At 48.1% G+C, this 134294-nt stretch overlaps 21 protein-coding genes and 1 long non-coding RNA gene across 37 annotated transcripts; 12 read left to right on the top strand and 10 right to left on the bottom strand.

The window, feature by feature from the left end:
- Window positions 1–25387: 25387 nt before the first annotated feature.
- On the top strand, window positions 25388–26309 carry LOC117890624 (trypsin 3A1). Its single transcript, XM_034795571.1, has one exon. It carries the CDS (start codon window positions 25410–25412, stop codon window positions 26262–26264), a length of 855 nt encoding a protein of 284 aa, XP_034651462.1. The 5' UTR covers window positions 25388–25409; the 3' UTR covers window positions 26265–26309.
- Window positions 26310–37860: 11551 nt separating this feature from the next.
- On the bottom strand, window positions 37861–39997 carry LOC117891477. The gene is made up of 4 exons (XM_034796957.1): window positions 39844–39997; window positions 39702–39788; window positions 39303–39644; window positions 37861–39248 (listed from the first exon to the last, which is right to left on the bottom strand). The coding sequence occupies exons 1-4, from the start codon at window positions 39929–39931 to the stop codon at window positions 37897–37899; spliced, it is 1869 nt and encodes a 622-aa protein (XP_034652848.1). The 5' UTR covers window positions 39932–39997; the 3' UTR covers window positions 37861–37896.
- A 1239-nt stretch (window positions 39998–41236) lies between these two features.
- On the bottom strand, window positions 41237–63420 carry LOC117892498. Of its 3 annotated transcripts, XM_034798774.1 has the most exons (4): window positions 59157–59163; window positions 53308–53310; window positions 41474–41823; window positions 41237–41407 (listed from the first exon to the last, which is right to left on the bottom strand). In XM_034798774.1, exons 3-4 carry the CDS (start codon window positions 41814–41816, stop codon window positions 41241–41243), a joined length of 510 nt encoding a protein of 169 aa, XP_034654665.1. In that variant the 5' UTR covers window positions 41817–41823; window positions 53308–53310; window positions 59157–59163; the 3' UTR covers window positions 41237–41240. The 3 variants fall into 3 exon arrangements, with proteins under 3 accessions (XP_034654665.1, XP_034654667.1, XP_034654666.1); XM_034798776.1 differs by lacking the exons at window positions 53308–53310; window positions 59157–59163 and adding an exon at window positions 63402–63420; XM_034798775.1 differs by lacking the exon at window positions 53308–53310.
- Window positions 41751–70322, bottom strand: LOC117892493 (tudor domain-containing protein 7). Of its 6 annotated transcripts, XM_034798760.1 has the most exons (9): window positions 70056–70319; window positions 69270–69510; window positions 65064–67754; window positions 64877–65004; window positions 64096–64354; window positions 63883–64034; window positions 63670–63818; window positions 63402–63614; window positions 41751–41823 (listed from the first exon to the last, which is right to left on the bottom strand). In XM_034798760.1, the coding sequence occupies exons 2-9, from the start codon at window positions 69486–69488 to the stop codon at window positions 41813–41815; spliced, it is 3822 nt and encodes a 1273-aa protein (XP_034654651.1). In that variant the 5' UTR covers window positions 69489–69510; window positions 70056–70319; the 3' UTR covers window positions 41751–41812. The 6 variants fall into 6 exon arrangements, with proteins under 6 accessions (XP_034654651.1, XP_034654650.1, XP_034654653.1 ...); XM_034798759.1 differs by lacking the exon at window positions 41751–41823 and having other exon boundaries at window positions 63214–63614; XM_034798762.1 differs by lacking the exons at window positions 41751–41823; window positions 69270–69510; window positions 70056–70319 and adding an exon at window positions 68648–68801 and having other exon boundaries at window positions 63214–63614.
- On the bottom strand, window positions 54431–56643 carry LOC117892495 (nucleolar MIF4G domain-containing protein 1 homolog). Of its 2 annotated transcripts, XM_034798770.1 has the most exons (4): window positions 56519–56643; window positions 56120–56189; window positions 55021–56042; window positions 54431–54990 (listed from the first exon to the last, which is right to left on the bottom strand). In XM_034798770.1, the coding sequence occupies exons 2-4, from the start codon at window positions 56151–56153 to the stop codon at window positions 54697–54699; spliced, it is 1350 nt and encodes a 449-aa protein (XP_034654661.1). In that variant the 5' UTR covers window positions 56154–56189; window positions 56519–56643; the 3' UTR covers window positions 54431–54696. The 2 variants fall into 2 exon arrangements, with proteins under 2 accessions (XP_034654661.1, XP_034654660.1); XM_034798769.1 differs by having other exon boundaries at window positions 54433–56042; window positions 56519–56641.
- Window positions 57029–58602, top strand: LOC117892496. The gene is made up of 3 exons (XM_034798772.1): window positions 57029–57405; window positions 57454–58158; window positions 58214–58602. The coding sequence occupies exons 1-3, from the start codon at window positions 57117–57119 to the stop codon at window positions 58303–58305; spliced, it is 1086 nt and encodes a 361-aa protein (XP_034654663.1). The 5' UTR covers window positions 57029–57116; the 3' UTR covers window positions 58306–58602.
- LOC117892494 (basic salivary proline-rich protein 1) lies at window positions 58675–62157 on the bottom strand. Of its 3 annotated transcripts, none has more exons than XM_034798766.1 (7): window positions 62042–62157; window positions 61011–61299; window positions 60118–60791; window positions 59963–60054; window positions 59522–59891; window positions 59008–59460; window positions 58675–58942 (listed from the first exon to the last, which is right to left on the bottom strand). In XM_034798766.1, exons 2-7 carry the CDS (start codon window positions 61084–61086, stop codon window positions 58805–58807), a joined length of 1803 nt encoding a protein of 600 aa, XP_034654657.1. In that variant the 5' UTR covers window positions 61087–61299; window positions 62042–62157; the 3' UTR covers window positions 58675–58804. The 3 variants fall into 3 exon arrangements, with proteins under 3 accessions (XP_034654657.1, XP_034654659.1, XP_034654658.1); XM_034798767.1 differs by having other exon boundaries at window positions 58805–58942; window positions 59008–59457; XM_034798768.1 differs by lacking the exon at window positions 61011–61299 and having other exon boundaries at window positions 62042–62153.
- LOC117892497 (mediator of RNA polymerase II transcription subunit 8) lies at window positions 62400–63392 on the top strand. The gene has a single exon (XM_034798773.1). It carries the CDS (start codon window positions 62456–62458, stop codon window positions 63212–63214), a length of 759 nt encoding a protein of 252 aa, XP_034654664.1. The 5' UTR covers window positions 62400–62455; the 3' UTR covers window positions 63215–63392.
- Window positions 70323–70497: 175 nt separating the features above from the next.
- Window positions 70498–72270, bottom strand: LOC117889881. Its single transcript, XM_034794390.1, has 2 exons — window positions 71552–72270; window positions 70498–71449 (listed from the first exon to the last, which is right to left on the bottom strand). The coding sequence occupies exons 1-2, from the start codon at window positions 72268–72270 to the stop codon at window positions 70540–70542; spliced, it is 1629 nt and encodes a 542-aa protein (XP_034650281.1). The 3' UTR covers window positions 70498–70539.
- Window positions 72271–75827: 3557 nt separating this feature from the next.
- LOC117890273 lies at window positions 75828–79450 on the top strand. The gene is made up of 5 exons (XM_034795032.1): window positions 75828–76440; window positions 77208–77456; window positions 77490–78473; window positions 78533–78903; window positions 78965–79450. The coding sequence occupies exons 1-5, from the start codon at window positions 76437–76439 to the stop codon at window positions 79136–79138; spliced, it is 1782 nt and encodes a 593-aa protein (XP_034650923.1). The 5' UTR covers window positions 75828–76436; the 3' UTR covers window positions 79139–79450.
- A 402-nt stretch (window positions 79451–79852) lies between these two features.
- On the top strand, window positions 79853–83229 carry LOC117890271 (dehydrogenase/reductase SDR family member on chromosome X). Of its 2 annotated transcripts, none has more exons than XM_034795030.1 (5): window positions 79853–79942; window positions 81465–81650; window positions 81717–81824; window positions 82251–82632; window positions 82699–83229. In XM_034795030.1, exons 2-5 carry the CDS (start codon window positions 81470–81472, stop codon window positions 83093–83095), a joined length of 1068 nt encoding a protein of 355 aa, XP_034650921.1. In that variant the 5' UTR covers window positions 79853–79942; window positions 81465–81469; the 3' UTR covers window positions 83096–83229. The 2 variants fall into 2 exon arrangements, with proteins under 2 accessions (XP_034650921.1, XP_034650922.1); XM_034795031.1 differs by lacking the exon at window positions 79853–79942 and adding an exon at window positions 80111–80327.
- A 10422-nt stretch (window positions 83230–93651) lies between these two features.
- Window positions 93652–94530, top strand: LOC117891985. The gene is made up of 3 exons (XR_004648668.1): window positions 93652–93722; window positions 93813–94064; window positions 94264–94530. It is a non-coding gene; the product is annotated as an uncharacterized LOC117891985 (long non-coding RNA).
- A 1499-nt stretch (window positions 94531–96029) lies between these two features.
- On the top strand, window positions 96030–99657 carry LOC117891983 (pro-resilin). 2 transcript variants are annotated; one of them, XM_034797860.1, is made up of 3 exons: window positions 96030–96197; window positions 98382–98705; window positions 98949–99657. In XM_034797860.1, exons 1-3 carry the CDS (start codon window positions 96192–96194, stop codon window positions 99051–99053), a joined length of 435 nt encoding a protein of 144 aa, XP_034653751.1. In that variant the 5' UTR covers window positions 96030–96191; the 3' UTR covers window positions 99054–99657. The 2 variants fall into 2 exon arrangements, with proteins under 2 accessions (XP_034653751.1, XP_034653750.1); XM_034797859.1 differs by having other exon boundaries at window positions 96048–96197; window positions 98382–99656.
- On the bottom strand, window positions 97470–98260 carry LOC117891984 (casein kinase II subunit beta'). The gene is made up of 2 exons (XM_034797862.1): window positions 97684–98260; window positions 97470–97624 (listed from the first exon to the last, which is right to left on the bottom strand). Exons 1-2 carry the CDS (start codon window positions 98232–98234, stop codon window positions 97549–97551), a joined length of 627 nt encoding a protein of 208 aa, XP_034653753.1. The 5' UTR covers window positions 98235–98260; the 3' UTR covers window positions 97470–97548.
- A 6-nt stretch (window positions 99658–99663) lies between the features above and the next one.
- On the bottom strand, window positions 99664–100426 carry LOC117889880. The gene is made up of 2 exons (XM_034794389.1): window positions 100292–100426; window positions 99664–100236 (listed from the first exon to the last, which is right to left on the bottom strand). The coding sequence occupies exons 1-2, from the start codon at window positions 100301–100303 to the stop codon at window positions 99664–99666; spliced, it is 585 nt and encodes a 194-aa protein (XP_034650280.1). The 5' UTR covers window positions 100304–100426.
- A 568-nt stretch (window positions 100427–100994) lies between these two features.
- On the top strand, window positions 100995–106551 carry LOC117891976 (VWFA and cache domain-containing protein CG16868). The gene is made up of 6 exons (XM_034797851.1): window positions 100995–101240; window positions 101299–101675; window positions 101740–102493; window positions 102547–103221; window positions 103284–103862; window positions 103921–106551. Exons 2-6 carry the CDS (start codon window positions 101373–101375, stop codon window positions 106005–106007), a joined length of 4398 nt encoding a protein of 1465 aa, XP_034653742.1. The 5' UTR covers window positions 100995–101240; window positions 101299–101372; the 3' UTR covers window positions 106008–106551.
- A 447-nt stretch (window positions 106552–106998) lies between these two features.
- On the top strand, window positions 106999–108856 carry LOC117891981 (phosphate carrier protein, mitochondrial). 3 transcript variants are annotated; one of them, XM_034797858.1, is made up of 4 exons: window positions 106999–107157; window positions 107515–107730; window positions 107794–108558; window positions 108620–108856. In XM_034797858.1, the coding sequence occupies exons 2-4, from the start codon at window positions 107520–107522 to the stop codon at window positions 108784–108786; spliced, it is 1143 nt and encodes a 380-aa protein (XP_034653749.1). In that variant the 5' UTR covers window positions 106999–107157; window positions 107515–107519; the 3' UTR covers window positions 108787–108856. The 3 variants fall into 3 exon arrangements, with proteins under 3 accessions (XP_034653749.1, XP_034653747.1, XP_034653748.1); XM_034797856.1 differs by having other exon boundaries at window positions 107001–107157; window positions 107504–107730; XM_034797857.1 differs by having other exon boundaries at window positions 107001–107159; window positions 107508–107730.
- LOC117891978 (N-acetylglucosamine-1-phosphotransferase subunits alpha/beta) lies at window positions 107321–126604 on the bottom strand. Of its 2 annotated transcripts, XR_004648667.1 has the most exons (4): window positions 126399–126604; window positions 124916–126330; window positions 124176–124862; window positions 107321–107331 (listed from the first exon to the last, which is right to left on the bottom strand). XR_004648667.1 is itself a non-coding variant. In XM_034797853.1 (3 exons), the coding sequence occupies exons 1-3, from the start codon at window positions 126493–126495 to the stop codon at window positions 124374–124376; spliced, it is 2001 nt and encodes a 666-aa protein (XP_034653744.1). In that variant the 5' UTR covers window positions 126496–126604; the 3' UTR covers window positions 124135–124373. The 2 variants fall into 2 exon arrangements, 1 of the variants encoding a protein (XP_034653744.1); XM_034797853.1 differs by lacking the exon at window positions 107321–107331 and having other exon boundaries at window positions 124135–124862.
- On the top strand, window positions 108961–111833 carry LOC117891977 (ATP-dependent RNA helicase DDX24). Its single transcript, XM_034797852.1, is given in 6 exon segments — window positions 108961–110501; window positions 110560–110679; window positions 110744–110845; window positions 110848–111195; window positions 111258–111441; window positions 111502–111833. Coding segments are annotated over 6 exon segments (2454 nt in total). The 5' UTR covers window positions 108961–109060; the 3' UTR covers window positions 111761–111833.
- LOC117891980 (sister chromatid cohesion protein DCC1) lies at window positions 111754–113287 on the bottom strand. The gene is made up of 3 exons (XM_034797855.1): window positions 113190–113287; window positions 111994–113133; window positions 111754–111933 (listed from the first exon to the last, which is right to left on the bottom strand). Exons 1-3 carry the CDS (start codon window positions 113225–113227, stop codon window positions 111834–111836), a joined length of 1278 nt encoding a protein of 425 aa, XP_034653746.1. The 5' UTR covers window positions 113228–113287; the 3' UTR covers window positions 111754–111833.
- LOC117891979 (homeobox protein unplugged) lies at window positions 116011–119642 on the top strand. The gene is made up of 3 exons (XM_034797854.1): window positions 116011–117085; window positions 118881–119134; window positions 119197–119642. The coding sequence occupies exons 1-3, from the start codon at window positions 116242–116244 to the stop codon at window positions 119578–119580; spliced, it is 1482 nt and encodes a 493-aa protein (XP_034653745.1). The 5' UTR covers window positions 116011–116241; the 3' UTR covers window positions 119581–119642.
- Window positions 126605–127302: 698 nt separating the features above from the next.
- On the top strand, window positions 127303–129421 carry LOC117891137 (V-type proton ATPase subunit S1). Its single transcript, XM_034796345.1, has 5 exons — window positions 127303–127434; window positions 127520–127622; window positions 127690–127792; window positions 127864–128125; window positions 128189–129421. The coding sequence occupies exons 2-5, from the start codon at window positions 127537–127539 to the stop codon at window positions 128887–128889; spliced, it is 1152 nt and encodes a 383-aa protein (XP_034652236.1). The 5' UTR covers window positions 127303–127434; window positions 127520–127536; the 3' UTR covers window positions 128890–129421.
- The last annotated feature ends 4873 nt before the right edge of the window (window positions 129422–134294 follow it).

Below are 134294 nucleotides of genomic sequence, written 5' to 3'. Positions count from 1 at the left end.
ATATAATAGCAAAAAGCTTTTCATGCGAGTCGAGTCGTGTCGAGAGTCGAGTGGTGGCGCAGTGTCAGTCCTCCCCCCCACACCACCACACCACCACCAATGACTGTGGCATTTTGTCGGTGAATTTCTGAAGCGTTTGATGAGGCATGCCACCACTCCGCCCCCTCATCCATCCCCATCCACACACATGAGCCAAAAAATTGGAAATTTATCTTTGATCTTTTTTCGAGTGCGTGTTCTCCGTGTCGCGTATCGCTTGATGGCAAATAAACAACGCCAGCAACGAGTTTCGTTCAGCTGCTAGAACTGTGGAGATATTTAATATATATTTAAGGACACATCCACGCGCTTTAGGGTAGTGTGAAAGAACTAACATTTGAACACGAATTAAGGCGCGAAAAAGTTGGAGAAATTTCAATCCGCAAGCCGTCTGCCAGCGCAGATCCTATCAAAATTTGTGGCCCTAAAAAGTTTACACACAAAAGACAGAAAATGTCCATCTATATTCTGTCACAAAACCCCACCGCGTTGGTGGTGGTGGCGGGGGGCAGCACTAGAGCTGCCTCCTGCCCTTTGCCCTTTGATGTAACAAATTTTTCGGACACTGAGCCCCTAATTACTTTATTGGTGGAGGCCTTTTCTCTCTCGCGGTGACTCTGAGAGTTGAACCTTTTAGCCCTTTTTCACTTGCCATGATTTCAATTATGAGGCAGAGACGGTGGCAGAGGCAGAGGTTGAGGAGGCAGACGTTGATTTGGGGCAGGGAGAGCGGCACACAGGCTTTGTCCTCCCCAGGTCCGAGTGGCCACTCTCTGCTCGGGCTATTACCAACTTAATTTCATTATAAATTGAAATCTTTTAGCTGCCTCGTGGAGAAAATTGAATTTACCAGCCCGAAACCCCAACCCCAATCGTTCGTGGCATGTGGGGCAAGCTCTCGGGCACAACCAAATAAGCGTGATGTGGCATTATTTTCTCGGTCCGCAAATAATAAACATATCCGGCATTAATCTCGGCAGACGCAGACCGGGGCGGGGTGGGGATTTGCTTGAATCACAATTGTGACTCGAAGGAAAAACAATATCTCTGGCTCATAAATCCATATTAATCCGCAACGGTGGGGAGTGTGTGGCACAGACACAAGCAAACACACACGTGTGTGTGTGGTGGCTCTTGTTGAAGGAGTTGCTTATATTGGGAGTGGGAGAGATCTCTGGCTCTGGGTTGTTCTTTGCCGATCCACAGAAATAATTTCTCATAAATGTAGCGCATTCTGTGGTCTCTTCCGCTTGTGGGATTAATATTTCGTTTTATTTTGGTTTTTGTTTTTGGAATCACTTTTGTTATTGCGCCTGTCATTCTGCCTGATTGGCCACTAAACACACAGAGACACAGGCAGACACACATTGAGTTATGGAGTGCCAGTTGTGGGGGAAATGTAGTGCCAGCTGCAGGGGGGAATGAAGTGCCAGTTGTTGGGGTGAATGATGGAGAACTTTGTATCCTGCAATTAGCCAGAGTTTGATTCAACTCTTTCTTGTGCATTCCAACAGCAGCTTTTTGTTGCCTAATTTAAGAGAAACATTTCCGACGCAAGCAAAGAGAGAACAGCCAGCCAGGCAGCAGCTTCTGCTCTGCTCTAGCTAACAGTGGCTGCTGCTCTGCTTAGTTAACAGTGGCTGAAAGCTTTCGTGCCTGTTAAGTTAACATTATGTAAAGCAGCAACTGCGGCGCCAGCAGCTGTGAACTCAATTGATTTGCAGTCCCCGCCCTCAAGGGGGTTTGCGTGCTGAGAAGTCTAACATTTTAATAATCCGTTGCATTACGGAAGAGTAATTTATAAAAACAATAAAGCAAGCACACATGCCACACACACACACACACACACACGTACAGCCATTGTGCTAGCCATATGCCAGCGAGCAAATAAATTTCGTTTATAATTGCAATTTAATGTAAAGGCAACAGCCCAAGCACAACTCGTCGGGGGACAGCACCCGAGGATGGACACAGGCTGCAGGATGAGTGGCTGAAGCTGCAGGATGAGGCTGTATCTGGTAGCTGTAGCTGTATTCCGCTTGGCTGTAGGAAGTACTCCAGTATTTGTAGTCAATATTTGATATTTGCACAGATGTTCAGCTGCCAAATTGAATATGGATTTTGCATAAAACCCACACACACTCACACACACACACACACACGCAACACGCTAGAGCGAGAGAGAGAGAGCAACATAATGATGAGTAGCAAAAAGCCAAAAGTAGATCAATATTCAGCTGGACTTTTGACCGGAAACCAAATTGAAAATAACAATCCAGTCAGGAAGCAGCAGGCAGCAGGCAGTCCGGGCAGTCCAGGCAGCCATGGCCCAAAGACAAGGCCACACAAGTCCGACTCCCCACACCCCACACTGCCCCGCTGCAAATACAAAATGCGGCGCCCCAAAAACATTGTTTTGTGTGTTGCAGAAATCAAGTCGAGGGCCGACACACAATGTACGGATGGGTCGGATAGGGTCACATGTGTGGCAGCTGGGGGAGGGGCAGCGGAGTGGTTTGGGGCGTGGCAGCATGAATCAATAGATGCATGAAACATTATTTTCCAATCAATTAATTTTCGGGTCACTAGATTTTGCTTTTGCAACACTTGCCGCTTGCAGTGAGCCTCTGCCACACTGCCGCACAGCCGCACAGCTTGACCAATGAACTCGCTGGGTAAATCATATGGAATGATTCGCATCCTCTCCTGACCTGCTCCTCCTCCTGCTCCCTCTCTCTGGCCATCGAGCATAAATGTTTAATCAAATGAAGCATGCACAAATTGGGGTTCAGCTTCTCGACCCTCCGGGCTGCCGGCTGCCTGTAGCCTGTAGCCTGGCGGTCGGTCAGTCAGGATATCCAATGGATTCATGGTTCCATGGCCGTGCCACTGATTTAATAAACATAAAATGTGTCAGCATTGTAAAATTACTTTGTCGCCAGCAGCAGCCAGAAGCGACAGCGACAGCGACAGCGCCAGAGCCTTAATGTATTTGCCTTGCGTTCGTTCGTTCGTTCGTTCTTTTTTTTTTATGACAAGTTTGTCATTCTACGAGATATATTGTACGAGTACACGCATATATATTTTTTGTTGTTTTTATTTTTGCCATGCAATTTTCCGTTACATTGAGCCCCGTCCGGGGCCGCTCGTCAGCGCCTTTCCAGCGCCATTGAAGCCCGTGAAGCGAGTCCCCAGACCCCCCCACCATATGCAAATTGAGTGCTTCGTTCGCTGCAGAGAGAGAGAGAGAGAGAGAGAGCCTGCCTGCCTGCGGCCAATAACCCTGCCGTTATAGCCGCCTCCGAGCGGTCAATTTTAATGGAATGTGCTGCAAATTTACGCCGCAAATAATTAAAATCAACATTGATGCAGCAGCGGCAGCGCTCGCAGCACGATAAACAAGCAAACAGAAAAAATAACCAGACTATTAGATTATATCATTTTTTGTTGTGCAAACAAAATAATAAAGAATTCAAGCGGCTTTTGTTCAACGGAAAATATTACAAATATTCGGTTTTCCAGCATCTTTTTGCAGCATCAGTGCAAAAGTGGGTCAGAGTTTCAGGGAATGTTTATTAAATATAAACTAACTCCACCCTGGGCAGTGCCTAATGTAATATTCATGCATTAGAAGTTGCTTGTGTATTTGGCAACAATCATTAAAATTTATTTAGCAAACCTTAATCAGCTTTGGCAACAAAATTCAACAAGGAACTTTGAAAAAAACACTCGGAACACACAGAAGCCAATAAAACGGAGACACACACAGACATAGAGGGAAAGAGAGGAAGAGGGAGAAGTGGAAAGTCTAAGCAATAGAACCGCAATTCCATGTATGAATGTAAAAAATACTACATAAAAGTACAACAAGCCAGTTACACGATAATAAAACATATTTTAGAGCTAGGAGAATGCACAGCGAGCCAAGGAGCGAGCCAAGGAGCGAGGGAGAGAGCGATAGAGAGAGAGTAAAGGGAAAATGCTTACAGCTAGAGGATGGATTCTGGGCGTGGAGTTTCAGGAGTGTGGAGAAAATAGCAAGCACTTTTCCATTGTAAAGGCAATCTAAACACACACACACACACAGACCGCATGGACACACATACACACACACACACAAACTAGCATTCGAGAGAAGAAAGCAAGTGCGGGGAATGCATAACTGATGGAACGAACAAGGAATGCCCTGGAAATGGCAAACTATCTGGAAATGATAAATGGAAAACGCTTCGGGACAAAGAAATTTATTTATAGAAATATTTTGTATTGGATTTTTGGATGGTTTAGATCTTTTGTGTAGGTTTCCTGCATTTATTGTCGATCTTCTGCACGACTAATGTAATACCCTGCAATCCTCTTCGTTTCTCTGCGTACCCAAGAGTGAGGGGAAGACAGCGAGGTAGAGAGAACTACTTATGGCAGTCAACAAGGAAAGTGCATGGAAAACTATTGCCAACAGAGGGGCCAAGAAAGAGCGAGAGAGCGCAACAGAGAGAGCGAGAGAGAGAGAGTAGTTTACGCATACAACCAACGCGACACACACACACACATATGTATGTTGGAGAGGGGTGGTGGGGGTTTTTTTTCTGTGTTCTTGTCGGAAATTCTTGGTGCGTATGATAATAAATACTTAATCCCCAACAAAAGAATATTAAAAACAACAATAAATGGAAATGCTAAAGAGCATAAAGAAATGCATAAAAACAAATGTGAAAACGGAGGAGAGGAACGAGGAGGAGCGGCGGGCAGACGAAGTGGGTGTAGCTGGGATAACAAAAGGCGCTTTTGAAATGTAAAATGAACTTGGGTTCTGGCTGTTGGCTGTTGGCTGCCGACTCTGGGCTTTGGCTCTCTGCTGTGCTGCTCCGCCTTGTTCATGGCTCCTCAAACATGCATGCATATAAAATTATATCTACATAAAGGCAAAACGCTTAAAACCAGGAGCTGTGCAGAAGAAGGGGTAACCCAACACAGAGGCAGCAGCCCTCGAGCATAGAACAAAGAGAAGATATTACAGAACAGGGGAGGGGAGGGAGGGAGCATTAGTAATGCCCAAAAATATCGCCAGCCATTACAAATAGTGAGAGATTGCGCCTTGTAATTATTACAATAATAATCATACGCACCGTTGAACAACGGAACAGCAGCAGCAGCCCAAAATCTATGGCTGGAGGGGTTTCGGGTGCTGGCTCTTATAATTACCATTTTGTGTGGTTTCCATTTAGAAAGAGACAACGGGAGAGAGAGCGAGAGGGAGAGAGAGAGCGCACACGCGATAGAGAGAAACATTTCAAACAAATATTAACATTTTGCCGCAACGATAAGCGAAAAGTTTTATGTGCGTCCTGCCAACTACTACTCCAGCTACAGCTACAGCTACGGCTCCTGCTGCTCCTCCTCCTCCCCCTCTAGCTACTGCGTGTGTGTGTGCATTATTATAGAAATGTTTCGAAAAAAGGAAAACTAAAAAACAAAAGTTGATGGCAATCTAAAGCACAGAAAACACGCTGAAAACGCTGAAAAGTTGCAAAGTGTAAAACTTTAATTACAGCTACTTTTGCGCTGGGTGCGGGCTGCGGGGTGCACAGAAAACTTTGCCTATTTACATATGTAGACATTGGATTATAACTTGTATTAGAAAGCACTCGAATGGAGAGTTGAACACAACACATTTCCCCTGTCCTGGCAGCAGATCAAAGACCGAGGACACCTCCAGCACAGACGGAGAGAGAAACACTCCTTCTGCCGGGCACATTTGTCTTTGCTGTTTGTTGCCTAATTCTACAATATATTCGAGTGTTTCGCTCTCTGACTTCTAAGACAAGTCACGGGGCGGACATTTAATTAATTTTCTGGAAAATTATGAGCTGCAGACGGGTCATACATATGTGTGTGTGTGTGCCGTTTGTTTGTGTGCTTATCCCATTAATTCTATTAGAATTTTCCCCCTTTATAAATCACTTATTGTTAGCTCGCTCTTTCCTCGCTGTCGCTTCCTTGAGCTTCCTTCAGCGCTCAGTTTTTTCCGTAATTAATTCAACAAAAAACTTACAGTCCAACTTTTTGGCATCTTATAAATTTTAAAATGTTTAACTGCTGCCGACTCTCCACGCTCCACGCTCCACGCTCCCTGCTCTCCTCTCTCCCCTCTCCCCTCTTTCTCTCTTAATGGCTTGTTGCTAATCGAATTTCATGGCATTTCATGGCATTTCCACGGGTTTTTCACTTCGTAGAGTTCTCCTTTGTCAGAGTGCTGGCTGCTCCGTTGCTGACAGTTTAGCTGCTTTGTGGAAGTAGTTTACATATTTTCCCACCCCCACCCCCACCCCCCTACAGCGAGAGTGGAAATCCATTTAGCGTAACTCAACACTTGAGCATATTTCTGCACTCTTTCTGGGCACTCTCCCTCACTCCCGCTCTCTCGTCTTTCATTTTATCATTCCTAATATAAACTTACAGCCAGTTGACAGCTTTTTTAATTTATTTCATTAAAAAATTGTCGCTCTGCGCGCAAACTTTTTCAATTCGCTGAAGCGACAGCCTCAGAATCAGATTCTGAATCTGAATCTGAATTTGAATCTGAATCGGAGACTCCAAAAGCGACTTCTTCTCCTCTCTTTCTGCAGTTGATTAGTTGTGCATTTTCACTCTTTCTACTTCTACTTCTGCTTCTCCTTCTCCTTCCTTTTTGCTCTCTTTGCTTGCAGATTAACACATTTAACCCCTGTAACCCCCAGGGGTCGGGTGCCGGGGCCCTTTTTTGTGTGTGAAGACTTCAAAAGCACAAGGCGAGAGATCATTGAAAACTGAGAGTGGAAGACAAACACTGGGAGCAGAGAGAGAGAGAGAGAGAGTCAAACAAACACACATTCAGAGACTCGCAGCAAATCTGCGGCACACTTGACTTTTCCCACAATTCCCGCAGGCAACCTCCGACTGCCCCGGCCCCATCAACTTTTTCTGCCAACTCAATTAAATCTTATCGCATGGGAAAAGTGGGGCTGGCAGCAGCAGCAGCAGCAGCAGCATCAACACAAATATCAAACAAACTAATGTCAGTTGTCATAATAAAGCGCAAATACTTTTGATGCCACTTGCTGGCCCCTGCCCCCTCCTGTGTAGGTGGCTGGGTGGCTGCGAGGGTCGCCCTGTACACACACACACACACACACACACACACACACACACACACACAAAGTGAAAAGCAAACAGCTGCGCAATTTAACGTCGAAAGTGGAGCCAAGGGCACAAAAAGTGGGCGGGTGGATGGGCAAACAAACAAAACAGACAGCCAGCCAGCCAGCCAGACAGCAGACCAAACACAAATGTACAGCAAATATATAGCTGGGAGGAGAATGCGCTAACTGAGAGCGAGAGAGGGTATTAGGCAGTCGAGCAGAGGTTTGGGAGTGGAAGAAACCACAGGAGATTGAAGTTCTGTGATGTTTCAGCTGTGATTTTCAGGTAAAAGAAGGTTTCCACTCTACTTTCTTCTATGTGTCAGGTGTGATCTACATTTATCTGATTTTATTGTTAAAGAAGGGAGCCAAAAAGAGTTCTCAAAGTTACACAGCAAACACTGATCCATGCTGCATCTAACTCAACAAAAAACGTTTAATATTTGCCAGGAAAATCCTACAAAATATCACAAAATTTGCTCTACCCTAAAGCCCATTGTTAGGGTATCCAGAACCCCATATTTTCTGCTTCTGTTAATGTGTGTGTGTGGCGCACACACGCGTGAGACATGACTGTTGCTTCTACTGCCTCGGAGCCTTCTGCTCCTACTGCCTGCCTGCCTCCTCCTGCTGCCTGCCTGCTTCATACATATTTATAATAACTTTAATTAAGATTTTACAAGTAGATTATTTCTTAATAACAAAAACAACATGCACAGACAGCAGCAGCAACAACAGCAGCAACAAGGAGCGCAAAACATGAGACATACATCAGGCAGGAGGAGCACAGCCAGAGAAACAGAGCCAAAGGCGGAGACAGAGCCGGAGCCCAAGAGCATCTGCCACAGATATTACGAGCATGTAATTGACTTTGTTGTTTTGGCCCTGAGCTGCTGCTGCCGTTGCTGCCGCTGCTGCTGCCGCTGCTCCTTCTGCTGCCGCTGCTCCTTCTGCTGCCGCTGCTCCTTCTGCTGCTCTTTTCGTTCTCTGCGAAATGGAAGCCACATATTCTAATTGATTAACTTCATTTGAGTGCGGCCTCTCTCCACCTCTCTCTAGCACTCATCAAAGGCCACAGAAATTTCATAAATAGTTAAACTGGCGAGTGAGATTTGCCAGCGTCTAATTGGAATGGCAGCATGGACTGCAGATTTCTATGCTAATAAATTCTCATTAAAGTTGAGAAAGTCGCTCCTCAATCTACGAGCCAGAGTCCCGAGTCTGGGGCCAAACAACAAAGAGGAATAATTGCATTATGGCCAGCAAATCACACATGTGCTCCGTGTGCTAGCTGCTTTTTTTGTGTAGTCGCTGCAGCTGCAGCGTTTAGCCACAGCTGACTGCCGGCTGGAGTGGCGTTGGAACCTTGGAAGTTCGAGAGGAGGCTGCAGCCTGCAGCCTGCCATGTCCTTCAGCCAGTTAGCAGTGGCACTTAAAAATTAATTAGAGAACTTATAAACAAGTGCGGCAGAGGCAGGCAGGCAGGCAGCATGTGCAAAAACTAACTCGAGCGGCAAATCAAACGGCACTTGACAACCAACCCCATGCAGGGATGCCTGGGATGCCTCTCCCTCTCAAGAGTCTTGTAACTGGAGCTGCACCTGCACCTGCACCTGTGTGCCTGTATGTTTTGCCTCTAATTGTGATACCTCTCGCACCTGGCAACGACACAGCCGACACCCCTCGCAGCACATTTCCATGAAAATTGTGTGTGTAATTATGCATTAAGCGAGTCGACGGCCTCCACTTTAGCCTCGCGTTGGCATACAATTTTAATTAGTTTGCGCCTCTCCCCCCCCAACCCCCTGCGGTTGCTGAGGAAGTGGCTAACCGCCTCAAGCCAAAAGCAAACATTTCAAAATATTGCGGCCAAACCACAGTCACTTGCTGACCCACGCAGAGATCGGTGGATCTTGCCTCTCAATTGGCGCCTCTGCCTCGCTCTTTGCCGCTTTGATGCATGTTGTTAGTAAAACAAAATGTTGAGCAATTAATTGACGATAACATGTAATTGCGGTAAGTTAAGTAGTTTTGTTTGTAATGCCACAGAGGGACCGCCAGGCAGGCAGGCAGGCACAGGCGGAAAGCTGACACTCCACATTGATGACGATGACAATGACTGGGAAGACTCTTGCTCGGACACGGGACAGGGACACGCTCTAGGTCTCAGACTCCGACACGGACTGAAGGACACGGCTACGGACACTGACAAGGACATGGAACAAGGGGACATGTGGGACACGTTACACGGGACACACACACACTGAGAGAGCTTCACGTCTAATGAAATTGTTGTCGAGTAGTTGCCATCGAGAGTGCTTCAGAGTGCTTTTTGGGTGGAGGCAGGGAACATCACTTCACATTTCTATTGGCCACGCCTTTAACTATGTATTTGTACATGTATTTCTACATGTATGTATATGTATGTAGTTGCTCCATGTCGATTGCATTGTCATGATGTTGTCATGCCAATTATTTAATTTGTTGCCAGGAAACACAACAAAAACGGAACGGAACGGAACGGAGCCCACACGCTTCGTTTTTGGCTGGGGGAAAATGTGATTAGTGGAGTTGTTGTTGTTGTTGCTGCACTTGGGGGCCAAAATGTTTTCCTTGCCACTCAACTCACCTCACAGTCGCAATCACAGCGAAAGTTTTTGTATTCAATCTAGCAGGGAGGCAGCCTCAGGGTCTGCTTTCTCCCAACATTTTGGCACAACAACAGCTACAGCTGCTTCCATCATTAATGATTCACAATAATTCTGTTACAGCAACAAACTGCATAGCTAATAAAGCTGCCAGAGTCCGTGTCCAAGTCCGGCGGGCCCACAGAAACAATAAATAACTAAAACCCTGTAAACATGTGCATAATCCACGAGCTACACCCCAAAATATATGCCCACAAAGAGAGCGGGAGCATTCTCTGGAGGATTTACTTTTAATCCTCGACATACAATCGACACATTAATTTATCACGACGAAAACGTAGCATCGACACAAAACAAACAAAAAGCCTTTCAATTAATTCCAGAGCACAGACCAGCAATGTGGAGGGGCAGCAAGTGGCATGGGGCGGTGGGTCTTGCCCCTCCATAAATACTTTATCGACGTCTGGCAAATATTTTTGGGCATTTTTGGCATTTGGCATATTGACTTATGAGCCCTGATTTGTAAGCAGATTCTAGATTCTAGCGCCTTGAGCTGTGCAATTAATTCATGTCCAGCAGAAGCTTCTCCCTTTGCAGCAGCCATTTGTCTTCACTGGGGAGAAAAGAGAGGGGCGACAGAGGAGAGGGAGAGAAGTGTGTGGAGACAGTAAGTCATCTGTGTGAGTGCATTTTTGGCAGTGCATCAGCGACACTTTCAGTGCGGTCTGCGAATGCTTTACAGCGTCCAAGAGCGGGCCAAGGAAATGTAATTACCAGGAGAGATGCAGCCACATTTGGCCAAGGCAATAGCCAAAAAAAAAGAGAGAGAACGGCAAGCAGGCAGTAAGAATTCCCAAAGTATATCCAAAGGTTCTCTGTGCATATGGAAATGCCCGATGGCATTGAGAGCAGCAGCAGCAGCAGCGAGCAGCGTTGCTCCCGCCAAGAATGTGGTAAGTAAATACTAAATTTAGTTGGCTTTGCCACACACACACAACCGCAGCGACATTTCCTCTTGGCAAGGCGTCGACATCTTCCTTTCTACTCTGTGTGTCTCTCTGTCTGTCTCTCAGTCTCTGCCTCAACTTCAATTGTATGCACTCCGCTCCGTGTGGCAGGAAGAGGAGTGCAGAGCGCAGAGCGCAGAGGATGATTCCTCTCTGCATAAGAAAATTATGCAAAATAGTAGCAAAGTTTCAATTTCCTACGCCAAAAAAAAAGTACCACAGAGCGGGAGAGGGAGGGAGAGAGCGCAGAAAGGGAATGAAAGGATGATGGAAAATGCCAAAAGGAGTGAAGAGTTGGGAGTGAAGGCTGCAGAGTGGGAGGGCAGGGCTGGCGCAGCAGCCGAAGCACTGCTGCAAAATGTTGAAGGAAATAAAGAAAATGCAAAGTACAAAATTTGTGGTCTCGTATAAATAAGCGTAACTTATGAAAAGTTATGAAAAACTTTTTCGCCTTTTACAAGCAATACGTAATTTGGGAATGTGTACTCCCCCGTCCCGGAGTTGCATGCACCGCCCCGGCCCCTCGGTGGCGATGACTTTGACGATGTCGTGTCGTGTGTCGTGTCGTGTGTGCGCTGCCGCTGCGGAGATGACGATCTGACGACAACTTTGACAAAACAGTTTCCATCCTTGGCGCGTGGTTGTTGCAACATGGCAGCAATGATATTGAAAATTAAACTTTTCGTGGCGCAAATACCCAATGTTGCTGGTTCAAAGGAGTCTGTGTGGGTTGGCTCGGCTCGGGGTGGTTGGTGCAGTAACTATGCCAAAATTGTTACTCCGAAAACTATAAATTGGGCATTTACTGCAAGCAAATAAACTGAAGAACTTTGGAAATCATTTGAGTTTGGGTTTTACGCTGAAAGAGAAGAGCTCCGAAACTGGTTACTTCGAAACGGGTTACTCCGAAAATGGGAATTCCTAAAATATCACCTCGGAAGAATTTTACTCCGAAAGTTAGGACTCCTAAAATTCACACTCCGAAAATGGTTACTCCGAAAATTGTATCAATATCAAAAATTGTGTTCTGAAAAAAAGTATACTCCAAATTACTCCGAAAAAATGTAAGTACAAGAAGCGATTTCTGCGTTCTCAAGTGCGAATACTCCGAATTTTATTTTTGAAAGCATTTTGACATCGAAAGTCACTCTGCAAGTCAGGCATTCTTTGGGTATTTTCTCTATTATCCTATTAAAGAACTTAAATATCAGAGTACATAAAATGCATGTACTTTGTACAATATATAGACATCCCTCCTCTTGCCACCACGTCCAAGGCAAACCGCACATTCTGCCCACGAAGGCAGCAACCAAGCAGCACGAAACTCAAATGTTTGAACGAGATTGTGTCAAAGTATCTCGGCCACTTATGCATATGCATAGGCATCCCAGCCCCAGCCCCAGCCCCAACCCGTCTCGGCAGCATTATAAAGGCAATAACCCAACGACAATGGCAGGACCGAAGCACATGCCCTGCCAGCCGCTCCGCTTCTCCATTTGAAAAGATAGTTTATAGTTTTAATTTTTCCCAATTTTCTTGGCAGACACAGGGACAGGGCCTTTGTGTGTGTGTGTGTGTGTGCATGTAAAAAATTTGCATGCCACATAAGACAATTGGCTGTCAAGCGTCTTTAGCAAGAAGACAAAGATGTCTGTGGGGGGGGGGCAGCGACAGCGGCCAGAAAGGGTTCTGTCGGGTTGCTATTTGATTAGGCCAAAAGCTTGTTAAGGAAATTTGACTGCCAACTTGGGTGAGTGGCTTCTGCTGGCAGTGCTGCCTGCCCGCCTGCCTGCTGCTACTTTTGGCCTGCCTTTGGCTGCTGCCATCATTTGCATATAGTTTTGCCATATTTTCGCTTCGGGCTTTGGCTCCTACGGTTTCTTCTTCATCATTTTATTTTTGCTATTTTATTTTTTCTGTGTCGGTAAAACATTTTTCTTTGCCGCTGAGCAAATTTAGTTAAAATTTAAGTTTAAGTTGAACATTTTGCCAGCCACACGGTTCGTTGGCTTCAATGACAGGAGGCACAAGGCAGAACAGAATGACTGAAGAGGCGGAAAGGCGGAAAGGCGGAACTGCAACGGGGGTGGTGGGCGGCGCCTGAAGGGCGTGCGGGTGGTGCGGCCCTGGGTGGCTGCATAAGAAAATTGAAAACTATTTCGAGTGCTAACGAAGGTAAATATTGTTTCATTATGCAACAGTTTCCACAGTAAAGTTCTTTTCTACTTTTTCGTTCCTTTTGGCCAGGCAGCAAATTGTTGCACAATCAAATGGCAGGCAGGCAGGCAGGCAGGCAGCCAGGCAGCAGCAGCATCAGTTGCACTTGCAGCAAGCGGCTGCAAGTGTTTATCCTTGGACATTGTGTCCGCCCAGGACTTGTGTGTGTGATATCTCTTTTGTTGTGTCCTTAATTGCCGTCCGCTGTGGTGCCATTTCAATGGAGAAATATTCTCCGCTTTGATTCTACGATTTTCGCATCATTTTTTCCTGTCCAGCCAGCCAGCCAGCCAGCCAGCTTTTGTTTTTGTTTTGGTTTGGAAATAAATGCAATTAAAAGTTTCAATTAAAATTAAACACAGAGCACCGCAGAGAGGCAGAGTAGCGCATTTAACAGAGTAAACATTATGCAATTATAAATAATTGAAGTGCGAAAGTCACGTACAGGACGGACAGTTGTGTTTTTCCCCCTATTGTTTAACGATATTAAATCCCTGGCGCAAATAGTGTTTGCCCAAACAGCCGTTAATGAGCTCAATTTAAATGCCAATTGGTCAGGCTTTCGGACCAGCCTCAAACTGCTCTAAAACTGCGCCAAAGTGCGGCACATTTCTTCTGTTTACTTTGCCGAATCGAACCCTAGAAGAGGGTTCTGTTTCTCCCTCCTGCCATGCTTCAGCACAGAAAAGAACCAAAACATTTTAAATGTCAATTTATAAGTGACAATTGGGCCACAGCCACAAACCTCCCGACACAGACCCATCTCCGGGTGCATGCCCCAAAGCATGTGCTAACAGTTTTTGTGGGGTAATATAATATGCACAGCATGGCTTATAATAATAAAAACGCCAGCAGGCCCTGCAGCAGCACAGGGACAGAGAGAGGGAGAGTGAGGGAAAGGGAGAGCTGAGGAAGAGCTGAGGAAGAGCTGCGGATGCTGTGTATAGGCGGGGGAGGAGTGCTGCCGGACAGCACTGACAGCTCGCGGCTGTCATACGCGTGATTGTCCCTTTTGAAATATGAGAAGCTCTTTTCAATAACATTTGCCGTCGATTTCCACAACCAACACCCCACAGCCACACAGCCACACAGCCACTGGCCACAGTGGGGCAAATAGCCGCAGAAATGGGAATTTTAGCTATCCTTTTGGGCTGTCTCCTGCCCCTCACACACAATAAAGAACCACAACTTGGGAGAGCAAGGATTCGGTATTCAGGATCCAGGATTCAGCAGGATTCGCAGCATTCAGAGTTATGTTCGCATTTATTATGCCGCAGCCGTCGCTTCTGTGGTTGCTGCCAGACGACCAACAGGACCAGGCCACATCCCGAACCCAATACCCAAACCCATAGCGCCCCCCTGGTCATCCCCCACCCCCCACCCCCCTCTCAAAAGTTCGAATGTTTCGTTTGTAAATTAACTTTACAGCTCGCGGCGGCACGCATTTTTTAACGCCGACTTTGGTTTTTGTTCTTTCCTCTTGCCCCTGCCCCTGCCCTTCCCTTCCTTCGCTTATTTTTATTCACGTTTCTCTTTTCTTTCTTTCCTTTTTTGGACGTATCAAATGCAACGCATGCGCTGCGCCCGGCTACGGTTGATCCATGCCCAGCATTCCCCATATCGTTGTCGTCGCATTCGGAGAACGAAAAATTTTTAAATTAAAAAAGTTTTTGCCAGTTGCCGGTTCGGCACGTACCAATACGCAACGACAAACGGCAGTAGGAGAGGAGTCTGTGTATAGATTTCACTCCCACTCCCAGTTTCCTCCTCCTCCTCCTCCTCCTTCTCCTAGATTCTCCCTCCCTCATTCTTCGATCACGCATATCGCATATCGATGGGGGAGTGTGAGACAAGGACAGGGACAGGGACAGGGGCAGGGGCTGGTGCAGGGGCTGCCGGGCGTAATAAATGCGACAGAACTTCAGCATGCATAGCATGTCCACTCTCGCAGCTCCCCCTCCTTCAGCTGCCCCTCTGCACCGACAGATTTCTGCTTGAAAATTTTGCTTGCTTTTCGCGTTACTTTATTTATGTCAATTTTTGAATTATTTTTCCGCGTTTCCATTTAGTCGGGCTGAAGTCAAACCTGTGTTTGTGTAGCAAAAAGGGGTTTTGCCTTTGATTAGGAAGAAGGACCAGCGCGACCATCGAAATTTTAGACAACTCATTAATATTTGTACAGGGTAGCAGGGGGAGTCAAACTGGACATGTTGTGTGGGCAGAAGGTAGAACACAGATGTAGGAGGAGCAGCAGCCACAGTGGGAGAAGAATCCTCTGAAAAGTCTGCCTAGAAAAGCCAACAAAATGCAGAATGAACTTCCAGCGGGTAGGGTATCTTCTAGTCCAAATATTTTATATATCTGCAAACACTTGTCCCATGTTGCTTTGCCAACAGAATGTGGCGCTCGAGAGCGACAGCTTTGAAATATATTTTGGAGCCTTTGAAGGTCACAAATGGAGCATTCCCATTGCCCAGAGATGCGCCACATTCACTCGGTCCGTCAGTTACTTTGCCAGGCAGTCAGTCAGCCAGTCAGTCAGTCAGTTACCCCATCCATCACTCATTCAGGCAGTCTGTTTATGGTGGCAGGAAACCGGGCACAGGGGACAGGGAGCAGAGTCAACGCCTAAAGTTTTATTACTTTTGCTGGCTGTCAACAATGTTTGCTGGCTGTGCGGGGAGCGAGTGCAGGGGGGGTGCCGTGCCTTTGGGCAAGGAAATAGATGTATGAAGCGCCAGTAAATATTATGTGCCAGGCAGTGTGAGAGAGGGAGCGGGGAGGGGGTAGCTGTAGCCCCTGCCTGCTGCTTATTTTTTAATATTTGAGCAAGGGCTACATGTCGTATGCGCAATGGCTACAGATGATACTCTCCTGCTACATGCTGCGTCGTGCCACGTCGCAGACAGCGGGCTGGAGGAGTCTCTCGCAAATATTTAATCTCTGTACGTCATTTGCCCGGCAATGATAATGTGCTCCGATGTTTGCATTTGGCTGCTGCTGCTGCTGCCTCTGCCTCTGCCCCTGCCCCTGCTGCTGCTCCTTGTTGTTTGTTGCTTGTTGGCTTGTTGCCTGGCTTGCCGTCTGTATTTCTCGTTGGTTGATGGCCAACTCAACAGCTAATATGCCACCACCACCACCACCACCACACACAGATGTTTGCCCATCGGCATTATTATTATTATTGTGTGTGCAAGCAGCTGCTGCTCCCTGCTCCTCCCTGCTCCTCCTTCAAACCCTTTTCCAATTCAACTTTCAGCTGAAACGCACTTCATTATACCGAAACCCCTTGGCACCCACTCGTGGTCGCAGTACTTGTCCAATTTTTAACAATTTGCCATGCAGCAAGCTGCAAATGAAGTTGCTACAAAGTTCCCCCTGCTCCTGCTGCCCCTCATCTGCATAACTGGAGTGAGGAGTGTATGCAAAAATCTAAAATATCCCCGAAAGCGTTCGCTACTTAAGAAAATTGTTTGCCAACTTTTCGAAATGAACAGAAAAATGTTGACTGCGGCTTGTACGTACATATGTATGTGTATGTGTGTCTCCATGCTAGTGTGTGTGTGTGTGAGTGTGTAATAATATTCAAATTGGCAAAATCCATTATGATCGCAAATATTATTTCAACAAGCAGAGGGCCCTGCGCCCCAGCACCACAGGCAAAACGCAGGCAGCACAGCGCAGCATTCACAGGCAAAATCCTAACAGCGAAAGAGAGAGAGAGCAGAAGAACAGCAGGGGGAGTAAGAGAGAGGAGAACAAAGAAGACAGAAAGATGGTTAACTACAGTGAAAGAAGGGCTTGATTTCGATGGCCAATAAAGGCAATTGTGAGCCGATGCTGGCAATGCAAGATCTAGAAAATCCTCTCTAGAATGAACCAAACGCAGAAAAGCCATTCCCAGCCAATCCCCACTGTACTTGCTGGGCAAAGTCAATTCCACAGTCGTCTGCCTAGCCCAAAATGTACAACCAACTGGCAGCAGCAGCAGCAGCAGCAGCAGCAGCAGCAGCAGCAGCAGCAGCAGCAGCAGCAGCAGCAGCAGCAGCAGCAGCAGCAGCAGCAGCAGCAGCAGCAGCAGCAGCAGCAGCAGCAGCAGCAGCAGCAGCAGCAGCAGCAGCAGCGGCAGCGGAAATGGGTTAAAAGTGTTGACAGTCGAACAAAGCGCAAATTATACGAGTCGCAGGACTTGGGGCGTGGCATTGACTTTGCCATGGAAATAGTTGCAAAAATCTCATCTATTTTTTGAGGCGTGGTGCGGGGGCTGCGGGTGTGGAGTGCTAGCTGGAAAGCTGTTGAAATATTTGCCCACGATATTGGCAATTGAGTTAACAGAAAAGATTGAACACAAATATCACAGAAGGAAATGCATTAATGGGTCAGCAGAGAGGAGCAATAGAGAGGAAGAGATTCCAGTGGCTATAAATATTTCAAAAAATACTCTCACTGTGCGTAAACTTGCCAAACGGACTGTGGGTGCGGGTGGAGCACCGAAAAATTATGTAAATTTAATCAAAATAAGTAGCAGCAGACGCGGATTGTCGGGGAGCTGAGGCTAAAAGCGGCTTAAACCAACACAGTCCAAGCCAAGAGCAGTGCCAATGGCAACAACAGTTAGGACTGGGGACAGGGGGACAGCATCGCAGCTATCCAGCATCCAGCATCCAGCATTCTGCTCCCACGTTGGATGCTAAGTAGCCGCCGTTCCAGCCACATGCTGTCAACGCGCTAAACCCAACAACAAAATCTTCAGCTTCCCAAATAACCAACAAGCGACAACAACGAGAGGCAGGAGCGAACGAGAGCGGACAGGACAACGAGGCATAACTAAGAGCGAACAAAACAAGAATAAACGCTCGAGTGGCAGCTAACAACTATTTAGATACCCTGTAAATGGCACGTAGCCAAGGCAACTTCAAGGTTTAAGCGGCAAAGGGAGATACATTTCGAGTGGCAAAAGTGAGCGAAATTTCGAGTGTTTGAGCAGCTAAAACCTGTACAGAAAAGTTACCTAAAGCAGAGCTCAATATATGAGAAGGAATAATCACAGCAACGTAATCCCAATACACCCCTTGAACCCAAGAGTGACTGCAAAATTCCACTTGGAGCGGGCACAAAATTATGTGTAATCGAGGGGCTGGGGGGGCTGCGGACTGGCTAAGAGGCTGAGGACTGAAGACTGAAGACTGAAGCGAAATAAGTCATAAAGCCACCGCCATGGCAAACAATAAAAAATGTTTAATGCCTCTTATTGTTTGGGGCAAGCCGCCTAATGTCCAAAGCAGGAGGCAATCCAGGGCCAGGGCCAGTGCCAGCGATGATGCTGCTGCCTGCCACAAACGTATTTACTTGGTATTTTGCCCATGCCAAAGGGAAACAGTCACCAGCAAAACCCAACCTTTGCCGCTGAACTCCAGACTGCACTCTTGGCCTCTCCTTTGCGAGGTAAGGAAATTTGCAATTAGAGCAAAATTCACAAATTTACGTCCACAGGAGAGAGAGGAGAGAGATTACAAATTATTACAAATTCCACATCCTGTTTGCGCTGTTTGCCCAATTGAATCCCGTTTTAATGGCTGGCGACATTTAAGATGTTCTCAAAATTGCCTTTTATAACGTTTATGGATAATGGTTTAGGGAGCAGCACTAGGAGAGACTTTGATGGACTGGAGTTACAGTGGGTTTAAATAGAATTTCATTTCAATAAAAAAACTACTCACCGAAGCGAATTTGTGGGAGAAAATGGAGCTGGAAAGAGAAAATAGAAAATGGTAAAAATTAATAATTGAGTTGTGGAAACTATTTTAATATTATTATTATATAAATTATCTTGAAATTAGTTAAAGAATTATCAAAAGTATATTTCAGTTAATGAAATTGGTTAACGAATTTTCAAAATAATAAATAAAATTATGGATTATTGCTATGAAATGTTTAAAATGAATTACCAAAATATTAAAATTAGCTGCCAAAACTTATTTAGCTACGATTTTAAATATTTTATTAATAAATCGCACAGAAATAATCAATTAAAATCATTCCCCGCAATGGCTTAATCGTGAAACGCAGTCAGCTATCGACTGTACCGAATACTCATTATGTTTATGCCTCGAATTTAAGTGATCATTTACAACCCACTTTCCCAACGTCCTCTCTTTCTCCTCTTTCCCCTCACACTCTTCCTCCTTGCTCACCCACTGCCGCCTTCCCACCGCTAAAATAAAGTTAATGTAAAACAAAAGCATTTTTATGGCTTCACCGCAAAAATGTTCTAATAAATGCAAACTACATTCACTGGCGGCACTCTACTTTCCTTCCTTTCTTCCTCTGTGCAAGGCCTTTTGTGGCACACACACCCACACACCCATAGATGGGCACACACACACACACATAGAGAAAAACCAAAAACCATTTTGCAGCACATTTTAACATCATTTTAGACATTTTTTGCACTTAATTAAGTGTAATTAAATTTGCGCTGCTTACTCGCACAATTTTCCAAAGTCCCCCACCCACACCCCACACCCCTCTTAGCAACAATTTCCCTTGGAGAGGGGGTTGGGGCAGTCGTGCCTACTACTAGCTTTGGGTGCCCTGCCCTGCTGCTCCACTTGAAGTTTTGCCAAAACGCCGCCACAGCCCGAAGTGCCATTTACATTTTTAGTTTTCCTTTTTCTGTGTGTTTTTTTTCTGTAACGAGAGTTGTTCGCTTTGCAGAAAGGGTGTCCAAAAGGGAGGGTACGAAGGGGAGAAACTGTTCTGAACGGAAAAGTGTTTGGCAGAGTATTGGTTGGGGGCAGGGGAGGAACATCTTTAACATTGATAAATGCGAGAAAATAGCTGGCAAAAATTGGGAAAACAACAAGGCAAATAACAGACTTAGGCTGGGGCCACTCCTTCGGCAGGATCCGGCTGTATGTAAAGTAGACAATCCTTCCTCTTCCCTGGATACTCCTGCCACACAGGGAATATCCTTCGCTGTCTCCGTGTCCTATGTTTGTTCTTTTCTGCAAAAATCCAATATTTCCCCTTTGCCATAATTAGTGCCAGCAATCGAGGGTCAACCGGTCGTCTCTTCTGTGTGCATTTTGGCACCACAAAAGCTGTAGGAACTCTCGGACTTTGTTTGCGCTGCCGAAACTGTGCAGCGTGTGGGGGGCAGTGGCTGGTGGCTGTTGGCTGCTGCTACCAGTAATGTTCTCCTCCCCATTGCTGCACGAACAATGGCAGAACGTCAATCGCTGTGGGGGGTGGCCTGCCTTGTGGACAACTCGTGCGTTGCGGCGTTATGTATACGCCCCGTTCGCTGCCTGTGCCCTGCCATTCCGATCCATCTACGTGTGTGTACGTGCCCCGTGTGTCTCTGTGTGTGTGTGTGTGTGTGTCGCCGGATGTCATATTGCAAAATTGAATTTTTGGGCTGCAACCGCCGCCACAGCTGTTTGCCTCGTCATCATTGCAATGATTTTGAATTGTTGACATCGAAGAAGGCAGCCCTCCCGTGTGTCCCGCATCCCGTATCCCGTATCCCCATAGAAAATATCAGGCTATCAAGCTTTATTTGATGTTTAGCAATTTCCTGATTTATCCCTCATGTCATTTCCGGTTTGCATTTGTATGCGCTTGGCGCGGCATGGGCCAAGGCGCGCGCGGGGGGAGAGTGAGTCCAGAAACGAGTTCCATGCCACACAAATATGATAAGCATTGAAATGAAATTTTATGCTTTCCACAGCAGATATCGAACCCCCTCCCCTCCCACTTACTAATGTATCTTTGTCTGTGATTTTTACGTGATTTTCAATGGCATTTCCTGTTGCTGCTGCCAGCTTCCAGCTACCAGCTTCCAACCAGCTTCCATTTGTTGTCTATTTTGCTGTGGCTTTTATCAATATTTATGCTGCAGAGTTTATCCTGCTCGGACAAATCATAGCTTTTGATTAGCTAAACGAAAATGATACTTTTGGGGGCAGAACGGGCAGGAGTAAATTTCTTCCTTTTATTTTTGGCTTCATTTCAACTGTTGAAAAAGTTCACAGTTCATTAGAAATGTTTCAAGTTAATTAAAATGCTTCAACATTACACAATCAATTGGATTTACAGACCGCAGTAAAACACACACACACACACACACACACACATGGGACACACACCCCACACAGACCCCTCCCTGGCTTCAGCCCTTAGCCACTGCCTTCTGCTTCCCTTTTTTGTTCGGGAAACATTCTTTTTATGCAAAACATGAACATTTAATAGAACGCTCTACGAATTTTTAATGAGGTTTTTCCAGCCGGAAAAGGCAGCGTGGCATGAGGCAGCAGGCAGCCCGGCACTGGTGGCATGAGGCATGTGTGGGCGTGGTTTTGCCTTCCTTTTTTTCGTGTGTATGGAAAGCATTTTACATGTTTTATGAGCTGCTCTCTCCATGCACTCGCTCCCTCTGCCGCAGGTGCAGGCAGCTTCCCAGCCCCGCCTTACGTCTCCGGATGTGCCCCACGTACGGGTAATCAAATCAGTTGGTGCCGCATCTGCGTGCGTCACATAAATTTGCCAACATTTAGCAGATAATGAGCCACAATTAGCAAATGGCCAAAAGAGCCACACAAAGGGGAGAAGGGGAGAAGGGGAGAAGGAGAGGAGAGTCGCTCTAAAGATAACTTTCTGGCAGATTTTATGACAGCCCCAGAGTCTTCTCCGCTTTCTTGGCACCTCTCATAACCCCTGCCCAACCCCCTGCAGCACTTCTCGCTGCTCGCTGCTCGCTGCTCTCCGTTGTCCAGTCAAATCTTTGGCATTCATTTCTCAAAGCCTCCGCCCTTGCCGCTTGCCACTCCTAAGTAAATTATCGTGTTTCCACCTCTCCAGCGGCACTCAGTCACTGGCTTTCATGGGTAAACACATCTTATAAATTATTCCGAAACGCAAAAAAGCTATTTGCAACACTTTACCAGTGGGGGCCGAAGGGCAGAAGGGCACAGGCCAGTGGGCCATAGAGAACTGTGCGGCAAAACATTTTTTAGCATTTTTCTTTAGCCGGCAACGATGTCGCAGCAATCACTCAAAACTGTGGCTCCGCAACATATGCGTGTGGCGGTGGAAAACTCCTCAACTTCTTCGCAGGTAAACCCGGCACAAAAAAAAAACGAGCATGACAAATGAAATGTTCAACTTGCGCTTAAAGGCAGCAGCAACGCCCGCCAGGCAGCCCAGGAAAAATAAATGTTGTAGTGTATTTTTTGAAGCGAAGTAAACTGAAGTTGACTCGAGGCAGGGACTCGACTGGGGAAGAGTGAAGGAGTGAAGGAGTCAAGGAGTGGCGGAGTAGCTGCTGAGTGTAGTGCCATGGCTGCCGTGTTTTTTGGCCTGACAAAGTGGCTCGTCTTACAGCCAGTCGTGGGGCGCGACTCTAACCCTCTGTCCGGCACCCACTTCGTGCTCTTGTGGGTCGCTGCCTTGGCTGCGGGGCAACTGGTTTCGGGTCTCCTTGGCTCCCTGGCTGCCGCTTTCGGGCGCTTCCCGGAGCTGTCGCAACGCTAAAGCTTCGCTCAAATATTTAACTTAAGTAAGCGTTTGTAATTAATTTCACGCTTAATGCTGACACTTTACCGCACTTTTCAACACTTTTTCTCACTCCATTTGGTGCACCCCATTCCCCTCTCCCGCTCCCTTTTATGGCATAATAAACACGCATTTTATAATAAAGTCAAAAAAATTGACTGCATAATTTATGGGTCAGAGAGAGAGAGAGCGAGTGTTTTGTGGCCCATTTTGTTTGTTTTTGTTTTTTGTTGTTGGTAATTGATGTTCTTTGCCCTGCAATTAAGCCCCAGCCCTTGCCCCAGACGCACCACTCGAAAGATTTATGCTTTTTGGGCACGAATTATGCGACGAGAGTTTGTTTGGGGCCGAGAGCTGTCTACCAATTAAACGCAATTAACAGCCACACAAATGTCGCGCACGCATGCCACAAATGGAGCCATACAGAAGGGTCTCTTGTGGGGCAAAAGATGCCAGCAAGGAGTCGGAAAAGGCCGTAAATAAAGGCGAGAGGCTGCGGTGTACTTTCTTCCACTGCAACACTTTGAAGTAAAAATAAACTCCTATCTATGTCCTGTTGCAAATGGGAGCTGCATAGAAACTGCAGCGACTCATTGTCAATGCTCCGTCGCTGGCTGTTGGCCCGCTTTCATTTGGAATTTCATTATCGACAGCTGTCGCCGCATGTCAATCCCTTGCAGTGTTCGATGCTCCACATAGTTTACATGCTACTGCTACTCCTCCACCGACTGCGACTATTGGCAACGCATATTGAGGATCATATCATACTTTTACCATAAATCGTTGTGGCAATGCCCCACTCTGCGCTGCCCCGCTGCTGCATATGCAATTTCGACTCGTTGCAGGGAACGCGATTATTCCACTTTCTGTTTTTGTGCATTTTTTCATTGCTGCTGCCGCTCCTTCTGTGCATAATTCATGAATGAGTATTGTATATTAACTCCTGTCATGTTTAATTAATTTTCTGTTTGGCCAATTAGCATAAAGAGAGAGAGAGAGAGATGGAGAGCGAGTGAGCTACTGCCACATGTGTCAGCAGCAGCAGCAGCAGCAAATTGCATTTTGTTCAAATGCAAAACCAAAATATCTGCATGTAAAATGCACTCGCACACTCCTCTGTGTGTGTGTTTGCTCTCTGAAGGGGCAGAAATGTAACAATTAGTCAGTCTCTGCCTCTGCTCCCTCGAGATGTAATTTCAAATCTGTAAAATGTATCTTGTGGCTGTAGTCTCTGGCAACAGGAGTCTGTCTGCCGCAATCCTGGCACTGCCCTGCCCTGCCCTTAATTATTTATGCAATTCATTTTTGGCTAAACTAATAAGTTCTTGCTGCTGTTGTTTTATCTCACAATGAAATAGTAGACACGCTATGCAAATTATGTACACACACACACACACACACTGTGGCATATTCACTGAAACCAAATGAGCTGTGAGGCCTGAGCCAGTCCTGAAAGTTGGCTCCTCCACAACCCACAAACTGTGACTGCCAGCAGAGATCTTTGTCTGCCACCTGCCTGCATTTAGATAATTAAACACTTTTCCGATAAGCTAAATGGAAAATGCTTTTCCCCTGCACATTTTGTAGACTTCTGCCCATGTAGCAGCGCATTTACATTCGTAATATATGTATTCATGTATATTCCCACTGCTCAAGGTAATCGGCTGAAAATACATTACTTTTGGGTCTATGTTAACATCTTCAAAATATTACAATAACTTCTGGGGAAAAACATGTAAATTCAATTAATTACTGAGTGAAATATTCAGAAATGCATGTGGAAATGAATACAGAAATAAATACAAATATAAATCCATAAATATCATACTTAATGAGGCTCCTCTGAGTGACTAATTCTTAGAGAAGTAAACATAAATAAGCATCATACTTGATGGGGCAAATGGGTGCCCGGTTCTTGTAGCAATAAACAGAAATGCATAAAGAAATAAATACAGAAATAAGCATCATCCTTGCTGCGACTTTCTTGGAGATTCTCAGAGAAATAAACAGAGATCTTGAGGGTACTACTGGGTGTCGAATTCTTACAGAAATAAGCACTTGTTGGGCCAAATTGGTTGCCCAATTCTCATGGAAATATCATGCTCAATGGAGCAAGCAATTGCAAAAATGGTTTCCGCAATTTACTTTGATTTTTGCTATGTGCTGATCCTCTGCTGATGGAAATATCATATGTGCTGGGGCCTTACTTATGTACATCATATTTAACGGCGATAACCATCAAGCTTTATGGCGCTTCTCTCTGCCTTGCAGGAAATTACAAAATTGTTTTTGCAATTCAAAATTCTAGTCTCTGCTCTCGGCTGATCCTCCGCTGCTCTTATTGCAAGCAAATAAAAATAAATACTCGAATATCAACGCGAATTTCTCTCATCTTCTCACCAACAGAAAGTGGCAAAAATGTCAGAAAAAACGGAACAACATCTCGCCTACCCTCAATGCACTTCTCTGCCACTGAAGCATTGAATCATCAGACTTTATTCAGCTATTTTTGCGCACATATTTGTGTACTTCCGCATGTAGACACACTCCAATTTCCATGAACCCATTCGGAGAGTCGAATTCCGCCTGTGGCCTGAAGGTTATTGGGTCAAAGTCAGATAAGAAGACCCTGGCACCTTCGTGGATAAGCAAATACTGCGACGACGACGACTCTTCCCCGCCCGATAAGACTCTATTGACTTTTGGCCCGATAAGTTTCGTATAAAACCAGAGCCATGAGGTAAGCCAACCAATCAGTCGGAGAAATGTTCTACTCGCTGCAATTGGCACTCAGTTTGGGGCTGCTTCTGGCAGCTTCTACTTCTGCCGCTCCTGCCAACGATGGCCGCATTGTGGGCGGCATGGAGGTGTCCAGCATTCTGGAGTTTCCCTACCAGGCCTCCGTGCAGCTGCATGGGCAACACATCTGCGGCGGCGCCGTCATCGGGGATCACTTTGTGCTGACGGCCGCCCACTGCTTCGAGGCGCTGGAGCCCTGGAGCGTCCTCGACTACAGCGTGCGGGTGGGCTCCAGCGAGCATGCGAGTGGCGGCCACTTGCTCAGCCTGCAGCAGATCATCCCGCACGGCGGCTACAATCCCCAGAGCCACGACAACGACCTGGCGCTGCTCATTCTCAATGCCAGGCTCAATTTCACCGAGGGGCTGCAGGCAGTGCCGCTGGCCAGCGCCCAGCAGCCACCCACAGCCCAAACGCGTCTTTTGGTCAGCGGCTGGGGATTCCAGAGCGAAGAGCAGCAGCAGGAGACCGAAGCTGGTTCCAGTGTCGCCTCCATTCTGCGCTTTGTGGACGTGGACCACGTGGACCTCGGACAGTGTCGTCTTGCCTATCGCCAGGTGCTGCCCATTACCCAGGGTATGCTGTGCGCCGCTCGTGCCGGCCACGACAGCTGCCAGGGCGACTCGGGTGGGCCGCTGGTCGGCTTCCAGCAGGATGGCAGCGCAACGCTCTACGGCATCGTGTCCTGGGGCCTGGGCTGTGCGAATCCGGACTATCCCGGTGTCTACACCAGTGTGGCGGCCTTTCGCCGCTGGATCGATGCTCAGGTGGGTGCGTGGGGCTGGAACAGCCTGCTGGGCGGCTGGAGTGGGGTGCAGTGAGGCGAGGGAGCTGATTTACTCGTCTTGGCTGCATAAGTCACCTGCTGCCTGCCTGGCCGACCGCATTTACCAGCATTTGTTTTTCCTTTGCTGTGATTTCATTTGAATAAATCAATTGCCACACACTTTGCCACACATTTGTTGCCACAAAAACCACAGCCAGCACACACACATACACACTGGAGAGGCCTGGAAGAGTTCGTTAGTCTGTCAGTCGCAGGAGTCATTTAGTCATTTTAGTCAGTTGGCTCTGCTGCGGTTTTCACACTCTTTTTTTTGGCAGCTGCTGCCACTGCCCTGTGCCCTGTGCCCTGTCTGTCCCTCTGTTCCTCTGCCTGTCGTTTATCTCTGGTGTTATTTCAATTTCTGTTTGGCTTATTTGTTGGCCAAGTGCCCAAAGGGAAGAGCGTTTTGCAGTAGGGTTCAATGAACCGCCCGCTTTGCCACCAAATTGAATTGGCTTACGACTCGCGGATTTTGTGCCCCTAATCTCGATACTTGGCTAATCGGCACACAGCAATCGAATAAATTGGCGCGGCTTAAAATTGCAAAACCCAAAAGGGCCTACGGGCGGAGAACTCCTCAATCCTCGTAGGGCCATAAATAAGCATAAATGTCTGTCGACAAATATAAACAGCAACAACGAAAAATGTAGCGAGGAGTGTGGGGCAGTGGCAGCCAGAGAGCCTACGGAAACAGCTGCAAACAGGCCAAAGATGTAGCCATGGAAGGCTCTGTTACACCTTCTAGAGCCTACATTTTAGCTTGAAGAACTATAGGAATTCAATGGGTTTAATTTATCATCTAAATATGATGGAAAATACCAATCGGCAGACGAATTTCTCCAATTTTACGCGGAGTATGCCCAAAACTTCGACTGTCTTTCCTTTTATTCTGATTATTTTCCTTCGCTTTTATTTCTCCCCTTTGCTGTCACAATTCTCTCAATTTTCTCTCTCTTTAAACATCCAAATTATTATCTCTTTCCACATAGAATTCTTCTCAATTTTCCTAAAGGTATAAATATATTTTTGGATGCAAATTTATCCATTTTCTAATCAAATTGATCCCTAGCAGAATGAGCGGAAAACTGCTCTCTGGCCTGCTCAATGGCGTGCTCTGTGGCATTGGGGCTGCTGGCTGCTGGAAGTTGGATCCCCTCGCGCAGCCCTTTGGCTACGCCTCCTGCATCTTGGCCTACACCCACGGCACCCTGGGGCTGATCGTTTCGCTGCGCCACGCCCAGAACTGCCTCAACCCGCACCTCTGCCTCACGCGCACCCTCATGGAGGTCGGACAATTGACGCTGATCAACGTTCAGTTCTGCCAGTCGTCGCTGGGCAGCAGCAGCCCCATAACGCTGCTCTACGGCCTGTCCATGGCTGGACTGTGCTGCCTCGGCGTCAGGATGCCCAAAGTGCTCGTGTGGCGCTCGGCCATTGGCTTCTGCAACATGTTGTGTCTGCTGTGCATCGCCAAACGCAGCGATGCCTGCGGCATTCACTTGAAGATGGCTCTGCTGTATGCGCTGGGCAGCGATGGGGTGCACCACCTGCGGGCCATGGCACGCGGCAATAGCGCCGAGCGCTTGTACGAGCTCTGCAACATTGGCATCACTCATCTGGCCATAGGGGCGTTCCTGGCTAAGATGTAGAGAGCCCCAGCTTTAGTTTGTTATATTTTTTAAAAGAAAAGCGAAAGAAAAACCAGAGAACACGTTGCAGATTGCAGAGCTTTCCCCTTGCCACTCCGCTGCACGTCGGTAGGTGCTGCCTGCCTGCCTGCCTGCCTGTGTGTGTGTGTTTCTAGTTCTGTAACTCATTTGCAACTAAACTGAGTTCATTAAAGTTAATTTGAACGTGCAACATTGGAATGCCATGCGGCCAGGTAGCAGCTGCAGGCTCCAGGCTCCAGGGCTCCTGGCTGGCTATGTGGCTTAGCGTCGATAAGTTTGACATTTGCGCAACGTAAAATGACAACTGGGAGGGGTACGGGAAGGGGAGCTGCTGCTAACGGAAAATGAAAAAGTTGCCAACACTCGGCTGACATTTGCATTTGGCTTTGATGCAACGAGCAAGATAAAGATAGAGAGAGGAGGGTGGAGGGTGGAGAGGGGAGGGTAGCTGCACGCGTAAGTAGGAAAAAAGAAAAGAAAAACCTTTCAAATTAGGAGACACAACTCCTGGAGTTGTCATCGCGCACGTCTCGTCGCGAGTGGCAAAAGAAATATGCAAATAATTAGCAACAAAAAAAGGAAGTTGCAAAACAAATGCAGAGAAGCAGCAACGATGCCACTCCACTGTGCCACAGTTTTTTACACTAATCAATTTGATGGTGAAGTGGCAAAGGCACTCCCCTGTAACACTCCTCTCCCCCCCCAGGATAAGCATCTCAAAAACAAAGACATAAAGCGAGCATTAGGAAGATTTGCATTGCCAAGAAGCAACTCAAGTACGAGTGGCACTCATATGTATGCATGTACCTCCCCTCCACGCCCCACCGTGTGGTATCTATTCCCCCTAGACAGCTTTTGCACACTTTGCCGCTTTTGTTATTCTGCATATTATGTTGCCACACAGACACTCGTCCCGCATGCCACTTATCCACATTGCCAGCGAAAGTTGTGAAAAGAATGCAATGTTTACCTGTAAAAAAGAGTACTCCACATGGGGTACTAACTGCCTGTTATGCCCCTGCCTGCTACAGGGTATTCCGCTTCAGATGCTAAACATTCCCGTGCGTAAGGTGGAGCGAAAGACAGAGGCGGACAGAGAGGAACAGTCGGTGAGGGAAATGCTTGGCAGGCACTAAAAGTATTATTTAAATGATAATTTGTTGCGTTGTTTGTGGCTTAATGTAATACATATATTCGCATACGAAAAGACAAAGGATAGAATATGTTTTGCTCCTGTTTCTTTCACTTGTTTCAGTCTTTCTCTGGCACTCTCCAACTCCTTCTCCTGCTCTAACTCTCTCACTCTTTCTAGCACTCGCATTCCGCTCATGAAAAATGTATGAGAAGTGTTTGTACTTCCGCCATTCCCTTCTTCCACGTGCACAGTTTGGGTGTTTCAATCGCTTGTTTTAAACCATTCTTTGGTGTTCTCACAACCAATGAACATTTCCCATTGCCCAAAAGCTTCATCTAATAAATATCTTGGCTCTGCTGCTGCTGCTGCTGCTGGCTGTTTCTCGTATCTGTTTGCAGCAAAAACTACTTCTCGTAAATAAACAATGCCCAAGGACATGGACATGGACATGTTAGCCCCACTCCCAGCCTGCCACCCCCTCGTACACATGAATTTGTCAATTTGCAAAACTATTTATTCGCAGCCTTTTAACCCGTAGAAGAGAACTCAATCGAGAGAGGGAGAGATTCCGATGGCATCGCTTTGGGGGCCGCTTTGCCGCTTTACCTGCACTTTGGAGATCATTTGAAATCAATTGGAAATTGCGACGCACAACTTGCAATGCAATTAAGTGACAAACAAAGTTCACAAAATTCAATTCGATATACTAAAGGGCTCAGAGAATCATTCAAGTGTGCAGCTGGAGCTGAAGCTGGAGCTGGAGCTGGAGTATCTTGTATCTGTATCTGCGGACAAGTCAAATGCCGAAAGGCACAACACAAAAAAAAAGTACAAGAGCCAAAAGCAAAGCAGAGCTCTGATGCTCTGAAATTCAATTCTGTTGCGCTCGATTGCGTTGCATTTCAATATAAATATTTATTTTATTTATATACCAAGAGTCAGAGACGGGGTGGGCCACTGGGGTGGGGCACACAACACAAATGGACAGGGCGACAAGTTGCAGCTGACAGTAAAAGATGTTGTGGAGCCCATTTGTTTTAGTCGTTGGCCAAGCAGCAGCACAAAGTCACTTCGAAGAGTCCTCTCTCCCTGCAGTCCATTCCATTCCATTCCATTCCATTCCGGGCAGTAGTTGAGTTCCGAGCTTCGAGTTGTGCAGTTTTCGCTTCTCGTCTCTGTCCCTGCCTCTGTTCTGGTATGTCCTTCTCCTACTGTCTCCCCCCTTTCGCCTTTTGCAATGCATTCGAATTCAATTTTCAAACTGATTTACCCAGAATGTGTGTGTGTGTTTGGGTGTGTGTTTGTATCTGTGTATCTGTCCGACTGCATTCGCCATAACTCTGGCTTTTGCCAGGGGTAACCAACTGTCACTGCTGCAGGGGGGGGAGCAGGAGACTCCTCCTCGTCGTCGAAAGAGCATTAGTTGTGCTGAAGCAATTGCGTTTGGCATTTGGGGAATGCAATTGGAAATAAACATGCTGGCCAATTTGTACGGCCTAAAGGAAAATTTGTTAGCATTTCTCAATCTCAATCGGAGCGGCGGGTGGGATCTGTAGGAGTAGCAGCATTTATCTGCTATTAACAGTTAGACAGGCAGAGTTCAAGCATCGTTTTGCACTGCTTCAACTTTGCACTGCTTTAATTTCGAACTGCTTAAAACGCATTCGAAAACAGATATTTACGGTAATTACTTAAGTGGAATCTGCATTCGATTTTGGGCATATCTACTGAGGAGTGCATTAAGCTGCTAAAAATTCTGCTACCTCTGGCCGTTCTTTTGGTCATGACCCCTGCTTGGATGCTCGCTTAAACTCTCACACACACACAGACACATTTTGTGACACTTATTTTTTTGTCGCGGAGTGTGTCACAGTTCCATTCATGCACTCAGAGCTCGCATTAAGTTCGTAATGCCGTGTGTAATTATTCCTCTTTGTTTAAATATTTCACAAAGATGCACTTAAAATGTCAGCGTGCAAAAAACAGTCGCGCCTTCACACACACAAACACACTCACTAACACACACGCACACACATAATATACAGCTTGTTGTAAGTACCTTTGCCTCGAATGTGTTTATACCCTTGCAACGGGTGGTTTGACTTTGCCGCAGAGAAGGCAAACTTTGGTTTCCAAATTTAGGAGCAACAAAATGGCATTTTCCTTTAAGATTCTCAGATATCTGACGTCTATTTCCATATACCTTTGTATGTAATTTACATATTTGTTTATTTATGATTTTTTTTACGTAATTCCAAGCTATAATTGCCATTAAAAGTGCATCTAATGCTGCGGCTTTTGGTTCCATTTCGCATTTTTCTTGTTTTATATTTTTTCTCCACTCTTTCATTATGATTTCACGTGTCTCTACGCTATCTCTCTCCCTCTCTTCTTCCCCATCTCGCATCATTTTGTGCATTTGCATTTTTATGAACATGTTGCCCTCTCTCTTCCTCTCGCTGTCTGGCACTGCCTTGGCTCCTTCCGCTGTCCAACCTTTTCCTAACTCCCATAATGCATGTCTTTTATATGCGCATACACTAAACAAGCATAATGTACGTGCACATGTGTGTGTGTGTGTGTGAGCGACAGAGAAAGCATTAAAGTATATTAAATTACTTAAGCCAAAGAGAGAGACAGCGAGCGAGACAGCGAGAGCGACAGCGAGAGAGACAGCGAGAGAGACAGCGAGAGAGGAAGAGACCGAAGCGACATATGCACAAGTTTTAAAGCATAATTTCTCAAGCATAAATCTTTGTGGCTTTTTCGCGAACAAACAAAAATTAGTTGCACTCTGACAGAGCAGAAGCAAGGCAAGAAGAGAGACAGCAAGAGAAGAGAGAGAGAGCGGGAGAGAGTGAGAGATTTTGACGTTGAAGAAAAAACACCAGGCGAAAGCAACGGTAAATTATGCCCCACAATATGTCAGCGTGTTGCCAGGAAAAAGACAGAAAGAGCCCAAGCCCAAGCCCGAGCTCGAGCCCGTGCTGCATGCAGCACCCTGCACCACGACCCCCGCTCCCTCCCTTCCCTTGGCTGCACCACCGTTTGTCACACAGCATGCGGTCGGTGGAGGGGGCGGCAGAGGCTGCTGCAGCACACCCATTCCACGCTTAATCAGAAATTATTTGAAAATGTAAAGTCGACATGTCGGTGGTGCACGCACAGCGCGAGTGCAACCGCAGAGAGAACAAGCTCCTGCCTGCCACCCGCACATACCCACCGACAGGACAACTGCAATTTGCACACGCCACGACCCCATGACCCACATCGCGTTTGGGGGCAAAACAACACAAAAAACAGCAAAAAGAAAAAAACCACAACGAATGATGAAGAAAAAACAGAGCAAGGAAATCTGTAACATGGAGCCAAACAAAGGGACGCAGCAGAAACAACAACAGCAACATGAAGAGGAGAAAAAGGAACCCCAGAGTAGGAGAAAAGAAAGGGCTGCAAGAAAGCTGGCCCAAAGACAGAGGAACTAACCGACGAGGACTTTTCATAGACTAATGCAAGACCAGGCACCACGCTGCGGTACGTAGTGCTCCTCGGGGCTGCCACACAGTCGTGGCTCATTTGTTTTTCCAGACACACACACAAAGAAAGGTCCAAGATGGAGCCACCAACGGCGGGGAGTCGAAGTGGCTTGTACCCTGACGGCTGGCGACTGATTTTCAGCTACATAATCTATCAATGCCATTCGGCAAGGGAAGCTTTCCTTCAAATTTACTTAATCCTCTTACCCCCATAATGTGCAATTATCTATTGCTAGCTGCACTGCATCTTGTGTCTTCGTTGCTTACTTTTTTAGGGTATCTCATTCGCATATTAGTCTGCCATTGTGGCAGTCAAGACAAAGCGTAGCAGCGTCGCAGAACCAACTTCATCTTGAACTGAGCCAAGTCGGGGGTGTGGGGGTTGCTCCTTTCAGCAGATCTGCCTTCTCCTTCCTTGCTTCTCCCCCTGAAATAATAAGTCATGTTAACCGAAAAGCGTGCGTCTGTCTTTTAGTTGCTGTTATTCTTCTCCGTCTTGTACGTTTACTCGTGGGCTCCCACCTACCTCCACCGACCTCCTGCCTCCCCCCAACTTCTACTTCTTGTGGCAGCATCAACACACAAAAACTTTCGCGCACAATCAGCTGCATTTCAACATGGCACTGCATCATTGTTGCCACTGTTGTTGCAGCTCCAGCTGCCATTGTTGCCTTTTGCTTATAATTTACTTTTACTTGTGGAGCGCGCGCGCTTTGGCTTTGTGCAAGGAGCACGGAAGGAGCGGCGTGTGTCGTGAGAAATATGTATTTGTGCCTTCCCAACCAGACTCCTAACTACGACTGCGACGACAATGGTGCGCCGGCATTAACCATAATAATTTTCATTCAAGGAATGAATCCTGGCATGAAGCTGAAAGCTTGCCACCGGGACACGTTCGTATGGCCAGGGTTTCCTTTTCCTCCTTCTCCTTCCTCTGTCATTGTTAATCAGCTGCTGGTAAACAAAAATTGCATTGAATGCAATGAAGGGTGGCCCCCGGCATGCCGCAAATGAATGGAGCAGGGCATGCATTATGCAATTGGAGTTTGCTCATCTGATGTGTGGCCACGCCCCAGCCCAGGAGGGCTTACCTCTGTGGCAGATGTGTAGTTACGATTGCAGGCAACAATTTTCTTTCATGCGAGTACAAAGCAACAATTTCCTAGAGCCAATAAATCAGTTAAATCGGGTTAAATGTAATCGAAGGATTAATTCGCGGGGGATTGTACGCGCGCTAAGGGCTATCAATATTTCGCTTCTATGATTGATAAAAGAAGTTATTTAATTTATTAAATGTCTGCAGTTTTATTTTATTTTGATAATTTTGTTCCGATGATGCTCTTTCCAACTTCGATCCTCTGTCTAAGCCACACTGAAGTAAGCGCGAATATCCCATCTATCGACGGGACTGCGGCGCACAAGCCAATTGCGTTTACGTTGGAGACGTTCCAGTGGCTGACTGCTTGTCTCCAACCACTTCTTGTCCACGCCCCGTCGCTCCGTTAGATCCACGCTCCCCTGACCAAAAAAACAAGGCGGAGCGCGTATTGTATACCGCCCGGGCTTGGTCCTCTTTGGAATGCTTCGCAACATCGGGAACACCACACGTTTTAGATCCATTTTTCAGAAAAGTTTTGTATAAATTTCGCTACAAATTTGGAATATTGTTTGTCGAGGGAACGAAAGGTTAAGTCTAAGGCTAAGGCTCGTTGCCAGAGGCACAAACGAACATGAAATACCGTTGAAGTTTCTTGCCAGACTTTTGTGATTATCCAAAAAATTGATTGAATTCATGTCCAAATCCCTTTCGAAACCCCATTCCCAGCTCAAACCCATCACATCATCATCAACATTCGAGTCGAGTAGCGGTAGCGGCGGTCGAGGCGAAACTCTTTCAAAAGAACTTTAACTGCTGATTCCGCTTGCTGGTAGGGAAGGGGTGGGGTAGCAGGAACTCAATTAGGCCGCGTGCACTCGCCCGGGATTCATTCGATTCACTCAATTCGATAATCGATTAGATTGCCCATTTTTATGAGCAGCTGGCAAAAATAAAATTGCTTACCAGCCACAAAAGTTGGCCAAGTCATAAATACATACACAGACACATACATACTTATACTAGAGAACGTGCTGGAGTGTGTATGTGTGTGGAATGGAAAGTTTTGCTCTGCCTTCATCCCCATCCCAAAATGCAGTGCAGTGCCCCCTGAAAGTCGGGCCACGAAGCTAAAATAATTGATAACAGATTATGTTTTACAATCTAAGCAAAGAGCAGGTCGTAGCCAGAGAATTTTAATGGACGCATGTAGCGGGGCACACGTACAGAGCACACCCGGATGCGGCTACGTCTACGGCTGCGGCTGAGGCTATGGCTACACGACTCCTGTTCCGGCAGTGAGTTACCCGCAAAACGTTTGCAAAACTTAATTATTTCGTTTTGACCTTTTTGTGCGCCACACACGAGCACTGGACCAAGAGAGACCAAGGGTGGGGTGGGGTGGTAGAATGAATAGAGAGAAGAGGCCAGAGTGCAGAGAGATGGACAGTTAAAAAAGTTATTTATTTTATGGTCAAAAGTTACTTTGGCCTGTTTTATGGCTGCGGAAGTCAGAAAGGAAACGAAATCCTAGCCCCACAGTCAACGAACAGTGCTGACAATCTAGCTATTTTTTAGCTAATAGAGTGAATGTTGGTACCCAAAAAACTGGTGCAAATAATATAATAAACAATACAATAAATAATGCAATTGATCAGAAATAAATCAATAAATTCAGCGCTCACCTTTTCCTGCTCCACTGTCTTTTTCTGTCTTCTTCATCTTTTCGTCACATGGAATTTCGTTGACCAAGAAACTGGTGCATATAATATAATAAACAATACAATAAATAATGCAATTGATCAGAAATAAATCAATAAATTCAGCGCTCACCTTTTCCTGCTCCACTGTCTTTTTCTGTCTTCTTCATCTTTTCGCCACATGGAATTTCGTTGACCTGCGCAAAGAAACGGACGAAACGAACGAAACGACGCAAACGTAACGGGATCGAAGAACGGATTCCAATAAGAGCGCACATTTCGGGCACATTAATTTAGGGCGAGGCATTGGGACTGAAGTTCATACACACACACATTAAGCGAGAGAGTCAGACCACCACGATTTCGGTTGCCTCACCCCTATTACGATACACTTGGATTGAGAGCGCTGACGCTCGCTCTTTTCTTTTTGCGCCTCTTCTTCATCATTGCGCTTTTTACATAATTGCGCGGGAAGGGGACACAATTTCGCGCCTTTTTTGGCATATTTTTACACACACTCACACACATTGCATGATCTTGTAAAAAATAAAAAATAATATACGTTTTACACTTCACTATCACATATTGCTGCATATTTCCATTGCCGATCTGCCATTTGCCTCGTTGCTGGCCTGCAAATGATTTCGCATTATTTGCCCATTAAATGCTCAACCATTGCATTTTATTTCACTGCAATTCACTTACACACACTTATTGGTAATTTTTCATACACTTTTTGCACTTCACTTTCACATATTGCCGCATACTTCCATCGCCGATCTGCCATTTTTCCTCGTTCTTCTCTGCTCCTCTTGCACTTCATTTCACAGCACTTCACTCACACACACTTATTGGACATTTTTCATACACTTTTTGCACTTCACTTTCACATGTCGCCGCATACCATCGCCGATCTGCCATTTTGCCTCGTTGCCTTCTCCGCTACTGATCCGCATTTTTTGCCAATTTAATGCTTATTCAGTGCATTAACACACACTTGTTGGTTATTACACGCACTACACATCACTTTACAGCTGCACGAAACTTTCTTCCGTTTAATTTCCCGAATTTTACCGATTTTACCGATTTTTCGCGGACCGAAACCGAAACCGACTGACCACGCTGACAAATTTTTTACAACTGGAGTGGGAGTGGGAACTGAGAAGCTGCGTGAGCGGTCAGATGCGTCGGTGTTGGTGGCTGAAGACGCGCTCTCCTACACATAAATCCCATGCACATGTATTGTTACTCGCACTTGGGCCTACCGCTCTCTGTGATTCTATGCAAGCCGACCAGACCAGATTAGTGGAGGGGGCTCTCATAGATTTTTAACTCCAGAGATCTAGAATGTTCGCTCTCTTTGGGTGAATAGAGAGGAGAATAAAAAGAATTTGCGCTGCTTGAGGTCTGGGTTGATTCAAAATCAATGAAATCGTCGCGGAAAAGATTTCTTTTCCGTGGTCTTGATCGGAAAACGCTTAGACAAAGTGTGGAAAGTGTAAAGGGAGCTAACTTTATGATTTATTTTGCAAAAACCATCAAAATGCGCAGTTTTTTCTTTGTCTTCTTGTTCTCTACTTTCTTTGTGACAGCGTGGAAACTGTGAGAGCGGGAGAGCAAAGAAACGGTGAAACAAGACTGAGCTCTCGCCTTCTTCTTTTTTGTATGAGTGAAGAGGAAAGGCAAATTAATGCGTAGTTGTTGGTCGCTCCCCCACTCTCAAATCGAATGCAAATTTGTCGTGACGTGCGCTTTGACCTGCAGCTCTCTGGGATTTTGTGCAAGCCAACCAGATCAGGAGGGGGACTCCAAATTTCTGGAACATTCCACATGTAAACTGGAGATATTTACTGTTCGCTCTCTTTGCATTCAGCCAAAAAGCAGTAAAGAGGAAGGAGATAAAGAAATTCTTGCGCTGTTTCAAATCCAAATTATAGAAATAGCCGCGGAGCACAGTACCACATGATTTCGATCGGAAATGCTTACAAAATTGGTAGACATTAAAGGCGTCTATTAAGCATTTATAAAAAAAACAATTGAAACGAGAGCACATCATGCTCCGTTAGTTTTCGTTTTAGCTGTGCATTTTTTTTCGATTCTCTGGCCCTCTCTTCTCCGTATTTCCAGCGTCTACAGTGTCTACAGAGTACAGAAAAGTAACTGTAAAGCAAAATGACGAAGAGGGAGAGAGCAGACAGAATCAGACTTTTGCAGAGTTTCTCCATAAAAATAATACAAACCGTAATTTTATGTTTTCTTTGCATTTCTAGCTTCTTTATTTGCGGCCGTCATCACTGGCAGTCCCGTGTGTGGCTTTTGGAATTTTCTGGAGCGTGCAGCATAAATCAAAAAAGGAAAAAGATTATAACTATGTACATATGTACATACGTATGAATGTACACGCATACATATGTAAGTATGCATGTAAACGTGAATCTTTGTTAAATTTTAATTGTGACCTCAATCGTCGTAGGGAGCAGAGCCAGCAGCTCACTCGGAGCCGGACCCAGCGCGAGCTGGCTCTTTGGAAGCGGACCCAGCACGGGCTGGCTCCTTGGAGGCGGACCCAGCACGAACCGAAAGAGCTGAGGACCTGTTTTTCTGCTCATTGAAGACGACAACCGTTCCGGGACGCTTGCTAGGATCCTCGGTGGGCTCTGTTGCCTGGGCGGTCTCGGTGGCTTCTGTGGCCGCCTCCCCCTCCTCGGCGTCCACGGCATTAACAATTGTATGGCGGGAGGCTGTGCTCAACATGCTCGTGGCTGTCGTCAGGGTCCCTGTGCTCCTCTTGGCCTCCAGCAGCTTCAGCACCGAGTCCTTGAAGAACTTCTGCTCGTCCAGCTTGCGGCGGAACAGGCCGGAGGGATTATCCGGATCGAAGACAATGTTGGGGCGTATATCTCCGTCGGTGACCAACACCTTGGCCCCTGGAATCGGCAGGAACTTGAACAGACGCTTGCGCAGCTTCGGCATGAAGGTGACCTTCTGGTGGTCTGGGACGTGGAACAGTTTGCCGGTGATCTCTGCAGAGGGCAGCAGCACGGGGCGATCGACGAGTCGCCGCTCCTCGGGCAGACTCTCCTTGATGGCCTCCAACTGGCGCGCGGTCAGCTGGAGCGGTCGGTCCGCATCCTTCCAGCGCTCCTGTCCGCTGTTGAAGGCGATCTTCTTGTTGTTCTTCAGCTGCTTCCGCACCGCCCGCTTGGCCACGCAGTTGTAGACGATCTTTGGCACGTACTGCGGCACCGGGAAGGTGCGCACCGAGATGGGAATGTGCAGCGGATTGTTCACCATATTTATGTACTTGGCATCGGCGAAGAGATTGAGCTGCTTCTCCGGCTTCTTGCCCTCCTTCTTGGCCAGCACATCCTTCTTCGGCGGCTGCGGCAGATCCTTCTTGGACATGACAAAGACGTGCTTGTGTCCCCCGCCCTCGACGTGCGCCCAGTCCGGCTCGCAGTAGCGTTCCCGATTGATGCGTTTGTACGGCAGGCGCCGGAACTTCAAACGCTTTTGCTCATCAATCAGCAGCTGCAGGCCCGGCTTGCTGATCTTGCCCGTTGGACAGGGACAGGCGCTCGCGTTGCGGATTGGGTAACGCCCCGGCCCCGGCTCGAAGCTGATGTGGCGCCTCAGCATCACGCTGGGCTTCGTGGGCACACAGGAATGGCGCAGAAACAGATGCGGATTGGGTGGCGCCGACTTCTTCACGCGTGCCATGTTCTTCTGCACTTCGTAGAGGCTCGTGTGGGTGTCAGCAGGCCCCGGTTCAGCAGGATTACGCCGGCAGCCCGTCTGACTGCTGACCATAAAACGGGTCGTGGCTGGACGATCGCGGGCATCTAAGGTACGGAATCTTTTGAGTAATATCTAGAGGTAAACCTGCTGCACCTTACTCGACAGAAAGACGCCCTTCTGCAGATTGTCCCGCTTGAAGAGCCGCTCAATCTCCGCTGGCAGGTCGTAGAACTTGAAGGGCGGCGGCTTGATGGAGACGCGACTGTGATTTGTGTGCGGCTTGGCGAAACGCGTGCCCTTGGAGCCCATCTTGCTGAGGTACGGCACCGGCGGCACGCCATAATGATTCGGTGGCAGCTGCCAGTCCTTCCATGTGGTCATGGTGCGATCGATGTGGAGGGAGCGCCGCTCCGGAAATGCATTCTTTGGCTGCTTGTCATAGCCCGTGATGCGGCGATAGTGATCGAATGTGGCCTTGCTGGCGCCCTCGCCGCGATTCTCTGTGGAAAGAAAAGAACGTTGGATTTATGTGGCAAGCTTCCCTTGGAACCGCTTACCCTTCTGGCAATCCTGATTGTAGTGCTTGCCAGCCAACTTAAACTGCGCCTTGACCTGCGGCAGTGTGTCCTCCCTGATGCGATTACCTGTGGGAGCGGCAAGGATTACACTGGGGCAAGCACTGCTCGTTCGATGACCTACGTGAGAGCATGAACAGTGGCACACTCATTCGTGTGGCCACAAAATTCTGCCTATCCTCATTGTTCAGTTTTGGGGGTTTCTTGTGCATGGCGCAAAAGTTGGATTTTAATTTTGAGATTGTAGAAAATATGTATAGATATGTCGGAGACGACTAAGAGCAGCTTAAATGTGTGTTCCTTATAGTTAAGGTCAAGCATTACAAGTGTCAGATGTGCTAGGATTACTAGGGCTTGCTACTAGAGCTCCCAGAATGCCACCCACCATATTGGCAGACTTTTTTCTTGGCATTGTAACATAAATTATGCGCAAAAGATGATATTTTCATGCTGTAAATTCCATTTGTGACTGAATGAAGTGCACATAAACAAAAGCATATTGTACACAAGTTGAATTGTTTTTGTTGCATTTGCAACCAATTCTTTATCAATAAACAATGAGAGAAAATACATAAAAACCATTCCAAAAGCCACTCCACTCCGTACGTTGGCCAAATAAATTGGTTACACAGCCACAAAGATGCATGTGTGTGTGATATATACATATATAGCTATATGTATTCTCAACATTCACACAAACAGAAGGACTGACAGACAGGCAGACAGCCACACAGTGGCCGCATAATTAGCGTAGCGAAGCGAACTGATTAACTTGCATTCAACGATTTTCAATTGAATTTCGCAGTTGGTTGATTTGTGCCGAAAAAAAAGGAGTGTGAGAGTGAGAGAGATCGAAACAAGGAGGTAGAAAGACTGTAAGTGAAGAGAATAGAAGATAAAGACACCCTAGACCGTGGGGAAATTACTCTATCTCTTTCCCATTCTAGCGCCAGTCTCTCTGAGCGGCGAGAGCGCGTGGTGAATAAGTAGCGATTCTCCCCACAGTGGCCCTGTACTGGCTTTTTGGATGTCAGCTTGAACGTTAGAGAGGAAGGAAGTGACTCACATAAGTTTCTGCTTGCCAACCAGCTACTAAAACCCATCATACCCTCTCTCCAACAGGGTAAAGCCACTACAAAAAGTTGTGGGAAAGCAGTGCGATGGCGACGGCGACGGCAATGGCAATCAGCCATGAAGGCGGTGCAGGGGGCTGGCCCCCAGGCTGGAGGTGATCCGGAGCAGAGGAACGAAATGAAATGAAACGAAACTGGAATGGGAATGGGCACTGTGACTGCGGCTGGGAGAAAATGTGAGTATGCAGCCGGGCAAATGATGAATGTGATATGTGCCATTAATTAATTTGATTAAATGCAGGCAATCAGCCAAGCGCGGAGAGTCGCCCGGAGGCGCTGCACTCACTGTGGGATCCTGGGAGCGCTGTAAAGTGGAAGTTTACCCCCGAAAACCAAAGGAGAGTAATGCAGCAGTAAAAGTACCGTTTAAAAGTGCAATTTTTATTTATTATTTATCAACATTTTCATAGGTTTTAATGACCTTTGGCTTGAGATCGCCTGCCTTGCCGCCCTTCTTGCCCTTGTTGGCCTTTGCCTCCTTTTTGGCCAGCTTAGCCGCCGCCTTGGCCTTCTTGGCGGCCTTCCTGTCCGCCTTGCGTTTCTTGGCGAGGTTTACTGTGAAGCAAACAAAGGAGAAAATTACCTCCCAAGCTACTAGAACTCTCCGAATGTCCCACTTACCCTTGACCACTTGCGCCGTGGCCAGATTGATGGGCAGCGGGGCACACTTGAAGCCCGCTGGCGGTGCCTTGCTGAGTCGTATGAACCGGAAGCCCGTGGCATAGAGCATGCCGAGGCAGGCCTGCGGCCGGATGCGCGTCTTGGGCCAGTTCGTAAAGTACAGATCCTTCCGCTGCACCTCCGGCATCTTGACACCCTCCGTGTCGCGCCAGTAGTGCATCACGCGGCTGGCGCTGCGATTCTCCAGCTTCCAGCTGTGCCACTTGGGATACTTCTGGTAGCTGCTCAGGCAGCTGTGCTTGTCCACAAAGAACCAAACGTCCGCATCGGGATAGTACTTCATTTTGGCGCTGGCTCCTTAGTAGATTTTGGTACTAAAAATGCTTTTTAAGACAAATTTGGAGAGAGCGAAAAAGATTTTCGGCTTCTGTTTTGTTGAAAAATGTTTCTAAACTGAATTTGGAAATTTGTGTGATCGATATGGAAGAGTTACAGCTGAGGCGCAGGCTAATGTGAAGCGAGATTTGCTTTAGAATTTTAGAAAATAATGTGAAAATAATCTTCAGAAATATCAGAAAGGCTTAAGTGGAGCTTTAGCTATTGGTAGAATCATTCCTTTCTAAGCTGGAGGATTCATAGCACTAAAACAGAATCAGAAAATATATTTTGTATTCATTCCATGGCTCTTCTTCGGTCTAATACCTTTGATAAAATTCCTTCCCAATGTTCCCACTATTTGCTGGTATTATTATTAGTAAAGTTCAACCTTTGGGATCAGCTTTATTTGCATAAATATCTATCTTTTGTATAGCTGCCAGAGGAACCATTTAAAAATGTCTTGGCAAAACTTTTAGTTAATCCCCCAAAAGCAGTTGCTTGTTTCTTGCGCTTTCTTAAGTATTCTTCTTTGGAAAAGTTCAACAACTTCTGGTTAAATGTCGGAATGCCTGATGGAATTGAATTTATCGAAGGCTGCAGGTTGCAGGTTGCAGGCTGCATGTGGCAGGCAGGCACTTACGGCGACAAATGCTGTAAAAACTAAGCAGCACTTGCCGCAAAAAGTTGAGCTCATTAGGAGAGGAGATGGAGCAGCAGAGTGGCAGCGGTAGTGTGTGGCAGCCTCGTGAGTGGCCGCTGCGAAGGGACAAAAGGTGATGTCGAAAAACTGTCAATTAGGTTTAATTATTTTATGCTGCAGGGGCACACACTGGCAGAGTCGTCTTATGCAACCTCAACAAGGTGGCAAGCTCTCTCCGACTCCCTCTTTCCCCCTCTTTCTGTGTGTGTCTCTGCTGCTAAGCAAAGTCAATTATCCAAGCAGCTTTGATGCAAGTAATTGGCATAATGAAATTTTCTCTTCAGCCCAGCAGCAGCAGCAACCGCAAAGAATAGAAGCCGCAACATCAGAGCATCCCCTCACGCTGTGGCAGTGGCAGTGGCTGTAACCATAACCGTATTAGCATATCAAGTGGAGGGCCAAAGCAAAGCTGCTCTTCTGCTCTTCTGTCTCCTCTTTTTTGCGCTCTCTTTTGTTGGCTGCGTATTGAGTAAATATTTAAGCAGTCCGGCAGCTGTCGCCGGGCATTAATGGCATACATCAGGGCCAAAAAACTTGAGCTGCCGCTGCAGGCACTGTCCCAAAGTGCAAATATGTTGCGGCCAAAGCCGCAAAAACGTTTAAATATTTTATAAGCCAAAGGCACTTGCCAAGCGACTCAGACAAGGACTCGGGAACGACTAACTGCTGTTGCTCTTGCTGCTGCTGTTGCAGTTACCAAATCGTCAACAAGCGGGACGACAAGGATACAGCCACACACACACACACACACACACACACACACACACACACACGAGCCACAGTCCAGTGGGAATGGGAGCCTTGGATTGCGATGCGAAGCGATGCCAAAGGTGCGGGCATATTGGTGGTGCAGGGAACTTTGCTGGCATCTTGGAGCTGCCATCTTGTGTTTGTCTTTGCCGCTTCTGATGCGTTTACTTTGACAACTCTGCCAAGAGTCATCAATGCTTTGAAGTGGGTCTCTGTGTGTCTCTGTTTGTGTGGTTTAGGAGCAACATTTAAGCCATGGAAAGGATATGCACACAGTCGACTATCACTCTGCTGTTGCTGCTGCTGCTGTCCTGCTCCTGCTCTGTTTTTCGGCCAGCAGCTCGTTTGGCATTCCCCTAATGCCATGCATTTTCGTTGGTTGCATTTCAGGCGGCGACGGCAGCGGTGCGCAACGTGGGCATGCTGCACATTGTCTTTGTCGGTTGTTGTGGCGCTTCCTGCCGGCTTTGGGGAGTGGTGTAGCTTGCGGCTTGTTGCATTGTTCCCGCTTCCACATGAACGACAGCTTTACACACTCTTTCCTTTTTTTTTATTGCCACTCTGCTGCTTATTATGGCGCTTTCTTTTGCCTTCGTGCCGCGAAATTTCCATGGGGATTGGCTGCTGCTCCCGGAGTTGATTTCACACTCATGTGGAGACGCGAAGGAGTTGCTCCAGCGAAGGTTGTCCACAGCCAAAATTAAAGCCCAAAATTATCGCACTTCAATTGGGTTTTTTTAGCCAATTTTTGCAACATTTTTTCTTCGTTTTGCATAATTGAGATTCAAGAAACGAAATGAAGGCTGCCTCTCCCCTGCCCCTCCCTCTTTGCAGCATAATTATGTCGCCATGGAGCACCATCATCTGGTTTATACACATTTTTATCATGGCGCATTAAAAGGCTTTTAAAATTTATTGATATTACCGACTCTATTAAATTATGCCACCGCCCCCAAACCACTCCCACTCCCACCCACGACTATGCGTTGTCTTCCCCCGTCCCCCACTGCTGCTGCTGACAGCAGCAGCAACAACATTTTACTTGTCGCCAGTGGCAGCAGCTCCACTGCCGTCCGATGACTGACAGCAAAAATTGGCAATGCCAAAAGCATCAACGACGAGCAGCAGCAGCAGCAGCAGCAGCAGCAGACCCGACGATGCGCCGCGGCGCTGTGTGAAAAGAGAAGCAGATGGAGCCATAACTGGAGGGCGACTGCGTGGGGTGGGTGCAAACTCAATTTGTGTGAAAAATACTTTTAGTTACTGTGCATATTTTAAATGTAATACACAAGCAGAGCAACGGCAGCAGCAGCAGCAGCAGCCACAATGGCAGCAGCGGCGGCAGAAGCAAGAAGAACAGCAACCGGCAAGCAGCGTGATGTGAATTTTATATACCAAACAAATATGAAGAGCAGGAAGGAGAGGAAAAGAGATGCAGAAGCGACGGTTTTGGTACCCTAGGAGATCAATCAGTCATCGATATTGATTACATTTCTGAGATTCAACTTAAACTGAATGCAAAACAGATAAAAAACCGATTTTCCCTGACAACCAAAGACATATAGTAAACCTGCTTATATCTGCATATATTCCCGATACATGGCTACCCCAGTGCATGCCAAAAAACTCCATCAAATGCTCATACCCTGCCTTTGCCTAGGGTATGCAAAAATAATGCTTTACAGTGTTCGATGGGAGCTGAAAATGGGATGAATTAATGCATAAAGAGTGGCAGCCATTGAAATCAGCTTATAATGCATACACAGAGAGAGAGAGAGAGAGAGAGAGAGAGAGAGAGAGATAGGGAGGGTGAGAGAGCGCGCTGCATACGTGGCATATGATTGATAAATTTTCACTTTGACAGCTCTCAAACACAGTGGCAGACACAAGTTCAACGAACAGCAGATGTAAAAACAGCTGCTGTGTGGCGTGAGGGGTCGGCAGGGGGGAGAGGTAGTAAAACATGAAACTTAAAAGAATTGATTTAAAGAGTATTAAAATGAATTATGTTAAGTGCTTATAAGCAGAAAACTATTCACAACAGATGAAATAAATATTAAAAACAAATACACAAAAATATTTACACAGTAAATAAATAAGCCAATAAATAAGAAATGTAAAATTATGTTACAAATATATGCACATAAAAAATGATTTAAAACCCCCTTAAAGTCGCCCAAAAAAGTCTTCTCTGCTCTGTGAATTAAATAACTAAAGACAGAAATCATCATAGACGTCATGCCCATGCCCCCCATTGCTGTCGCTTCAATTAGAATGCAACACGCACACACACCAGAAGACACAAAAAAACACGCACAGATAGACTGAGAGAGAGAGAGAGAGAGAGAGAAAGAGCCTCAGCGAGTGGGGAATAAAAAGGAATCACATTTTGGCCAACATCACACTTCATTAGCACAGGTTATCGTTCCGTCTCTGTGTCTATGGCTGTGCCTCTGTTTCTCTGTGTGATTCCGAGTGCATGTGTCTGTTTGTGTGTGTGTGCCACGCCCCTTTGGGTACCATTTGGTAAAATTTCGCATGCACATGGCGCAGACATTTGAAAAACGGCCAAAAAGCGACCATGACGATGGGGCTGTGGAGTCTATGGCCGTGCCGATGCCTGAGCTTGGGAAAAAACCCCCCGAAAAATGCAAACTCCCAAGCACGGAAAAACTGCAAAGTTCGAAAACAGACACAGACGGAAAACGCGACTAGATTTGGTCGCGGGGTGGCAGATTGTGGGGAGACGGGGCATAGCACAGGGGCCAGACACGTAACCCCTTTAGCTGGTGTCAAAGGCAACATACAAATTCGAAGCTCCAGCAGAGGCAGCGGCAGCGGCAACAACAGCAGCAGCAGGGAGCTCAGCTCAGCTGACGAAAAAAAAAAAAAAATGGAAACGATGGGGCAAGGGATTGGTCGCCATAAATTATGCAGCACGCGGTGGATGCTGCAATCTGATGCCCTTCTGGTAACCCATTCCCCAGGACACTCCGGCCATCGGTGGGCAAGCGTTGGACTTCAGTGCTTTCAATTTGTGGCACCCTCTGCCCTTTGCACCCTGCTGATGCTGCTGTTGCAACTTCATTTGCTATTGAAGTTGTGAAGCTTAGCCATGGCTTTGTTGCTGCCCCCCCTGGAATGTGGCAACAACGGGCAACGGGCTCAATCATCAATCCACCGCGGATCCGGAGTTGCCGGTTGCCGGTTGCCAGTCGCCAGTCGCGGCAGTAGACAAGGGCAATCAAGCGGGCAGCTTTTTGGGGTCGCCCCACCCCCTGCTGCGTATTTTTGGGGAATGTGTTGTGAATGTGTCACAGATACGCGAACTGTGGGCGGTCCAGCTAGCGAGCTACACATAAAGGAAATATTTCCTTTCAGGCACTAATTAAATGTCACTCTGGCTTAATGCGCCGTGACTTTCTCCTTGGCTGCTCGACTATGGGGACCCCCTCAAGGCCACTCGGCGGAAATATGATTAAAACTAATACCAATTATAGGGCGCGAGGGCGCGACGCTGCTGCGATGGCAAAGGAGTCGCGCGAGATCAAGTGGTTACCTCAACGCTGCGAGTGTCAGCGATGCCAGAGTGTCAAGGGAGCAGGGGTGCAGACCGTTAAGCACAAGGGGGGTGAGCAAAGAGCGCGCAATGATCCCCGTTTCCCATTAAATATATTATTTGTACCTGTTTCTACTTATTCTTTGCCATTTACTTACCCCCTCTTTGTATTCTCCTTCGACTACGCTACTGTCCTCCTTCGCAGCGTATTCTACTCTCTTCTGCTATCACCACTTCTCGGGGACAGCGTCTTCATTAGCCAGAACTTCCAGACACTCTGTCTCTCTTCTCTTCGCTTTCGCCTCTGGTCTTCGTCTTTCTCTTTTAGCGCACCCAGAATGAAGGAGAAGGAACGTGGTGCAAAGGAAACTAATAATTAACACTTTTTACTGCCAAGAGTCGATAATTGAATTACAGAGTGCAGTCAGAGTGGTGGCCCATCATCCCCCATCTTCCCACTTGGCAATTTCTTTGGCTGAACTTCTGCTTCGGTCTTCTGTTTCTCCTTCAGCATCATCAGCAATTCTTCACCACTCTCCACTCGTCTCTCTTTCACATGCACTGTTCTTCGTTCGTACAGCAGCTGCCAGAAAAATATTCGCAAATGCAATCGCTTATAAACCAGCAAACAAAACGAATTGGGTGAAGAGTAACAGTAATATGCAAACATACATACACACGTAGTAACATCAGCAGAGGCGACGACGAAGGCGAAGGCAAAAGGCAAAAATTCAAATGCAGAGTCGCCAGCAACGACAACAACAACAACAGTTACAGCCAAAGCCAAATGAATCTAAGAGAGACTTTTAGGGGGAGAGTACAATCAAGGTATATTAATATGTGGGTGTGCCTGGCGTGTATAACAATATGCAACTAGATAACAACCCTCACCCATGCATAAATATGCCTTGCAGTAGAATTGCAGCTTGCGAGAGAAGTGTGAGTGTGGGTTTATAAATGGGAGAGGGATAGCAGGTAGTGGAGTTTCTGTGCACTGGGTGGGAGCGCAATACCAGAGGGAGACAGCTAGAACGATAGAAGCAGCATGATGAGAGTGTGAGGGAGGGGTGCCAGCATTCGGCGGGGGGATTCTTGCATAAAAACGTTTAATTAAAATTCAAGAGCTTCTGTTTTCAGAGGCGCTGCAAGTTTTTGTTTTACTTTTTCGTGCCACGCCCAGCCACCTCCTATTTGAACGTCTTGAGTAATAGGTCCGCTCCTGGTTACGATGGTGCACAGAGGAGGTAGGGGGAGGGGGTATTCGCTGGTGTAAAGCATCAGCTCCCCAAACGAGGGTCAGGCTATGCAAATTGGCGTCTGTTTTGGATCGGCGTTAATTACTTTGAGCCAAAGTGCAGGCGACCGAGAGGACCGAGTGGAATCGAGAATTGAGAGATGAGAGCCAGGAACGAGCCCGAGATGACGTCCAGCAGGAAGCAGGAGCAGTGGCAGAGGAATGCAGATTAGTAAAGGGAAAACAATTGCATTAATGATTTCAACAAAATTATTAAACTCAACGAGGAACAACCCTCGACGTTGGCCGCAGGAGGAAACGACACTTGAAAAGTTTTGCTGTGCGAGTTAATAGTTTAATTAAAGAGAATCAAATGCAATAAGAAGCTGGTCGAGAAAGGTATTTGGAATTGGATTATTTTCATATAATTTCTTTTGATGAGTGCCAACAATGAATAAAGAGCAACTGTTGCCCGATAAGCCAAAGTCAATGATAAATGCAACATTTTGCCTGTCCTTAATAATTTTCAATAAATCCCAAACTAGAAGTGTCGGTTCCCCATGGAGCGGGGAGTCTTTTTTCTGCAGCTCTCTTTACGCTCCCATTTCGCCTTTTTTGTGTTCATCGCCAAAAGCAAACAGGGAAGAAGTAAATTTGAAAATCCAATTTGCATTTCCATCAATAATAACAGCCGCACAAAGGAATATTAGACGAAGGCGAGGGATGGGCTGCTCCGCGACTACTTCAGAGTGTCGATGCGCTTCGGGTGGGGTTGCTGTACAGGGTGCAGGGCGGAGGAACCGTCAAAAAATTTACCAATCATTAAAAATACTTCCACTTCCGTTTCCTGTGCGCACCATTTTCTAATACGCCACCATGACTTCCGTTACGTTTTGTACCCTCTGTTCTCCGTCCGCTCTGCTCCGTCGCCGCTCTTGGCCATTGTTTGAACAGCTAATGCTGGCCACGTTCCGCACTCGGCAGGGGCCAAGGCGAGGCCTGCCACAGTTAGTCATCTCGTGCTGCTTTATGTAATTTATATCCTTGCTGCATTATCCTTTATTTACTTTACTTTTTAGCATTATACTTTCTTGTGCGCTCTTGTTCTTTTTTTTTGTCCCCCAGTCCTCCAGTCGCACTGTCCCACTGTCCCACTGTTTTCTCTGCGCATATTTCTCTTCGGTTTGCTCCGCAAATTTATGTATAAAAATGAGCGAAATTGCAGAACACATTTTTTCCATTACTGAAAATAAATGTCTGAAGGATGTGCCCAGGCGTCCTCCAAGAAGGACGTCCTCGCTGGCCTGGGCTGTGTCTTAGATCAAAAAAAATCGCTCCTTACTGATGAGCTTCAATGAATTCAATCAGAATTCATTTGAATACAGTCCGTGCATACCAAAGAGGCGAGATTAAGTGGCCAAAGCAGGGGAAGGAGCTGGAGTAGGACTGGGAGTAGGAGTAGGACCACAAGCTGGAGCGCTAAGACCGAGTGAAAGTGTGGAGGAGTCAACTCCTTTTGACTGATATCCTTGTGGCCTGTGTGGGGCCTTGCCTTGCCTGCCTGCCTGCCTGCCTGCCCGGACTTTGCCTTTGACGAATAAGTAATCAGCGCTAAGTTGGCAATTGAAAGCGATGCCCTGCTCCTGCTCCCACTCCATGCTTGTGGTTTTCCCTCGACTTTTCTGGCTTTCCCTTGGTTTTCCTGGTATTCCTCGGTCAAGTAGTCCACTGTGGGCAGGGGGAATGTGCCAAAAATATGAATGTAAGAAATGAAGCAAGTTTTTACGGGCAGCAGGCAGCAGGCACCAGCAGCTCAAGTCGCATTGTCGCTGTGCCACAAAGCAAGGCAGAAAGGTCACCTTTTGCAGGGAAAGATACCTGCAGACAGCCAGAAGGACATACGCACATATGAAAGGAAAAGGAAATAAAGCCAAGGCCAAGAAAAACAAAAGAGAAACTCAAACAAAGCTCACAAAAGCAGATAAAAACGAAGGCAAAAAAGAAGTCAAACTTCCAACCAAGCAGACAAAGCCGCAAATACTCTTTAAAAGATCAACAAGTTGCAGGTGAAGCAAGCTAAATGTTAGTTGGGTTCGGTTTAGGGGTTGTTTTTGTATGGGATAAGGGTGGGTTTTGCATGAAGGGGAAGCTAAAACTACAGGGAAGCTGCTGGTGGAAATGGATCTCCTTTTGGGCTGCAAGTTCCAGCGATCTCTCGCTCAATCTGGGGGTACATAAATGTACCCCGAATTAGGGAATTTATATCACATTTAAGGAGCAGCAGCAAGACATTACATAACATGAGTTTGGCCAGAAATTATGTACAAAGATTAAGAAAGCAAACCGCCATCTGCCTGGGACCTGAGCCGTGTTGACAGTTAATGCTGCAGGCAGACAAAAACAGATGGGGAAGCACATTGAAGCGAGGGGAGTAGCGGGCAGCGGGGAGTAGCATAATGAAATTATGTATTTTCCGACCAAACAGACAACCATTCCGCAGCGCATGTGGAAGCGGCTTTATGGCTGTCAGAGAGAGAGATTTTCCCTATGTTGTTCGCTCTTCAAATTTGCTACAATAATAAAATAAAGATGGAATTTGAGCAAACAAATGTCGAGGGGCTGGGGGTAGATTAAAATTAAGTATCCAATAAAAGAAAAGACCAATAAAATAGGCAACGCAATGTGTAAACAAGTGAGCAAGTCAATCAAATTATGAAAACTTTGGAAAACAAATCTGAATGGAATGAGCTTGAGGGTACCTCGCATTCTGCAGCATATCCTTTAGCACATCCTTTAATTGTTGAACAAAGGAATGCCTTCTGTAGGATTATTTTGAGGTATCTGAGAAGTAGAACAATAGTAGAGGCAGGCCAAGACTTAATGGAGGAACAGTGAACTGGAGGAACTCCATGCCAACAGAATTCCCCACTTTAAGGCACCCCCACCCCTACCACATTCTGCACCCTGAGAGCATTTCAACAGCTGCCGAAACAAAACGAACATTTCAGCTTGAATCTCGAGCATCTACATCTCTGCTGGGCAACGGGGAATCATTTACTCGATATCCGATTGCATTGGCACTGGCGTGTCCTGCCATCATGTACTGCATGGCATACGGGTACGTGTGTCTCTGTGTGTGTGTGTTGTGTGTCGAGTGTTGTTTCCGTTTTGCTTCGTTTGATTTCGATTCTAATTGCTTGGGTCTGTGTCTGTGGCAAAATTACCTGAACAACAGCCAAACTTCACTCCAACCCCAGGCCCCAAAATGGACAAATAATTATTCGTGCAAACCAAAATCAACCCCAAAATTCCCTCAGGAAACAACGGTAACAAAAGGCAGAGAGAGGGTAGGTGGGGAAATGGGATGATAGTTCGATTGCTACCTGTTAGCCAGCTGCAAATGAAGCACCAAAATGCACCCACCCCACACACCCAATGGACTCTCTTTTGCTCTGCTTTCGTAGTGGGTATCAAAAATTAAGCAAATATCACGTCGCTCAGACAAAATCAAAGACAAGCTCGACTTTTGGGATACAATGTCTGCCACTGCCCCTGCCAGTGCCCCCCCTGCCACATGTTCTCTGACGGAGGTGCGTGTGAAAATCTTTCAACATGTGCGAGTCGAGTTGAGTTGAGTTTGCCCAAAAGTTGCTCCTTCACCAATTGTTGCTGGGGGAATTCTGTTTGATTTCGCTTCGATTTTAATTACAGAAAGTGCTCAACAGGAGTCGAAAGATTGCCCCGAAAGTGTTTTGCCAGATTGTTGCTAATTATTTGTTGCTACTTTATAGATTTTGGGGGGTTGCGAAAAACGGCTTTAATCTGTAATAATCTCTATTGAGATCCTTAGTGCTTCAAGCACTACACAAATAGAGCTGCAGCAAAGTTTTATTTTTGGGTGGAGTCATTGCTAAATCATTGAGTACAGTCAACACTTTTTAACTTTGTTTCAACTGGCTGGACTCCACACACAAACAGAAGGCGAGTCAAAGAAAGAGAGAGAGAGAGGCAAAAGGGTGTGTGTGTGTCTGTGTGCATGTGTAAGTAAATTGTAGAGCTGGCGCAAACGAGTAAAGAAATCGCTCATGCAAAACTGATTGACTGTAACGAAAGAAATTGCAAAAGAGAAACACGAAACTTGTTACAGTTTGCTGCTGATTTTTAGACCCATCCACGATGAAGGTTTGCCCTCAGTCACGCCCTCAACAGCCCCAGCACCCCCGGCAGCCCGTGCAGCCAGCAAGGCAGCCATTCAGCCAGCCGTCTGTTATCTGTCGGCGTTTATTTATGTACATACTCGCACTCGTACCCTCTCTCCACACACACACACATGTCTGGTGTACAGTGGAGGCTCTCAAAGTGTACCCATCTAAACCCCCAAAAGGTTGTACTTCAGCTATTACGGAATTAAGGAACACATTTCCTTAGTTAAAGTTGCAGCAAAGTTCAAAAAACATTCCATGATAAATTTTCCAATTACTTTTGCAGTTTTTTCTTACCTCTTTTTGTTTTCCCCTTGCCGATCCTCCACTGTAGCCGGTGTTGTGCCTGCAACATTTTCATTTGCTGTTGCTGATTTTTATTGAAACGAAAATATCGTTGGCCCGCGTCTACACGCCCTTACGCTGTGGCTCTCTCGCTCTCTCTCCACCTCTCCCTCTCGCTTTTATGTTGCTTTCGAACTTTTTGTTGGTTGCGCACTTAATTGAAAGGAATTGTTAATTCACAAGTCCCGTTCCACGTTCCACGCTCCACGTTACCCATCAGCCATCAACAGTCCCTCCCCCCACAGCATGCCAGCAGCTCCTTTCAGCTCTTTGTGCGTGATTGGCTGCCAAAGGCTGCCCAGGCTGGGGGATCCTCCTGTTCAATCAGTTATCAATCAATTTCTTTCACCGTTTGCTTTAAAATGTTGCTGTACTGTTTTGTATGGCAATTGCTGCGGATTGTGGATCGTGGATGTTCAGATGGAATCCACAGTCCACGGCACGATCTGGTGTCGGCCCTCTGTTGGCTCTCATTTCCTGCTTTTTTGTTGTTGCTTGATTCATGACACTTATTTCGTAATTTTCAGCATATAATGTCATTGCGTGTGTGGATTATAAAGGGATTATGTCCTCCCTCTCAGCCTCGAGGGCTTGCTCACGCTGTCGCTCTCTCTCCCTCTATCTCGTTCTCCGCCACTTAACCGTTATAATTGCTCACGTTCTCACGCGCTCTCATCGCCAGTGTTCATACACGTAGTCCCAGCCCCTGTGGCTTTTAAAACCAATTTGGTAAAAGAGTCCAAACAGCAGCAGCGAGTTACAGCAGCACCCGACCAGACCAGGTCAAAAAGCTGCTCCAAGATGTGTGTAATTAGACGTGACTTCTCCTCAAGTTTTACTTCAGACTCCCCAGCCTGTTCTCCCAGTGGTTGCTGTGGGCGGGACTTAAAGCCGGCGCTGCTTTTGTTGTTGTTGTTATTTCGAGCTTAATTGTGCGAGGGCATGCCCTCTGGCGGGGGTTGACGCTACTACAGATTGGGGTTAGAGGCTGTAAGATTAAAGAACGAACTCATTCAATAGATAACCTATAACCCCCCACAGTTGGGCTGCCTTCACCCCTCCCACCAACCTCAATTAGCCAGGTCGCAGCTTAGGCATCGACACATTAGCATTAAGCGATTTCTCTGCCTCCCCACTCTTTACTCCCTCGCGCCACCTGCCTAATCAGATTATCAGCTACCGTAGACGCCAAACGAAAAACAGCTAATTTGTGCAGCGGAAATCACAGGCAGGAACATGGCAGCAGGAGGTGAGGGGCGGCACAATCTTGTACGTGTCAGTGCCAGCCCCCAGCCTCCGGGTCCTCCTGCTCTGGCTTTTGTGGAAATTGAAAATATGTCAAATAATTACACATTTTTATGGGAATTTTTCAATTTATATGCCGTCAAATAAACGCTGCGTGCACATCACACGATTGACATGTGCAGATGGCTGAGACTTTTACATTTTTTGTTGCTCCTTCGGCTGCTCCTTACTTGCGAGTATTTATGCAAATTTATCCAAATTGACCTTGAAAAAAAAAGCTCAGTTCCTTTTGAAATTTAACTGACAAAAGCAGTAACCGGTTGCAGGCGACATCTATGGGCGAAGAAGTCAAACTGCTAGCAAGAGATGACGACACAGCAGCTGAACATTGCCAGCAGGCGACATCTATGTGGGAGACGTCAAGTTCATTGCGACAGATGGCGACAGTGCCGATAGAGGGCAGCTAGATTCTGTCTTGGGGCGGTTGATTCAAAAGAATTGATTGAATGCGTAAGTTCTTTTTATTTTTCTTTCTTTTTATTACCTTCCTAAACACTAATATTCCTTATGCTAAAGATGACCTCACAACATTTTTTGGCATTCAAAGTTTTGCTTACAAAAAACCGAAAAGAAACGGAAAAACTATTTAAACAATTTCCTAGCTAAACTAAGGCAAAAAAACCCAACTAAAAACCAAATACTAAACACAAAACCTACAAATTTAGATGAAAGCCCCAAGCTAAAATTGAATTCTAAACTATAATCCTATTAACCTATCCTAGTCCTACACAAACCTAACCCATAAATTCCCTATGCAACATGACACTGGTCGACAAGGACCACATCGTCGTCCACTATTTCCCCATAGCGATTGGCATGGTGATCGTGGCGTACTGGGCAGCTGATGACAAATTCTTCCTCATCCTCGCGGTTGGGTGAGGCATTCTTGAGTTCGTTCTTCTTGGCGGCTTCCAGTAGACGGCGCTGCTCCTCCTGCTTGTTGAACTTGCTCTCTTCGTTCTCCTCGTTGTCTTCGTTGTCCTCTTTGTCCTCTTTTTCCTCGCCGTGCTTGCCGTTTTCCTCTTTCTCCTCGCTATTCTGGACCTTTTCCTCTTTCTCCTCGCTCTTCTGGACCTTTTCCTCTTTCTCCTCGTTGTTCTGGACCTGGTTCTCATTCTTTTTGGCATCCATCACCAACCCCATTCCCAAGCCATTCTTCAGAAGACTATCGATTAATTTGGGCAACTGCCGCAGCGTCATGTCATCGGCGTGATCGATCAAATCAAAGATACGCGCCTGCTGCTGGAACATCTGTGCCATGTCGAACATTGGCGGCAGAGCCTGCAATGTCTTCAGCTTCTGATAGTACTCAGCGGGAGTCAAAATGTGGCCACCGTTTTGTTTCTTCACCTGGCGAATTCTGGCCACATTGTGGGCCACCATTTTCGGCTCATAGTCGAGTTCCTGCTGCGCGTTATCGTCGGTCATTTTGGGTGCCACCAGTTGGAACTCCTCCATCTCGGTTTTGCCATCCGGCAAGAGCCTCTTGCTGTAGAAACCACGAAGGTGGTGCGGCAACAAAGCGTGGCTGCGTTTCTTGCGTGCATTTTGTGGATCACTCTTCAGCGTTAGACGACCGCGAGGCGGCGATGGGGGAGCAGATTGGGCAGCAACCACAGACACAGAAGCGGGATGGCGACGGTTGCGACAGTAGCGGGCCATTAGTTCTTGAATTCTTGGCGAGCGATGACCAGAACGGGGCGGAGGAGCAGACGTGGCAGCGGGATTGCGGCTCGAGTGGGCCATAATTTCATCATTCAACAGGTCAAGGCGGCGTCTGGCGCTCTGCAGTTCGGACATAAGATTCGCGACCAGTTCTGGCGTGGATGTGGTTGCGTTTGTTGTGGCAACTGCTTTGGTTGTGGGAGCTGCTGTGAAGCCAGTGGAGTACGCGAGCACAGTTGAAGGCGTGGCTGTGGTGGCCACTGCTTTAGTTGTCATCATTTTGGGCGTTGCTGCAATTGTAATGCTGCGCGCTTGACTTAACATCTTGGTAGAAAAAGTAGAGTTGCTCGCATGGACAGCCAGAGTGGAGACTGGTGAGCGCTTCACGCGCAGCTTCTGGCCGATTCCTGGCTGCATCAGCATCACGGCACCTGAACCCAAACACACCACACACCAAAATATTAGTTATGCCTGCAGATAACATAGTAGAGAGTGGCCCCATACTTACACCAGAGGATCAGCAAAATATTCATCGTGGACATGATCAAAGATTCGGTTCGTTATCAATTAAGGCAGCTCTGGAAAAAAAATAAATTTAAAAATATTAAAAAAATAAAAATAGAGTAGCAAAAAAAATTTAAGAACTTTCTCGGAAAAAATTGGGCTAAATTTTCGACAATAACTAAATTAAGCTAAAAAAAAAATGTTTAATTTAAAACTTATTTAAAATTTAAATTAAATTAATTTGTTGTTCCTTAATTCACATTAAAACATTCACAAATATTTAAATTAAATTAAACTTTTGTGCCGCAATTTATAACGAAATGAATGTAACAATTTTCCACAAAACTTTTACAAATAAATTTTAAATTTTAAATTTTGTATTTATTTTTTTTTTTCAACTCACTTTTATTTTATTTTACTGGGATATGTGCTCGGCACAAGGTTCTAAATAAGAATGATTCAAACAGCTGCCTGACTCGTAGAGCTCTGCTGACAGTCAACTGTGAAACCAGGAAAAGGCTACTAGATTCCCAAAAATTACAAAAAATGTATGCCCCTAATATTTTGTCCGATTTAAAATGCTTTGGTAGCTTTATTCACAATTTAATCTACCAATCATAGCTATTTTCCCATCGCTAGCAAAGCGTCTGTTAGATGTGTCAAGATTTTATCTGTCACCTGACAGCTTCAACATTTATTCTGGTTTCCTGGTTTCTGGCTTCCTAGCTAACCATAATTTTCTGTACGCGATATCTCGATCAAGTGGGAATAATTCTTCTCGGTGAGTAAACTATTTAATATGTAAAAATAATAGATACATTCTTGCAGAGCTGGCTTGTGTAGAGGATTTTATGGTTAGGCAAAGCTAAAATATTAATGTAGAAGCACTCAGCTTAGGTCCTAGTAGTAGAAGTGTAGTACACATCTACTGGGTGGTTTTTTCGTGGATTAAAATTGATAAATATGTGTTTAAAGCGGCAGCTGGTGCAAGTTGCACAAAAATGTCCGATGAAATGGCGTTGCGGATAACGTCACGGCAGCTGACATTAGCCTGCTCTCCCTTTCTACTCGCTTTTGTTTGTAATTTTCAACATCTGGTTCGAAATTTAGACACAAATCGGCTTAAAAATATTGAAAATTCAGCTTCAAATAACCGAATTTTATCTGCGTCTTTCTACTTTCAACACACAGAGGAAGAGGCGCCGTCTGCAGTGGAGAACTACGAGCCAGGGTCGGTGCAAGTGATTCTGGACATACAACTGCCACCACCAATGCCGCTACCGCTCCCTGGTAAGAATACAATTTATTTCTAGATATTGTAACTAATTTGCTGCACAGATGTTGAGGCAGTTCCTGCCCTGAATGCCGATGGCCTTGCAGCCGAACAACGAGAGCTTCAACCAATTGCAGCCGAACAACCAGCAGTTGCTGCACTCCAGGCTGATGAACGTGTTGAGAATTTGCAGGCAGTTCTAGCCACTCCTGTCCGTCGCGATGGAGCACGTCCACCTGAAATGATTGCCAACCGTAGACGCCATGGCCCACGTGGCTGGTGTTTTTATAATTATGAACTTATACTGCGCGACTGGGGGTACAGTGTTGCCCAACAAATGCTAATCGAGGCTTACGCATTCAGTGAGAGATCAGAAGCGATTGAAGAGCGAATAGAAGTGTTACCCAGATATCGTGCACGACATGCGCGTGTTCAAAAACGTTCGGCGTTTCGCCGTTTTCAAGAAGAAGTTCGTACATTTGGAGAACAGCTCGCAGTTGCCGGACAAGTTGTTGTTGCAGGAGGCCAGCGCTTAGTTGCCGGAATATCAGCTGGTGTGGCTGGCGCATTACGTTTAGCTGCCAGACTCAATAGACGATACGGTGTCGCTGCCGGACAGCGCTCAATGGCCGGACTGCGCTCAATTGGCGTACAGTGCTCAATTGGCGGACAGCACACAGGTTCCGGACAGTGCGGACAGCGCACAGCTGTCGTGCATTTCGGCGCGTCTGAACCACAGGCCCAAGCTGCAGAAGGAACTGCTGCTGATGGTAAGTCTTACAACTAGTTTACAATGATGCATAGATGCTAACTTTAGTCTATCAGCTGTTCCAGCTGCATCGCCGCCTGCTGCCGCTGCTGAACCACCCGTGGCGGTGGTGCGTCCAATGCCGCGGAAACGAACTAGCAGAAACTAGCCAATCACAATCGAGAGAACATCCGCAAACATCCACAAACTTTACACTGAAAAATGTGGTTACGTTTTTAAATGTTTTTATTGAATGCGTTTTACATTTGCCTTTTCGGGATCTGCGCCGTTGCCGGCCGCACAGCCCCAACACAAACTTACAATTTTCATTTTGTTAATGTAAATCCTTACTTAACATTCGCCACGATCGTGTGTCGCGCGGTTTATGCATATTTGTTATTTAGTTATCAAATACATGAGAGCCGACACAAATGCATTTTCCGTACATTTTCAATGTACAAGAAGGGGGAGTAGGGCGGGAATTGTTAATTAATTAATGTGATTAATGCGTGAAATATTAAACAAAAAAAAGCAAACGAAAAATCAAAAATTCAATTCAAATGAAATGGATAAGAAAGTGATAAGCGAGGATGAATCAGTTAGGGGAAAAGGGATAATGGGGCACTACAGGATGGGGGAGACTGCGGTGTGGATCCAGGGATTGTTGCTCAGTTGAGACGCTGAGTGACTGGCAGCTTCTTGCGACGCCGTCGCAATTGCTGACTGCGATCCCAGTACTCATAGTAGCGCTCCTGCTTTAGCCACTCCTGATATTTATACCACCATTCCTCCCACTTGATGTAGTCCTGCGAAGGAGCAAGAAAAGACAGATCTATAAATGCCACTTTGTGGAGTACTTTATGGGACTTACCTTCAAATCAAGATCCCTGAGATAGCCACGACTCTTGTAGTATTCGTAACGGACGCGCACATCGTCCCACGACAGCATGCCCGACGGTGCTGTGGTCGCCAATTCCTCCGGAAAGTGTCCGGCCGGCGCCGGCGAGTACGAATAGCGACGCGGCGGCGATTCGAGACCCTCCTCGATCATCACTTTGAGTGCACCACCCGCGGAATCTTTGGTGATGCGCATATTCTCCATGTTACTCCGATCGATGCTCCACTGTGCCATTTTCCCGAAGCGCTCCGAGAGCGTTAGCCGCGTCGTTGCCGAGAACGTTGGCAGCGACGGCACCTCATCACTGTCCGAGTCACCCGAATCATCCGAGCCGGACGAGGAGTTTGCATTCGCTCCACTGCCACTGGGCGCCCCAGGCTTTTTACGCTGTTTCTCACCCTCGATCTTGATGCGTGGCCTCACCTGCTGTGAACAATGAAAGATTTAATGATTGTATCTATGGATTTTGTGGGACTCGGACACTCACCTCCTTCTCCTTTTTCTTCTTCTTGGCCTGTGGAGCTGTGGCGACTGTAGCCGTCGCTGCTGGCTCTGGTGGCTCTGGCGGACGATGCTTGAGACGCGGATCTTCCGGCGGCGGTGAGTGACGCGACGAGCGTGCAACTTTCATGTGCGCTTCCGACGTGGCGCCGCGTTCGTGTGCGAGATGACGCATTTTGGCGTCCCGATACTTGTCGATGGCGGAAACCATACCGCCGCCTGCGCCACCACGTACCGGCGGTGGACTGCTGGGACGACCATGGACGCGGCCATGTGCATCCGGCGGCGGTATTGCCGGACCTCCAGCACGATAATGGCCACGCGGCTTTTGCGGCGGAGAGCGCGGACCGCGGGAACTGTTTTGGGGTGGAACAAACAATGGGGAATCAGCATCAATGGACACAGAAGGCTTGGTGTAAATGCTTACCGAGATCTATGGCGATGACTGGGCGAGCAGAGGGAGCATGAATCGTCGGAGCTGCTGCTCATTGAGCTGTTGGAACGCGAACGCATCGAATGCTGCAGGAATGGACACAGATTAATGACTGGAATCGTGGACAATTGACTTATGGCATGACTTACCCTTGGCGGTGGCGACGGTGGACGCTTGGAACGCGGCAGAATGTGTCCCGCACCACGCTTGTCCAGTCCCGCCGACGATGGTGGAGGCAACGGTGGCGAGCGACGACGACCCAAGGGGGAACGCGACGCGTTTGGCTTACGGCGCAAGGACGACGAGCCGGAGCTCGGTTCGGGCGGGGAACGTGGCCGACCGTGGCCATTGCCTGGGCGACGCATCATGGCATCGCTGGGGGAGCGCGGCATGGGTGGGGAACGCGGACCGCCCCGACGATCCATGCCGTGCATGGGCGGCGGCGGTGATCGACGACGCGGTTGGGGCGACAACGGCGGCGACTTTCGCAGGCCGGAACGACTGCGCGAATGGGGCGAACGGGAGCGGCCAAAGCGCGGCGGTGGACCTGACGGACCGCCTCCTCCGGGCGGATAGCGGCCATAGGGCGGCGGTGGTGCTCCCTCGCCGGGACGTGGCACACCGTGCGGCTCGCGATCACTGTCCCCGGAGCTGCTCTCGCCCTGGATGTACATTTTCTTGTAGCCGGTGTGACGCCAGCGATTCGGATCCTTCTCCTCCGCTTCGATCAGCTTCTTGTCCCAGTAGTCGTTGGTGGTGTTGGCCCGAGCCTTCTTCATGACGTTGTCGATCTCGCGTCGCTTGCCTGCAGGCAGAGATGGATCTGGAATGGTGCAAGGGCAGGCGGTTAGGTTTTTATCAATTTTGTCGGCCAGCTGCACTCATCGATCGTCCGTCGTCGGCTTTGGCTTTCGTGAGAATCGCATCCCTGCTTTATGGCGCCGTTTTAGGGCCACATCATAACACGAGGGATAAGACATCTCCCCCCGGATTACCAATGGATGGTGATTGGTTTGATTTGTGTACTGGTTTTGGGAGGTACCTGTTATGCGGGCAGCTGTCGGCTGCCTGTCCATGTGCAGTTTGGGATTCAAATCGGCGCGCCTGCGCGACGCCATCGCGGGCTGAATCGCTTCGATATCGAATATCGCTCTAGCTCTCTATTTATTTTTCTTTTTTGCTATCAAACAATCGCGCACGTATGTATGGTAGATAGGTATAGAGTGTATATAGGGGTATATCGATTTATTCGACGGTTATGCGAACGCGGCAACACACTTTACCATTTTCATTTTGGCATGGATACTTATTCAGAAAACATACACAAAAAGCTGCAAATATATTACAATTTGTATTAAAAAAACATGAAAGAGAGGCATTAGAAATGGCGTACAACAACAACAATATCAACAATCAGGTAGAGAAGAGAGAGAAACAGCTGCAGAGAGCGAGAATGAGAGAGAGAGAGAGAGAGTACAACAACACGACCGATGTGATGCGAGCGCACGTACACGATCGCGACCGAAGGGTGCGAGGGTCAGCATTCAGAGAATTCCCGTATTCCCGCATTCCCGTACACTTTCCGAGCGAATATTCCAATGCAAGGGAGTGTCTGCGTTCGCGGGATAGGGGGCGACGTTACGCGATCAACTTCAGCCCATGCCGCGACGCGACAGACCAAGCGCATGGCCAGCGGGGGCGTGGAACGACGTATGCATGTGGGGCGAGTCAATATACAGTTCCGCGCAAGAGTAGGAGCAGGATCGAGACTGCAGGAGGATCGGTATTGGGAGCACCGACCGGCTTTTGATCGTGTCATCCACGCATACACACAAATTTTCACTTTTCAGCTTCTGGCCAGCTTGCACACAAACAGCACACACACATGTACACGCCCCGTCGCGTATGTATTTGCTTTGTCAGCAACAGCGAACGAGTGTGAGCGAGATAGATAGAGATTGTGAGACACCCGACGACGACGGTAAGAGTAATTGATCCCGTTGCGTATTACCGTTTGTAGGCATTAGCGATTGTGTAAAACGATAGTAACAGTCACTAGACTAAATTGCTTACATTTTTATACGTTTTGCGTGCACGCTTAAAGAGTTCTCGTGTGGTTTTAATTGCAAATTATTTTTCACGGCGTTTTTTCTTTCACAGCCAGTGTGACCGCGGATCTATCGATAACACATACCCTCTACCCATCAAAAATATACCGAAATACACCCTCAAATTTTCAATATATATCGTAAATATACCAAGCAATTATTATTTCTCAGTTTTTTTATATTAAAAGCCATTAATAATCAATTGTCCACAGCAAAACGAAGGCCATGTTTGTCAGAACGTATGCCGCAAGTGCGAAAGTACCCAGAATGCACTTCTCAGAATTGGTATTTAAGGCAACAGCTGCTTCAGTCGTCACATGGTCACACTGTCCGGTGCTATTAGTTTTCGGAAATTAAATTGTATTAAAATAAAACGAAAATGCAGCGCGAAGAAAAGCACTTTGAGATGACGCTGGACGCCGTCCTGCAGCGCCTGAACGACTTGAAGCTGGCGGTGTTGGCCATGATCCAGAAACTGGAGATGGAGTTCGAGACAATCAACTGGCCAACATTTCTGGACAATTTTGCCATCATTTCCAGCCACTTGACGGGACTAACGAAGATTCTGGCCAAAGAGCAGTGTCCACCGCTAAGGAACCGAACGGTGCTGCCGCTGCTGGTGTCCATGGATCGCGACGAGACGCTAATAGGCATCACCGAGGGACGCGTGCCGGTCTTCTCGCACGACATTGTGCCGGACTATCTGCGAACGCGTCCCGATCCCCTCACCGAGCAGAAGATGCAAGCGAACGAGCAGAAGGCAGCCAATCTGACCAACGATGCGGCCATGAAACAGGTGACCCAATACAACAAGGTTGTCTCCCACGTCCTGGACATGGTGAGCAAGGCCCGCGAGGAGTGGGAGATTGAGTCCTCCTCGCGCACCGGCATCCAACAGACCAGCAGCATGGCCGACACGCAGCTTCTCGTTGCAGCCGTGGGCATGGGCAAGGGCATGAAGATGACCAGCTATGGCCCCGGGCCGAATATGATGGTTCCACCCTCAATACGCGCCTCCTCGCCCATGGGCGGCCCCGCCATGAGCCCGGGCAACGTGCAGCAGCAGCTCGGCAAGGCACCCTCAGCGGTGAAGACCAACATCAAGGCCGCCAACCAAGTGCATCCCTTCTCGCGATAGAGCTAAAATCATAAATTTTTGTATATTGTTGCGTTTTTCCGAGAGGAGTACAGAGTTAGCGGTTCCCGTGTGTGTGTGTGTGGGGGAATGTATCGTCTTAATAAATTATACATAATACACCTAATCCTAAGGCTATAATTAAGCAAACATAAACGTGAACAAGTTCAAAATTAAAGTCGTTCTTCTGGCTGCGGCTGCGCGTGCTTCTCGTTGATGAGAATCTCGTGCAGCTTGATGTCCTGCGGCGTGGAGGTGTCAATCAGCTCCAGGCACAGTGCCAGCGTCTCATCCTTCAATCTGCTTAGACGCCGCACAAACCCGATAAACTTTTGACCCAGCGTGAGGCTCCTGAAGCGTACACAGTTCTCCTGAGTCCAGAGAACGTCTGCCAGTTGGATGCCTGCACAGGGATATCAGTGGATTAATTACGATAATGAATAGCGACGCGGACCCACCATATAGTTGTGCTGGTATGGCCATCCTGGGCAGCTCGGCCAAGGCCGGTGGCAGCTTCCTCAGTTGATCACAGGCCACCACACCATCATCGCCCACATCCACGAAGCGCACGTGGATAATCTCATCGTAAATCTTGCGAACAATCACGCTGCAAGAAGGATTTAGAGGCGAGTTAGCTATGGGTTTGGTCTGCCCTGTAGGTTCTGCCTCACCGATGGTAAACATTGTCGCTGTCTGGTGCCGCATATGCCTGGCCAATGGCCAAACGGGCAGCTGGCACGCTCTGTGCTGAAGCGCCCTTGCAATGCGCCTGCAAATCCTTCATCAAATGCTGCAACTGATTGTAGCACTTGTAGGGTTGCACCTGGAATTACGAAAGAGTGTTAATTATGACTGGTAAGCGATGGGCTTGGGGTACGACTCACCGCAAAGTGTCCTGGATTGATGGAGAGACCAATGCGCACCTCAAAGTACGCGCCCACAGCCGGTATGGCCTCGTAGTCTTTGATTGTGGTGGACGATGACAGTCGCAGAGGCGTCACTGGTGGTGTCTGATGCTCGCTGAAACTTTGACTGCCGCTGCTGTGGCTGGACACCACAGAGCCAAAGCTGTTGCGTCGCTGCAGCTGTCCATTGGGATTGAAGCGCAGTCCGCCATCGTCGTAGCTCTGCGGACGCGTGCTACTGTGTAATGGGCAGGACGACGTGGGGAAGTAGGGCGGTAGTAGGATTGGTTGTGGGATTATTGTGGATATTGTGGAAGGTATGAAAAGTCGCTCTCGAGGGACATTGATTTGATGATGGTACGAATACGAGTATATATTTTAGGTTCTTTATATACAAAGATGCGAAATGGAGTCGTTCTTAGAGCGTTAGTTAGGTTATCTTACAATAATCGATGATGTTGATGCATTTATTTTGCTGAACATTTACTTATTGATCGGTGAATGGTGGTGGCGGTGGTGGTGGGGGGTTGGTTGGGTGGTTAGCGGTTAGCGTTATCATTTCATTTCCAGTTTATCGAAAGCACTAATAGAGAATGACATTATTTTGGCATTGATATGAGAGGGCAACAGTTCAGAACAGATATGTTATGGTTTGTGTTTAGTTGTTAGGGCAGCTTGATACCAATTAGTGGGTGGATTGTGGGGGGTGTGTGTGGGCGCATGAGTATGATGATTGTTGAGACTGGAGCATGGCACTTACCTTTGCATTTCAAACTCCATTTGTATGGCGCTGTTCACGCACATGTACATGGCATTGGCATCCTGGCCGCGCACATAAACATTCACCATGGGCAGCTGGTCACTGCCTGCTCCCTCCATCACCTTGAGCTGTGGATTACATGCAAATAAGTTAACAATTCCTTTTCTTTCACCTCTGACACACTCACTATAGCCTCGCTGCGTGGCGGCATTAGTCCACGCAGGCGTCCCAGCATATCCCCGACAATATCGGGCACGTCGTGCAGGCGCACGCGCAGCGCCAGCGGCGGGTACCCAGCCAGCGCCAGATTGTTGGCCTCCAGTCGATAGATGTTCGAAATGTGCGTCTTGCGCAGGCGTCCATCGTCCACGTAGTAAACATCGAAGGTCTCCTCATCGGCGTTCTTTGGCTTGGCGGTGAGCATGCCGCGATACCACTGCTTCAGGCCCTCCACCGACTCGTCGCAGACAAACACGAGTCGATCGCGCAGCAGATCCGACAGCGTCACGCGATGCTGCTCCCCGATGTCAGCCACTGTGGTGGCAATGCTGCGCTCCACAAACCGCAGATCCTCGTTGCGCAGCAGCACCGTGAGATCGCCGCCCTCGTTGATGTGAGAGATGAGCACTGGGTTGGACTTCTGGTCCGGACTCAGTATGGGCGCTGGTGTGTTCAGGCTGATTTCATTGGCCACCAGATCGTTGAGGTGTATGTCATCCGCCGTGGAGGTGTCGTACAGTGTGCCCACCAGGCAGGCGCTGCGCATTTCATCCTTCCAGACGCCTTGGGCACAGCCGCCCAGTTCGCTGAATTGCTTCTCGGTGGTGAGGATGCGAGCGACGACCCGCTGGCCAGCGAGCTGCTTAAGCAGCACAGCCTGAGCGTGCGGATGACCCTCGAACTTCTCCAGCGCGTACATGCCCAGGCAGATGGCTTGGGCGGGCAGCACCAGGAACCTCGGCGGACAGGCAACAAGATCTTCAAACTCAAACGAGGCAACGTCCCCGAAGTCCACAAAGTGGCAGCGGCAGGTGCGCTGCTTGGCGTCCACGGAGAGCACGCGCACGCGACTCCAGCCCTCGGCGACCTCCACCAGATACATGTCCTGCTCGTGGGGATCCGTTATCGGTGTGCGCACCGCCACATGCCTGTTCAGGTGCACCGTCAGCTCCTCCAGGCTGGATATCTGATCGATGAGGCGAGCCCAGATCTGCTTCGTGGAGTCGCAGTGCGTGATGTACAAGCTCCAGTCGTGATGGCGCTCCAAGCTGTGCTCCGACTCGCTCAGCCACGGCAGCCGAAGCTCGGGTATTTCGTGCCGCTGGGGCGCTGCTCTTCGCGGAGATTCAGGATCGTTGGCCAGCAGAATGAGCGACGAGATGGTTGTCTCCATGCGAATCTTGCTCGATTCCACAACCAGATCGTGCCAGTGGCTGGGCAGATGATGGTTGAACGTTCGCTCATACCACTCCTCCAGCTTGTGGCCCAATATGCCATTGGGATACTGCCGCAGCTCCCGGTACAGGCCGTCAATGAACTCGTGATCCGTCAGCGTGCAAATGGTGAGCGGCTGTCGTGACTCTGACTCCTGAATCTTTTGAATGGCAATCCACGCCGTCGCCTTGCGGGCTGTCAATTCGTCAGCAAACTCCTGGGGGTAGCTGCTGTAGACAAAGGCGCCCACACTCACCGAGCAGATCAGATTCGGCCGACTGTTGAACGTGCGATATTTGGGCTCCTCCAACTCTTTGAATGCGCAGTAAGCCTTCAGCGCGGCGATCGGGTCTAGTGCCGCATCCGATTTGAACACAAATTTGTTTGTATTCTGCGATTTGGTAGACTTGCGCACGGCTCTGTGATCGGGCTTTGGCGTGGGAGCTTCTGGCGTAGCAGGCGGAGTCATTGGCGCTGGAACAGGCATTGGATTGGTTGGTGCTGTGGCTGCAGGAGTTACCGCTGGCTGCACCGGCTGCTGCTGTTGTTTCTTCAGTCTATCGTTCACAGAGGTTCGCTGTTGCAGTCCCCGATTTTTGCCCGCATCAAAGGCAGCCACTGGTCCACCGCCACGATGTGGCGCACCGTTGCCCAGTATGGGCCGTTGCGGTGGCTTTCCCGCCATGGCCCTGCCATGACCATTGCTATGGCCATTCATGTCGGGTTTAACGTGCAGGACTTCTTTCGAAGGGATATCCTTTTCCTTGTGCTGCAGCAGCTGCTCGTTGCTTGGTCTTAAAGGCACGATTTTCAGCGCAGAGTTCTCCAGCCTTTCTTTGGCTTCGGCCTTGCGTCTGAGCAGCTCTTGATCTAGCTGCAGCTTCCTTATGAACTCTTCCTGCTCCCTGAGTTTCCTCTCGTCCTGCTCCCTGATCTCTGCCAGCTGCCGTTGCTGCTCCTCTCTCTGCTTGTGATAGTAATTTAACGCCTCCTGCAGCTCCTGAATCTGCTGTTCCTTTTCTTGAAGTTGATTCCTTTGCTGTTGCTGTTGCTGCTGTTGCTGTAGGAGTTGCAGGTGATTCCTTTGCCGCTGCTGCTGCTGGAGCTCTAATTGTTTCCTTAGCTGAAGCTGATTCCTTTGCTGTTGCTGCTGCTGTTGCTGCTGCTGTTGGAGCTGATTCTTTTGCTGTTGCTGCTGCTGCTGCTGTTGGAGCTCTAATTGTTTCCTTTGCTGAAGATGCTGCTGATATTGGTTACTGTTATTCAGCTGCTGGGACCTCTGTTGATGATAGCTGGCTGGAGCGGCTTTGAAAGAGCGTGGCTGTGGCTGTGGCGGTGGCGGTGGCCTTGAGCGTGCTTTGGATTTAGGTTTGGAGCTCTTCTGATTCCGCACCATACACACAATGTGATCCGATTTCTCGCTGTACTTGGCGGTGATGTAGACCTGCAAAAAGAAAAAGCTAAATATTGTTATTCTGGCAGATCAAAGCAATTGGAACCAGGGAAAGTCTTTCCGCTTGGCGAGCACCCCGTTTGGGTAACTGAAACCCAATAAAAATGCAGCTCCAGCTACTTTTCCCCCTCCCCCCTCCCAAGATCTGAGTGTTGGGCCAAGTGCCGCGTTGTCTGGTTTAGAAATCGTAGCCCGTTGTACATATGTTGATTTTTGATTGCTCAGCCAAATGATTCATTTAATGCGGGCCTGTAATCGTCCCTCGGTCTTTATAGGGTCGGGAGTGCGCTCCATTGAGCAACGCTGCATGAATATGGGTAGGGTACGAGGCCACCAGACGTGATATTGCATATAATGTATGTGGTTGATATGCAGAGAAAGCTTGCATGGATTTACATATAAACATTTATGTGTATTTTGCATTCATTTACTGCAAAGATGCTCTCATTTCTGTTGCACTTGGAATTATTGATTTGCCCGGAAAAAAGTGCAGTGCGTGTGTCGGCGGCGAGTGTCGGCCCACGCACACCCCGTGCAACGGAAGTTGAAATCTGCATTTGTTTTTGCATCTATTCTAGATTTCAAGTGTAATTCACGGACAGACAGAGACAGCAGTCGCTCGTTCGTTCACTTTCACCACACACACACATAGACAAAGATATGCATAGCAAAATAAAAGTTTAAATTGCTGGCATTTTCGGTTTTCGTGTTACACATTTTCGGTGGGGTGAGGAGAGTGGGGCGATTGCATTTGCAAAAAAAGCGCTTAATCAGCAAAACTACAGCAATCGCAAGGCAAAGCTCATAGAAAGCGACAGCCCCGCGCGCACTTTGCCACAGCGGAAAAATAAATAAACTAAGTTAAGTAGAATGCCATTGTTTACACTCTTCGAAGACGAACACGAAACACGACAGCGAAGAAGAAGGCTGTTGACACGTCGCCCCTTTTGCGGCAGGCCCCCGTGGACACAAGCGGCAGCAGCGGCAGTCAGACGCAGCTGTAGCTTTCGGCACGCGTTGAAAGGTACTGCGGGCGCAAAAAGCTTCGCAGCGCCAAAATCGAAAGCTGAGCGAGAGAGCAAGCTCAGCACGCTGCTGGCGAGAGAAAGCCAGCTAATTGTATACAGTCGAGTGTACCGACTAACAGATTGCCTGTACCGGTGGTAAAGCGAGCGCAGACGTCTCCCAAAACGGCATCTGGCCGAGAGGTTTTTGTCAGTGAGTTTACAGCTTTGTCGATAATATATTCCTTTGCTACTGAATACTAAATGGGGTCAGAAACGCATCCTCCTTATGGTAAGTTCACACATCTACCGTAATTCGGTACACCGCCATAAGCTATGAATGCAGGGTATAAACTTAACAGAGAGAACGTGTGTGTGTGTGTGTGTGTCTGCAAGAGTCCAAGCGGGCCTGAGGGCCTGGGTGGGACTGAGGCGCTCATAAGAGAGTTGGATGTAAAGAGTAACTAGTTCCACGTTGGTTACGCTCCCAACAGACATTTACCGTGCCTCCGTAATTCTGAAAATTGAAGTTCTTGGTATCCTCCAGCATCGCCTGGGCGCTCTGATAGCCCAACCGGCGGAATGGCAGCGGCTCTCCCACGACATCTTTATAGTCTCTGAGAACGTCGTCTAGGGGAACTGGTGGCTTGCCCCCACTAATGATTAGCGCCCGCACCTCAGTGGTTACTTCTGCAAAGATCTCTTCTTTATTCATGGACATGACGACGCTTAATTCTACAAACCTGCGGAGGAGAAAAAGAGAGAGCATTAGCATTGGATTGAGCATGATTCAAGTACTTTGGAATGCCCGTTTCGCCCATCACCACCCACAGCAAGCAATGAACGTTTTGCCAAATAAAAAGAGCAAGAACAATTAAGAACGCAGAGTGCAGCCAAAAACAATTCAGCAGAGATAACAGAAAAAGAGAGAATACAGTTAAAGAGAAACGAAACACGTCTGCAATATACGCCAATAATCGCGCACATACACATACACAAGTTGACGACGTTCGCGCGGCAGGAGCAGAGACAGAGATCGCAGCGTCCAGAAATCAGCAAGCGCTGCAGTTTTCATATTTTCAATGAAAGACGATAAATATTATTCTGTACCGAACATGATCCGCTATTTGAAAGAAGATATGTATGCACATCCACTTTTTTGCATACATAAAAACTTTTCTTGGAAGAATGCGTCGAAACACAGATGGAGGGAAAAAGTTCCGTTATTTCCGCCATGCTTATGTATTTAGCACATACTAGAGACACTTCTTTCTGTCTGTGTACTTACGATAATAATTAAGTTTATTATGTGTAGCTCCAGGCTAAACAACGTTTTTATTAAATATGCACTTGATCTTGCATAAATATAATGTCTATTTTGATAAAAATAAACTTTCACAATGTTACACTTTGTCTATATTAGTTTAGTTTTATGTCAACTTGAACACTTTGAAAACACTTAAATGGCAGTGATCACTTAAAAAAAAAGGCCTGCTGATCCTGAACTTTTCAAGAATTTTGTAAATTTATTTCATAAAAAAGGCGCGTGCAGCAGTGTGACTGCGGATTTATTGATCAAATATACCGTCTAAACCTAAGCTTATGAAAGAAATACTGAAAGTAACGCAAATACTAGCTGCAGCGTATTCGTAGCGTGACCCTTAGGCTGTGAAAAAAATGAGCACATTTTAAATTAAATGTAAAGAAATATATTAACTAACAAATAAAATTCAATTAAATTTGCTTCCACATCGCATTGGGCTAGCATCTTGCTATCTGGCCATCTTCCTGGCTATCGTTCGGTCAGTCGGTCGTAGAGCTAACAACATTTTCTTCTTCTTTCTCTTCTTTTTCCTCCGCGGCGCCGGATGGCGTTTGGTGCCATTCAGCCTCTTCGGCAACAGTTCATAATTTCGAATGGCTAAATGTTTGGCTGGGGACACAGGCATGCGACCAGCAGGAACTCCGACGTGCTGTGCCGGAGCTGAAGTTGGCCGCGATTTCAGCAACGAACTCAGCGACTTGAGGTTGAGTGGCGGGACGGCGGAAGGCTTTGGGTCTACGGGCTCTAGGCGAGCGGCTGCTGGTGGCGCTACCTCGTACCGCTTTGGCTTTAAGTACGGCCGCTTCCTGGCCATCAGATGCTGCAGATGCTCTTGCCACACTTTGCCCCGCAGCATGAGCTCCTCGCTGCGAGCGGCAGCCAAATCTGCCAATTTCTCCTTGGTGCCCGCCGGTCGAATGCCGAAAACAAAGCCAGGATGAAGCGTCGAGTTGGCTTTGGACAGTAAGTTGGGTCTGTCCAGTCGCTCCCCGATCTTTGTCTTCTTCTTTGGAATGGGAGCCTTGCCCTTGCCCTTGCCGATCCCATTCCCCTTGGGGTGGTGTCGCGGACAGGTGTCTGGCGATCTGCTGAGCACCTCCATTTCCAGGAAATTCAGGGTCTTCAGGATGGACAGGAGATGCTTCTTCATGCCCAGGATCTCAACCTCGAAACGCTTTGCAGAGGAACCACTGATCAGCGGTTTATTCTTGTGCTTGCACTGCGCCCTGGATGGTGCCAACGGCTTGGGCTTAGGGCTGGGTTTGGGACTGGGCTTACCCTTCCCGGAGGGAGGTTTTTTTGTTGTCTTTGCCGGACAGGTGCCTGGACGGGGCAACGCAGGCAAAAAAGGCGATGGCTTCTGGCTCTTGGCTTTAGACAGCTGATGGATCTTACTATTACCGGGCTTCGCAAGAACAGGCTTCGCCCCGAAAGGTTTTGCAGCGGAAAGCAGTGGATGAATCTTTTCCTTTGCTGGCTTCGCCGGAACAGTTTTGGCCAAAGAAGTTCTCGCCCAAGAAGGTTTTGCAGCGTGATTTAGCGGATAAATCTTCCCATTTGGGGACTTTGCCGGAGCAGACTTGGCCAAAGAAGGTTTTGCGGTGGTGAAGAAGGGGATAAACACAGCCTTGGCGCTCTGTGTTCGTTCTTGCTGGCTGTTCATCATTCGCTCAAATGCCAGATCGGCAGCAACGTTCTTGAAGTGATCCATTTGCCGCTGATGCTGCTCCAGCTGCTGCGCGCTTTCGGGTTTCTTCAGCTGCGGCCGCTTGAACAATTCATCGGTCTTTGTGTTTGCTCCAGCTCCCGCTGCTCCCAGTTTCTTTTCACTGGAATAGTTTAGCAAGAACTTTAGCTTGTTCTCCTTGGGCTGCTTCTCCGACTTTCGACCAAAGCCCCAAAATGCTTCCAAGTCCTTTGCAGGCGAGGATTTTGTTGTGTCATCGAGGTGATCGAAGGCGTCGATCTGCTGGAACAGGCGATCGGTGCTCCCCACTGGCTTTTTGACATTCAACGGCGGAAGGGCGAGCCAGTCGTCTTGATCTCGGCGTAGCTTTACCATTCTTCTCGAATCTCCATCGCCATTGGTGCCACACACTTGATGCTGGCTTGCCGCTAACAGGACCATAACCATCAGTGGAACTGTGACGTTGATGTGACGCCGAGCTTGCATTAACATGTTTGCATGCAGCACATATTTGTTTGATTTCAAAATATATTAAACTGAGTCAACTGACAAGTTGAACAAAGCTGATCAATCTCAAATTGTGCGCTATGTGCCATAAATACTGGAGTATTTTCTGGTGTATTGATGTTATAAAGAAAACGCTTTCACTAATTTGTTGATACGCTGAAAATGTGTAGTAATCACTTTGTAAAATATAAGGTCATAAGGTATACAATCGAATTAAAGGAGTATTTATAAAAAGCAAAATTGATTCTTCAATCGGTTGAAATTATTGCTTTAGTGTTAAAAGTCTTTGCAAGCTAGTAATATTAAATAGAATAGCAAAATCGAGGAAAATTATTTAAGATTCACGGTATATTTACAGTATATTTTGCAAATGAAGGGTATTTTTCTGTCTGTCGGTACATTTTATCGGTAGTCCCGCGGTCACACTGAAGATATCTCCTTGCGAGGATATAAAAATTGATAATATTCCGGAAGTCCCTTTTAGAATTCTTCGTTTCGCGGAGTTCGCATTCGGTCGCCGCACCTTAAATGACACACAAACGCAAGCGAAGGCATAAAAACTAAACAAACCGAGTTTCATCATAAATTTTTGGCTGAAAGAAAGCAAGACTACAACAAATCCTTTTGCGGAAAGTGCAATCGTGCCTTAGCTGTTGTGCAATGACTGTCCTCAATATGCACATGCACACGAAAATGATTATATTGATTTTATTTTTCTACAACGGTTCCTACAATTGGAGTAAAAAGCTGTAAGGCTGTGTGGACTCAACTCTCAACCTCTCCCCCTGACCAACGACCTGCGGCAGGCGGCGATTGATTTTGCGTGTGTTTGTGCGTGTCTGATTCTAGTGCGTGTGTTGTTCCCCATCGAGAACCAATTAAAAGGGTAAGTCATTAATTCCACTACAAACCACGTTCAGTGGAGTTACTCTATCGATTTTACTGCTGGGTTGCCAAGGCAACACCTGCCAGATGAGACCACCCGAACAGACAACAAAGAAAAATAAATGCGATTCAATAAAAGTGCGCAAAAGCAGGACAATAAACACAGTGCCGTCCCACTATAGTGGTCAGTTTGGTTCATATTATACCTGTGCGTTAGTTGGTATTGGAGAAGTAACGGATATGCATACATATAACGCTAACGCTAGCCAATAAACATGGTTAGAACAATAGCAGATTAAAAATATAAATCCCCAAAAATATGCCTCATACTCTTAACTTTGAAGCTTTGCCCATTTACTTGACCTTCAGTGTAGCGAACCGTTGCAGTTTTTGTCTGCAGGCCGTTGTCTACAGTGGTGTGCTGCATTAGTGTGCATGGATGAATTAAATGGGTTTTATTTTCGAAAAGTGGGACACGTTCTAAGGTAATTGCTATATTTAATGGGCTATATATTTGCGTATATGTATGGTGAGCGCATTGTTTCTATGACAATGCATGCCATATGCCACTTTGCCACTTCCTTCTGGAAAGCTCGATAGAATTCCAGCGTCTGCGCCTCGGTCTGCTGTTGTTTTGATTGTAAAAGGCCCATCAACATATGTAGCCACAGATACGAATTTGTTTACAAATTCACAGACGCGAGACAGTCTACATGCGACACGTGGCCCTCAGGCAACCGTTCGACTGGAATCAAAGGCTGGGTCAAAGGGGAGTGGGAAATATGACCTCCGTTGAGACCCAACCCAAGTGCCGGCCGGCAGAGACAGCGAGTGTACACTGTACAGTGACGTCAGGCGCCATTTAGCGACATTGAACTAGTTTCGATGTGCGAATCTCCGTTGGGAAACTGGGGATAAGCCAATTCCAAAGAACAGCCAAGGTTTCCGCTTCTGTTGCTCCCATTTCAGTGTGACGTCAATGCAGGAAAGCGTGGAAGTAAGTCCTCCTCTTTGTCAAAGCTAATTTGACACTGGTTGCGTGACCTTTTCGTCTTTTGGCTTCCGTTTTTGTTCAGCAGCTCGGCTCATAAATGTCACCCACGCAGACAGCCCTGAGCTGCTTTTACGCATTGTATTTATTAGTTAATTAATTAATAACATATTCAATACGCCGCTGTGCTGCCCTCCTAATAGCTGACACTTTGCTGAATTTATGTATTTCTTATTTGTTTGAAAAATGGAAGTAACTCCACACCGACTGAGGCCGCACGCTTTGGAGTTTCCCCAGTGGCATTTGCCATCCCTTTTGAGTACATTTCATGCACATTTTAGTGCAAAAGTCGTACCCAACGGACGACCTTGAAAACTGCAAAAATTGCACCATCAGAAAATGTTTGTCTACATTTTTACATCTCGGCAAACACCACAAACAATTTCATTACGACGCAGAAGCTGAAATCTCAACTATATGGCAGCTGTATATAAAAACTGGGGCCTACAAGCGATAGTACACGAAATGTGGGCATGGCACTCGCTCGGTAAACAAGAGTGTAGAGGCGGCTGGCATTGTTCTATCAGTTGGCCTCGAATAAATGAGTAGCAGCGCCCTAGGCCTAAGAATAATATAAAATATAAATGGGATGAGCAGTTGTCGCCCTATTGCCAATTAGTTCGTGACATTAATTACATGCTGGCTCAGGCTAGGGCTGATGGTAGTTCCCTTACGTAGTTGCCAGCACTTGTGGGGCATGTCCTTTCCACAGCACAGGCTTCTCTTCACTTGTTGCCACTCCAAGGTGCCTCTCCACACGTTGCCAGCGGGCGTTGCTAATGCGCATTACAATAGGTGTATGACCTCCCCCCCACCTCCATCTCACGTGTCATAATCAATGGCCTGCATCTTCCGTACCTGTGGAGGGCATCCAATCAGATTTACCATTGCCAATGGCGACCTCAGGGCATGGCAAATTTTCCACTTAACCAGTTATAAAATAAGGGGTGCGCGGGGTGGGGCAAGCACAACCAACGTAGGCCACATAAATAAACTGTGGCATAAACAAGCGGATGACTGGGATCTACTAGATAAGAGTAGCTAAAATCAAAGTAAACAGCTCCACCAACCGTTGATTAGTTATACAATGTTTTTGTCATAATTTATTCATCACTTTTCCCCATCCCTTTTTCTCTTTTGCAGAAAGAAAGGAGAGAGCAGAGAGCCCTATCCCAACACGATTCTAGTCGCCCCTCCTCCTCAATTGTCGTGTAAAAGCAAATCACAGAAACGGCCACTCGGACACCACGAAGTAACGGAGCAAAACAAAAGTCGCGTTACGTGCCGCGCCGTTCGGTTTCGGTTCCGTTTTTGCCCCCTCTTACCGTCGCAGGGTTTGTGGAATTTTTCAAGCTTTTTTTGCGTCATAAATTGAAATAATTTGTTGCCTCGCGAATAAAGCAAACAAACAAAAATAAAGCCGCAGCAGCAACAACAATAACAATAACAATTGGGACAGACGGCCTGGCCTGCAGTCGCTGCTCTGCTCGGTCGACCCGACGACGCTAACGTTTACCGTTTACCTCGAGGCTTCGTAGTCAAATCGGGGGGAAAACAATACAATTGCGATCGGATTTTTGTATATATAGAAGCAGGGCCGCCCTCGACTCTCATTCGGTATTCGTTTCTCAACGCAGCAACAGAGTCGTCGGCAAATAAAGCAACAGCCCCAGCTACGAAAATAGCCAAGTGCAAGTGCATATAAAAGCAAAAGAAATACATAGGAGATACATATGTACACATAGTACATATCTGTGGACTGGGTCAAGCATAAAACGTGTTGAATAAAATCCACTTCGATGTCGATTAATTCGCCAATATCGTTCAAAAACTCGGACCTGCATTGAACAGGCAAAAAGCAAAAGCAAAAGAAAACCCAAAAACCAAAATCAAACTCAAAAACCCCCCACAAAGATCAAATCAAAGAGACGCAAACAAACAAAAAAGCAAACGCAAAGGACAGGCAGAGCAAAGCAATCAAACAACAGCAAGTTGTTTGCCTTTTAGTTCGTGTTACGTTTTCCCCTTATTTTGTTACATTTTCCCAACCGTTTGGGGCCTGCCCCAGACAGCCGTTAGTGCGCAACAAGTTGCCAGCAGTGCAAGCATAGCAGTTCCAGCAGCGCGTGACATCGAGAGATTGTTCGAGGGAACATCCAACGAAGAACATTCATAAAAACCACACAATCTCGTTTATTGGGCTTTAGGCCATTGTATGGGTAAGTAAATTAATTGAAATAAATTAAGCTATTACTAGGGAAATATCAAGTGTAGATAGAATTCTCTCTTGTGAGGCTGCCAAGAGGAGACCTTCCGCCTGACCATGATTCACCTGTAAATTAGCAACAAAAACTCACTGAATCATATTACAAACAAAGAGAACAAATTCACAGAAACGACGCAAAATATTCGTGCTCTAATCATAAACATTTTTGACTGCGCGCGAGATTAGCGCATGACGAAGATGGCATTCCCATTGAGGCAGCAAATTCACATGCATGCAAATGTGACCAGGCCAGGGCACGTGTCCCAGCCACCAGGCAACGCCCAGTGAGTTCTTTGTGCTAGCTAAGCGACTAAGTTTAGTAAGAATTATCAGCAGCAGCAGCGGCAGCACTTAAACACATACTAGACCCCAGCCCCACCCACTTCCTGCCGCAAGTTGATAAGGTTTTGTCTGGCATTTGTTTATTGCACACTGAAGACTGACTGTACCCCGTCCGAGGGCAAATTACGTCCATGGAAACAGCAGAGCAGCAGACGTCAGCGCACTGAACGGGATAGAAGAGATTACAATCTGTTTTTTGTACCTAAGGGAATCATCAATAATACATTTTGACTCGTACCTGCTGTAGAGCTGATTAGAAAAGGGCAACGATAATGGTTTAACCCTTGAAAGGCAGGCAAGCAGTGCTAACGCAAGCAGTTCAAGGGTCTCTCTCTCTCTGCTTTACTCATATTCCTCTTTCCCTTTTCTCCTTCACAGATCAGTCTAAACCAACAACGAAATTTGGAGACGAGCCGGACCTCCTGTTCAACCGAGCGCAGGGCCGGATTAGTCTGTACAGTCTTGGAGCTGGAGCCACAATCGCTGCCATTCAGGCGATCACCGAACCTTTGAATTCGAGCGCTAACGCAACGCGACAAGTCGCCAACATTCAACTAGAAGCAACATTCAATGACTGCGAAAGTGGCTATGTGCCCACCGTGGGCCGCTGGGGCTCCGAGTGGCCAAGTTGACTCGCCGCTGCCCACGGCCAGGATGGAGCAGCATCGTCAGTCCCCGTCCATGGGGATGGTGATGTCGATGCTGCCGAGGAGGGTGCCGCTGCTGCCGCCGCAGACTCTGACTCAGAGCAGCAGCTGGCGGATGCGTTGCGTGGATTGGGACTGACTACGAAGTCGCCCTTCGCACATGATCAATCCGGGAAGGCAAGAGGCACTGGCACAGTTCAGCGTACGCCCTCCACCTCGAGTGAGGACGATTACGACGATGACGAGGTGCTACAGTGGCTGCCAGCCGCCGACCTGACATCGGTGGATGGATCGGAGCGTTACTCCGACATCCGGCAGCTGCTGGCCAGACAGCAGCCGTTCCTCCCGGACGACTCGCAGCACTCGCTCGGCGCCCAAGATTGGGCCGTCGGCGATGGCTATGACCTGAGTGCCTACAACCAGATCAACGGCGTGTGGCCCTTGGGTCATCCGCTGCCCCTGCCCGACTGGGCCGAGGCCGATGCCGAGGCCGGCAAGGGCACCCTGATCTTTGACAACGTCTGGCAGTACGAGGAGCTCAATGGGATTGTGGAGACGACGCTGCAGCGCATGCTGGAGGAGACGCACTACAACACGGTCAATCTCTTTGTCGACTTCTATCGCAGCTTCAAGCGCACTCGCCGCTCCGATCTGCGCAGCTTCTTCCAGTTCTACGATGTGCCCATCAATCGCCGCCACCACATGTGCGTCTCGCTGGCCTTTGAGATCATGGCCAGGATGGTGCAGATGTTCCCCGTGCTGGCGCAGTACTTGTACGTGGTGTCCTGCGAGGAGCAGGTGATGGACTGCAACGATTACGTGCAGCTGGACGAGGAGTACGGATTGAACTCGGCCAATGCGGCTGTGGAGAAGGAGCACGTCATGGTGGCCATGCGCATAGCCATTGGCGGGCGTCGCGGCGTCATGATACTCGATCCGGGCTACCACGTGAGCCGTGCGGTGACTGTAATGAAGGATCAGAGCTATCCACATACGGGTAAGTTTCCTCTCTATACAGCCAAATCCCCGCAGCTTACTGATCTTCCTTCCTTGCAGGCTGGTTCACTCAATCGAAGGAGCCGCATCTGCAGCGGGACTACTGCTACGCGTACAGCCAGCACAGCGGCAAGTTTGTGGAGTGGAAGGAGCGTGAGATTCGCGGCGAGAAGAGCAGCTACAAGACCTCGCTGGTCTATGTCGCCCAGGAGTACATCACGGCCATCGATGTCACTGTGCGCCGCAATCTGGTGTACAATTTCCGATCGCTGTTGTCGCGCGATGCCAAGGGACAGGTTTATGCGGGAATCTACTTCCCGCTGGTGGCCAATGTGCAGGAGTCCTATCTGACCATCTTCTACGACGGACCCAACGAGCAGCGTGTGCGCACGAAGCTCATGTTTAGTGGCTTCAAAGTGGGCAAAGGCAAGGTACAGTCACCCATCGAATTCATTATGGAAAGACCCTTTTTAATGGTTCAATCTCCCTCAGCTACCGGACTCCATTAGCCACCATTTGGGTAAGCTGGCGCCGCAGCTGAAGATGCCGCTGCAGGAGCTGACGGAGCTGTGCAAGTCACTGGCCGAGGTGGTCACCGATCAGAACTTTATTGGCCAGGTGCTGTCCATCAATGATGACATTGGCAACATGTCCGTGGAGAATTGACGGTTAAGGGAGCCTAAGGATGTCGCTGCAAGAACGGAGGAGACGGAGGAGCAAACCGACACAGCAGCTGCAACTTAGAGTTCCAAAATTATTTCAAATACTTTATCCTTTCCACAAACACACAGTAATATTCTTTTAGTAGCACCTAAACACACACAGACACACACACCCACACAATTAAATAATTATATGAATGTATACACGCCCGCACACACTCGCACACACACTTGTATCTTAAAAGACCCCCAAAATCGTATGAGTTAACCGAAAAGTTAATCAATTATACAAAAATTACACTTGTACGAAAATTTATATTTAGCTTTTTCGATTTTTCAATTTAGCTTCAGCTTCCGTTTCGTTTCTTACTATAAATGTAAACACAACTACTTACATATATAAAGACAACAATTAGTTGATAGCTGGTACATTACCGATGTATAACCTAAATTGTAATAATATCTTTTTCGCTATACTTTAAAGTGCACCGTAAACGATTTCCGTTAAATTCAGAATAAATAAATTCAGAACAGCTAGCAAAAGTAACAGACGTTTTGTCACGACATCCTTCTCTAAGTCACACACCTTGCGGCTCAGTATCGAAGAGCCACCATCACCAGCGAGCAGCAAGTTCCAACAAGAGTGACCGTACCATAAACTCTTGGGTCTGTTTTGCAAGTGACTGGCGGTATTTTTGACCAGTGACTCCGCGGTCACACTGCTCCGCGCTGCAACAAAAATACGCTTATTTCGGCAGTTTTGTCAATTAAACTTTAAGTTAAGTGTTTAGGCCGAGTATTTATTGAGGTGAGTGCACTACAGTTTCTACCAAGTGCCAGCGTGCATACGTATCAACGCCTGTCATCAGCTGTTTTGCGGCCCCGCAGTCAGCCGGCAGCGACGCATACACCTGTTGGCTCCACAGAAAACACACGAAAAAAGTGACAAAACGAATCAAGTTCTATGCGGAAAGGCGCGCATTTAAAGCTTACAGTTCGCTTTTGAATTTCTCGCGGTGCGGTTGTGACTACAAGGGCCTGGCCAGTGCGGAAACCGGTTCTCCGAAATCGAGCAATAGAAATTGAAAACTTCAAGGCGGCCCCCAAAACCCACAACTCAAAACCCAAAGCCAAACCTTTAATTGAATAAAAAGGGTGTCAATATTAGCATAGACACGTTTGGCTGACCAAAGGCAAGTGCATTTCCTTTAGTTTCGACAGAGCAGTGAAGCCACTCGTGAAGGGCAGGGGGCGGCATTGGCGGCAGTCATGTCATGGAAATAGAAAGTTAACCATCCAAGTTGCAACCAAAATTTAAAGCAACAATAAAAAAAAACTGCTAAGCTTTTGCGTTTTGTTGACGGAAGTCCACACAGGCAGAGAAGAGACGACGCGACGCACGTTCGTAGAGAGTTCGTACGTAGACAGGTCGCTGGAGGTTTCCCCCCTCTACCCACCAACAACCTTTTGCTTAGCGCTTCAATCTCTTTTCTTTCGGCTCTTTTTTGGCCCCGATCATTGGTTGGCTATCTCTAGCTTTGGGCTCTGTCTCGGGTTCTTCAACTTTCATTCTTTGGTGCTTTCTGTTAACGCTGTTTGGCTTTTTAATTTGCATTTTACGAGCATTCACACACACACACACACACACACACAGACACACAGTCCCGAAAGCACAGACAGCTCGACAGTTTGGATTGTTCCTCTCTTCCTCTCTTACTCTACCTGAGACATAGTCGCGGACATTGTGTTTAAATATTAGAGTTTATCTCTAATTAATTTAATAGCGCTCCCAGCTGGCCGCAAAACAATTAAACCTGCAGTCAAAAGTGCAACTTGCATCGTAAATATTCAGAGAAATCGACACACTCGCAGGTACTTGCAATGATGCAATAGACAGAACTAACAGTCGTGCCCAATTGCTCGGCAAATAGAAATACGTCAAGCCAAGAGAGCTGCACAGATGGTCGGATACGCTGACTGGGACTGTGGCTCTGTCTCCATCAGCAATCGATCAAATTGTACCGCAAAGTATGGCCTGAAATGTCGCATCTCTCAGCAGCATAATTCCCAGCATCGTCCATATGCTCACAGCATACCCTAACCCTTTGGTGGCTCATAAACTTCTTGCTGACTCAGGCGTGTCACAAAGTGCACTCGAGACGAATTGACTCGTCAATATTGATAATTGCCCCAGTACTGGCACTGGCACTGGCGCTGGCACTTGGCTAATGGCCCAAGCCCAACATTGCGCTGTCGTTCCTTCTTATCTGAACGAACTTTGCCCGGAGACGTAGCTCTGACTCGTAGCTAATCCTTATCTTTCCTTTCAGGCATCATGCTGTTTGCATTGTTTTGGCTTCTCTTTGTGGGCCTGCTGCTGTGCGCGTTTCTCTTCTCGAAAACGACCAAGGAGTTCCCCAAGTCATGGTTCGAGTGGAAGACAGAGTTCCGGTACCAATATTTGGGCATTGTGGGACTCATCCACGATGCACACTACGCAGCGCGGGATCGTGTGGGTAAGTCACAGATTTGTAGATGTTTATCGCTCAACAATTAATTGTCAACATTGTCATCCACTTAAGCACTTTATAAGCAGCCGGATCGCATCGCTGTCATCACGGGAGGTAATCGTGGCATTGGACTACGAATTGTGGAGAAGCTGCTGGCCTGCGACATGACTGTTGTCATGGGTAAGCATACGATCTTTGTGCACATTAATCAGCAGTGTCCCGGAGTGGATAATTATACATTCTGGGCAACATTTAATGCGACAAGTCAGTGTGGAGCCATGTGCACGTGCTCGGCATGGCCAAGTCCAAAAAGGAGAAAAGAAATCGACTGAAGACACTCCACAAAACGTGACCCAAGCGGTGGAGTTCTTTATCTGCTTCAACTCCCAACTCCAATCACGTTTGGATCGCAGTTGTTGGAGTTATGGCGATAAGAGTTCGTTAACTTTTGATTTTGACAACAAAATCGACTTGCTACATGCTTGCTACACGCTCTCTACATGCTACTTTACAGCTGTCTTACACGCTTCGCCGCTAGAGGTCTCCCCTGTGTATCGCCCATGTAGATTTACTTTTATTTACCTTTCATTTTGCCATAATTTCCAGGTGTTCGCGATCCCACAAGCGCCGAAGCCGCCGTTGGAGCAATTGTGGATCTGAAGGAGTCCAAGGGCAAGCTGATCTGCGAGCAGCTGGATGTGGGAGATCTGAAATCAGTGCAGGCCTTTGCACAGCGCATCAAGGAGCGCTACACGAAGGTCGATCTGCTGCTGAACAATGCTGGCATTATGTTTGCGCCCTTCAAGCTCACCGCCGATGGTTACGAGTCGCACTTTGCCACGAATTACTTGGGACACTTTCTGCTCAGCCATCTGCTGCTGCCACGCCTCAAGGCGGCGGGCAAGCCAGGCAAAAATGCGAGAATTGTGAATGTGAGCTCCTGCGTGAATCTCATTGGACGCATCAACTACAAGGATATCAATGGAAAGTGAGTGAATCAATCAGGATTTAGCTGGTCCTTCCACTCACGCTACTTTCTATCTCCCCCCCACAGTCAGCAATATTATCCAGGCACCGCCTACAGTCAGTCGAAGCTCGCCCAAATCCTCTACACGCGCCACCTGCAGACGCTGCTGGATGCAGAAAAGTCGCACGTGCAGGTGAATGTCGTGCATCCGGGCATTGTGGACACGGATCTCTTCGAGCACTCGGCCACCACATCGGTGCCCATGTTCAAGAAGCTCTTCTTCAAGACGCCGGAGCGTGGCTCCCGCACGGTCGTGTTTGCGGCCATTGATCCCTCGATTGAGGGCCAGGGCGGCACTTATCTGAGCAACGGCGGCAAGGGGCCCTTCCATCCGGATGCTAGGAAGCCTGAAAAGTGCGAGAAATTCTTCAAGTTCTCCTGTGAGCTGCTCAAGATTAAACAGTATGGAAATGGCGAATATTGACAGCAGACATTCCCTCTTCACACACATTCCGCTAAACGCTAACTTGGTGCAACGCTTAAACAACTTTTAACACAGATTTTAGTCTCTATTTGTTTGTGTAACGAATTCTTGTATAAAATAATTTTATATAGAAATTGTGTGTGTGCTCCTCCAGCCATGTTTATGCCAAGAGCTGTAACATCTCCCCCGCTTGGTGCTCGCTTTTTAATTAACTTGTCTTTTGTCTGATTGCCATCGCTGGGCTGCGGGGTAATGCAATTAAAAATGCAGCAACTACAGCCCCAAAACTACATTCAAAATGCACTCCAGTCCCAGGTCTCAGGTCTCAGTTCTTCTTGGCGGCGGCAGCTTGAAAGGCGACAGCAACAACATCTCTGCTATATGTCAAATTCTGCAAACAATTTAATGTTGTGCGCCCCCTTAAACAATGAGCGATTAACATTCAACAATGTTGTGGAATTTTAATCGACTGGAGGTAGGTACAAGAGGCAGCCATGAGCTGGAGTTGGGCACCCAAAAAGGAGGCCCAGGTAGGTGTATCAGCTGTCACTTAAGCCATCGCTGCTCCAACTCATATTTAATGCATAACCAAAAGCGATGGAGAGACAGAGACCCCAGCGATAACTCAATGTGTGAAGCTGTCTGACGATCCGATCGGGTGGGCGCTGACATCTATCAAAATCTTAGCTCGGATTCCCAGGCTGTCCATTGTATGAACTCATCTTCCAGATCTTCATTTCCATTTTCAATCATTCGGCTTGCATGTCTGGCGCGCATTAGCGGCGTTGATTGGATGTTGGATGTCGACAAGCGACGATTGCCGATGAGTTGCCAATTGCCGCTGAGGCCACAAATTGCCAAAAGGCGGCACCAAAAAGTAGACCAAAACGAGTTTTGATTGCGGCAAATGAGCCTCTGCTTTGGGTAGTTTAGGACTGGGGGATTCCTAGGGATAAGGGAGGTACTGCTGATCCATTGATCATGCAGATCGAAGAAGTTATGTGGTAAAAAGTGGAACAGCAATGTCTAGCAGTTTGCTCTTTGGCAGGGGAAGTCCGCAAGTCTTTTGGCAGTTCTGTGTCTAATTTGTTCCCATCTGTTGTTGTTGTACTTTTCTATTTAACGCGAAAGTATGCAACGCATTTTCGAACTTTTTCCTCAACTTTCTTCAAACATGATGTAGTTCCAGCAGTGCCCGCTGTTGTCTGTGGCGGCGCCACACTTAACGCCTCAAATTTGAGCTCTCTAACCGCTTATGGGCCTAACTTTTAAGCATATCTCTGCCAATTGTTGATAGATCGATAAAAACCAAACCTTTTTGAGTCTCTGACGAACCCAGCTAATAATCTGCAACCAATCTACATTCCACACATGCAGCAAATCGAATTGCAAAGCTCATTTTGCGCGCAAATTGTCCATTTAGTTGGTAAAAATTCGTAATAAAATAAAACAATAAACAATAAACATAAAATCCACATTAAGTGATTGGCCTGTGCATTATTTTCATACTAAATTATAGATCGTAATGGAGAACTTCCTTGAAATAAATGGCCATGCCTAAGCGCAGAGTTCCCTTTGCGGGTTTAACCTCCACGGCTGACCATTGTTGGCCCCTCTCCAAAGAGCCAGGCTGCCAGTGCAGAGGCAGAGGCAGAGGCATTCCATGCTCAACGAGATTCTTAACTGCGTCCGGCTTCTGCGGCAGCTCCATGGCTGCCACAATCCAATTAACCTTTTGACATTTCGCGACAGGCGGACCAAAGAGCCCAGACTGCAGACCGGAGATCGTAGACTCAAGACTGGAGTTCGGGGACCACTTGGCAATGGCTAATGACCACGCGTAAATCAAACAAATGCAGATACAGTTGCCCCTTGCCAGTGGCAGTCTGTGGTGGCAGTGGCTGATCTGGCACTGGCTGTACGAGTAATTAAAACACTCAACATGCCGCTCTTCTGACAGCCTCAAACGGTGTGCCGCAGCCACAGCCACAGACGGCAGCTGCAGCTTCTTCTCTCTGCCTGTTGCAGCTTAATAAACTCATTGAAGTGTGTGCACTTTTGGCTGTTGCATTCTTCTGGTTGCTTCATTTATGCTTTATGTGGTTTATATGGTTTGATTTTGGCACCTGCTCCAAGCGGAACTCCCCCCAAAGTCTGTGTTGCACCTCCAACGCCCACAGCAGCAATTTGTTCGGGTCTTGCCACATCGTTTAATTTCCACACGCTTCAAAAATGGCCAACAGAGCGAAGAGCATAACAATGCGGCAGCTGAAGCTGAAGCTGAGGATGAGGCTGAGGCTGCGACTGGAGCTGTGCCTGGATGGTGGGGCTGAGGAGCAGCTGCCCACACGCGCTGCTGTTGCTGCTACAAATGTTGCCACTGCCACTGCTGCTGCTACTTCTTTTCAGCTGTGGCTAAAACGTGAGCACATGCGTCGATGGCAGTGGCGTGGGCGCCATAAATCACCGCATGATGAATGTACTCACGCTTGGCCAGAAGCGGCAGCAGCAGAAGACGCTGAAGCAGCAGCAGCAGCAGTCAGGAGCGGCAGCTTACTGGAGCTTAATTGGAGCAGCAAATTGTTGCTAAGAATTCGCCGCCAGAGTCGGGTCGAGTGCAGCCTTTTGTCTAGCTTCGAATTTAAATAAAAAGTACATTAAATGGGGAGCGCAGCAGCAGCAGGGGCACAGGGTAGGGGCACCAGCACTTGGGTTGGTCAAGCAGCTGTGCGCCGTGCAAGATGTTGGCCAACTGGCAATCTGAACAAATTAATGGCCAAAGTGTGAGGATTCGCGGCACTCACTTGGAGTCGCCCGCTGTGCATATGAATTGCGAATCTCTTCACTGTGTGTTGATGGATGTGCCAGAGTTAATGATATTCCGGGTCTAAACGGTGCTGGGAATGGCTCTAAGCCGAGCAGTTGAGATGGAAGTTAGCGGCTGTCTCATATTTATGGTTCAGAATGTGATTTGGGAGGTCAAAAGTTGTCTTAAGTTACCCTCAGCTTAGGCTCCTTTTCCCTGAGAGCTTTAGCAACCTTTACCTTTGCCTCTTTTGGCTGAGTGGCTTACCAGCCTTTACCCAATTCCCAGGCCCATGCCACGACACCTCACGTCACGCATACGCACTGCTGTCTGTTCGATTCGCATTTTTAAGCATAATCTGCATAAATTATTATGCATAATTACTTCAATGGATAAATGGATGATCAATCATGCATAGTCCCTTGCCAATTTGCATATTGACACCTCTGACGTGTCCCTCGCAGCTCTTTGAAACTCTTTTTCTGAGCGGATTATTTTTGGCAGCACTTGAAATGGATGCGACGGCAACGGCGGTGGCTTTTGTGAAAGCCACAAATAAATTCGCATTATTTTTGGCATGCCCTTTGGCGCCACTTTGATGTGGCTTAACGCTCAATTATTATGATAATGCCACAAAGAAGAAATTTGCCATCTGGAGTGCAAGTATTTACGCAGCTTGAAGTGGCATTTGGTGGACCACTTGGGCATGGATGGATCTCCCTTAAACCTTGTTTTGAATGAGTCAAAAGTAAAAGTTTTCAAGGGCCCAAGGAGTAGGAGTAGGAGGAGCTGCCGCTGCCGCTGACCGACTGACCCACTGTCAGTCCCTGCCCGATTTCAATTACCCTTACCAATTGTTGCGCTGTTTGTTCGTGTTGCATAAACCACACTAAACAAACAAGAGGCTGAGACTGCGACTGAGACTGAGACTAGGGGCTGACAGGCGGCTCTTCATCGAACGACAAACGACCTTGCCGCACAAAACTGTATCAAGTAGCGGCAGGAAATTGGAATTGAATTGAATTTGGGTGACTGCATTTCGGGTTTCGTTCGGGTTCGGATAAAAGTGAATGTTTAGGGGGCACTTGAGATCTCAACAAAAAGATTCCCAACACCACAAAGAGAGAGAGAGAGAGGGAAGAGCCACCAACTGGATTGTCGATGGGATGCGATTGGAATTGGTTTGCTTTGGATTGGAATTGAATTGGTTTCGCGTTTCGGCTTTTGGTTACGCAGCCAAGCAAAAGTACTCCAAAGAGAGCGAGCTGGCAGCAGTGGTTAGAAAGTCAAGACCCTTACAGGTACCCCACAGACAACACCAACGCCATGGAGTCGCACCATGGAGTCGCAACTTATTTAGATACTTTAATTGAATGTAATTAAGTAAGCAGACACTCAGGCAGCGCCTTATGCAAGAGCAATTTCTGTTTAGCTAATTGATTGCTGGGAATGCTGGTATTGCCATACCCAAAGAGGTTTTTTTATGGGGCATCAATGTGAGGAATCGATTAGGGAAGGGAATAACAGGTTGGAATGCTTAGAAGGAGAGAAGCTTCTTCATTGCTCTCGGGCTTAACATTTATTCCCTAATACCACTGTACATAATTACATAAAATACTAGCCATTAAGCCCACTCTAATTGTGCCACGCGAATTAACTATTAAGCCCACTGTAAATGTGCTCGCAGCACCAAACACTCCAACAACAAAAACCCTCACAGTGTAGAGAGAGCGCAAAGAATAAGAAGGAGAAAAGGAAGTAATGAAATTGAGAGCGAGCGAAGTTTTGTGATCGATGAGGAGAAGAGAACGCACGCGCAAAGTGAATTTACCAACAAGTGCCGTTGGCCGATGTGGTGGAGGAAGCTCTCTCAGCTCGAAGCTCTAAGACAAGCGCGAGAAAGGGATGGAGATAGAGGAACTGTTCCCCGAAAGCGAATGCACTGGGCTGGGCACGCACACATTCAAGCGCTGCACTTTGGAACAGATTACAGTTGCGAGAATGCCAAATCAATTCACACAAATATTTTTCCCGTTGTTCTCCCTTTTGCGTTTCGTTCTGCCTTTGCGCTGCCGTTCTCCCCTTTCATCATCTTTCGAAAGGCCTGCGCCGGCTGCACTTTGCTCACTTCTGCCGCGTCATAGCTCGCAATCAAGCGATATACCTTCCCCTCTCCCCTTCCCTTTTGGAAGATCGCATTGTTAGTCGCAGCAGACACCATCAGTTGGTTCATTCTGTTTGCCAATTAAACCGCTATTTAGTGCGCTGCTCGCTGCTCTCAGCACCCGCTCTAATCTTATTTATGCTTATTGATTTCACGTCAGCCTCTCTCATGGCTGTGGCAGGTGGAGAGTCGCAAATACAGTTACAAATACAGTTACAGAGCTTTAGGAAATCTGCCGTTGATCTGCCTTGAATTTTGTTGGGTTGTTGGGATGTTGTGAAAGAATTGAGCTGCCAAATAAAAGATCATTTTTCGCAAGAGGCAACCCGAAAATCATTACGAAAATTCTGCCAGCTGTTGGAGGAGACTCGAAAGATTTTTTCATTTAGCAAAAATCATATGTCAAACACTCAACAAATAGACGACTGTGTGCCTGGCCCCAACTTCTGGCTCGGCTCTCTGGCTCTGGCTCTGTCTCTGTGCATTCTGCACATTCACCTGCGCCAAAAACTGAGCCAAGATTGCTTCCTAAGCTTCCTTCTGGCTGTCGGCATGGCTCAGACTCAAGACTCAGCTTCAGTCTCTGCCTCAGCCTCTGGCTCCATAATTAATCTGCTTTGGCGTCTCATTTTTGTGGCGCTGCCTGCGTGTTGCAGCAATGTTTCATACCAGTAAGTGGAAGTGGCGTCCCCCACCGAAATTTTGATTACTAGTCGAAGCTGAAGCCCCCGAATGGCAGCGGCATCGTGCCTTAATAGATAGATGCGATGCGTTCCGATAGATACTTTCAAGTCGAAGCTGCCCCGTCAGTCTTGTCTTGAGTTTTTCTGCAGCTTTGTTTGGTGGCTGCCACACTCGAGCAGCAGCGCCATCACATGTGGCATGCCATCTTTGCCTTACACTTGCCTCAAAGTTTGCCTCAAAGTTTGCCGCAGTTGGGGGCAGAGAACCTTTTGCGTAGAACCTTTTGTTAGCCTTTGCCTGAGCGCATTCCAGTGCTGGATCAGTGCCGATCTTTGTTTAATTTTCACACATTTTTGCACACAGAAGCCAGCACGTTTTGGGGTTGCGATCCGGAGCTAGCTGCAGCGCGGGACAAGGTCGCCAGCATGATTGAATGTGTCGCTCAGCGCTCAGAACAGAGGCAGAACTTGACCTTCCCCTGCACTTGTGTACCTGAACCTCACATTGAAGTGCGATAAGTCCGCCGATTCTGTGGGTTTATCTCTGGGTACATCTTAGCCACAGGTTGGGCAACCAGCGGCCATAACTTGATACACTTTCCCAGGTCGCAGCAGCATTCTTTCACGCCAATCGTCAGTCTCCAGGCTCTACCCCCCACGATATGCGCAGCTCAGAGCCATAAATTATGTGCAGCCGATACAACGTGCATATCTAATTAGCCCAGCGAACTACACATTCTAAAAATTGAGTAAATCGAAGGCAGAGCATAGCCAGAGGCAGAGGCAGCATCAACTGCGACTGGGACTGAGGCATCGCCTGTGGCAGTGGCAGCTCGCTATAAAGAAACAATTTAGAGTCCCATAAAATAGAAACCCATGCAGCCAACGAATGCTTGCCACTGCCACAGCAGAGAGGCAGGAATTGCAGTGTGGCGGAGTGGCAGGCGGGCAGTGGAGCGGGGGCTCGTGTCACGTTGTGTTGTGACTGGCAGAGCCATCAAATTGTAACAATTTTTCACCTGTCGTCTGGGGGGCTGTGCATGATTATTATTACATCAGTAGACAAAATCATAAATTCCGAGATTCGTGAGGCAGCAAAATGCGTTGCAAAATCATCCTCAAAGCACAAAACTTCGAGGCATCCTCATCACCCACACAGAAATGAAACCAATGGAGGAGCTGGAGCCGATGCTGAACCTTCAAGGAAGCGACTAACTGGCGGCGCAGCTTCAACAATGCGTTTGATTTATGCCCCGAATTGTGGCATCATTTTGTCCGAGGGTTTTATTGGTTTCGATGGCGAGTTAAGTGCCAAATAAATAAGTGCCAAATAAACCAAATGGAATGACTTTCCCCCCAACCGAAAATGCCAAAGGAATGGCAATTGGACGTTGCATAAGTACCTCTTGCAGCTTGTCTCTTGTATCTTTGCAGTTGTCATGTGTCTCAAGGTTGCTCTTATCGCTGAGTCCCCCCCCTCGACCATTATTAGGAGCACAACTAATCGTCGCCAAGGTGCGAGCATCTCCAGCCCAGTCTCCCCCCCAAGTGTCTACTCGTCGTACTCGTACTCCCCATCCATCAGATGCGCACTTTTTTGAGGCCAAACAATTAGTTTTCGCTCTGCGCTGCTCCATTCGATTTCCAATTGATTTCAAAATTGCCTTTTGGCCCACAAGAAAAGGCAAGTGTAAGAGTCAACATAATTGTCAGGTGTATGCGGGTGTCGGATGTTGCGAAGAGAGTTAAGTTTCACTCTCAAATTCAATCAGGGGACTAGCTAAAGATCTCTGAACTTTCTAACCTCTGGCAGTTCCCTGAGGTTCCCCCTTTGACTGCCTCAAATATCACCATCTGTGGCCCCGCATAAACTTCTCCACCATTTCGTAATCACTTGCCCTGCGGCAGCGCTGGCAAAAAGCTTTCATTATCCGCAGACTGATTATTAATTGTTTCGGGGTCGATTGCTTCAAACATTCTGCTAAAAGCGACACACAAAAAGAAGAAAGGATGCGCCTTGACATTTGACTGCCAAGATAGGTTCAGGCAGGGGTACGGAGGCCCAGATCGACAATCATTCAGCGTGTGATAATGATGGATCGATCGCTCGAGCAGCGGCTCCAATTTCCGCCGTCAAAGTGCACTCGTGATAGCGACAGCCTCGGCGGCGGTTCCACAATGGAAGGGGAATGGACCACGGACGCTGCCAGTTGTCAGATCAGAAATCAACCATCAGCCATCAGCCATCAGCGGGTGCTGCTGCATATGCAAATGACACGAATTATGATCTCGATTCCAGCTCCCACAATTTCCCAGACCAGCATCAAGTTAATGCCCATAACGGGACGTGTTCTACGGGGTAAAAGTGCGACCCGATCGCGACCCACTGCCACATTGGCCTGAACAGATCCCAGAGCTCAGACCCCAGTGCCAGTCCCAGTGCCAGTCCCAGCCCCAGCCCCAATCTTGCACAATCATCTACTTGGCTCTGGCTCTGGCTCTGCCTCTGCTCTACTCCACAGTTGGCTGCCCGAAAATTGAAAGTGTTTCGTTTCGTTTCCCTCCTCCACTTGGAGTCAGAGTTTGGAAATGGAGCGCCCCCAAAGCCAGCTGAAAATTCCATCAAAAGTTGAGCTCTTTTTGTGTGGAGTTTCTTCTGCTGCCGCTGCTTGTGGTGCCGCACTTGATGATCTTTATTACAGTTTTTGGTTCAGTTTTTCATCTAGCCTTTTGTGTGCTTGTTGTTTAATTGTTTTATAAACTTTAGCGGCCAGAAATCGAGCTGCCAGCTAGCGTACAGTGGTGCAAATCTCTCTTCATTGATCAATCAATGATAAGTCAGCGATCTCTGCTCCCCGCACCACTGTGCAGCAAGCGATTCAAAGTTCAAATCAATTTCAAATGAATTACGAGGCTGGGGGCATCCCAAAGTCATGGCCTCCTCGCTCCAGCGTGTCAGCGAGTTTCAATGTCAGGATGTGGCCTGGGTTCAGCATCCATGTGGAGAGCCCAAGCCTAACCTTTTCTTTGACTTCGATTCGAGTGCTGCCAATGGCGGAAGTTGTATCAATCGGAGCCATCAAGTGCGAGAATCGTAATCATTTGCTGTTTGTCTAACAAACATGTGCGCTGATTTCATCTTGGAATCTCTGTACCAAAAGGGGGAGTGCGGGGGGAGAGCTCTTATGTCTCTTGTGATGTGGGTAGGCCCGCAGAAACTGCCAATCAAAGACATGTTGACCCCCACGCATTGAGGATGTACGAGTCGAGTTCTGACAAGTGTCTTCGAGTGTTGAGATCCACGGGTTAGGTTTTGGCAAGCGGATTAGCTGCCAGATCTTGCCCAACCATCTGCAAGCCCAGAGACAATGGATCCATTAAGTGAGCTGCAATTTGGGATGACTCTGCACCAGAGCACGCACTCATCGATCGTTCTCCAATGGACTAAGATCGAAGATTAAGATGAAATCCCTCCCCGTTCAACGCCTGGCGTTGTGTAACCCGCACGGTCCGTTTCGCTTAACAAAAGGCAAATTTTTGTTCGGTAGCTGCCATGCCACACAATCATTTTAGTTGCCTTGGACCGGCTGCAACTTGCAACGCGGCTGCTGATGCTGCTGCTGGCAGTGGGAACTATTTTTATGACCGCTTGGGCCGTAAATAAATCAGTGGACCGATGCTCCCATCGCCCACAAAATGCAAGGTTTAGACGCTTTTGTTTGTCTCCCCCAAAGCAGTGGCTGAAGCTGAGGCTGAGGCTCCACTCTCTTCTGTCCGACTGTGGGACACATCAATCATCGCTGGAGCCGGCTGCCACTGATTGAGCGCCAGAATGCACATCTCTCGGCTGTGTACCCTCGAGATCTATTCTGTTTCAAGTTTAATTGCTTCGCATACGTTTTAATTATGCTCCGCACATGAATGCACCATTCCATGAATGAGAGCCACTTGCAGCAACTAATTTGGCAATTTTGCACAAGGCGCAGAGGAAGGCGCAGGCGCAAGTGTAATTACTTTATGGAGTGCTCTGTGAATGCGTCTTTTATGACAGCACAGCACAGAGCCATCGTGGTGCAGACAGAGTGCAGATCGAGATCGAGTCCATCCATTCGCTGGAAATGCCAAAGTTGAACCAAGTTCCTCAGGCGGATCTAGCGTCGAATGGAGAAGAGATCTCGAGCTGTGACCTTCGCCTGTTTGTGATGAGATGAGATGAGATGAGATGAGCGGCAGGCGATACAGTTTGATGGAATGTCATCGATAAATTGTGCAGTTTAGGAAGTTGTTCATCAAAAAATAAGTTTGCATATGAATTTTTATAGATTTAGGCACTTAGGAGTGGACATATTTAAGGGTTCTCTTTAGAGATCTTCCATCAGCCAAGAACCTGCTTTAAATTGCCTCTGATATCGAGCTCATCCTACCGATTTTGTTGTTAATTTTCATTAAGAAAGTTTCCAGCGCTTAATTTCCTCTCCCTTACCACACCCTACACCCTCCAGCCCCTCCTCTAACCCACAATTTTCCGTTGAAAATGTCAAAGCTATTCGTTTTAGCCGTGAGTCAAGCAACTTTTACTCTGATTCTGGCAGAAGGCAACGACCTTCGCAGCGGGCCAAGAATGCAGTCGATCGTCAAAGTGCGAGCAAAAATCTCGTCATAAACTGAACATCTCCTCCTCCCCTTCCTCCTCCTGCCAGCGCTCAACATGTTGGAGACTTTTGATCATTTTTGTGCTGAAGTGCGGCGCAATTTACATCAAAAGATGCCTTAATTGATTCGCTGGCCGTGGTGGTTCCGCGGCGCATTGCATCACACAAATTATTTGTAGTTTAATTTAAATTATACGTTTACGTTTACGCTTACGTTCCACTCGTTCCAGCATTCTAGGTTACAAAACAAACAGAGATTTGATCTCGTGTGGTGTGGTCCACGCGATACAGGTACAGATACAGATACTCGGCACTGATTGTTGTAAGTATTTCAAGGTCCTACCCGGGCCCGAAAACACTACAGAAAACCATCAGGAAATTACCGATAGTCATTGTCTTTTTGGGTTTTCAGTTTTGAGTTTTGACTTTGGCGCATCATCACCTGGCTGGGTGCCATTAGCATTAGCCCCTCTCTAGAGCTGTCTCCAACAGCGAGCGGGGCACGGGGCACGTTCAATGTAAATTAGCCGATGCAGGAAATTAAATGATTTTTTAATGTGCTGGAAAAATTATTACTACAAACATGATGAGAGAAGAGGCACAGCCAGAAGAGACTGAAAACCCCAGAGCAGATCTCAAGTTGTTTCATGGAGTGCTATTGAAAGTGAGTTTCAGTTATGGTGCTGCTCCATGGAATGCGGCAAGTTTTATTTAATTGTTTTGTTTGTTCAACAAAATTCAAGAGTCAGCCGAAATTAACCATTATAAATGTTACCTTACAATGTTATAGTTTTTTTTTGCACAAACATAATTCCAAATGATATTTCGCCATTACAAAACTTTTAGTTTATTCTCCAATTTAGTTTTATTATTCGGACTCGTGGCAAGGTCGCAGCATTACGCGGCAGAAACGAAACACTTGTCGGTGAGGACGCAGCAGCATCTCCTTTGGGCATTACCCTACACTGGCATCCGCACCCATTCATTATCGGCTCATTTAATGGGGCGGGGCGGCATCTGGCGTCTGGCCCGTGCAAATTGTGAAAGTCCGCCCGTGCCAAATAATCGAATAATCAGCAGCGGCAACCACAACAATGGAGCTAGAGCAAAAATGTTTGCCAAAAAGTCAATAATCATTTGCCACGCACTCGATCGAGATCACAAAATGAACAATAAAGACAAAGGCAATTGGCCAAGGAAATATGATCAACTATTTGCAGATCGTGATGGATGCTACGCCCACACTCGTTGAGGCAGGCACCAAGCATATTGAGTTACGAATACTTTTCGAGCATTTATCGAGCATTTTTCTTGGTGTGTTATGCAAGGGAGAGCTCAGCTTTCAGGGGATAAGTAAACATAACAAAATATAATATTTCAATCTATCAATCATACAAATCAATCAACTTGTCGCAGTTGCTCCACTTCTTACACATAAACCTCAAAAGTAGCGGCAACTCCGTGGAGCCTGTAGCCAAAACTAATCCCCTCGCATAATGCGCTTATCAGCTGAATCTCTGGGAACTGCTGCAATTGCCCGCGATCATCCGCCTGGAATCCATGTCGACACATCTGTGTGAGATCTATCGCATAATCCGGGCTCATTAAATTAAACAGAAACCGAAACAGAAACAGGAAAACGAACCCCACCGAGACTCCCACGCACTAAAGGGAAACAATTTGTTTGCGGGTTTGTATTGCTATTACCCCAAAAAACATGGAGAACATTTCGGATTACGATTACTGTTTGCAGCCGCCTTGCCAGCCTGAAGAGTCTTTTGTCTTTGGCAGAGTTTCGCTGTGGCGGAGACTGCTGAAGATGCGTGGAGCGAGTGGAGTAGGCAGAGCTCCGCTCACTTTGCTGCCAGCATCGCTTCGCAGTCGGCGTCGCTGCCAGCTGTATGACTAATTCCATTACAAGTAACTGTTTTTGCTATTACATGAGCGACAACAACAGCAGCAGCAGCGGCAGCAGCAAATGTTTATGGTCTACCTGAAGTGGAAGCAGCGCGCATCACATTGCTCGTCCCCCACCACCCATTCCATTTGCCGAGTACCTGCGGTGCGCTCATCTTCGCTGTAGCCGAAGCCCACCGCCTTCGTGCTCGTTAAAATGTTTGTCGCTTCAATTTCAAAGTAGTTTACTATAACAAACCCCCCTCACCATGCTTTATCAACCCACCACCATCCACCCACTTGCTTGATCTTCCTCTCTCTCACACAGCCAAAGCTTATTAAAGGAAGGTGAGACGCTCTCTCGTTTTTCACCTCTCTCAGTGGGGTGAGAGTACCTGGCTGTACTATTGTGAGAGTGCAAGCCATCAATGCCCACCTTTAATCGACACACGTTTCCCATGCGCTTTTTCTAACTCTCTCGTAAGCTCGGAGAGCGATATGCTCTTCGGCTGCTGCTGCTGTACTTCTGCCTCTGCGCTTCCTCTAGTGTTTGTGTTTTGCTTTGCATTTATTTTGTAATGAGCTTTTTGTTGTTTTTGTGTTGTATGTGGCTGCCCGAAATTTGAAATTGAAATACACCGAAAAAAACACATTTTGGCGCGCGATTTTTCGCAGTCGACGCTGGCTGAGAGATCTGCCGCAGCCTCTGCCACAGCTACAGCTATGGGTTGCGGTGCAGCGCATTTCAAATATAAATACTGGCCTACGAAATTGTTTCAGTATCACAATCCGTTCAACCATCTTCGCCAGAAGAACCACAGAAGCAGAGAGTTCCACAGAGGAAGAAAAACCGATTTCGTGTGTGCCAAAACCCCCAAATAAGTGACAACACAAAATGAAGGTATATATAGGATAACTATCCTCCAGGGGATCCTGTGTGTTAAACTATAAGAACCGTCAAATATCGGATCAAGTGTCAAGTGGTGTGCGGTGGTGTTACTCAGGTCAGGGGAGCACGGCAGGACAATAAGGATTACATTCAGTGTTAATGAAAAGTTTCGATATCTCAGGATGAGGTACATAAAGACTACTTCTAGAGTGCATCCACAATGGAAAACTCCGAGAATTTATATATAAAGGCAATTCTTTCGACAGGACAATACTTCTAGAATCAATCCTTCTTCTTTCGGTGACCGAAATTCCCACTCTTTTGGAACTACTTTCAAGTAAAACTAAACCCAATTTCCTCTTGTTTAAAAAATCGATCAAAAATGTGCCAAAAATGTACAAATTTGTGTATCCGAATTTTTCGGCAATCGATCGATCAATCAATTAAACAACTTATCAAGCTAATGAAGCGGCGTTTGGTGTTGGCCATCGCCATCATCCCGCACCTCTAACGTGGCCCAAACGTCAGCGAGAGATGATAAAGCGATTAAAATGGGTGGCAGATCAAGAGTCAAGTTCAGTTGGGCGATTAATCAAGCGCCGCCAGAGAGATCCGCATAATAAATTTCATAAGCAGCGCCATCATCAACCATTTGTTGTAGGGGGGCTACTGGTTTTCTGTTTCTTTTTGCTGTTTGTTATCTCGGATGTTGCACAAGATCAGATCAGCCGAAACCAGAACAAGCAAATCCATGAGCAGGGTTCTCCTGTTACCTGGGAAGCAATTAAGGCAGCCGATCCCAGTACTTAGTGGAAGTAACACCAGCAGATGGTACATTTTGCAATGAATAAATTAGACAACAACTTGGAGCGGCGGAAGAAGAACGAACTGCCCAAGTACGGAGTCGTCTACACAGAGATGACCAGACAGCGATAAAACACGGCCAGTAGCCAAGTAGCCAAGTAGCCAAGCAGCCACTGAGGCCAATGAAGCATGAAAGTCATTGACGGCCCTCGTGTACTCCTCGTACTTAGACAAAATCTTTTGCAAAAACATTCGGAAATGTATGTGGCGCAATGGGTAGACTCTGCAGATGAGAAGAGGTTCTCCCACAGGTTGCACCACGAGGCAGCAGGCAGCCCTTCACTTGATCAGCGACCCAATTACCACAAAATTTGCATATGCCCCAGCTAAAAGCTATAAAAAGCAGACAAACAAAGCCACCAAATTGCTTACCAGACCAACGAGATCTAGACAAAACAATTGCCCAAAGAGCAGGTCTAATTATGGTTATGATTATGGGAGTTTAATGGCAGAAATAATAGCAACAGACAAACAAAAGTTTCAAAATTGTGGAATTTCGTTAGGTCTCAACCTCCTGCGAGTCCTTCTGTGGCTCTGCGCGATAGGCCTGCTGATGGATCTTGAAGCCATACAGTCTGGGGAAAGGACAGTTAGGGATTGGGATACAATTCAATGGAATGTGTGGGTCACCCACCTGGGCACAAACTTGGCCTTTGCGCGCTTGGGTCGCACCTCTGGCTTCACCATGAACAGCATGTGGGGGAAGCCAGTGCCGAAGAAGGCGCCATCCAGGTTGGCATGACGAGCGGCCTTTGGCACGTAAACATCATTGCACTTGGGGCAGTAGAGGCGCACCATTTCGTCGCCGGGATTGTCGCTGAGCCCAATGGGCAGCACGTGCTGGCGCTGGCAAAAGACGCGCGGACACGTGCCAAAGAGGCCCTTCTGGTACTTCTCGAGCATCAGATCGATGCCGCGATTGGTGAGGATAAAGCGAGCGTGGATCAGGCCGTAGAGCTTCTCAGCGCTGGCCTCCACATCGGACTCGGCCGCATTGTCCGAGCCAGAGCCAGTGTTCAGGTCGAGTATCACCTCGAGGGCGCAGCGATAGTTGTTCACGTCAGAGTCCAGGAAGTTCAGATTGAACTTGTCGTGGATGTAGTCCTCGTCCACCATGGCAAAGAACTCGTTGCCGCGCTGCTTGCAGAACCAATGGATCCAAGCGGTCTCATCCGAGTCGGTCATGGCTGCTGCTGCTGCTTCAATTTGTTCAAAAAAGATCCTTAAACTTTAATTTAATTTCGATTTTTGGAGAGAGGCAGAGTGAAGTGTTTTCCACAGGCCTACTTGGATGATAAAATTATAATCAAATATTCTCCTTCCCCTTCCCAGTGCTTTACATCGATCGCGCTGCTCGTGTGCCTGGCCGCGTTGACCCGTGCGGAACCGCCAGTGCCCCAGAACCAGTATCTGCCGCCCAATCAGTCGCCCCAGGCGCCCAACAACAACTACCTGCCGCCCACGCAGGGCTTCCAGAGCCCCTCGAGCAACTATCTGCCTCCCCAGCGCACTGGCGGCAATGGCGGTGGCATCGCGGCGCCCAGCAACAGCTACGGCGCACCCATTGCCCAGCCCCAGAGCCAGTACGGTGCCCCGGCGCTGACTGGAGCGATCTTCAAGGGACAGAACGGCAATGGTGCTGGCGGCTATGGCGGCGGCAACAGCAATGGATACGGACAGCGCGACGAGGAGCAGTACGGCCCGGCCAAGTATGAGTTCAAGTACGACGTGCAGGATTACGAGTCTGGCAATGACTTCGGCCACATGGAGTCCCGCGACGGTGATCTTGCCGTCGGCCGCTACTACGTCCTGCTGCCCGATGGTCGCAAGCAGATCGTGGAGTACGAGGCTGACCAGAACGGTTATCGTCCCACCATCCGCTACGAGCAGGTTGGCAATGGCAACGGCAACGGCAATGGCAATGGCAACGGAAACGGACGCAACGGCGGTGCCGGCGGCTACGACAGCAATGCGCAGCAGCAGGGCAAGTTCAATGGCTACTAGAGGGAGAGGGCGGAGGATGCCTTCTAGTGTACCCGAGTTAAGTCGACCCCCCTCCTAGCTATACGATCTACTTCCGTGGAATCAACTGCCGCCAAGCCCTGGCCGAGTATTAAGTCCGTTGCCAGGGCGGCAGTGATCCCTCCAAAAGTGCGACAGTAATTGTCGGACTACAGTTATCTCTCTCCCGCTCTCTCTCTCTCTCTCTCTTGTGGAGCGCCTGTCCCACTTTTGCCATAGCCAGGGACGCGCTCCGTTTGTTCCGCTACTCTTCCTCCTTCGTCTCTATGCCTGCCACGTGCTCCGTTTTTGTATTTTTTTGCCGTTTGTTTTGGTTTAAGCGCCTCCATTATGTGTTAGTCCACGCACACACACACACACAATGTCACACCACCATTAACGCATACATAAACATCCACTCATACATACATATAAATAAGATTTGTATTTAATTTGTAACTGAGGAAAATCCCAAAAAAAAGGAGCTGAGAAAAATGGGAAAAAACATGCAAAGGAAACACGAAACAGAATGAGATTTCTTGTGTATATTTTAATTAATTAATTAAACGAATAAAGATGCATTTTTGTATAAAACAAAGTCAGAAAAAGAAAATCAGCAAAATGTGTTCTGTTCTACCCGGAAATCATCTACTTGAGCACCCGCTCCAGCTGGATCCTGCAGCTGCCCCACCGTGGAGTATCGCAGCTGCGCGGTGAAGTCCTCATCGCCATCGAGCTGCTGGAGTGCGCGAAAGGAAACCCGCTGGATTTTGTTATCCTTTGCTACGATGTAGTAGCGACCCTCTCTGATGTTCGACTGCTGCTGGTCGGCTGAGGCAGATTCCTCATCATCGGGATAAATGATTTTGAAGGCAGGATCTGGCTCAGGGGCACTCGGAGAGACTGCTGTTCCCAGAATGGACTCTGGCAGGGCCTCCGCCTCAGTCCCAACCAATTGCGTGGTCGTCAAATAGTTCGTTTGCGGCGGCTTTACTTTTCCAGCGAGTTCCACGCGTTCCTTGCTGATCTCCACACCAGAGCCACGAGCACGGCTGGGCGGCAAATACTCGTTGGGCAGATTGAAGGGAACTCGTGGCTGCCAGCCAGCGGCGGCATAGGGAGCAGCTCTACGGCCCACGGGCAGCTCACACCGAACGATCGACAACAAAGCAATCAATGGAATAAACTAAAGGGAAATCTATTGTATGATGATTCCGTGTTAATCCTGACATCTCACTTACCTTTGCCAGCATTTTGATGGACGTTGCAATTGAAACTGCAATCAAATGTTTGGGACTTACGCATTTTTATATCAAAAACATATTCGAAGCATTCGCATCGTTGGCATGCCAGGCACGCGCCCTGCCCTGCTCGGCTGGCACACATCTGCTGCAGCTCAGGCCACATAGTCACGTATCCAAAAAACAACAGAATCGCGTGAAAATATATGACCTTTAGACAACGGATGAGCACATTTTTGGCAAAGGCGCAACAAAGGTGTTTTCGCAAATATCAGTTTATTGCTGGATATGTAATATTGTTCATATCATACAGTGAAAGTGTGTGAGCTTATCAAGTTCAAAGTCATAATCTATCTGACATCTTAAGAGCTTCTTTCTCCAGAATTCCTCTCTCCATGTCCATTCAAATTATATACGTTACTCACAGACTGACCATTCGCTGCTACAACGCAACAAATACCGCATGTTTTGATGGAAAATACCAAAAAAGGCCCAGATATTATAAATCTTGAAGAATTTGAGAGTCATGCATGTGAAAGGTGTAGATTTACAAGATAAATTTACAAATGAGATACATTTTCAAGTTGTTCACCTATTTAAAAAGAGCGACGCTGAGTGTGTTAAGTAGGTTTGTTTCCTTGGTATATTTATGGTATTTTTTTCCGCGGCTCAGTCGGTATATTTAATCGACAAATCCGCGGTCACACTAAGCCCTAGTATTTACAATGGAATGTGGAAAAAAAAATTAAAAACTAAACTAAACCACTAATTTCCTTAGTTAAAACAAGATGATAAGTGCATTTAAATGTTAACCAAAAGCTGCCACAATTCATTGAACCAATGAGGAGCCATTTGCACGGGCGCACGCTGACTAAGCAAGAAAATATCTGTACAGAAATTCCATAAACAAGAAGACAGCGTGGAAGGCGACAAAAGTGAACCAATACAGGTAATATTTATGCTGCAAAACCTGAAGTAAAACTTTAATTGTTTTGTGTTTTTTGCAGTGATGCTGATGCGGTAGCCCGTTTATTATGTGCCAGTGGCCCAGTGTCCATATTGTTCAAACGATTCATACAACATGTGGCACAGAAGAAGCAGCAGCAGCCTGCACCTCGCGTTGCTTGTCCTGGCAGCGCTGACATCCACAACTATCAGTCAACAAGTTCCTCTAAGCATAGCCAACAAAACTAGCAATGCCAACAAAGTGCCTACAGATCTGGGTGTTGTCGAAGGTGCCGCCGGATTCATGCCCCTCCAGCAGACATCGGCGAGCATTTTCTTTGCCAACTACAACCAGCAGAATGTGATGCAGCTGCGCCACAACATGGAGAGCAAGCTGCGCAGCATACGCAATGTGGAGATGCGAGTGGCCAAGATACAAGTAAGAGGATTTCCATCTATCAGCTTCCACCTAATCCTCATTCGTTTCTCGTTGCTTTTCGCAGGAAATCTTCGACTCGATTCACTTCAGCAGCGCAAATGGTGCAGCTCCGGCTCGTCAGTCGTTCAGCAATGACAGCGCACAGGCAAATCCACAGCTGCAGCGTGACTTGAAGCTGTTTAGCAAGCGTCTCAGCAAGAAGCTGCTGAAGGCCACACACTTGGTGCTGGAGCTGCGCGATTTGTTTCGCTATAATCTCAGCAAAGTGCTGCAGTACAGCTACGAGGACGAGGATGAGGAGCTGGAGAGTGAGTTCGATATGGACTCGGAAACGGAGGAGCTGCATGGCAAGAAACCGGACTCCGCCGCCACCCAGCATCAGCTCTATTTGAACACCCAAATCGAGAGCTGCCAGCCGGACTATGAGTCGGAACTGGACGCTGCCGCCGCCTCCGCCACATCCCAGTCGCTGCACTACAACAAACAGCAGATACAAATCCTCAACTATCTCAAGTCGGATGATACCCGCGGCGCCTTTCTGAACGAGAACAATGCTCGCTCCTCGGCTGTCAATGGCTACATAGCCGATCAGCTCTTCCAGCTCAAGCGGCGGCTCAGTCTGAGCGATGCGGAGGCCTCGAATACGAGTGGCAATCACTTCAAGCACATCTACTTTCTGTCCAACTCGGATGGAGCGCCTGTAAGCCAGCACTTTCGGCAGCTCTACGTTTCGGCCATCAAGCAAAAGTTTGTGCTGCTTCTCATCGATGTGGGTTCGGCGCTGAATGCGGAATTGTTTGAGCTAACCAAGAACTTTGGTAAGCATTTCACTTGGAGCTCCTTTCAGAGCTAATTCTCGTTTCTTTGGCAGTTCATGAGCTGCTGCAGCTGCTGGAGGACACCGATAAACTCTCTCTGGTGACGGTGGCCAGCGAGGCAAACTTTATGGCTCTGGATGCCTTCCCCGCGGAAGCCGTACACGGAGTTTACAGCGCCACGCGTGCACACAAGGAGGAGATTCTGAGCTACGTGAACAGTCTGAGCCGCGCACACGCTTTGACCAACCACACGCTGGGCTTTGAGTATTCCTTTCAGCTGCTGCGACGCCTGCAGAAGGCGGGCATGCTCAACACAGCGGAGCAGCCAGTGGAGTTTGTCTATGTGACGCGTGGCCTGCTGACCAACCTATCCGATGCCATGGCCGTGCTGCGAGTGGTGGCCGAGGGTCAGAGTCACCTCAAAGCTCCAGTGATCATCAACACCTGCGCCGTGGTCTTGGATGAGAAGCGTATCATGTACGAGAAGCAATTCTTGAGCGATGTGGCCACCCAGAACTACACCAAGTACGAGATAAATGTGACGAAATGGTGGCCCACTGGCCGACAGCCCGCACAGTTGGCTGGACGCTTCTTTGTGCTGAGTAAAATGCATGCAGAGACGTTGCTGCCACAAACGAGTTCCCGTATCTTTGGGCAGCTCTTTGTAGAGCGCTATCTGACGGACACGCTGGAGGTGCATCCGCCCATTGTGGATGCGGAGAGTGGAGGTGAGAGCTTACTTTATACTCTTCCACACTCAAATATCAACCTTCTCCCCTCCCATTCGCAGATGTTTTGGTTTCCATAACGCATGCAGTGCCTCCGTATGGCGTTGTGGGTGTCAACTTGTACCTGGCAGATCTGCTGGAGGATCTGCTCAACTATCCCAGTGCTGCGCCGAGTGCCAGGCAGGGCAGTGGCTATGCCTTCCTCCTCGAACGCTCCTCGGGCAATACGCTGGCCCACCCAGCCTTTCCCCGCCCGCTCATCCAGCGAGAGACCTCGTATCCCGTGAACATTGCTTACCTGGAGAACGCCACGGACTTCTCCAGCCACATAAGGGAGCGCCTGCTGCGGGAGGAGATGGGCAATGCTACAACGGATGTTTATGTCGGACAGCAGCGGCTGCGGCGCACCTACCACTGGCAATCCGTACTGGGCATCTACGTGCTGTGCCTCGTGAGCAGCGGCAACGATGGCAGGCGGAACGACTCCACGCAGCGTTACAACCTAAAGGACACAGTATCCAACTACGAGCCGGGCTACTACGGAGAGAGCATGGACCTGCTGTATCATCGATTGGATCTCCACCAGGGTGGGATTGCAATGCCCAAAATCTGTCGCTACTTCAGGCAAATGGCCACAATGGGTGAGTGAATCGAGCACACAGCAATCAGGAGAGTCTTACCCATTCAAATCCCTTGCAGATGCGCCCACGCTGTTCCTCAGCGCCGCTGCCTTCGAGTCTCCCTTCGGTTTCCTGCACAACAATCGGCCGAGCACACAGCTGCGACATGTGGAGAACATTATGGCGTATCTGAAGGAGCCCAGCGATGTGCTGGCCAATCCCGGACTGCGTCCCAGCATACGGCATGAGGTGAGTGTGTTGTACCAGGCGCTGCAGCAGCTGCGTCGCCGCCATCAGGACGCGCGCGGCTCACTGCGAGAGCACATCATACGACGCTACATGGCGAGTGTCAGTGGCGTGCTGCAGCTGTTTCCGGGCTGCCTGCTCAGCAGCAGCTACGATCCCACGCGGCGGCCATGGTTCCGCCAGGCCATGGCCCAGCCGGGGAAGATTGTGAGCACTGCGCCGTACCTGGATGCGGGAGGAGCGGGATACATTGTCACTCTGGCGCACACCATCTTCGAGGGCAAGGCGCACGCGCTGCACTCGGCGCAGCAGGATCGACCCGTGGGTGTGGTCGCCCTGGATGTGCCCTACGCCTTCTATTACCGCCTGATTGTGGAGAGCACGCCGCTGTGCCAGTTGCCGCACATGAAGTGCTTGATCTTCGAGCACGAGGGCTACCTGCTGGCCCATCCCAGCATGCTGCAGCCGGCGACGCCCACGAGGAACCAGCGACGACCGCACGAGCATCTCACGCACAAGGAGTCCTACCTGGCCAACGATATGCTGAATCACGGGCAGCTGGTGCGCAAGCTGGGCTGCACCAGCTACCAGAACCGTACGCTGCAGCGTTACTACGCCTTCAACACCTCGCTGGCCAGCATCCTGGGCAATGTGGTGCACGGGGAGCGAACCAAGTACGCCATTGCCCTGATCCGTGGCAGCAATCTCTTTGCCGCCGTCCTCAACTCCAGCTGCGACGGGGGAGCCTTCTGTCCGTGCAGCACCATCGATCGGGAGTGCCTGAACTGCAAGCGAATGGACCAAACGGACTGCGAGTGCCCCTGCGAGTGCCCCATGGTGGGCGATGGCAACACCTCCTCGTCCTTTGAGTACTACGCCAACTACACGCAGCACTTCCCCTACTGTCTGCCGCCCAGCGAGCACTTTGTGGCCCTGCCACCAACCACCCAGCTGCTGAGCGCGCTGCCCAGCTGCATGGTAGCCGGTTCGGCGGTGGCTGGCGGCTGCGAGTTGTACTCCAGCCAGAGGGAGTGCCTGGGCGTGATGGGCTGCGAGTGGTGCCAGCAGGATGTGGAGGGAAACACCTTCAGTGCCGCTTTCTGCGCGGCCCAAGCGAGCTGCTTCAATGGTGTGCTGGCCTCGCTGACGCCCTACGGCGAGCTGGACGAGCTGGAGCTGCTGGCTGCGCACAATCCCCAGAGGGAGCAGCACGCCTACTCCGCCTTTGGGCCGCTCGGAGGTGCCGTCGTGGTGCTTGCCATTGTGATTGCCTTTGCCATTTACTGCTACAGACACAACCTCGATGCCCAGGCACAGGAACAGTTCTATGTGGACTCTGTGCAGGAGGAGAACTACGGCCTGCCGCTGTCCCGATTCAACTTTGACGACTGCAAGGCGCACGATGAGCCGCCGCTTGGAGGCGGCTACGATCACACGGCTGCACAGCGACAACTCATGCATGCGGCGGATATTTCCCCCTATCACGTGTCCACCGGCAGCAGCTACCGAAGACCGCCCAACGGGGAGTCCGATCATGGCTACAGCACCATGACCCCACACGAGGACAGCTCCGACCAGCAGTGCTTCACGCTGGCCGAGCCGCTGCTGCTGAACGACAAGCGGCACAGCAAGTCGGACACCATGTCCATATCCACCTCCATATCGAGTCCAACCAATCGCCAGCAATCCTCGACACAGCCCAATACGCATCCCTACTTGAGCAATCAGCCCACCACGAAGACGGAGCGTTACAAGCATCAGCAGCTGCAGGCCACACCCTCGCCGTGTAGAGGGGCACCAGGTGGTGTCTATGGCCAGACCACGCTGCCGCTGTGCGCCGTCGAGGGTGAGGAGACGCGACCACACTACATACTGGCACCCGTCACGGTGCATCGGCACATGGAGACCGCCGAGTCGTAGTCCACATAGAAATGTTAAGTTTTAGACAGTAAGAACAGTACGCCAGTCTGCCAGTCCGCTTGTTTGCCAATTAAGTTAAGTGACAGCCCAAACGCAGGGCAGGGCGGGGCGGGGCAGTTCAACTGCCAGCACAGTCCAGAGATCCATGACGAGGATATGTCCCTATGTATATCTGTTGTTTGCACAGCTCTAATAATTGAGAGTTGCCATTTTTAATGTGTATTCGATTTGTATTTTTATTGTACCTTAAAGATTTAAACATAATGTAATTTATTGCAACAAAAACACACAAAAGTATTACTAGCAGCAGCCTACTTCCAATATTTTTAGCATTTACTCGATAAGGAAACGCACCCGATTGCCAGATAAAAATGTACTTAAGCTGGATACGCTGATTCGTATACCATTTATTTGTAATTAATTCAATCCTAAAATATGTCCATAAAGTTACTAAACTACCGATTTTAGTACTAATTAAAATACACTTATACAATCACACACGTACACACACAATATTACTACCTATGCTGTATGTAGCATTGTACGTTTCAAATAAAAAAATGTTTAAATTTTGCATAAAACAAAAGAGATCTTAACCTTGATCCAGAACCGAACCGAACACGTTCCGATTTGTATTTTTCAATCGATTTTGTGTTTGCCAATTTCTCGGCCTCCGATCAGCTGGCCGCGAGCGTTAATGAATTTATTTATACCACATTGTCTGTATACAGTCTATAAGCAAAAGACAGACGCTGGCCAACATTTGTCGTTTTATAAATAACAATGTCCAACCCGGGGGGTTGTCGAGTGTGCCTAATGTTTAATAATATTTGTTAGAAATTCCCTGCCTCTGCTTAACCATTACATTTCCATGCTCACTGCTAAGTCACTCTTTAACCGTTTCATAGCCGCATTCAACCGTTTCGTTTTGAGCCACTCTGGCAACCCTGTTGCGGGTACAAGCTGCAAGCTCTTTGCTTTCTATTGCAACTGCTGCATTTGGTCTTCTGGTGTGGCGCGCGACGAACGTTGTTTTGGGTTCCCTCTACTTTCTGCCCAGCAACACAAACTTTTACTTCATCTTCACTTCAGACTCCTGTCTGCTGCACTTCACTTCACTTCCGACGCTTCCCCAGCCCAGCACTTTAAAGTGAGTGTTTGCCGGATACCTCTACCCAGTGGTGTTTCCTTTTTGATTTTCAAAAGTTTTTGAAAGCATCAACTATTACGCAATACAGTCAAAGTGTTTGGCAGAGAACGAAAACAATAGTTATGTAAAATAAGCAAATGGGAGCCATGAGATAATGAATGAATTATGAAAGTTCTCAATGCAAAACGGAAGTTGGATCTTTCCTTCAGTTAACAAGTGATTATGGCACCAAGAACGATCACTTTGAATAGCTGCCATTTCGTGTATATCGAACCCCTTTTGGTTACATCATGACCTTAACCTTAAAGCAGCCAAATCCATATCCATCCTAATGCCTCCGTTTATCCATCCCTCCAGGCAACATGTTCAAATCTCTGTTCGAGTCCGCGCAGAACTCAACGTTCAGGTCGCCGTTCACCAGCGTCAACTGCCAGGCTGCCAGTCCTGCCTCCTCCTCCGACCTTGCACTCGCTAATGTGGCAACACCAGCAGTGACATCCCTCGACGATGTCTCACCACGCAAGCATAGCCCCAACCACAACTTTGCTGCCGCTGCCGCAGCTCCTCTGGGTGGTAAGTGGCGGAAGAATATCCCAGCCAAGGGTAACTCATTGTAAAGCCATGCCTCTGGTTTAGATTCCTGCGAATTCGGCTCGAACAAATACTTCCTGCTGTGCGGATTGGGTGGCATCATCTCCTGTGGCTCCACACACACCATGGTAGTGCCATTGGACTTGGTCAAGTGTCGCCTGCAGGTGGATCCGGCCAAGTACAAGAGTGTGTTCAATGGCTTCCGTGTCAGTTTGGCCGAGGAGGGTGTCCGTGGCCTGGGCAAGGGCTGGGCACCCACCTTCATCGGCTACTCCATGCAGGGCCTGTGCAAGTTCGGCCTGTACGAGGTCTTCAAAGTCATTTACGGTGATGCCATTGGCGAGGAGAACGCCTTCCTGTACAGAACCGGACTGTACTTGGCCTCCTCGGCCTCCGCTGAGTTCTTCGCTGACATTGCCCTGGCGCCAATGGAGGCGGCCAAGGTCAAGATTCAGACCACGCCCGGATTTGCCAAGACGCTGCGCGAGGCACTGCCCAAGATGACGGCCCAGGAGGGCATTGGTGCCTTCTACAAGGGTCTGGTGCCGCTCTGGATGCGACAGATTCCCTACACCATGATGAAGTTCGCCTGCTTTGAGCGCACCCTCGAGCTGCTGTACAAGTATGTGGTGCCCAAGCCACGTGCCGACTGCACCAAGGGCGAACAGCTGATTGTGACCTTCGCCGCTGGCTACATTGCCGGTGTCTTCTGTGCCATTGTCTCGCATCCCGCTGACACAGTGGTCTCCAAGCTGAACCAGGCCAAGGGCGCCTCCGCGCTGGATGTGGCCAAACAGCTGGGCTGGGCTGGTGAGTAACGCAATTTCTCCATTGTGTTGGCAATTTCCTTAATCTGTGCTCCCTCCTGCAGGACTCTGGGGTGGACTGGTGCCTAGGATTGTGATGATCGGCACCCTGACTGCCGCGCAATGGTTCATCTATGATGCCGTGAAGGTGACACTCCGCATGCCACGTCCTCCACCACCAGAAATGCCCGAATCCCTGAAGAAGAAGTTGGGCGTGACTGGCGAGCAGTAAGCCACAACACGTTTATGGATTGGTGCCACTTGTTAACATTTGTATAGATAAACCACGGAATAAATAAAAACCAAAATTTACAATATTTACTTCAAATTCATTGAATATAACGGAATGTGCTGCCATCTGGCATTAGGCAACACTGCACACATTCCATTGCACAGCACTGAACAGCTGATCTGCATAACAACCCTGTCGAATGTCAACAAACAAATACACGCGGTCAGCGGCATAATTTTGATTTTGATTTCATTTTGAATTAATTTAATTAAAAATGGTATCCAGCAAGCCCAAATCAGCGAAAGTAGCAAAGAAAATCAAGAAAGGCAGCAAGGAGTGCAAAACGGACAAGGCAGAGAACTGGCAGAAGGTGAAAATCAAGGGCCACGTGATTTCCGATGACTTTGGCGGCTACGAAGGTTTGATTGGATTGGAGGTTCTCGAGGATTACGATGCAGAGCTGGTAAAGTCCTCAAAGAAGCGAGCATCCAAAAGAAACGTTAAAAAAGACAAGGTGAAGAGTAAAAAGAAGAAAGTATCCAAGTCTGAGGCGGAGCAGGAGGAGGATGCGGCCAGTGAGAGCTCCAGCGAGTCGGAGAGCGAGGAGGAGCTGCTGTTCACGGCCAAGTCCACCAGAAAGGCGCGTCTGGCCGAACGTCATGCACAGAAACTAGAGAAACTAAAAGAAAAGCGAGAGAAGCGTAAGGAGAAGCGAAAGGAGAAAAAGGAAAGTGTGGAAGAGGAAGAAGCCGCCTCGGAGTCGGACGACAACGACAATGAAAGCAATCCATCAGGGCAGTATGTGCGATTGAGGCCTCAACAATCGGACGAGGAAGAGACTGAGCCAGCGGAGGCAGAGGATGAGCCCTCGAGTGATGAGGAAGAGCCTCAGCTATTGCCTGCCTCGACAGAGTACGAGGATGAACTCTCCGCCTGGAATGGGCTGGGTGTGCCATCAAACGTTCTGCGCGCCCTGGCCGAGCAGGGCTTCAAGGAACCCACGCAAATTCAATCGATGACCCTGCCAGCTGCCATCCACGGCAAAAAAGATATCCTGGGAGCGGCGGAAACGGGCAGCGGCAAGACCCTGGCCTTTGGCATTCCCATGCTGGCTGGCATCATGGAGCTGAAGCAACGGAATGTTAGTTCCGGCATTCGCAAGGCACCCAAAGTGAAGGGTGCGCCAATAGCTCCACCAGCCGAAGATGAGCATGAGCTGACACCGCCGCCGGATGAGCTGGATCATGTTTCGGGTGCCAGCGATGAGGAAAGCGACGCCGAGGAGCGGTCAAAGCGCAAGCAAACTCCACTGTATGGCCTGGTGCTGACACCCACTCGTGAGCTGGCTGTGCAGGTGAAGAATCATCTGGTTTCGGCTGCCAAATACACAGGAATCAAAGTTGCTGCCATCTTCGGGGGTCTGGCCGTGGCCAAGCAGGAGCGTGTGCTGCGCCAGTGTCCGGAGATTGTTGTGGCCACACCCGGCCGCCTCTGGGAACTGTTTGCGCAGGGCAATCAGCACCTCAACAAACTGGATGACTTGAGTTTCCTGGTGATCGATGAAACGGATCGCATGGTGGAGAAGGGTCACTTCGAGGAGCTTAGGAGTCTGCTCAAGGTGCTCAATGCAGACGAGCAGAAGAAGCAGCAACGCCAGAACTTTGTTTTCTCCGCCACGTTGACTTTGGTGCATGATCTGCCCGATCATATGCAGAGTAAGTCAATGAAAGATTACTCTTACTTGTCGTCTCTCATTTAGTTTCCTTCCTATAGAGCGCAATGTGGGCAAGCGTCCGAAGTTTGTGAAGCAAACGGTGGATCAGAAGATAGAGAGCCTCATTGAGGAGCTGGGCATATCACAGCCCAAGATTGTGGACATAACCAGCACGCAACGTGAGTAGATGCTCATTGAAACCTCGAATGAAAGCCACAATAAACCCCAAATATTCTCCCACAGAAACCGCTCAAACGCTGACCGAAAGCCGTTTGCTGTGTCCTATCGATCAGAAGGATTTCTATCTCTATTACTTCATTCAGCGGCATCCCGGCCGCACCATTGTCTTTGCAACTCCATAGACTGTGTGCGGCGTCTGGCCACGCTCTTTGGCCTGCTGGATTGCAGTCCGCTGCCGCTCCATGCCAATATGATACAGAAGCAGCGCCTGAAGAACCTCGAACGCTTCCGTGACTGTCCCACAGGGCTGCTAATCGCCACAGATGTCGCCGCTCGAGGCCTGGACATACCCAATGTGGAGCACGTGATTCACTATCAGGTGCCACGCACCAGCGAGAATTACGTGCATCGCTCGGGCCGCACTGCTCGTGCGAATAAGCATGGCATAACCGTCATGTTCATGGAGCCTGGCGAGGTCCGCAGCTACGTGAAGCTCTACAAAACTCTGGAGAGGAGTGAGTAACATTTTGGGCAGAGCCAGCAAGAACTCTTTTAAACACAAAACTTATTCCTGCAGCTGAGGATTTGCCACTATTTCCCATCTCGGAGCGTTTCCTAAGCGGTGTCAGGGAGCGTGTGAACCTGGCGCGGGATCTGGACAAGGAGGAACTGAAACTAAAGCGCGTGCAGAGCGAACGCGGCTGGATGAAGAAGCATGCCGAGGAAATGGACATGATCATTGATGGCTACAACGATGAGTCGTGAGTGAAACTACGCTAAAAACCATTTGAAACTTTTTCTAATATAACAAATTCGTGTAGTGGCAGCGACCAAGATGAGGATCCCTTTGTGATAGAGCGACGTCGCAATCGCCTGCACGTGGAAACAGTGCGTGCGCAGCTGCATTCTCTGCTGGCTCAACCACTCTTCCCCAGAGGCTTTAGCTTCAAGTATCCCAACAGCGAGAACGCAGATGTCAACACAAGTCACACCACAAGCGCCGTGGAGACCATGAAAGCGGCCATCGTGGACCAGAAGCTGGCTAAAAAGCAGCGAAACAAACGGAAACGAAATGCCTAAATGAAATTTAATTTACTAAAGAGAAGATGCACAGCGGATTGTAAGAATAAAGTTGCAGGATAAGTTGAGCCAATCAATGCTTCGAGACGTAGTACCGGACGCCAGCCTCTGTCAAGGAGCGCGCGTTCTTGGCCAGCAGCGTGGACACAGACAGTGTGGGAGTTGTGAAGCATCTGGAATAAATGCAGCAATTAGATCTGTAACAATGAGTCCTAGCCTCTGCCTTAGCTTACTCTATGTACGGCTCCATTTCCTCCAGCGTCCACTTGCGCTTCGTCTTGAACATTTCCCTCATGCGATCGTTGAGATTTGTGGGCAGCCGCTCCTCGGCCAGCGAGCGGATGCAAGGCTGCGCACCCTCCGCATCGCAGATGCCAAGGCCACGTAGGTATTTCATCTCACAGGACATGCCGTCCGGCATAGCCTCCTGCCAGGAGCGCATAAATTCCTCATTGCGAAAGCGCAGACCCGGCTGTAGAATGTTTTGAGCGACAATCCGTGCAACCAGTGATTCCTGGTAGGAGAACTTCCCCGGACAGCGCTCGCTGGGAATGGTGTAGATGTCAAAGAGCCCGGCCACTACAGCCTCTGGTGCGATGCCGTCCAAAGCGGCAATTGTCTCCGCTCGTTCCACTTCATCCAGGGCCCAGGAGTTTTCGCTGATCAAACCCAGCATCAGGCTGATTATGCGATACTCGTACTCGTACTCCATGACGCGTACGTGGCCTTCGAATTCCAGGGCGCGTAGGTTCCGCAGTCCCTCCTCGAACTGTGCCCTGCTGCACTGGACCGTGTCCAGCAGCTGCTGGAAGCTGAAGAGAACCTTCCGCTCAATGCAGTACTCGTTCTCCGGCCCCGAGTACCGAGTCAGTTGGAGCAGTTCGCTCAGTTTGCGAAAGCGTGGCTTGATCTCGCGGCACTCAAAGTACTCGTGGAACACGGCCAGCACCGAGCGCTGCTCCAGCGAGCGTGGCACTTCCAGTTCATCCTCTGTGCTGTCGTTGAGACTTCGCTCCAGGGAGGCGTTTGCATTGCCTGTGCGCGGGCTCTTGAGTGGGGAGGTGCTGGTGGCAGCGCCAAACTTTAGATCCGGCACGAGCAACAGGCTGTTCGAGATCTCAGCGCCCTTAACGTCGTACGTACGCTCGTCCGTGCAGAGCACGATCTTCTCATTCAGTCCCCCTTTGAAGTGAAGCGTCTGGCCCTCGCGGATGTGCTGCAGCATGTGTGAGTCGAGCTCTAGCAGGCGCAGATTGTCGGGCACAATGTGTGCTGGGGGGTAATACAGTGCCTGAGTGAGTTGCGTGAGCTGCCGCTCGTCCAACTTTGCGTGTTTCACAATTGTCTTTACATCCTCCGGCGTGCGTACGTAGCTATCAATGGAAGAGGATTAACCCAATGTAATGGCAGGAAGATTAGCATTACTTACAGCTGGGGCTCGTTTTCATCCACTTCCATAGAATCCATATCAACAAAAACAAAACAAAAAAAAGTAAATAAAAACCATTGGCGGGAGCAGCAGTGTGACCGCAGAAATATCGATATTTTTCTGGCATAATGGTTTCATAGCAGTCAGCATTAATGTGGCACCTCAGTTTTACGTTACAATTTAGAATCGAAACGGGAACAACAATTCTTATCAATTATTACGTTGCTATTACTTTACATTTACTACATTTAAATTGAGATCCAACCAATCTATAGGGACAGTAATAAATGCATACCCTTTGCATTTGTCAGCGTAATTTCCATGGTTAATCATGGTTACTTCGATCCGTTGAATGTCTGATGGGAGAGAGAGAGAGTGGGTCTGGGCCCGTGGAAATGTTACCCACAAATTACTGTGTAAAGCCCTGCTTGCCCACAAACGAGCATTGACAGTGTAATTTCCCATCGATAGCCCCAATTAAATTGAACAAACATTTGGCATAAGCCAGAAACTCTTAATTACAGTCCTGGAACCTGGAACAGGAGTGGAGTACGTAGAGCCGCTTGGAGGGGTAGAAAGGGTAAAATGACACAATTATGTATAGTCTAGGTAGGGTACGGGTCCTTGCCGCAAATTGAGTGGGGGCGTGGCAATTGTTGGGTAAACATTGGACGGCATTCGTGTGTTGTGTTGCGGTCACGGTAACACATGTTCGCCTTCACATCTCTCGTCGAGTGGCATGAAAATTTAATTTTTATTGGCTGAACGATACAATTTAGTGGCGTTGGCTTGGGGTACGGCCACGGCACAGACGTTGGATAGATAGATACATTTTGTATCTCATTATACGTCTCGCTAGAGCTTTAATTATTTTCATTTTACTTTTGCTGTGCGCATTTCTGGCGCGGTGCAGCCATCGCCATCAGCAATGCCAAATATTTGCAACAATTTGTCAGTAAATAATTTCGAATTGTTCTCCGTCTGCGAGGCAATCCAAAGACATCTAAAAAACGCCAAGAGAGTGCAGATGCAGCCTACAGATGTGCCTGTGTCTGTGCCTCCGAGGAACGCTGAGAACTGCGAGTGGGAATGGGACTGACTGGGTGACTGGGGGACTGCTGGCTATGGCTGGGGCAACATCCCTGGGTGTCAACAGTGCTCTGATTTATTTGAGCGCATTCAACGCTTCGTTGCATTTCGTTAATTTGCCCGTTTTCCGCTGCCAACTGAGAATCAGCCAACAAAAATGCCGAGTCTACCCCCACAGCCCGTGTACTCCTCAACCATCAAAAAGAGAAAAAAAGAAACAAACTTTTGTCATAATCAGAAAAGCCGAAAAATTAACCAACGAGCCGCATAATTATATTGTAATTTATGCAGCTGTCGAATCGCTCAAAATGTTTGCCAATGTTCAGCGCTCGTAAAATAATTCAAACATCCGCACGTGAGGTGAGCGTCCGCTCCAATCAATGGCCAAAAAGTTGGTCAATTACGATCAATTAAGCTATAAACATTCATATTTTAATAACTATTTGCCACCTGCTGCCTGCCGACCCATAATTGGAAGAGTGTGAAAAATGTTTGGCATAGCAATGAGGGAGGAAGGCTAGGAGTGGGAGCTTCTCCTGCGGATGCGGAAGTGATGGAGCAGGGGAGCTAGAGAGGTCGACATCTATGTAGGGGTCGCTGAGGGATTAGGTGTACATTTGGGCATTCATTGATTTATTCGATTCAAAAGAAACTTGAACAAAAGTTCAGCAAACGAAAATGTCCCAAGTATCCGACTAACCTTTAAAAGTATGCCAAATATTCCCAATTTAAGAGACTTTTCATGAATTAACGATGAAACAGAATGCTAAATACATTAGCTAACATTCAAGAACCACTTAATTATAGCACAAATTCGAATGTCTATGCTTTAGTCAACCGATAATGATTCAATTCCCAGCTGCACTCACAAATCATTTATGGCAGCCTCGTTCTAAGCATTTTGCGAGCTTTAACCCCAGCTAAAACTGCGCTCATTAGCTGCAGCTCCAGGCGGAACCCACAACTGGAGTACATACAGCACAGTACATGGCTATATATTTGCTTGGTAAATAAAGATATTATGTACATAAACGATGAGCGCACTGTTGCCTTTCGTGAGTGTCTGCTAATGATGCACAACTGTCACACCCACTTTGGAACTGATGTTTGAATTTAAATTGGTCACTAATATGCCCCTCGTGAGAGAGCCGAGCGGCAGCCCATTCATTCTCCACTCTCCACCCTGCTGCCCTGCCCCAATCGCCATTTCCCTGCACTCCATCCTCCATCTCCACTCCGCTGCTAACCATCAAGCAGTGGGACTAACGCGACGGCGCATTAATGGCAGGGCGTTCTGCCCGTAGACGTAGTCGTCGTTCCGTTCCGTTCCGTCCCGTCCGGCGATGTCTGATTACAGAGCTATTCGAGCAGAACGCAATTAGGGTAACGATGGGAGGCAGGGGCAGAGGGAGGAGAGCCTAATGCCAATGGCAGTAAAACATTTAGAGAGAAGCTCTCCACTGCTCCCCTGCGACTGCTATCATAACTAAATAAATTATAAATAAATAAATTACTAACAATTTGAAGTAAATTTGCTCTCTTCTCGCTCCCCAAATTGTTCTTTCCAACCAATGAAAACAAAGAAAAACATTTCAAACCAATCAAAATGCAGCAAAGAGCGGGAGAACGTGTAAGAAAGAGACGACTACATAAGTCCATCTTTGCCGCTTTGTGGCCATTTTTGTGTGTGGTGGCTGCTGGCACTTACTTTTGGTGGTGCTTTCTCTGGTGCTGCAGCGGCGGCGGCGTCTGACTCTTGGGTGCCCAGTACGTGATGTCTGGCGGCGACACGACAGTTGCCCGCCGATCTTTGAACGGTTCACTGCGCTGACAGGCTTCGAGTTGCCTCGCCTCTGGAGTTGAACATTTCTTGGGTGCATTCTTGAGAGCGTTAAGTTTTGCTGAGTCCGTCGCGAGTCCGTCCACGTGTGTCCAGAGTGTGTGCCCGTGCCCGTGCACGACGATGGAACGGCCTGAACTGCTGCAGCACGGAGAGCTAAGCGCTGTGGAGACCAAGACGATGACGACCACCAGGCTGGTGCCAAAGCCCTTCTCCATTGAAAGTCTGATTGCCAACCAAACACCTGCCACACCTTCGGTATCCGTGTCCGCCTCACCACCGTCCCCGCCCGAGGAGCACGAGCAGGAGCAGGAGCTGCATGCCCGGGCCATGGTGGCCAGCTCGGCCCTGGGCCTCACCCAGTTCCCGCTCTACAATCCCTGGCTGCACGGATACTTTGCCCAGAATCACGAGAGATTAACGCATTTAATTGCCGGCGGCGGCTGCTACCTGGGCTCCCCCGTGGGCAATCCCTTTGCCGGCAAGGAGCCAACGCATCCTCACCCAGCAGCTCCACCCCCGCCGCAAGGCTTGGACAAGCAGTCGCCGCTGCCCCACCCGCTGGACACTCGCTTCCTGCCCTTCAATGCATCTGCGGCTGTCGCGGCCGCCGCCTCCGCTGCAGCTCCGACGGATCTCAGCTACCGCCGCCTGGCGGAGCTCATGAACCAGGATTACGTCCACAATCTCAGCGTAAATGCGCGCCTGCAGCACATGGCAGTCGCGGGTCGCCTGCAAGAGGATCACCCCAGCCATGGTCTGATGCAACATCACGAGCCAATGCCGCTGCAGGCCAATCCCTTCTCGCCAGCAAAGTCCGTCAGCCACAGCCCCGTGGAGCCCACCCTGGATGTGGGCATGGATGAGGATTTCGAGTGCAGCGGCGACTCCAGCAGCGACATCAGCCTTACCCTATCCCCGATGCCGAGGAATTATAACAGAGAGCTGGACAAGAGTCGCAATGGAGGTGGGTACCGGCACGGAGAGAGAGAGATAGATCAATGGGGAATATTTACATACAACTTTTTTGTGTGTGTTTTGGGAGATACTATTCACAGATCGAATCTTATCTTCTCGAATAAGGTTGATATTTGAGTAGAAGTAAGAACGGGTCCGCCCATAACTCCACAGTTGCCACTTGAATCGACGACAGAATCAGGGTCTTATGTGTAGATTATTATGATAAATTCTTCATACGCTGATCTTGAAACAGCAGTAAAGATCTTACAAGGTTTTCATAGCCATAGAAACAGTGGTAACGTTATTCCACTTTTTTGTAGAGCTATGACTCTGAGAAGAGTTCGTTCCTAAAGATATTTGGCACTTATGAAGATGCCATAGGAATGATGGGTCTTCGGAAACATCACGTACCGATGCTAAATCTAACTATATTAAATAAGAGATCTGTTCTTCTCTTTTTTACTGAAAGAGAACAGCAAAGTCTGCTGAGAATTAAGAGTAATTCAGGTGAGGGATTGAGAGAGTTTATGGGTTTCTATCACACCTTAAATACGACAAATAAACACTCCTCAAATCTCTCGTACATCTAAGTGCTGCAGCACCCCACCACACTTCCAATGTCATACAAAACCTAACAGCCCCATTCCCATTTCTCTCACTTATCCCACCCTCACAATTGCTGACAGTCAAGTGGTACCCCAGTCTCTGTCCAGTCTGTTGACTGCTGTCTAATGTGGCTTTGTCATGGTAATTAAAATTGAGGCTGCCAAGTCATAATCAGAATTAGCATAAAGCGCATTAAGACCCAATGTTCGCTGTCAATCAAAGCGATGAAAAGTTTTCACAACTCTTGCTCTGTGATTCGGTCAGCCTTCACAGCAAAATACAACTCAGAACAGCAGCAACAATAGAGAGAGCCACAGTCCGCCTGCTGGATGGAGTGCTGACGTTTTGACAAACATAACGATTTGGCCACGGCTGCCACTCGAATGGAAGGGAACATCCACAAAATTATGGGCCGTGTGTCTAGCCCCAAAGTTGCGAAGGATTCCAAGTGCGTTCTCCATGCCACAATCAATTTTCCAACAAAGCGACTGAAAAGCGCAACAAATTTTCCACTAATATATTCATAGCTGTGTGTTGAGTGGGTGGTTGATTGAGGGTTGGTTGAAGCAGGGTGTACTCTACGGGGTACCCAATTCGACTCAGATAAATCAGTGACAGCGCAGAGGGCAGCCGAAGCGTGTAAGTGTTAAAAAATCGCTTAGCCGTGTACACAAAATTAACAGCCAGATGGGGAGGGGATGGGATGGAGCGAGGAATTGGGGATGTGGATTGGGCCTGTCACCCTCATTCGCATCTTCATTCTCCACCCAAAAGGAGACATTTAACTTTCACGCTCAACTTGAGAGCACCGCAAAACGACAGCTTAAGACAAACATCATTACGGCTTGACTCTGATGTCTTCTCTGGGGGCTCTGGATGGAGCCTGTATCAGACACATGTATCCAGTTATAAATAAATATGCTTGCCACAAGTTATGACACAGGCCATTTGCGACAGAAGTCCACAAACTTGTTAGGGAGTCCCATTAAGATGCAGAGAGAGAGAGAGAAAAAGATTCATGGGTTGGCTGAGGATGTGCTCTAGGCGGAGGATACTTTAGTCGAAGATAATCGCTTGATTTCACACTGAAACTCACACATTTCCTGTGGAGTAAATAAATATTTGATAATAAAGAGAGATTGCCATATGGCTACGATCTTCATTCACCAACCTCTCCGCTTTGTATCTCCTTCCAGCCTATACCAATTCGGATAGCGAAGACTGCAGCGATGATGAGGGCGCCCAGTCGCATCATGATGCCAGTGGGCTGGGCGGCAAGGACTCGCAGGGCAATGGCAGTGGTTCGAACAGCTCCAAGTCGCGTCGCCGGCGCACTGCCTTCACGTCGGAGCAGCTGCTGGAGCTGGAGCGAGAGTTCCATGCCAAGAAGTATCTCAGCCTCACGGAACGCAGTCAAATAGCCACAAGTCTGAAACTGAGCGAAGTGCAGGTGAGTGGGAGAGTGGCTGCATCTCTGAAGGTATTCCAATTGCTGTCTTCTCCCTTCGTTAGGTGAAAATCTGGTTTCAAAATCGTCGCGCCAAATGGAAACGCGTCAAGGCCGGACTCACGTCGCACGGCCTGGGCAGGAATGGGAGTGCGAGCGGCACGAAGATAGTCGTCCCCATACCGGTGCACGTGAATCGCTTTGCGGTGCGCTCCCAGCACCAGCAGCTGGAGAAAATGTGCCTCAGCGGACCCAAACCGGATCTGCGCAAGAAACTATCGACGGAAGCGACGATGAGCGGCTTCGAGAAGTTCAATGGCGGCGGCATGGGAGGTGGCACCGCCCCCAGCTCAAACCCCGCAGCCGCGGGGGCCGGAAGTGTGGGCATGGGCCTGGCATTGGGCATTGGTGTAACGGCTCCTCTGAGTCTGGGCCGCAGTATCTACTGATCGGGTTCTGTTTTAGGATGTAAATATAAGAAGGAAAGGAAAGGAAAGCGAAGCAAAGGAGTTTCATGAAGTTTTCTCTTTTTTGTAAATAAAAACCAATATAAAAATCGAAGCAAATCCTGATCCCTCATTAGCCAGGAGTTTGACCAGCAAAACCACATAAACGGACATAAATCCTGCAGGCTGGAGGCTGCTGCCTGAGAACGCCCCGCCAGCGACAGGCGGCACTCGGGGACTCGTTTCGATGTCAATTGGAACAATTAAACTGCCAATTTGTGCGATTTAACACGGCCCAAAGGACACAGCAGCAGAGGAGAGCTGAAGTTGAAGTTGAAGTTCGAGTTGACTCGATTTATCTGTGACTAATTTTTGTAATTTAACGCACCAAATTGTCACGAATCGAGGGAGCATGAGAGAGTTGCTGCTGATGGAGGGGAGAGTCAGAGCCAGAGGCAGAGCGGTGCAGAGCGATGGCAAACAATCACTCCAGGTGTCTCACGTGTCACGCCTCTTCAGCAGCAGTCCAGCAGGATCCTGATTCCTCGTGTGCCTTCCCCTGTGACTTATTAGCTCTGCAGCAGGATCAGATCAGCCTCTGTTTGGCCTTCCTCCCTTTCTCTTGTGTGAATTTCTAATTGCATTAGCAACTTATTGCCTCGACAATTGACTTTTGTTTGTTGTAACCCACTGCTCGCCCCACACTCCTCTCTCTAATTGTGTGTGGCAAAAGGAGGTGGAAACCCACCCCAGGACACAACTTCGATGCCGTTGCCTTTTGCTTTTGCTTTTGCCTCTGCTGTCACCGTGTCACCCCTGTGCTGCGGATCGTTGTCGTCTCGTTTTCAGCTTTATGTTGGGACACGCCTCCAAGCATGAGTTTTTATTATTGTAACACTTTGCAGGCAATTTGCTGCCGGCTGCGGGGTTTCTCTTTCCTTTTGCCCGTTCTCCCCCCCTCGCTCACTCTCTCGCTGCCTTGTGGCTGCTCTTTTGCTGCGACTCAAACTGATTCCGGAATCTGAATTTCCGATGGCACTGAAATTGCGGTAAATGAACAAAGTGAGAGAGCAAGAGAGCAGCAGGGCTCGGCTTGGGTGACACAGGGAGTGCGCTACAGCGCACAAAACTGTAACTGAGAGCACACCAATGTGTACAGGTAGAAAGGTTGGCTCGCCTGCACTCTTTTTGTGCTCTCCTTTTGCAGCTCATTCGCAATTCGTTGTGGCCGGCGCTACCTCTGCTGCTGTACAACGGAACATGGGAATCTGCCTAATTCTGTGATTTCCTCTGCCAGTTCACCCCCTCTGCGTGCGTTTGCTTTTGTTGTAAATTATATTGCCATTAATTACGCGCGGATTTGTGTTGAGCTGAACAGCCTAGCAGCTAAGCAGCCATAATGTACAACAGCACGTTAAAAATCACTTTAAAATCATTAAAAAAACGGGCAGGAGTAGCTCGGAAGTCAGCTCGGGTGGACGGGCAGGGTTGAGTTTCAAATGCTGATCCTGCTGCCCGTCCAGTAGGCAAAAAGGGGGTCATCGTTGAATGCAGGAACCGACGGCCATAAATCAAAGCATGAAATGCGCGCTGTCATAATTTGTCATAAGGCCCGGGGCACGCCCACTTTTGAGCATAGTTAGGCAACACATGTGGCAGGGCTGACTGGTCCTGGTCTCTGTTGCAAGTTTGTTGCTAGCCCGGCCAAGAGGCAGAGCCAGAGAGAGACAGAGAGAGAGAGAGAGACCTTCAAAGGCACCGAGGACGACTCATTAAAGTGCACTTGTCAACGGCCAGAGACATCACAAAATATCTCCATGAAAATCGTATGCAAAGTGGACACGGACTGTGACTGGTCTGCCCCTCATGGACAATCAGCGGCAATCAGCAATGTAAGCGGCTTGTAAACCCCAAGGGGAAGGGTGGTAGCGGCCATTCATTGCTGGCATTGCCAGCCGATCTGTCAGCTCCGTCCCGTCCCGTGCCCCCAAAAGACAATCGAACGTTTGGGCACCCAAGAGCCTGGCTCCGACTCTGCTCAAATTCTGCTGAAGACACAAAAAGAATCAAACGAAAATGCACTCACGCACCTGAATCGCTAATCAGCGGTGACCAGCGATGACGATCGATCCGTCAGCTCGGACAGGCGGCAGCTACCGGCGGCAATGCACAGTGGATGGAGTAACGGGGTGGAGTGTATTGGGCTGTCATGTAGGGGAGAGTAAATAGATGAGTTCACCGAAGAGATTCTCAAAGGTTCAGTCAAGAATCAAGGAACAGTTATATTTTGTACAATTTATAGATAACCTTTAACTTATTTTTGTATCTCTCCAAGAGAAGTGCTCTGAGTATACTCCCCCCAATCACCTACAGGGTACCTGCTTTGTCGTATCCTCTCTCCCATGTGCAATCCACTCATTTCTTTTCTTTTCTTTCGGTTTTTGTGAATTAATTAATTACAATTTTATGATTTTATTAATTTCCAAAAGCGAAACATAAAGAATGCAAGCGGCAGGCAAACCTCTCCCCAGACCCAGTCCCAGTCCCTCATCAATGAAGCAGTGTCGCCGTCTCAGTCCGTCCCTGTCCCTGCCCCAGTCCCTGTCTCTCCTCAGACTGTCCGCCACTGTCCGTCCGTATTCCAATTCCCATGGCTTATGGGCACGTACCTCGAGCTCGAAATAATAATGAATGTAAATTGCCGCAATGAACGATTTAATGTCTTAATTCTTTATTTATATTGCATTTTCATACATGTCGCTGCAGGCACGCCTCCTCCACTCACCCACTCCCACCACTCGGAGGCGGGAGTTTCACAAACAATTTGAAAATAGTTATTACATTTGGCTGTGGCTGGATAAACGAACGAACAAAGTGCCGACTGCATGAATAATGCAGCAATTAACCAACGAAAATAATAATAATGAATTTCAATATAAATATGAAAATTTTATATTTAAATTTGAACAATTTTCAAAAGACTTTTCACGGCTTGCACTCGGTCACGAAGGAAGCCGTTTGTCAAAATGTGTCCAACGATTCCGTGCCATCCAATTATGTGTACACCCAGCCCCTCCCCCTTCTGGGCTAAACGATTCCCAGAAGAATATTAGAAACGGGTGTCCAAGTGTCTGGGGCTTGGGGTTTGGGCAGCCGCCAAAGGGTCGGCACCTCTGAGGTCTGGTTTGGGAAGGTTTATTGGGGAAGCAAATCTGAATTTATTTGTTGAAGTCGGAAGAGGAATTCAGTGGCCCGACAGGATATGGATATATTTCCTGTAGATCTAGATATCTGCATCGCCCACACGCACAAAGCAGAGCTCATCTTTTTGCATAATTTGGCATAACGATCCAACATAAATCAGGGGACAAACCACAATCACTTCCGCTCCGTGGTAGACCACACTGAGATCTATAAAGAGGGATCTGAACAGGGATCCGTGATCCCCTCCACACAGGTCACATAATAAACCAAATTGTGGCGTGTGCACGTTCGTCTTCGTATCGGAACACCTGGGTGGCCCAACTAGAGATCGTTTAGAATGAGTTACGAGGCCAGTGGAACGGTAGGGCAGGGTCTACGGCACGTTTACACAGTTTGAATTTGCCTGAACGCAAAGGACACACGTGTGGAGATGGAGATAGAGATGAGCAGATATTGATAAGATTCGAGCTGCCGTTTTTTGGATAATTGATATTCATGTCCAGGGAAAAAGAGAGAATCGCAGTGATACGGGGGGACATCCCGCAGTGCCACTTCATGGCAGAGTAATCCACTCGTAAGCCTCGGGAATAAAAAACGGCGGACGCAATTTATGCCACAGCATCCGGAATGGAATGGGAATGGGAGGCCACACCCACAGCTACCCGGCCACATGTGATTTGGTGAGTTGGCAAAATAAAAAGCAAAATAATAATAAAAAAAGAAGATGTTCGATGCACAAAAAGCAAATCATCATCATATGGACACAGGACACTGGCACTGGGGAGCTTGATTCTTGGCAACGCCCACTCACACACACACACGCAAACACTCACAATAGCGACCCGTCTGCCTGGACTCGCTCTAGTTCCGCCCACCGACTTCCGTGCCCGCAAAGTGCCAACTTGCTGCGGCGAGTCTCGTCTCGTCTCCGTTTTTTGTTGCTGTAATTTCTGAACGGGAGCCAGCGCTTAATGTGCCGCAATGCCACGGTGTGGGTGGCGCATGTCCATAATTACAAACCACCCACCGGGTGGGCACCAGCAAAAAAAGTGATGACGTAGTTTGTGTGTTTGTGTGCGCCACAACTGAATTGTTTGGCAACGCCCAGTGCTCAGCGGGAGCTCACGCGCCAGGGGAGGAGGGCTGACTGGCTAAGTGCTGGCAGCAATCTGGGCAACTGGACAGCAGCCAAAGCAATAAACATAAAAAAACTAATTTAATCTACGCTTGAATTATAACAGCAGCAAGGGATTGTCGTAGCAGCTAGCTTTTGCCGGGCTGCGCTTGCCATATCGATCGATAGGAACTAGAGCTATCGATAGAGCGGATAGCGCGGAATTTAAACTTCTTTCATTTGGAATTAAAGTATTTAATATTTAGCTTCTATTTTCGACTGCTTGAGAACACATTCATTGCCAGTTTACTAGCCTCACCGGTAAGCCTCCATTTTGCGCTTAAACAACTAGAAAAAATAGCCTTGCACTTGGCTTGACCTACAACTAAATTTGACTATGATTGCATGCAGAAATGGCCAATATCTCAAAGGTTACAACTTATCACATTACAAAAGAGAACACACTCCACTCCACAGTCTACAGTCGCTGCACACAACGCCTCACAAACTTGGCCTTGTGCAGACACATAAAACGCAGCAGGAAGATGATCAGCAGCAGGCTGACGCCGTAGCCCACGACGAGAACGGCGCGTTTGCGGCGACGCCATCGCTGATAGTCGCGCCAGGATTCATAGCGATTGCGGAACTGTGGCGGCAACTCGAACTTGCTGCGACGCGGGAAGAAGGAGAGATAAAAGTCCTCGAGCAGATGGCGCACCAGATCGTTGTCCTCCGGCCGCCTGGCATCCAGATTGTCGTTGATGCAATTGAACTTGCGCGGATTGCGACGCATCTTGTCCAGGGACTCCACAACCTCCGTGAGATTCGAGGTGAGCATCATAAAGTTGCTGTGCAGCGAGCGCTTGGGACTGATGTTGTAGCGATATCTGGAGCGCATCCCAAAATTGGAAGTGAGCGCCTCGGCCAGCAGGGGACAGCTAGCGACCAGTGCCCGCGTAATTGTTGGCTGTAAAAGGTAACAGGTTAGTGGCTTTCGAGGAGTCTTTACAAGTCACCTACCAGATTGGAGTCCTCGTAGCGTTCGTACACCAACGTTGAGTGCACCACGGGATCAGGCGTGACGAACAGCCCCAAGGCGCGGGTGCAATTCTGAACAACCTCCTCGAAGTAGTGCATGGCCGACCAGTCCAGCGGCGGGGCATACATGCGTGTGAGGAATGTGCGCACCTCGCGGTCCGACCAGGTCCCAGAGGCATCCGTGTCGAACTCATCGAAGATCTCCTCCACGCTCAGCAGCTGCGTCTCGCTCATGAGAAAAGAGTAATAGGCGAAGGCGTACTGCAGATCGGTGGCCGTGCGGAAGCGCTGATGTGCCGTGGCCAGCACCTGCTCCGGAAAGCGCTGCTGCATAGCTGCCACAATGTCGCGGTCCAGCAGGAAGCCTACGTGAGCCAGCACATGGCGTGCCTTGAAGCCATAGGCTCGATTCAGCAGCATATTCGTGACAATCAGCGAGTGCGAATAGATGTCAGTGGAGGATTTGAAATCCTCCTTGTGCAGCACATTCCTCTGGCTCGTTGGCAGCGCCGTGCTGCCGTCCTCCATCTCGGCATTGAGTGACATAAGCTTGTCCTTGTTGAAGCGCTCCACAATGCGTCGCAGCTCGAGGAGAGTGGAGACGTTGCGGTGCCGCATGACATCCTTGAAGTTCGAGGAGCTCTGCTTGATCAGCTTCTGCAGACCCATTTGTGGGAATTTGTGCATTGTGGGTGGGGGCGCTGCTTCCTCCTCGTGCGTCTCCTGGCTGTGCATGACAACGTGGGAGGCATCTGGCTGCTCCGTATCGCTGCAGTCGCCGCCATCGAACTGACATGCATCGATGTTGCAATGCCGGTCACAGGCGCCATCTCCTATGTACGTCCAGGGGCAGTCCAAGGCGCAGTCGGGCACCATCCAGGCCTGATAGACGCGCACACCCTCAGCCTCCGTGTACAGATCTTCCGGAAATAGCGGCGCACCCAGAAATATGTCGTCGTTTAAGTACAGAAATCTCTTCGAGAGCGTCGGAATGCGATGCAGGAATGTCTCAATGGCCGCGCTGGAGAACGTGGGCAGCTGTGCCGGATCGGGGGCCAGCGCCTCGTGGGGCACCACTGTGACGCGCTCGTAGCTGAGATCCAGCCAGTTGGGTATCTGGCCATTGGTCACAATGTACACGTGGCGTATCCAGCTGGCGTGCTTCTCCAGCGAGCGCAGAGAGTACCGCAGCTCATTCTTATCGTCAAATCGCGAGGGATCATAGTTCGGGTCATACTGCTTGATGGCCTCGATGAAATTCGGATCCGAGCCGTTCACCCAAGTGTAGACCACGTCGATGGGAGTGCAGGGGGTGCTGCTATCGCTTATCTCGATGTCCTCGGATGCAGACATCAGACTGCCAGCCAGCCACAACAACAGGAACAGCCCCCCAAGCACTGAAGGGTGAGTAGAACACACAATTATTCAAGATAAATGCAAAAAGTATCTACAAATCAGATCTTACCCGACAGCAGATGCGACAGCTTGCGGCGGGACTGCATCCTCAGCTGCTCGATGGCGCGCCGCATTTTACGTTGCCACGAACGGCGGCGCAGACGCATCCTCAAAGGACTACAGTGCACATTTCATTGAAGACTTCATGTTTTAAAAAAACCAACACACAAAATTGTTTGTTATGTTGTGTTCCCCCTTCCACAACTCGATTACCGATTCACGATAACTGGCCAAATCATTACTGCAGCAGTATGCACGCGTCTCGCTGTGACTGGGCCTGACACCATGTAGTTACATGTAGTTACCATGTAAGAGGAAAACACCTAACTTTAAATGCAATTTGTTTTGGTTTACCTTTTAGTTTTAACCTTATTTTGCAATCAATCCAATAAAGATAAGCCATGAAAATTAAATCATCTTGTGGAGAATTGAATGATAATTCGAGTAAAATTACATTTTTAGCTCGGAGACTCCTAACTAGCTAGTAACATTAAATAGAACATAAAGATTGAGGAAGATGATTTAAGATTTACGGTATATGTGCAGTATATGTAAGTGCAGTATCTGTGCTCATATTTGAAACGCAAAAATAAGCACGGGAGAGCGTCCGGCAGGAGAGAATTTCCCTGACCGTTTAGACACAGGAGAGGATTTCCCTGACCATATGTGAAATTCAAGTACAAATTTTTAAAATATAAGGTCATAAGGTATACAATCTAATAAAAAGGAGTATGTATAATAAGCCAAATTGATTCTTCAATCGGATTAAATTATTGTTTCAATGGTAAAAGTCTTTGCAAGTTAGTATTATCAAATAGAACATGAAAATTGATGAATATGATGTTCCTTGGTATATTTTCGATACTTTTTAATAGTAAGAACGTATATTTCGGTATATTTCCGAGTGTCTTTCGATATATGCTATCGATAGTTCACGCGGTCACACTGGCAATCACATGATTTGGTCATAAGTTTTCTCAGTCGGGCCCTGCAAAGCGAAAATTTTCTCCACTGTCTTTTCTGTTGTAGTTTGAGTTCACTTTTCGGTTGGTTTTCTTTAACTTTTTGTGTTCTTTTCTGTTCTTACATTATGTCTTGGTTTGTTTCCTTATTGTTTCCCCACCCGTCCAGTGCGTCGTCCCAGCAAGATGTTGTGGAAATCGCTGATTGCATTGTGCGTCATTGGAGCAGCCTTGGCCGAGCAAACGCCCGTATTCCTATGGGGTGCCAACAGGTGGGTTCAACTTATTCCGGTACGCCTACTGAGGAGTTAATAGCAAGTTCGTTTTCCCTTTTTATAGTGTTGCGAAGCCCTCGTTGAGGACCGTGCCCCAGGCGGAGTTTGCTGACCAGTTGGCAGAGCTGCTGAAAGATCACATGGTTGTGGCCTTCGAGGAAAATGGCGTAAGTGCTGCACGTGAAATGGCTGCTGATAGGTAAACTCTAATTCCTACTGCACTTTCCTGTGACCACAGCTGAGCACGAAGGACTTCCTGTGCGCCAACTCCCAGTCGCAGTCCTGCTACGCCAAGCTGCAGGGCGTGAGCCCGAAGACTTACTACACCAGCGTGGAGAATCCATCGGAGGCACTGCGCTCGGTGGCCGCCAAGCGGGAGCACAACAGCATCGACGCCAGCGGGCGTCTCGTGAGCCCGGCCAAGTGCTCCGTGGGCACCGCTCTGTTTGTCAGCTTCGAGGATGACGAAGAAACGCGCGAGGTCACCCTGGAGTCACATGGTTTGTACACAAAACAGTCTGCGTGTGGGAGTGCGTGCTAATTTCGTTCATGCTCTTCGACAGACTCTGCCATTGCCGCTATCAGCAAGCAGTTGGACTGCAAGGTGGCTTATCTGTATCTGGCCGCTCCGTCCACCGCCCCCGTGGTGCAGCGTCGCACGCGCCGTGACACGGCCGCCACCACCGGCGGCATCATGTGGGTGTCTGGCAACCAGTTTCGCATGTTCTACACCAGCGTCCAGTACAACGGTGTGCCCTTCTCGGTCAACTCGCTCACCATCACCAACGGAACTACTCCCGCTACTAAGTTCTCCGTTACCCTGGCCACAGCCGATCCCACCAAGTCACTCACGTTCGATGTTCTTTATGGCGATGGCGGCTACTTTAGCCTGACCAACGTGGCCTACGCCGGACAGAACTTCCGCAGCACGGGCATCATCAACGCGCCCACCACCTTCTCGTATGCCTGCGGCAACCTCACATTGGAGACGGCTGCCGTTGATAATATGTACAACACGCTGAGCTTCAACTCGCTGCAGATTCAGGCTCCCTTCAGCAGCACCTACAAGGAGAACTTTGTCTTCGGCGACTCCTGGGACTGTGTGGGCTTCGTCTCCACTGGCATCCTGATGGGTCTGTTTGTGGTTGTCATCTTCCTGATTATCATTTTCATTGGCGTCTGCTGGATGATGGACATCAACACAATGGATCGCTTCGACGATCCCAAGGGCAAGACGATCACGATCAATGCCGGCGCTGAGTAAACGACTGGCAAAATGTTTTTGTCAATTTCTTAGTTCATTCCTTTTCCTCCTTCAGTCTGTCCCAAACATATTTACGAATCACAATACTTAATACCGTAATCATACAATCATATAATCAGGAAATTAGCAATGGCAATTTATGTCGTAAACATAATTTTCAACCGCAAAGATCAGTCACCGTTCAGCATCAATCGCGAGGCTGGTCTTTGTCGTCGAAAATTGTCTGTCCCGAGAGAGAGTTTTGCTTGCAACGACTTTGCAAACAGTATTTACAGTTTATAGTTTAGCCCCTCCATCACCCCATGTGTGTGTGCCTGTCCTTGTATGTGTGTATGTGTGATTGCCGCAAGTCGGTAAATCTTAACTTGAATATGGCCAAGTGTTTTATAGTTACTTGTTTCCGGCGCAAATACGAGAATGTGAACATAACTTATGCCTCTGTATGATAGTTTATCATTTGTGTGTGTTACGACGCTCCTCCTGTTCGCAGGCCCAGCGAAAATAAACGTTTTTTTTCAATTGTGTTACAAAAATGGAAAGCGTATCCTGCACCCACTGGTCGATGCTGGGATGCTCTTTCGATGCAGAGATTACTGTGGCTGCTGCTGGCTGACTGTTCCAATATTTTATATGCCATTTCTTTCGTGGCAATTTCAATTGCATTTGGGCTGCAAAAAAGTCGTAGATACAAATCAAAAGTTTAATGGAAATTTATTGAGTTGCCATCGACGGGGCTTCAACGTGCTCCGTGCGGCTTGATGGGGCGTGCATGGGTGCAGCGTAAAGTTTTCAAGTAGAAAATAGTTTTTGCTGCAGCAAAGGAAACACTTTTCCTCGACTGCACTCTGGGCACTCGAGCGACTTTCATTAAGTTGCTTTTGCCGGATTGGGGGGCGTCGCAGGAAGAGCAAAAAGCATTGTTTATGACATTTTAATCTCTTGTTTATCCGCTTGACTTTTCAACTTGCTGGAAGAAGTGATGCAGCCGTGGCTCCCTGCCTCTCCCTCTCTCTCCACTCTGTGTCTGGTCAAGGCGTGCGTAAAATAAACTCCCAGCCCAGTCCAGCCAGTCGGCGCATAAAGTATGCTAGGGCTGGGGCTGGAGTGGGCGCTGTCGGTGCTCCCTGAGGCAAAAGGACACAGTTGACTGCACCGAGAGTGCCTGGCAGGCGCTTAGCGTTTTTGTTGCATTAGAAACAGGTCAGTGCGTCATGCACACAAATGAGCATATGAACCAGCCAGGCTGGAGCGGCGGCTCTGGCCGTGCAGCGCAGCGTGGTCCAAAAAACTTGTGCCAAGTCTGCTCTGGCCTAAGGAGTCGAGTAGTCGGGTGGTCTCCCCGGTCTGGGGGCCATGAAAAACAGTAATTATGCATAAGTCAACACGCGGCATTCGTAATGAACTCCACTCCAAAGCGGAACGGAACGGAGAGCAGAGGCACACTCACACACAGCCGCCACGAACACAGTTTGGGAAACTTTTTGGCAGCCAAAAATGTCGCCAACTGCCAAGCTGCCGAAAGTTTTTCGGCCCGTCCCCACAGCCAACTACGGATCCGTACATATGTATATGGATGGGCTGCATAAGCCGGGAAGGAGCCTCCTGCGGCGAGCAGCATGAGGCCATGGCCCGTCGTTGCTCCACAGCCACGGGCTGTAATAAAACCAGTGGTCTACAAATTGCAGCATTAGAGAGAGTCAGCGAGGAAGGGGCAAGCAGTGCAAAGAGTAAGGGTAAGCAGTGCAGAGAGAGGGAAGGAAGCGCTCTCCAAGTTGGTGGAACACATGTTTTGCTCTTCAGCCAGTAAATGCAGCCAATGCAGTCGGCAAAGTTGTTGGCCATTTTTTGTCATTAAGCTGCCCCCCTACCCCAACAGCCAGAGTGCAAATCATTAGGCCAACTGATGAGAGGAGCGCTCAAAGAGAAGACATCAAAGAGGACAAAAGAGAGTAGGAGAGCCAGAGAGTGGAAGAGTGGCTGAGTGGGGGGAGAGTTAAGCTTAAGCTTAAGCCAAACACAATAAAAATCGCCTTCAGCCTGTTAATGATGGCATTGTGTGCAGCATGGAAGCTTTCATCACTCCCGCTCCTGCTCCTCCAGACCTGCTCTGAAGCTCCTCCCGGGCCACCGAGCTGAGCAGCTGCTTATCAGCGCTAAGTGGATGTGGAATGTAGGTTGCGGGGCATGTTTCAGCTAATAGATATACTCTCCGGGCTGGGAATGGCAGCGACGCTGCCTAATGAAGTCATTTGTGATGCTGCTTGGGATGGGCACTGCTGCGGCAAGTGGTCACAGGATGTGGAGCGAGCCGTGGCTCTCTCTTCGAATGGGAATGAATGAATCAGAGGGGGGAGAGAGAGAGAGAGTGTGCAGTGCTTAGAGCATGGCTAATTTGCTGCTTAAATGCAATCCAAGCAGTTTGCTGGCTCGGAACTCTAATTACAGTTGGGGGAGCACTGCACATCAGACTTGTCACCTACACTTCGTGTCCCATCGCTCTCTCTCTCTCTCTGGGACTTCAATGAAGATTTCTACAACAATTCAAGCAATTTGGCAAACATCAATCTGCTGTAGCCCACAGGCGGCCACTCATTAACCCTTAAGCCGACAAATCACTCTGGAAAATGTTCTCCATTTTCTCTATTTGACCCCAAAAATTATGGGCAAATCGAAGTAAGGCAACCAGGGAAGGATTGGTAGTGGTCAGGAGACAGAAACTCTGTCTCTGTGGGGGGTGGGAGTCGGACATAAATTAATTAGTTGTCATTTTTAACAATTGGGCGTGACAGAGGGGAAAGGAAATAAATGTTGGCAAACAGAACTTCTGCATGCGGGCGGGGGTCTGAGCAAAGAGCAAAAGGGGAAAGTACGGTGGTGTGGGAGAGGGTGGGAGAGGGCTGAAGTGTAGCTTAAGCCTTGACAATTGACAAATGATGTTGGCGCCGTGTGACGTGTGACAGATAAGTGCTCGAAAAAGGTTTACAACTTTTGTCGAATCTCATTTATTATTGATGTCCTGAGTGTGCCCGGATGCTCGCCTTCCCCAAAGGCTAAATGCCAGCAAATTAAAGCGGCTCAGGACCAGCAGTGGCTGAGCTCAATTAGGACACATTTCAGTAGTAATTATATGCAGGTGGGGGATTAGTACGATTCGAGCAAAAGCTCTGCCCGCTGACCCACTCGGCCAGTGAAGCGTTCAGGACTGAGCCGTGTAATCCCCGGGCATGTAACTCAACCACTGACCTGTAGCTGCAGTACCTGGCGCCAGGGCCAGTGCCACTGCCCGTGCCCATGCCTGTGCCTATGGCAAGGCCAGGGAAATTAATTAGTCCTCTACACAGAAGTGTCTGCCAGCAACGGAAGCTGCGAAAATTGCTTAGCAACTGGAAATACCAGCATGGCATAGGGATAGAGGGATTGGGAAACGCAGCCAGAAATGAGCCAATTACGGAAATGCTTGGCAGCTTAAAGGCAAAACCTGTGCCAAAACTTCAAGTTTCATGCATTAACTGTGCGATTTCTGATGGTTATTCTCCTTTCATAAAGTATTACCCCAATGCCGAAAGCCGATTAGCTTTCTTGCCATGTAGGACAAGTGCCAAAAAAGGAGGTGGGAGAGAGCGGCAAAGAGTTGGCACCGCGTGTGTGAACACATTGACAGCTGTAAGCAGATATATTTACACACATGTGTACCCGTAGCCACCCCCCACTACCCCACCATCAAACAGATCAAGTGCATTTTTATGTAAATGTATTGTGTGTGCCACATCAGGCGACACAGCAGCAGCAGCAGCAGCAGCAGCAGCAGATTTGCATAGTCCGTGGGTCCGCTTTCGATTTCCATAGGAATCGGAACTGACAAAGGCAGCCGCTGCTTGCTGCTCACTGCTTGCTGCTCCTCTCATATTACTGCTTACTTTTTGACGCTGCCAAGACGTACAGGGAGTCACGTACGGTAAGCCTTCGCTGCCACAATCTTACGTTTAGAATCCTACCCCAACCACCGCGCTGGCGTTATTGATTGAGTGAGAATAGCATCTCGGCTCTGTTCACATCTGTTCGCAAATCATATTCAATATACGAGTACGAGCACGAGTATTATTTGTTCTTTTACGGCTACATACATACATCTTCCCTTTTGCTTATTTATTCTCCTTCTGCTGGCACTGCTACTGTTACGCCTTGTTGCCCCTTTTGTATTGAATTATGACTTTAACCAGATGTTTGTACTGCAAAGAAGAAAGAGTTTGCAATTCAATGAAGTATGTATACATACATATATGTACATATGTATGTACATATATATGTATGTACATACATACGTACATTTGTAATTGTCGTTGACGGAGCGCTCGCCGCTCTTCTCCTTCTAGCAGTTTTGCAAGCGCCGTTAGTCGCGGTTGTTCTACATTCATTCTCTCGGCTACCTACAAAAACAACTTCTTGTGCCAGCCCATGGTAAATTTACAGTAAATTCATTTTGCACAGCACCAGCCATTTGCTCTCTTTCAATTCCTCTTTGATCTATCTCCCTCTCAGATGCACTCGGCTTGGACGCCTCTCTCTCTCTCTCGCTCTCAAAGCTCGCTCTCAGCAAAAGTGTGCATTGAACGGACAATGGATAATCTACTGCGTAGTTTCTGTCTGTGCTTATTGATATTCCTGCTTAATGCACTGCATCTTTGTTTACTTCTGCACTTCTCCACATATGTTTGTGCATTTGTATGTAAATATGTTTACATTTATCCCACTTTAAAGCTTAGCCGAACTATGTGCAAATCATATAACAACGAGAGCGTTAGACACATAAACATGTACACTTGTACGTAAATAAATTTGTGCATCACAATGTAATCTCTTTCCCTCTCCTATTCCCATTTGCGGTTGTTACAAAACTGTTGTTCTGTTCCGTTCTGTTTTGTTTTGTATATTTGATTGCATTTGGCCCACTGACTCTGTTTTATTCTCCTGCCGCCAGGCGTACAGCACAGCGGCCAGAAATTGAAGCCGAACTTTTGTGCAACTAAATCATGCTGCACAGGATCAGGTGCCACGACAAGAAGGAGGAGTGGGAGGGAGGAGGAGCACTCTAGCTGCTGGTTGCACTCATACCCTTCCGTGTGGAGGATACATTGTAGCCACAAAAGTTTTCACATTAAAACCATTTCAGACTGGCAAATTGTGAAATGAGTTAGCAGCACTTTGTGCCGGGGGGAAATTCCTTCGAAAAAGTAAAAGTTGGATACTGTGAGTGGGGGTTACCTGGGATTTATTATCTCCACTGTGAAATATCTCTTTTGCAGCCATAAAATATTCAATTATATTTGTGCCAGCTCAAATGCAACCTCTTTCTTCGTGTTTGTTCAATTTGTGGAAATTAGGCAGCAGCTTGTGCAACGAATTTG

Source organism: Drosophila subobscura, chromosome E, assembly GCF_008121235.1.
Source record: "Drosophila subobscura isolate 14011-0131.10 chromosome E, UCBerk_Dsub_1.0, whole genome shotgun sequence".
NCBI lineage: Eukaryota > Metazoa > Arthropoda > Insecta > Diptera > Drosophilidae > Drosophila > Drosophila subobscura.
The sequence above is the reverse complement of the archived record's forward strand: the minus strand, read 5'-3'. Positions and strand labels throughout refer to the sequence as shown.

Coding starts and splice junctions, on each gene's coding strand:
- LOC117890624 (XM_034795571.1), top strand. CDS start 25,410: ATGTTCTACTCGCTGCAATTGGCACTCAGTTTGGGGCTGCTTCTGGCA.
- LOC117891477 (XM_034796957.1), bottom strand. CDS start 39,931: ATGCACAAGAAACCCCCAAAACTGAACAATGAGGATAGGCAGAATTTT. Junction 39,789..39,843: donor GCCACTGTTCATGCTCTCAC/GTAGGTCATCGA, acceptor CCGCTCCCACAG/GTAATCGCATCAGGGAGGAC. Junction 39,249..39,302: donor GAAGGGCGTCTTTCTGTCGA/GTAAGGTGCAGC, acceptor TCCGTACCTTAG/ATGCCCGCGATCGTCCAGCC.
- LOC117892498 (XM_034798776.1), bottom strand. CDS start 41,816: ATGAAGTACTATCCCGATGCGGACGTTTGGTTCTTTGTGGACAAGCAC. Junction 41,408..41,473: donor CACGGCGCAAGTGGTCAAGG/GTAAGTGGGACA, acceptor TTTGCTTCACAG/TAAACCTCGCCAAGAAACGC.
- LOC117892495 (XM_034798769.1), bottom strand. CDS start 56,153: ATGTCCACGATGAATATTTTGCTGATCCTCTGGT. Junction 56,043..56,119: donor TATTTTGCTGATCCTCTGGT/GTAAGTATGGGG, acceptor GTTTGGGTTCAG/GTGCCGTGATGCTGATGCAG.
- LOC117892496 (XM_034798772.1), top strand. CDS start 57,117: ATGTCCGATGAAATGGCGTTGCGGATAACGTCACGGCAGCTGACATTA. Junction 57,406..57,453: donor AATGCCGCTACCGCTCCCTG/GTAAGAATACAA, acceptor TTTGCTGCACAG/ATGTTGAGGCAGTTCCTGCC. Junction 58,159..58,213: donor AGAAGGAACTGCTGCTGATG/GTAAGTCTTACA, acceptor TTAGTCTATCAG/CTGTTCCAGCTGCATCGCCG.
- LOC117892494 (XM_034798766.1), bottom strand. CDS start 61,086: ATGGCGTCGCGCAGGCGCGCCGATTTGAATCCCAAACTGCACATGGAC. Junction 59,461..59,521: donor AGAAGAAAAAGGAGAAGGAG/GTGAGTGTCCGA, acceptor CATTGTTCACAG/CAGGTGAGGCCACGCATCAA. Junction 58,943..59,007: donor TCAGGGATCTTGATTTGAAG/GTAAGTCCCATA, acceptor GCTCCTTCGCAG/GACTACATCAAGTGGGAGGA.
- LOC117892497 (XM_034798773.1), top strand. CDS start 62,456: ATGCAGCGCGAAGAAAAGCACTTTGAGATGACGCTGGACGCCGTCCTG.
- LOC117892493 (XM_034798759.1), bottom strand. CDS start 69,488: ATGTCCATGAATAAAGAAGAGATCTTTGCAGAAGTAACCACTGAGGTG. Junction 67,755..69,269: donor TTCAGAATTACGGAGGCACG/GTAAATGTCTGT, acceptor TTCTTTTTGCAG/GTCTACATCACCGCCAAGTA. Junction 63,819..63,882: donor AGCGACAATGTTTACCATCG/GTGAGGCAGAAC, acceptor TCCTTCTTGCAG/CGTGATTGTTCGCAAGATTT.
- LOC117889881 (XM_034794390.1), bottom strand. CDS start 72,270: ATGTTAATGCAAGCTCGGCGTCACATCAACGTCACAGTTCCACTGATG. Junction 71,450..71,551: donor AAGCCAGCAAAGGAAAAGAT/TCATCCACTGCT, acceptor CAAGAGCCAGAA/GCCATCGCCTTTTTTGCCTG.
- LOC117890273 (XM_034795032.1), top strand. Junction 78,474..78,532: donor TCAGAGCTATCCACATACGG/GTAAGTTTCCTC, acceptor CCTTCCTTGCAG/GCTGGTTCACTCAATCGAAG. Junction 78,904..78,964: donor TCAAAGTGGGCAAAGGCAAG/GTACAGTCACCC, acceptor AATCTCCCTCAG/CTACCGGACTCCATTAGCCA.
- LOC117890271 (XM_034795030.1), top strand. CDS start 81,470: ATGCTGTTTGCATTGTTTTGGCTTCTCTTTGTGGGCCTGCTGCTGTGC. Junction 81,651..81,716: donor CGCAGCGCGGGATCGTGTGG/GTAAGTCACAGA, acceptor CATCCACTTAAG/CACTTTATAAGCAGCCGGAT. Junction 82,633..82,698: donor TACAAGGATATCAATGGAAA/GTGAGTGAATCA, acceptor TCCCCCCCACAG/TCAGCAATATTATCCAGGCA.
- LOC117891984 (XM_034797862.1), bottom strand. CDS start 98,234: ATGACCGACTCGGATGAGACCGCTTGGATCCATTGGTTCTGCAAGCAG. Junction 97,625..97,683: donor AAGGCCAAGTTTGTGCCCAG/GTGGGTGACCCA, acceptor TCCTTTCCCCAG/ACTGTATGGCTTCAAGATCC.
- LOC117891976 (XM_034797851.1), top strand. CDS start 101,373: ATGTGGCACAGAAGAAGCAGCAGCAGCCTGCACCTCGCGTTGCTTGTC. Junction 102,494..102,546: donor TGAGCTAACCAAGAACTTTG/GTAAGCATTTCA, acceptor TTTCTTTGGCAG/TTCATGAGCTGCTGCAGCTG. Junction 103,222..103,283: donor TGTGGATGCGGAGAGTGGAG/GTGAGAGCTTAC, acceptor TCCCATTCGCAG/ATGTTTTGGTTTCCATAACG.
- LOC117891981 (XM_034797858.1), top strand. CDS start 107,520: ATGTTCAAATCTCTGTTCGAGTCCGCGCAGAACTCAACGTTCAGGTCG. Junction 107,731..107,793: donor TGCCGCAGCTCCTCTGGGTG/GTAAGTGGCGGA, acceptor CCTCTGGTTTAG/ATTCCTGCGAATTCGGCTCG. Junction 108,559..108,619: donor CAAACAGCTGGGCTGGGCTG/GTGAGTAACGCA, acceptor TCCCTCCTGCAG/GACTCTGGGGTGGACTGGTG.
- LOC117891980 (XM_034797855.1), bottom strand. CDS start 113,227: ATGGATTCTATGGAAGTGGATGAAAACGAGCCCCAGCT. Junction 113,134..113,189: donor GATGAAAACGAGCCCCAGCT/GTAAGTAATGCT, acceptor TTCCATTGATAG/CTACGTACGCACGCCGGAGG. Junction 111,934..111,993: donor GAAATGGAGCCGTACATAGA/GTAAGCTAAGGC, acceptor CATTTATTCCAG/ATGCTTCACAACTCCCACAC.
- LOC117891979 (XM_034797854.1), top strand. CDS start 116,242: ATGGAACGGCCTGAACTGCTGCAGCACGGAGAGCTAAGCGCTGTGGAG. Junction 117,086..118,880: donor GGACAAGAGTCGCAATGGAG/GTGGGTACCGGC, acceptor ATCTCCTTCCAG/CCTATACCAATTCGGATAGC. Junction 119,135..119,196: donor TGAAACTGAGCGAAGTGCAG/GTGAGTGGGAGA, acceptor TCCCTTCGTTAG/GTGAAAATCTGGTTTCAAAA.
- LOC117891978 (XM_034797853.1), bottom strand. CDS start 126,495: ATGCGTCTGCGCCGCCGTTCGTGGCAACGTAAAATGCGGCGCGCCATC. Junction 126,331..126,398: donor GCTGTCGCATCTGCTGTCGG/GTAAGATCTGAT, acceptor CTCACCCTTCAG/TGCTTGGGGGGCTGTTCCTG. Junction 124,863..124,915: donor GCTACGAGGACTCCAATCTG/GTAGGTGACTTG, acceptor TACCTTTTACAG/CCAACAATTACGCGGGCACT.
- LOC117891137 (XM_034796345.1), top strand. CDS start 127,537: ATGTTGTGGAAATCGCTGATTGCATTGTGCGTCATTGGAGCAGCCTTG. Junction 127,623..127,689: donor TTCCTATGGGGTGCCAACAG/GTGGGTTCAACT, acceptor CCCTTTTTATAG/TGTTGCGAAGCCCTCGTTGA. Junction 127,793..127,863: donor TGGCCTTCGAGGAAAATGGC/GTAAGTGCTGCA, acceptor CTGTGACCACAG/CTGAGCACGAAGGACTTCCT.